This window comes from Lucilia sericata, unplaced genomic scaffold (genome assembly GCF_015586225.1).
Source record: "Lucilia sericata isolate MDLA Ls3-8-SP2 unplaced genomic scaffold, ASM1558622v1 Contig000997F_arrow, whole genome shotgun sequence".
NCBI lineage: Eukaryota > Metazoa > Arthropoda > Insecta > Diptera > Calliphoridae > Lucilia > Lucilia sericata.
Genome location: NW_023994979.1, coordinates 1 through 144,179, shown reverse-complemented (window position 1 = coordinate 144,179; position 144,179 = coordinate 1). Strand labels below are relative to the sequence as shown.

Below are 144,179 nucleotides of genomic sequence, written 5' to 3'. Positions count from 1 at the left end.
ATTATTAACAAGTATTTTCCGACAAAAACAGGACTCAAACAAACATACACAAATATCAACAGAATCGGAGAGTTAAGAGCAAGAGTGTAAAGAAAATATTAAGAGCATAAAAGGCAAAAAAAAATATTGTCATAAGGATTAAAATAACATAACAAAAACTGAGGTATTATTGAAATAAAATAAAAATAAATTTAAGGTAATTTGCTTTTTAACAGCCGTAATGTATGCTACAGTTTTTTCCTTTCTTACTAAAACACTTTAAATAAGAGAGAAGTATGAAGGATTTGATATATAATTATTTAGGAATATTAAAGATTGCACAATTTTAGAATAACATATGTTGATAATAATAACTAGATAGTGCTCTTCTCAATTAGTGAAAAAGTTTTATTTAAACCAGAAAAATATTTTTTTTAACATAGGACTCTATTGACTGAAATATTCAAAATAATAATTGACCAAACCAAACTATTAGACCAATAAAATATTTAAATTTTAATTAAAAACAACAAAAAAAAAAAATACAAAAAATTAAAAATCACAAAAAACATCATCAAAACAACCAAGAAAGGACAAAAACATAAAAATTTATGTAATATACATAAATGTTATTAAATCCTAAACCTAAATCTTAATAATAAAATTTAATTAAAAACAATCTAGAGAAACGGAAACATAAATACAATAAAAACAAGGAAGACGCAGAACAAAAAATAAAAACATCAAGAATTAAATAAAAATAAACCTTGTTAAGGAGAATAAAAACTTAGTTGTATATACAGGGAAAATTTAAGGAAAATATATAAAAATATTTAAATATGAAGAACTTTGGAAAGAATTAAAAGGAAACTGGAGCAGAAATTGTAAAAAAATAAAATAATAATAATAAAATATAAAATAAATTATGAAAAATAAGGAGCGACTAAAAACACACATACATATGCATATGTACAAAGATACATATATATGTATGTATGTATGTATGTATTTTGTATATGAAATTAATTTAACACATGTTCTATTAAAAGCAACATATGAGTAGACGCAAAAGGTAAATTAACACTGAGAGAAATCTAATTCAGCTTCCGTTCAGTTCTACCTAAGATCTACGCTAGTTCAGTTCTAGTTCTGTTCTAGTTCTGTTCTAGTTCTGTTCTAGTTCTGTTCTAGTTCTGTTCTAGTTCTGTTCTAGTTCTGTTCTAGTTCTGTTCTAGTTCTGTTCTAGTTCTGTTCTAGTTCTGTTCTAGTTCTGTTCTAGTTCTGTTCTAGTTCTGTTCTAGTTCTGTTCTAGTTCTGTTCTAGTTCTGTTCTAGTTCTGTTCTAGTTCTGTTCTAGTTCTGTTCTAGTTCTGTTCTAGTTCTGTTCTAGTTCTGTTCTAGTTCTGTTCTAGTTCTGTTCTAGTTCTGTTCTAGTTCTGTTCTAGTTCAGTTCTAGTTCTGTTCTAGTTCTGTCTAGTTCATGTTCTAGTTCTGTTCTAGTTCTGTTCTAGTTCTGTTCTAGTTCTGTTCTAGTTCTGTTCTAGTTCTGTCTAGTTCTGTTCTAGTTCTGTTCTAGTTCTGTTCTAGTTCTGTTCTAGTCTGTTCTAGTTCTGTTCTAGTTCTGTTCTAGTTCTGTTCTAGTTCTGTTCTAGTTCTGTTCTAGTTCTGTTCTAGTTCTGTTCTAGTTCTGTTCTAGTTCTGTTCTAGTTCTGTTCTAGTTCTGTTCTAGTTCTGTTCTAGTTCTGTTCTAGTTCTGTTCTAGTTCAGTTCTAGTTCTGTTCTAGTTCTGTTCTAGTTCAGTTCTCTGTTTAGTTCTGTTCTAGTTCATGTTCTAGTTCTGTTCTAGTTCTGTTCTAGTCGTTCTAGTTTGTTCTAGTTCTATTTCTGTTCTAGTTCTGTTCTGTCCTAGTTCTTTTTTGTCCTAATTCTTATTTTGTTCTGTTCTATTTCTGTTCTAGTTAAGTTTGAATTAGGTTTATTTAAGTTCGGTTTAATATCGAAGAATTTATTAATTATTTGGGATCTCTTGGCACCAAACCTTGCTCTTTATTGGTCTACAAACTCTTTGTTTCTCTATTAGAATCTTAAGTTTTAGGTAATGGTTTTTTGGCAGTAAAATATTGTTGGCACATAATTTAGAGTGTAGCTCTGCTGTTGATTTACCTCCAAATGCGCCACGCTAAAATACTGCAGCATAAATTTATGTATGTATATGCCAACACACTCATAGATATACATACATATATATATCTTCTTTAGTCTAATTAGAAAATGAAAAAAAAAATAGTAAAACTCTATTCTGCATACTTTCTCATGGCTTAATAGAAAAATGAAAAATAATGTTGCTTTCAAAATTATGTTGTAAATTATGTTGATGATGATGAGTTATGAAGACTACGTACGTTGTTGCTCATGTTAGTGTTGTTTAGTATATAGCGTCATAATGTTTTTGTTGTTGTCTTTTTTGCTTTTTGTCTGAAATATCTTGCTTTATTTTACGAAAAAATATTCCTTGTTTGAAATGAAACAAAAAAAAACAAAAACTTGACCCATATTTACACCCTCATTAGAAAAGAAATATGTACTTGTGTTTAACAGAGAATACAGAGAGAAATGAAAAGAACAAGCACATGAATACTTGCTTGTACACCATCACACGCATATATACACATTTTAAGGGAAAAATAACAACTACATAGCAGAGTTATACATATCTTTTATAATCACCAAACCAGCAGCCTTAAAAGCAGCAACAGTTTTTTCACCCATCATACCCATTAAGACTTCGCTTTAGAAAATAGAGTGAATGAAAAAAAAAAAAAAAATTAAAAACAGTGACAAATTAAGTGAAAATTAACACCAAAGCTATAATCAGCACAACAGCAGCAGCAGCAGTGAGTGACAACATAGACACTCACATACACACATGCAAAAATACTAAGTAATAACAAACAAGTCATATGAAAACTCTTTTGAAAAAAAGCAAAAAAATAAACAGAAAACAGCATAAAAGTAACAGACATATAAACAAACTGAGAGCTCAGTAAATCTCACACTTATTAAAAATCTACATGCTATATATATACATATGTATGTATGTGTGCACTTGTAAAAACATCAACATCAGTCATGTGTTACAACTGTATAATGTGTATGCATATGTATTTTTACATAAATATTTACCGTGCTTTTGATAAAATATTTAGTCTGCGTAGGAGAGTTGTATTTTAAATGGGAATATAATTTTCATAATTAATATAGCCTATTTAAAGGCTGCTTAAAGTAATGCGAAGGAATTTTTATTGGAATAAAGTGTTTGGATCCAAGATTAGTACTCTTTCTGTAAGTCCTGCATAACATCAATATATAGATATTCACACCACCGTTAAAAAGTCTTGTTCTTAGAAAGTAAAGAGTAATTATCGTTCGATGACTTAGTAACTCAGTATCTTGGACGTAAAGCTTTAAAATATTTCCACCAGTGCTCTCTAATAATTTTAAATTATGTATAACATCGATCTAATTGTGACAAAGACATGGATTTACTCCGACCACCACAAGAAAGACTTGCATTACAAAGTAAAGAGGAATTATCATTGCATGATCAATGTTCCTTGGTGATGTTATATCCGGTAGAACATCGCTGACGATACTATAGGATATTTAACAGAAAAATCAGATAGTCAAGCTTGAATTGTACATGAATGCAAGACGTCTCTCAATGAGATGACGAGACATTCAAACATCACCTTTTATATGGGTCAAAGGACACGGAACAACATAGTGGCATTAATATTGCCGACATTTTGGTAAGAGTTGGAGCCACGCTAAGTGAACTGGAAATAGATCAGTTCTGTGGAGTTCAATAAAAAGACAGATCAAAGACATTCCAATTGATCTTCCATATAATGACTTCTGCAGAAATTATCAGAATGAAGATGAAGATGAGATGGTAGCAAATCTTCTTTATAACTGTTCAGCCCTGGAAACGGTTCGAAACTGGACTGTAGGGTCGACTTATATCAACGATCTATCTGATCTATATAATGTTCAATTAGAACAGATGTGAACTTTAAATTTCGCTAGGCTGGACGTAATCTTTATACTATGTCTCTATTCAAGGATATGTTCGTCATTTCATCTCTCTCCTTTCTGTCTTTGATCAACTTTATACCAAAGTAATTGCCGACTTGTTAGCGCGTAATCTACCTATCTGTTATTATATTGTCCGATGATTAAGAAACTCAATCTCTTGGATGTACGAGCCTTAAAATTTTCCAATCAGTGTTTATTAGCGATAATATGCCTGACAAACGCTTTTTCACTAACTTCACCGCATGCTCTGCACTCTTAACATTCTCTTCTCGCAATTTTGAAAACTTGTGCTCGAAGTCTTGCCCGCCTACCCAGGATACGTACCCATAAACTTAACCTAGAACTTGCTTGATGAGTTGGGGGAACAAAAGTTTGGCTTAATTAATTGGGAATCTATTGTCCATATCTTTTTCAGCTTAATTTCCTAAATTTTCATTGTCTTAATGAAAAAAAAATTATATCGTTCTACTACCACTTTTAAGCTAATGTTATCGCCTGAAAAACGATTATATATATATCTGTTTCTGGGTCTTTAAAGAAGATTCTTATTCCCTTTATATCTTCCAGCGTAGCGTTGTCGGTGTAAAAGCAAATTCTCATGGACATTCGCTCTATTATACCATTTAAGCATGATTCTCTTTCTGGTATCAATGTCTTACAATTTCCCAAAATTGATGTCTGATGTCTGTGTATGACAGCTTAATATATCCAGTATACGCTGATGATGTGACCTGCAGCAAACTTTTGTCAATTTGCCGAGAGATAAGTGTCGCTAGTCTATGAACGCCGTCTCACATCTAACATGTATCTTCATTGAAGGGAATATCCAGAGATGTTTCTAGAGTTTCGATTGATGTAGTTGTTATGGCCCCTCTCATTCCCAAACATTATAGTTTTTGTCCATAGAAATCCACCAGCTAATTGAAGCTTAACTTAGAATTGGTCTTATTAAGTTTATCATGTGATGGACTCAGATTCAATTTACAATATTTCTCCTAAGTAAATTTTCTTTAAAATTAAAATTAAAAATATTATATAGTATACTTTTAGTATAACAATTCCTTAATTTCTACTGCATACTTTTAGACAGCAAAAAATCCAAACTAAATGTCGAACATCTTTAACTTTAACAAAAAGTTAATCCCTTTATTAATGATAAACATAAATTAAATCCTATTTCCTTTCACAGCACAAAATTAAAAGAATAAATCCTGAAAAAAAAAGAAACGAAAATGTGTTGAGCATGTTAAAAAGCATTAAAATTGTGTTTTATAAGACAAAAATATTATTAAGGGTTAAATACATAACATATAGAGCTACAACTTAACTAGCTAAATGCAGAAAATGGAAGGAGATAGAAAACCCCCTAAGAAGCAAAATCAAAATCACAAAAGAATCTTAAATTTCCTAAGACACACACACACATAGACCCATATAATTACAATAAACCCAGCAACACATTAAGAACAACAACAAAAAAGGTAACAAAATTTCGTTTCAACTCAATTTACTGCAAACGATAGCAAAGCCAAGAATAGCAAAAACTAAACGCAAAAAAAGAAATCTAGACACGTAAACTTTTTTCCAAAGAAAATATCGAAAAAAAACGAAAACTCAGCTAAAGATAAACAACATTTTCTTTTTGAACATTTAAAGGATAAAATTACAAGGTAGTATGGTGGGGTAATCAACGCCAAGGAAAAGAAATCTACAAACTGAGTGAAAAGCGGAAAACTATTGCTTTAACATCCCCTGCAATACACAACTGACCAATGTCTGGTTGGCAGCTGAATGAAAGGGAGACATGATTACAAATAAAAAGGAAAACAAGGGAAACTGATATAAAGAAAATCAGTTTACAAAAGGAAATGTCCTTTAAAAGACATGCCAATTTTTTTACACACTTTTTTGTGTATATTTTTCTTTTTTACTCATAAGACAGCAGCAGTACTAGTCCTAGTAGCAATAACAACAACAATAACCATATACAACAACTATTATTGTTAAAAAGGACTATAGTAACAATTTATATTATATTGTCAACACAAACAAACTAACTACATGCTGTTGATGTTGTTGTTATTATTATTTGGTTATGAAAAGGCCTTAAAAATCAGTTTATCACATAATGGTTAAAAATACGATATGCCAACTGGGAAATGTTAAAGGATGGTAGAAAAAAACCAACCCAAATTGAAATCTGTTAAAGGGGCAACACCTACTCTTTTTATTCCTTTCTTTGACTGTAAATAAAAAGTGACTTTTGGGTAACGTTAAAGTGTATTGTATTGTAAAGAAAAGTATTGTCAAACTACTTTGTATTGGTTGTCATTTTTGGTTTAAGGTGAAAGTTGAAACATCAATTCAATTTCATTAAAAAAAAAATTCAGTTAGAATGTTTTACGAACAATTATCCATAAGTTCTAGTTCAATTTTAGTTCAGTTCTAGTTCAGTTCTAGTTCAGTTCTAGTTCAGTTCTAGTTCAGTTCTAGTTCAGTTCTAGTTCAGTTCTAGTTCAGTTCTAGTTCAGTTCTAGTTCAGTTCTAGTTCAGTTCTAGTTCAGTTCTAGTTCAGTTCTAGTTCAGTTCTAGTTCAGTTCAAGTGAGTTCTTCAGTTCAGTTCTAGTCAGTTCTAGTTCAGTTCTAGTTCAGTTCTAGTTCAGTTCTAGTTCAGTTCTAGTTCAGTTCTAGTTCAGTTCTAGTTCAGTTCTAGTTCAGTTCTAGTTCAGTTCTAGTTCAGTTCTAGTTCAGTTCTAGTTCAGTTCTAGTTCAGTTCTAGTTCAGTTCTAGTTCAGTTCTAGTTCAGTTCTAGTTCAGTTCTAGTTCAGTTCTAGTTCAGTTCTAGTTCAGTTCTAGTTCTAGTTCAGTTCTAGTTCAGTTCTAGTTCAGTTCTAGTTCAGTTCTAGTTCAGTTCTAGTTCAGTTCTAGTTCAGTTCTAGTTCGTTCTAGTTCAGTTCTAGTTCAGTTCTAGTTCAGTTCTAGTTCAGTTCTAGATCAGTTCTAGTTCAGTTCTAGTTCAGTTCTAGTTCAGTTCTAGTTCAGTTCTAGTTCAGTTCTAGTTCAGTTCTAGTTCAGTTCTAGTTCAGTTCTAGTTCAGTTCTAGTTCAGTTCTAGTTCAGTTCTAGTTCAGTTCTAGTCAGTTCTAGTTCAGTTCTAGTTCAGTTTAGTTCAGTTCTAGTTCAGTTCTAGTTCAGTTCTAGTTCAGTTCTAGTTCAGTTCTAGTTCAGTTCTAGTTCAGTTCTAGTTCAGTTCTAGTTCAGTTCTAGTTCAGTTCTAGTTCAGTTCTAGTTCAGTTCTAGTTCAGTTCTAGTTCAGTTCTAGTTCAGTTCTAGTTCAGTTCTAGTTCAGTTCTAGTTCAGTTCTAGTTCAGTTCTAGTTCAGTTCTAGTTCAGTTCTAGTTCAGTTCTAGTTCAGTTCTAGTTCAGTTTTCTAGTTCAGTTCTAGTTCAGTTCTAGTTCAGTTCTAGTTCAGTTCTAGTTCAGTTCTAGTTCAGTTCTAGTCAGTTCTAGATCAGTTCTAGTTCAGTTCTAGTTCAGTTCTAGTTCAGTTCTAGTTCAGTTCTAGTTCAGTTCTAGTTCAGTTCTAGTTCAGTTCTAGTTCAGTTCAGTTCTAGTTCAGTCTAGTTCAGTTCAGTTCTAGTTCAGTTCTAGTTCAGTTCTAGTTCAGTTCTAGTTCAGTTCTAGTTCAGTTCTAGTCTAGTTCAGTTCTAGTTCAGTTCTAGTTCAGTTCTAGTTCAGTTCTAGTTCAGTTCTAGTTCAGTTCTAGTTCAGTTCTAGTTCAGTTCTAGTTCAGTTCTAGTTCAGTTCTAGTTCGTTCTAGTTCAGTTCTAGTTCAGTTCTAGTTCAGTTCTAGTTCAGTTCTAGTTCAGTTCTAGTTCAGTTCTAGTTCAGTTCTAGTTCAGTTCTAGTTCAGTTCTAGTTCAGTTCTAGTTCAGTTCTAGTTCAGTTCTAGTTCAGTTCTAGTTCAGTTCTAGTTCAGTTCTAGTTCAGTTCTAGTTCAGTTCTAGTTCAGTTCTAGTTCAGTTCTAGTTCAGTTCTAGTTCAGTTCTAGTTCAGTTCTAGTTCAGTTCTAGTTCAGTTCAGTTCTAGTTCAGTTCTAGTTCAGTCTAAGTTCAGTTCTGCTCAAATTCACTTCTACTTCAAAATTTGTTCTTATCGTTAAAACTTTCACAATTTGTGTTTTCGGAAACTATTTTTTTACTAATAACATTTTCTAAAAAGTATTTTTTGAAATTTTTATTAACTCATATAGTTTATTAACTCCAAAAATATATTTTCTACAGTATAAAACTGCCAACATCCTTCTACAACTGAAAACCATATCCTCTTGATTTATTTAATTATTTTCTAACAAAATAAATATTTTACAAAAAATATGTGAGGTATTCAAACCAAAGTGTTGAAAACAAAAAATATTAAATAAACGCCATTTTCATGTTGAAAACAATAACAAAAGAATATATAATCAATGACAAAAAAGCCAACACAAAAATATAAAAGGTATATCCGTAAAAAATAAAATAAAAAAATTAACTGGGCGAGAAAATAAAAAAAAGCCAGCGTAAACGAAAAGTGTATATAGTACAATGAAAAATGCTTTTGTGGTCAATCGTTTGCGTTAAAACCAAAAATAAACTCAATATGGCCAAAAATAAATTACAAAATAACAAGGCTTAAAAATATAGATACAAAAAAAGAAACACATACACTCATGTTCAAACACAAACAAAAACACTTATAGTAAGATAAATATACTTAAATATAGTGAAACTGGGTATAAGCAAATATAGTTAATGTATTAGGGGTGTTTGACGAAACAAAAGAAACAGAACTTGAACTGAAGGGAACTGATCTGAAATAGAAATGGAACTGAACTAGAACTGAACTAGAACTGAACTAGAACTGAACTAGAACTGAACTAGAACTGAACTAGAACTGAACTAGAACTGAACTAAACTGAACTAGAACTGAACTAGAACTGAACTAGAACTGAACTAGAACTGAACTAGAACTGAACTAGAACTGAACTAGACTGAACTAGAACTGAACTAGAACTAACTAGAACTGAACTAGAACTGAACTAAACTGAACTAGAACTGAACTAGAACTGAACTAGAACTGAACTAGAACTGAACTAAACTGAACTAGAACTGAACTAGAACTGAACTAGAACTGAACTAGAACTGAACTAGAACTGAACTAGAACTGAACTAGAACTGAACTAGAACTGAACTAGAACTGAACTAGAACTGAACTAGAACTGAACTAGAACTGAACTAGAACTGAACTAGAACTGAACTAGAACTGAACTAGAACTGAACTAGAACTGAACTAGAACTGACTAGACTGAACTAGAACTGAACTAGAACTGAACTAGAACTGAACTAGAACTGAACTAGAACTGAACTAGAACTGAACTAGAACTGTACTAGAACTGAACTAGAACTGAACTAGAACTGAACTAGAACTGAACTAGAACTGAACTAGAACTGAACTAGATCTGAACTAGAACTGAACTAGAACCTGAACTAAAACTGAACTAGAACTGAACTAGAACTGAACTAGAACTGAACTAGAACTGAACTAGAACTGAACTAGAACTGAACTAGAACTGAACTAGAACTGAACTAGAACTGAACTAGAACTGAACTAGAACTGAACTAGAACTGAACTAGAACTGAACTAGAACTGAACTAGAACTGAACTAGAACTGAACTAGAACTGAACTAGAACTGAACTAGAACTGAACTAGAACTGAACTAGAACTGAACTAGAACTGAACTAGAACTGAACTAGAACTGAACTAGAACTGAACTAGAACTGAACTAGAACTGAACTAGAACTGAACTAGAACTGAACTAGAACTGAACTAGAACTGAACTAGAACTGAACTGAACTAGAACTGAACTAGAACTGACTAAACTGAACTAGAACTGAACTAGAACTGACTATGAAATGAACTAGAACTGAAACTAGAACTGACTAGAACTGAACTAGAACTGAACTAGAACTGAACTACTGAACTGCAACTAGAACTGAACTAGAACTGACTAGAACTGAACTAGAACTGAACTAGACTGAACTAGAACTGAACTAGAACTGAACTAGAACTGAACTAGAACTGAACTAGAACTGAACTAGACACTGAACTAGAACTGAACTAGAACTGAACTAGAACTGAACTAGAACTACTAGAACTGAACTAGAACTGAACTAGAACTGAACTAGAACTGAACTAGAACTGAACTAGAACTGAACTAGACTGAACTAGAACTGAAGAACTACTGAACTAGAACTGAACTAGAACGAACTAGAACTGAACTAGAACTGAACTAGAACTGAACTAGACACTGAACTAGAACTGAACTAGAACTGAACTAGAACTATGAACTAGAACTGAACTACTGAAACTAGAACTGAACTAGAACTGAACTAGACTGATGAACTAGAACTGAACTAGATACTGAACTAGAACTGAACTAGAACTGACTAGAACTGAACTAGAACTGAACTAGAAATGAACTAGAAATGAACTAGAACTGAACTAGAAGAAATAATTTTATTGTTTTATGAGCCACCCTAATTATTAGTTTTCCATTTATTACAGGCAACATAAGATTTCCATTGAATACACCCAAAGCATACGATGTCGATTTTGTTTGCTAATATGGCCGAGATTAACGGTGAATGTGTAGGTCAACTTGGACGTTGTAGACATACATACATATGTATGTACGTGTGCCTTTATATTAGTAAAGCCATCTGTATGCATGAGCGTAGTTCTTTGCATTTTTGCAATGGACACATGTATTTATGCCATTGTTCTTTGATAAACTGTTTAATGCAAGAAATGTATGTGTTTTAAAATGCAAAAAACGATAGTTAAGTTTACACAACTGTTTAAATGTTCAATAAAAAGTACTTCCTAGAAGTGAAAAAGTAATGTGTATTCCAGAATTGCTTTCCTACTACAGTTTGCTTGCTACCTTATAATAATAAAATTTTTAAAATTTAAAAAGAAATATACATTTTCCCTGATACCCTCATATACATTCTTAAATACATTCACATACAAATATTTATCAGCATTGTCAGTTTTCTAAAGAAATTTGCTTTCCTTGGTTAAACTTTAAGGGCTGTAATGTGTTAAATAAATATTTAAGTGACCAACATTATTGGTTATTTTATTTTATATAACTAAAGATGTCTCATTATTGTCAGTTAATGTGTATGCAGAGTATATACAAACATTTATGTACACACATATGTATGTATGTGTATTTCTGTAATAAGGGTGGGAGCATGAATGAAAAGAATATGTGTGAATGATCTGTAAGTGTATGTAAAATAATTCTCCTTTAAGTTTATTTTATATTTGTTTGATTTTCTAGGTACTGAAGTGTTAAGCTAATATACAATATAGAAAAGAAATTGTTGAACAATATTTCCTAAAGGAAGAAAAAATTTAACTTTGAACAACTTTAAATGTTAAGGTTTAAGAGATGCACAGTGGTATAGGAAAAAAAAAAGAGGGAAATAATTCGGTAACTTCTAAACGGTTAATCCGATTTTAATGAAATTTGGTATGCACAAAGAGGAGGTGTTGTCGAGTTTAGGTTTTGAATTTGGACCTTATAGGCCAACCAGGGGCCCGGCGGGGGGTCCTCAAATTAGGACACCTCGGCTATGTTAAATTTTTAAAACGATCCTATTTCTTCATTTGAGTTCCGATTTAAAAAAAATTTCGTATATAGAATCTCCTCATCGAGCACTATAAAAAATGTCGTCGTAGCAGTAAATTATCTCTTATAGTTTAGGAGATATTCGCATTTGAATATTAAAATTTTAAAATTTTTACCGTCCTTACTTTAGTTTTTTTTGATAATAGCAGGTCCAAATATTTCCGATTTTCGCCATTTTTTTTTATTTGCTTAACAACAAGTTTATATACCAAGCAGTGAAAGAATTATGTAAAAATCATGACTGAGTCCAAAGTTATAGGCATTTAAATTTAAAAAATTAAAAAAAGGCGATTTTTTGTCATTTTTTTGGGAAAAAAGTATCTTTTTCTTTTTAAGTTATCTAAAAGTTTCTAAGAAGATGTATATAGAATTTATACTTTTTGGAAAGCTGACTTTACATAAAATACGATAAATGAAACAAAACCTAAAAATTTTTGATACCGAGGGGACCAGGTCCATCCAAAAAAACCCTATTTTTTATGGAAAAGTAAATTTTGAGCAAAAATTCTCAAATCGCATAGTCGATATCAAATTATAGTGACCTGTTTTATATGACCCAATATGTTCTTAATAATTTTGTAACGGGTTTCGATAACCCCGCCCCTGGTATGGATATAATAGGCAAAAAACTAAAAAATCCCATTTTTGGGATTTTTTAAAACTTTTTTGGGAATTCCGGGATTTCTAATAAGAAAATTCGAAATTTTGATTTAATTTTGGATTTTAAGTAAAAAAATCTACCTAACTGTAAAATTTCATCAAAAAATATTCATAAATAAAATTTTTATTGCAATTAGAAAAATTTGTATCTTCGCAAAAACTGAATAAAAAACATTTTTTAATTTTTTTTAAAAAAAGTATTCCGCGAATTTTTTAATTTTCAAAAATTATATACAGTTTTGAAAAATAGACAAAATTACCTTTCCATTGATATATAACATGCCTACCTAATGTTTTTTAAGTGACAAATTAATTAGGGAAAACTCAACATCTTTTAGAAAATTTACCTAGCACTATTATTTTCATCCATATATGTAACAAATTTAAGAGTTAACCTTATGGATGAAAATAATAGTGCTAGGCAAATTTTCTAAAAGATGTTGAGTTTTCCCTAATTAATTTGTCACTTAAAAAACATTAGGTAGGCATGTTATATATCAATGGAAAGGTTAATTTTGTCTATTTTTCAAAACTGTATATAATTTTTGAAAATTAAGAAATTCGCGGAATACTTTTTTTAAAAAAAATTAAAAAATGTTTTTTATTCAGTTTTTGCGAAGATACAAATTTTTCTAATTGCAATAAAAATTTTATTTATGAATATTTTTTGATGAAATTTTACAGTTAGGTAGATTTTTTTACTTAAAATCCAAAATTAAATCAAAATTTCGAATTTTCTTATTAGAAATCCCGGAATTCCCAAAAAGTTTTAAAAAATCCCAAAAATGGGATTTTTTAGTTTTTGCCTATTATATCCATACCAGGGGCGGGGTTATCGAAACCCGTTACAAAATGATTAAGAACATATTGGGTCATATAAAACAGGTCACTATAATTTGATATCGACTATGCGATTTGAGAATTTTTGCTCAAAATTTAATTTTCTATAAAAAATAGGGTTTTTTTGGATGGACCTGGTCCCCTCGGTATCAAAAATTTTTAGGTTTTGTTTCATTTATCGTACTTTATGTAAAGTCAGCTTTCCAAAAAGTATAAATTCTATATACATCTTCTTAGAAACTTTTTAGATAACTTAAAAAGAAAAAGATACTTTTTTCCCAAAAAAATTACAAAAAATCGCCTTTTTTTAATTTTTTAAATTAAAATGCCTATAACTTTGGACTCAGTCATGATTTTTACATAATTCTTTCACTGCTTGATATATAAACTTGTTGTTAAGCGAATAAAACAAAATGGCGAAAATCGGGAATATTTGGACCTGCTATTATCAAAAAAAACTAAAGTAAGGACGGTAAAAATTTTAAAATTTTAATTTTCAAATGCGAATATCTCCTAAACTATAAGAGATAATTTACTGCTATGACAACATTTTTTATAGTGCTCGATGAGGAGATTCTATATACGAAATTTTTTTAAATCGGAACTCAAATGAAGAAATAGGATCGTTTTAAAAATTTAACATAGCCGAGGTGTCCTAATTTGATGACCCCCCGCCGGGCCCCTGGTTGGCCTATAAGGTCCAAATTCAAAACCTAAACTCGACAACACCTCCTCTTTGTGCACACCAAATTTCATTAAAATCGGATTAACCGTTTAGAAGTTACCGAATTATTTCCCTCTTTTTTTTTTCCTATACCACTGTGAGATGTTTTGACTAAATTACAAAGAAATGCACTTTAATAAAATCAATAAATTGTTTTCAAGGTATGATATTTAAAAAGTTTTTTAACATTATCACATGTTTAAACATTTTATATAATAAGTTTTGACAACCATTTAAACATCCAATAATTTGTCCTTTTAAATTCATGGACCTGTCTTCTAGCAAATCATAATTAGTCTTAAAACTTGTTCTTCAACATACAAAACTTCCAAAACAAACTCAATCATCCCCTTCAATGTCTTCTTGACACACACACACACACTCTCTACAAGTACTTAATGAAAAAATTCCATTATCATAAGTTTGCTATTCCAAATAATAAGATTTGCACAAAATTCCATTAAATATTTAAATAGATAAATGTCATTTTAAATTAAAAAGAAAAACTGAAACACCCAAAAGACATACAAAAAGAAAATATAACTACCCACTTCATGTACACTTAACACTTTTAACTCATACCACTTTTTCCTCAGTAAATGTCAAACTTACAAGTCATCATAAAAATTCAGATTTCTTTTGAAAAAAGTGCGTTGTCTACTTTCAACTATGTTGCAAAAAATACATACGTTCATCCATCACGAGGAATAAAAAAAAGAAAAAGAAACATTTGTCAGCTTTACATAAAAAATTGTTTCTGCCGAAAAATGAAACAATTAGAATAATGAAACTTTTAATTTTTGTTGCACAAACATTTCAGATCAAAATATAATTATGTTTGCAAGAATTTAAGTCATATTCACACACACACACACACACACACACAGTAAAATATGGAAAAAAGTTTATTTGTCCTTTTTTAGTTCAGCTACTCCAGTTCTGCTATAGTTCTGTTCTAGTGTTCTAGTTCTAGTCTGTTCTAGTTCTGTTCTAGTTCTGTTCTAGTTTGTTCTAGTTCTGTTCTAGTTCTGTTCTAGTTCTGTTCTAGTTCTGTTCTAGTTCTGTTCTAGTTCTTCTAGTTCTGTTCTAGTTCTGTTCTAGTTCTGTTCTAGTTCTGTTCTAGTTCTGTTCTAGTTCTGTTCTAGTTCTGTTCTAGTTCTGTTCTAGTTCTGTTCTAGTTCTGTTCTAGTTCTGTTCTAGTTCTGTTCTAGTTCTGTTCTAGTTCTGTTCTAGTTCTGTTTAGTTCTGTTCTAGTTCTGTTTCTAGTTCTGTTCTAGTTCTGTTCTAGTTCTGTTCTGTTCTAGTTCTGTTCTGTTCTGTTCTGTTCTAGTTCTGTTCTAGTTCTGTTCTAGTTCTGTTCTAGTTCTGTTCTAGTTCTGTTCTAGTTCTGTTCTAGTTCTGTTCTAGTTCTGTTCTAGTTCTGTTCTAGTTCTGTTCTAGTTCTGTTCTAGTTCTGTTCTAGTTCTGTTCTAGTTCTGTTCTAGTTCTGTTCTAGTTCTGTTCTAGTTCTGTTCTAGTTCTGTTCTAGTTCGGTTCTAGTTCTGTTCTAGTTCTGTTCTAGTTTCTGTTCTAGTTCTGTTCTAGTTCTGTTCTAGTTCTGTTCTAGTTCTGTTCTAGTTTCTAGTTCTGTTCTAGTTCTGTTCTAGTTTCTGTTCTAGTTCTGTTCTAGTTCTGTTCTAGTTCGTTCTAGTTCTGTTCTAGTTCTGTTCTAGTTCTGTTCTAGTTCTGTTCTAGTTCTGTTCTAGTTCTAGTTACTGTTCTAGTTCTGTTCTAGTTCTGTTCTAGTTCTGTTCTAGTTCTGTTCTAGTTCTGTTCTAGTTCTGTTCTAGTTCTGTTCTAGTTCTGTTCTAGTTCTGTTCTAGTTCTGTTCTAGTTCTGTTCTAGTTCTGTTCTAGTTCTGTTCTAGTTCTGTTCTAGTTCTGTTCTAGTTCTGTTCTAGTTCTGTTCTAGTTCTGTTCTAGTTGTCTAGTTCTGTTCTAGTTCTGTTCTAGTTCTGTTCTAGTTCTGTTCTAGTTCTGTCTAGTTCTTTCTAGTTCTGTCTAGTTCTGTTCTAGTTCTGTTCTAGTTCTGTTCTAGTTCTGTTCTAGTTCTGTTCTAGTTCTGTTCTAGTTCTGTTCTAGTTCTGTTCTAGTTCTGTTCTAGTTCTGTTCTAGTTCTGTTCTAGTTCTGTTCTAGTTCTGTTCTAGTTCTGTTCTAGTTCTGTTCTAGTTCTATTCTAGTTCTAGTTCTGTTCTAGTTCTGTTCTAGTTCTGTTCTAGTTCTGTTCTAGTTCTGTTCTAGTTCTGTTCTAGTTCTGTTCTAGTTCTGTTCTAGTTCTGTTCTAGTTCTGTTCTAGTTCTGTTCTAGTTCTGTTCTAGTTCTGTTCTAGTTCTTCTAGTTCTGTTCTAGTTCTAGTTCTGTTCTAGTCTGTTCTAGTTCTTTTCTAATTTATTTGCTCTGAGTTGTAGTTTATTGTTCACTGGGTTCTCCCTTCAAACATTTATGAAAATCATTTTTGAAAGCTTTCTAAGCCCAACTTGTTTGTTCACATGTTGTCAACAAAAATTGTGCATATTTTAATGCTGAAAATTGTTGACTTTATTTAATATTCCCTTTTTGTTTTAGTTTTTTCATAGTTTTAGTATTTCTTGTTATTTTTTTGTTTTTTTTTTTGGCCAACAATTTCAAAAAGTGTTAGTGTTTTTCTTATTGTGAGTGCAGAGAGAGTGTGGTAGAAAAACTATAAAGAAATTTTATAACATTTAACGTTGTTGACATTGACTTAAATGTTGAAGTTGCCAGTTTTGTTTTTGTGTAACAGGGCGGACTAGCATGTAGTGGTACATACTTGCTAATGGCAGGAGGTATTTTTCACATATCATAAGGGTTAAGAATGTGAACAGTGGTTGAGAAAATTATTAAAAGAGATATTTTGTAAGAATGGATTATTTTCAAATAGATTTTTAGTGCTCCTCTAAATCAGGCGTATACTTGATATTTCTAATATCAATAAATCATAAACACGTATACGTACAGTTGTCGTTAATAAAAGTAGTACAAAATCGAAATGAAGAAATGAAGATGAAGTTTTTTTTGGATTTTATATGTTCACAACTTTTTGTTCTTTATGTTAAGAGCTACAACTTTACCTCAGAGAGTAGATCTAAATTCTGAGAGGATCGCGAGATATAAGCCTGAAAAAATGATCACTTGTTTGTCAAAATTTGCAAAAATGTCACCGAGACCCCAAATTTTGGTTTAGTGTGATAACATTTTTACTTTTGACTGTATGTTGTTTTGTTAATTTTATCTATCTGAGAGTATACTGTTGGCATTTCCTTTATTCTGTTTGTTTTGTTGCAATAACTTTGTATTTTTCGTTTTAGATGTCATAACAACTTTTTGTTTTTATGAGAGGTGGCAAAAATGGAAAGCATCATAGAGAGAGAAAAAAAGAAAACAACATAAATGTCAAATGTTATTTTATGGTTGACTGCAACTCTAATGACTTCATTTATGTGTTTTTGTATGAGCGAACAGTAGTGTGTCTATATATTTACAGAATTTTTGTTGGTATTTTAATGCAACAATAGTTGTTGCAGTTGCAAATGTAAATTATGGCTGTAGTTGCTGCAACACCAGGCTTTGTTGTGTTTGTTTGTGCAAAATGACAGAAAACACTAATCTCTGACAGGTAACATGACATGAGAAACATTTTAATGGAAAAAAATTTTGTTTGAAATATGCCACAAAATGATTTATTGTTTGTTGTTGCACATTCAATGGCAATTTAAAGAGTTTTTGTAAAGAAATAATAATTAAATTAAATTATTTTTTTTTTAATAGCATACTTTAGGAAAAATTTAAAACACTTATCAGAGCAGACTTATAAGATTATAAAATTGCTTTATGATAGTTTTAAAATAATGTCAAATTACATTTAAACTTTAATTAAATTTTAAATTAATTTTCAAATCCCTTAACATTCATAAGGAAAACGTTAATTACTTAAAACCCAGACTCACTTGAACAAAACATTTCCATGCACGGCATCTTTGTTGTAAAACACATTTGGATCAACAAACTCCCCCTAAACCACTAATAACAAAACCGTGTTACACTGCAAAATACAAACACACATACATCTATACACTTTGTTACTACTTTACATGTACATATGTAAGTACTTATAACGCTTCAGAAAAAATTTCCGTTTTAGCGACTTTGTACTCTTAGAAGTGTACACAAATAAGTTTCATTTCAATTTTCAGTTTTAGTTGCATTAACATCTTTGCCACTTGGAAACCCCCTCTGGTTTACAATCCTTTTCTCATTGCAACATTCATTCTCATCATGTCTGCCGTAATGTGTTTGGGGAATAACATTGCATGTTTATGCTTGTCTGTTAATTAACATCAACAAATATTGAAATGTTTTTCATATTCTTAATTTTAATAATAATTCTTATTTAAAATAATTGATAAATGTTTTTCTTGAGGTTTTTTTGTGTGTATGTTTTTTTTTAATTTAAGTTGATTGCAACTGCCAAAAAAATTTATATTTAATTTCTCATAACTATTATTAATATTTGGTAAATAAATATTGAAATTTTAAAAAATAATTTAACAAATTGCCTAAGATTTGTGGTTTTTATACAAATCAATAATTTTAAGAAAATAGTTTTGTTATTAAATATTTTTTTTCTAAATAAATTAAAATTCTTTATTTGAAGAGAATGTAATGGTTAAATAAATATTAAATATTATGTAAAAATTGCAAACATGTAATAATTTTTGCACAAAATTTAAAGAGTAAAACTGAAAATAAATACAAATTTATAAAGCAGATTAATTTTTTTTACAATAAATAGAATTGATAAAAAAACTTGTAGAAAATTGTGGATTTATACTTACCTAATAGTTTTAGTCGAGTTCCATTTCAGTTCTAGTTCAGTTCTAGTTTAGTTATAGTTCAGTCCTAGTTCAGTTCTAGTTCAGTTCTAGTTTAGTTCTAGTTCAGTTCTAGTTCAGTTCTAGTTCAGTTCTAGTTCAGTTCTAGTTCAATTCTAGTTCAGTTCTAGTTCAGTTCTAGTTCAGTTCGTTCAGTTCTAGTTCAGTTCTAGTTCGTTCAGTTCAGTTCTAGTTCAGTTCTAGTTCAGTTCTAGTTCAGTTCTAGTTCAGTTCTAGTTCAGATCTAGTTCAGTTCGTTCAGTTCTAGTTCAGTTCTAGTTCAGTTCTAGTTCAGTTCTAGTTCAGTTCTAGTTCAGTTCTAGTTCTGTTTTAGTTCAGTTCTAGTTCAGTTCTAGTTCAGTTCTAGTTCAGTTCTAGTTCAGTTCTAGTTCAGTTCTAGTTCAGTTCTAGTTCAGTTCTAGTTCAGTTCTAGTTCAGTTCTAGTTCAGTTTTAGTTCAGTTCTAGTTCAGTTCTAGTTCAGTTCTAGTTCAGTTCTAGTTCAGTTCTAGTTCAGTTCTAGTTCAGTTCTAGTTCAGTTCTAGTTCAGTTCTAGTTCAGTTCTAGTTCAGTTCTAGTTCAGTTCTAGTTCAGTTCTAGTTCAGTTCTAGTTCAGTTCTAGTTCAGTTCTAGTTCAGTTCTAGTTCAGTTCTAGTTCAGTTCTAGTTCAGTTCTAGTTCAGTTCTAGTTCAGTTTAGTTCAGTTCTAGTTCAGTTCTAGTTCAGTTCTAGTTCAGTTCTAGTTCAGTTCTAGTTCAGTTCTAGTTCAGTTCTAGTTCAGTTCTAGTTCAGTTCTAGTTCAGTTCTAGTTCAGTTCTAGTTCAGTTCTAGTTCAGTTCTAGTTCAGTTCTAGTTCAGTTCTAGTTCAGTTCTAGTTCAGTTCTAGTTCAGTTCTAGTTCAGTTCTAGTTCAGTTCTAGTTCAGTTCTAGTTCAGTTCTAGTTCAGTTCTAGTTCAGTTCTAGTTCAGTTCTAGTTCAGTTCTAGTTCAGTTCTAGTTCAGTTCTAGTTCAGTTCTAGTTCAGTTCTAGTTCAGTTCTAGTTCAGTTCTAGTTCAGTTCTAGTTCAGTTCTAGTTCAGTTCTAGTTCAGTTCTAGTTCAGTTCTAGTTCAGTTCTAGTTCAGTTCTAGTTCAGTTCTAGTTCAGTTCTAGTTCAGTTCTAGTTCAGTTCTAGTTCAGTTCTAGTTCAGTTCTAGTTCAGTTCTAGTTCAGTTCCAGTTCAGTTCTAGTTCAGTTCTAGTTCAGTTCTAGTTCAGTTCTAGTTCAGTTCTAGTTCAGTTCTAGTTCAGTTCTAGTTCAGTTCTAGTTCAGTTCTAGTTCAGTTCTAGTTCAGTTCTAGTTCAGTTCTAGTTCAGTTCTAGTTCAGTTCTAGTTCAGTTCTAGTTCAGTTCTAGTTCATTCTAGTTCATGTTCTAGTTCAGTTCTAGTTCAGTTCTAGTTCAGTTCTAGTTCAGTTCTAGTTCAGTTCTAGTTCAGTTCTAGTTCAGTTTCTAGTTCAGTTCTAGTTCAGTTCTAGTTCAGTTCTAGTTTCAGTTCTAGTTCAGTTCTAGTTCAGTCTAGTTCAGTTCTAGTTCAGTTCTAGTTCAGTTCTAGTTCAGTTCTAGTTCAGTTCTAGTTCAGTTCTAGTTCAGTTCTAGTTCAGTTCTAGTTCAGTTCTAGTTCAGTTCTAGTCAGTTCTAGTTCAGTTCTAGTTCAGTTCTAGTTCAGTTCTAGTTCAGTTCTAGTTCAGTTCTAGTTCAGTTCTAGTTCAGTTTCTAGTTCAGTTCTAGTTCAGTTCTAGTTCATTTCTAATTCAGTCCTAGTTCAAATTTTTAACTAGTTTTAGTGATAAATTAATTAAAATCAAAATTTAAAGTTTTTTTGTCAAAGTTGTAAATTCTAGTAAAAAAATTAATAAACTCTTATTACATTTAATTAGCTCAATAAAGTTATATTTATTTTTAAATATTTAATGCATTTTTAATTGAAATATGCTGTGCGTTTGAATTTGTTTCTATTCCAGTAAAATATTTTAATATATGTATATGTAATGACAAAAAAATGCTATATACACATACACTCAAGGGACTTAAATTTTGTAAGCATAAAATTTGTTACTGAAAGCTACAATAGAGTTACTATACTTCGTAACATATTTATTTGGAAAATTATTTCCCTAATATTTTTATGTACTAGTTTTAGAAAACTTGAAAGAACTAATTGGTGCTACCCTAATATACAGACTTTAATACAGATAGCACTATCATCATCATTGTAAGAATTTGTACCACAATCTGATATAAAAATCTGCATGATCAATGAACATAACTATAACAACAATTTCAACAAAGAAATCATACAAAGATGAGACAAATAAATAAACACATGAACATGAAAACGACATGACATACATGTGAATGCAACTACTACAACAACAGTCATGTTGCAAGAACAATAATTATTTTTCTATATAAATATACATTTGACAGTTGTTCTATACATTTTTATTTCACATACACACGTCCACACAATTTGATATTGCACAGAGTTACAGCCATACATAAGAATAAAATTATTTATTGAAAAAGGGTAATTCTAAAAAAGGTTTAAGCTGGGAATTGAAATTTCTGAATGAAATATTTCTCAAAGCGAATCGATACATTAGGGATCCACACATCCAAAATCTTTATTCATCTTTCTGAAAATCTTAAATTAATTTTATTGTAACATCTCTTTATATCCCACCCTTTCTATTTGTTTATAATAATTTTTCTTATTTGAGTTTATTTTAAAATAAAAAACTACACACCATACTCGTATTCGTATGTTTTCATAAAATAAATAACAAATTGTACCAACTACTACGTGTACAAATGTATACTTGTACTTTCAACTATTATGGTACTATAGTTCTTTTATAGAATAAACTCTATTTACTGTTTCTCTGATGATTACAAATATTGATTTTTAATGTATTTTATTTTCACAAGTCTGTATATTGTAGTAAAATAAATATGTTCTCTATTGTAAAACGTATTTGTTTGTATGTGTTTTAGATTTGATTTGAATATTAAATTGAAAAATATTCTTAGAGTTTTATTAATTTATAAGAAGACAATAATAACAATTTCCCCAAAATTCATTTAGATAATAGTTGGAAGTAAATAATTGAATATTTATAGTATACAATAGGGATTTTATGAGGAAGACTGAACATTAATATAAAAATGTGACTAGAACTAAACTAGAACTAGAACTGAACTAGAACTGAACTAGAACTGAACTAGAACTGAACTAGAACTGACTAGAACTGAACTAGAACTGAACTAGAACTGAACTAGAACTGAACTAGAACTGACTAGAACTGAACTAGAACTGAACTAGAACTGAACTAGAACTGAACTAGAACTGAACTAGAACTGAACTAGAACTGAACTAGAACTGAACTAGAACTGAACTAGAACTGAACTAGAACTGAACTAGAACTGAACTAGAACTGAACTAGAACTGAACTAGAACTGAACTAGAACTGAACTAGAACTGAACTAGAACTGAACTAGAACTGAACTAGAACTGAACTAGAACTGAACTAGAACTGAACTAGAACTGAACTAGAACTGAACTAAACTGAACTAGAACTGAACTAGAACTGAACTAGAAACTGAACTAGAACTGAACTAGAACTGAACTAGAACTGAACTAGAACTGAACTAGAACTGAACTAGAACTGAACTAGAACTGAACTAGAACTGAACTAGAAACTGAACTAGAACTGAACTAGAACTGAACTAGAACTGAACTAAACTGAACTAGAACTGACTAGAACTGAACTAGAACTGAACTAGAACTGAACTAGAACTGAACTAGAACTGAACTAGAACTGAACTAGAACTGAACTAGAACTGAACTAGAACTGAACTAGAACTGAACTAGAACTGAACTAGAACTGAACTAGAACTGAACTAGAACTGAACTAGAACTGAACTAGAACTGAACTAGAACTGAACTAGAACTGAACTAGAACTGAACTAGAACTGAACTAGAACTGAACTAGAACTGAACTAGAACTGAACTAGAACTGAACTAGAACTGAACTAGAACTGAACTAGAACTGAACTAGAACTGAACTAGAACTGAACTAGAACTGAACTAGAACTAACTAGAACTGAACTAGAACTGAACTAGAACTGAACTAGAACTGAACTAGAACTGAACTAGAACTGAACTAGAACTGAACTAGAACTGAACTAGAACTGAACTAGAACTGAACTAGAACTGAACTAGAACTGAACTAGAACTGAACTAGAACTGAACTAGAACTGAACTAGAACTGAACTAGAACTGAACTAGAACTGAACTAGAACTGAACTAGAACTGAACTAGAACTGAACTAGAACTGAACTAGAACTGAACTAGAACTGAACTAGAACTGAACTAGAACTGAACTAGAACTGAACTAGAACTGAACTAGAACTGAACTAGAACTGAACTAGAACTGAACTAGAACTGAACTAGAACTGAACTAGAACTGAACTAGAACTGAACTAGAACTGAACTAGAACTGAACTAGAACTGAACTAGAACTGAACTAGAACTGAACTAGAACTGAACTAGAACTGAACTAGAACTGAACTAGAACTGAACTAGAACTGAACTAGAACTGAACTAGAACTGAACTAGAACTGAACTAGAACTGAACTAGAACTGAACTAGAACTGAACTAGAACTGAACTAGAACTGAACTAGAACTGAACTAGAACTGAACTAGAACTGAACTAGAACTGAACTAAACTGAACTAGAACTGAACTAGAACTGAACTAGAACTGAACTAGAACTGAACTAGAACTGAACTAGAACTGAACTAGAACTGAACTAGAACTGAACTAGAACTGAACTAGAACTGAACTAGAACTGAACTAGAACTGAACTAGAACTGAACTAGAACTGAACTAGAACTGAACTAGAACTGAACTAGAACTGAACTAGAACTGAACTAGAACTGAACTAGAACTGAACTAGAACTGAACTAGAACTGAACTAGAACTGAACTAGACTGAACTAGAACTGAACTAGAACTGAACTAGAACTGAACTAGAACTGAACTAGAACTGAACTAGAACTGAACTAGAACTGAACTAGAACTGAACTAGAACTGAACTAGAACTGAACTAGAACTGAACTAGAACTGAACTAGAACTGAACTAGAACTGAACTAGAACTGAACTAGAACTGAACTAGAACTAGAACTGAACTAGAACTGAACTAGAACTGAACTAGAACTGAACTAGAACTGAACTAGAACTGAACTAGAACTGAACTAGAACTGAACTAGAACTGAACTAGAACTGAACTAGAACTGAACTAGAACTGAACTAGAACTGAACTAGAACTGAACTAGAACTGAACTAGAACTGAACTGAACTAGAACTGAACTAGAACTGAACTAGAACTGAACTAGAACTAACTAGAACTGAACTAGAACTGAACTAGAACTAAACTAGAACTGAACTAGAACTGAACTAGAACTGAACTAGAACTGAACTAGAACTGAACTAGAACTGAACTAGAACTGAACTAGAACTGAACTAGAACTGAACTAGAACTGAACTAGAACTGAACTAGAACTGAACTAGAACTGAACTAGAACTGAACTAGAACTGAACTAGAACTGAACTAGAACTGAACTAGAACTGAACTAGAACTGAACTAGAACTGAACTAGAACTGAACTAGAACTGAACTAGAACTGAACTAGAACTGAACTAGAACTGAACTAGAACTGAACTAGAACTGAACTAGAACTGAACTAGAACTGAACTAGAACTGAACTAGAACTGAACTAGAACTGAACTAGAACTGAACTAGAACTGAACTAGAACTGAACTAGAACTGAACTAGAACTGAACTAGAATGAACTAGAACTGAACTAGAACTGAACTAGAAACTGAACTAGAACTGAACTAGAACTGAACTAGAACTGAACTAGAACTGAACTAGAACTGAGCTAGAACTGAACTAGAACTGAACTAGAACTAAAATAGTATTCAATTTGATATTTGTTTAAAAATTTCTTAAAAATATTGCTGTTTTTCATACAGAAATATTTTTCTACAAAATATACGTACCATGATAATTAAGGGTTAACGTAAATATTATAAAATATATCTTCTGCTGCCTACATCTAGGCAATTCTCTAGTTTCTTATTACGAACAAACTTTTTAAAAACTATAGCATAATTTAAGGCTTACAATATTCCATACTTTACAATTTATCTTGGAAAACAATATTTTATTACAAACTCTAGTTAAATTTTAGTCTAAGTATTACATTTGTTTTCACAAATTTTCTAACTACAACTTAAAACTCGTAAACACTGTCAAATAGCCAACAAGAAAATAAGAACACAATAACTCACTACATATACTACTACAATTGCGAGTAATATTTCCTTAAGGATAAACATAATTGAACAAAAGTTTTCTTAGTTACTGAAAAAGAAATATAATACAGAGAATGTAGTTAAGAAGAAAACTTATTCTTATAATTTGGTGGAAAACAGCAAAAACGACTACAAAGAAAACTTGCACAAATATTGCTCCGCAGGGTCGGTATGTGAACAATAATATCATTTTAGTTAATGTTTTACTGTACCGCTATTTTACTAGTTGTAACATTGCTCGAGCCATAAAACTTCTAAGGGACTCCAAAAAAAAAAAAAAAAAAAAAATAATAATTTGAAAGTAAAGAATGTTTCCTTTTGTATTACTCTTGGTCTTTCTGAAAAATAGCACCCAAAATATGCAGAGAAAAACCTTAAACAACTTGATGTTGGCTGACCATTTTTTTTAATGTTGGAGCTTGCTGCATGGTTTTACAAATTAATTTCTATACGCTTTTTGCTACTACTGTGTTACTAGAACTCGCTAAAATAAAAGAAAATCATACAGCAAAATATGTTTATGGAATAAACAAAAGTTTTGCTACACAATAATAACAATTCGCGTCTGCATTGCGGCGAAACGTGGTTATATATCAATTTTATGTACAATTTTTGTTATTAAAAAAATTATATAGCGTATACTTTTAGTGCTAGAAATGAATCTCAAGTGTAAAAAATGATTTTCGTTTTTTTTTTGTGGGCTTTTTTACCATTCGCATGCAAATATATCTATAGAACAGTGTGCATTTGAGTGTGGCAAATATATAAAAATATAAATAAAAATGTTTAAAAGAGTAAAACTTCAAATTGCTTTTTTCTACTGGCCATTGACTTTTAAAACAAATTTTTCTATATAATTTTTTGTCTTTATCCTTTCGCAGCTTTACTTTGTAAATTCTTAAAAGTGTTTTGCTGTTATTTTTTTTTTTTTTGACTTTCAATATTTCACACTTCACCAGCACGAATAACTATGACCGCACAAAAGTGAAAATCAATTAAAGTCTATGGTCTGTTTTAAAGACTTAAAGAGAAAATATTAAACATTATTAAAAGATAGAAAACTAAATAGGCAATTAATTGAGTTGAAATAAAATTGGAACAGAATTAAAACAGAACAGAACTAGAACAGAACTAGAACTGAACTAGAACAACTAGAACAGAACTAGAACAGAACTAGAACAGAACTAGAACGAACTAGAACAGAACTAGAACAGAACTAGAACAGAACTAGAACAGAACTAGAACAGAACTAGAACAGAACTAGAACAGAACTAGAACAGAACTAGAACAGAACTAGAACAGAACTAGAACAGAACTAGAACAGAACTAGAACAGAACTAGAACAGAACTAGAACAGAACTAGAACAGAACTAGAACAGAACTAGAACAGAACTAGAACAGAACTAGAACAGAACTAGAACAGAACTAGAAAGAACTAGAACAGAACTAGAACAGAACTAGAACAGAACTAGAACAGAACTAGAACAGAACTAGAACAGAACTAGAAACAGAACTAGAACAGAACTAGAACAGAACTAGAACAGAACTAGAACAGAACTAGAACAGAACTAGAACAGAACTAGAACAGAACTAGAACAGAACTAGAACAGAACTAGAACAGAACTAGAACAGAACTAGAACAGAACTAGAACAGAACTAGAACAGAACTAGAACAGAACTAGAACAGAACTAGAACAGAACTAGAACAGAACTAGAACAGAACTAGAACAGAACTAGAACGAACTAGAACAGAACTAGAACGAACTAGAACAGAACTAGAACAGAACTAGAACAGAACTAGAACAGAACTAGAACGAACTAGAACAGAACTAGAACAGAACTAGAACAGAACTAGAACAGAACTAGAACAGAACTAGAACAGAACTAGAACAGAACTAGAACAGAACTAGAACAGAACTAGAACAGAACTAGAACAGAACTAGAACAGAACTAGAACAGAACTAGAACAGAACTAGAACAGAACTAGAACAGAACTAGAACAGAACTAGAACAGAACTAGAACAGAACTAGAACAGAACTAGAACAGAACTAGAACAGAACTAGAACAGAACTAGAACAGAACTAGAACAGAACTAGAACAGAACTAGAACAGAACTAGAACAGAACTAGAACAGAACTAGAACAGAACTAGAACAGAACTAGAACAGAACTAGAACAGAACTAGAACAGAACTAGAACAGAACTAGAACAGAACTAGAACAGAACTAGAACAGAACTAGAACAGAACTAGAACAGAACTAGAACAGAACTAGAACAGAACTAGAACAGAACTAGAACAGAACTAGAACAGAACTAGAACAGAACTAGAACAGAACTAGAACAGAACTAGAACAGAACTAGAACAGAACTAGAACAGAACTAGAACAGAACTAGAACAGAACTAGAACAGAACTAGAACAGAACTAGAACAGAACTAGAACAGAACTAGAACAGAACTAGAACAGAACTAGAACAGAACTAGAACAGAACTAGAACAGAACTAGAACAGAACTAGAACAGAACTAGAACAGAACTAGAACAGAACTAGAACAGAACTAGAACAGAACTAGAACAGAACTAGAACAGAACTAGAACAGAACTAGAACAGAACTAACAGAACTAGAACAGAACTAGAACAGAACTAGAACAGAACAGAACAGAACTAGAACAGAACTAGAACAGAACTAGAACAGAACTAGAACAGAACTAGAACAGAAACTAGAACAGAACTAGAACAGAACTAGAACAGAACTAGAAACAGAACTAGAACAGAACTAGAACAGAACTAGAACAGAACTAGAACAGAACTAGAACAGAACTAGAACAGAACTAGAACAGAACTAGAACAGAACTAGAACAGAACTAGAACAGAACTAGAACAGAACTAGAACAGAACTAGAACAGAACTAGAACAGAACTAGAACAGAACTAGAACAGAAACTAGAACAGAACTAGAACAGAACTAGAACAGAACTAGAACAGAACTGGAACAAAACTAGAACAGAGCTAGAACAGAACTAGAACAGAACTAGAACAGAACTAGAACAGAACTAGAACAGAACTAGAACAGAACTAGAACAGAACTAGAACAGAACTAGAACAGAACTAGAACAGAACTAGAACAAAACTAGAACAGAACTAGAACAGAACTAGAACAGAACTAGAACAGAACTAGAACAGAACTAGAACAGAACTAGAACAGAACTAGAACAGAACTAGAACAGAACTAGAACAGAACTAGAACAGAACTAGAACAGAACTAGAACAGAACTAGAACAGAACTAGAACAGAACTAGAACAGAACTAGAACAGAACTAGAACAGAACTAGAACAGAACTAGAACAGAACTAGAACAGAACTAGAACAGAACTAGAACAGAACTAGAACAGAACTAGAACAGAACTAGAACAGAACTAGAACAGAACTAGAACAGAACTAGAATAGAACAGAACTAGAACAGAACTAGAACAGAACTGGAACAGAACTAGAACAGAACTAGAACAGAACTAGAACAGAACTAGAACAGAACTAGAACAGAACTAGAACAGAACTAGAACAGAACTAGAACAGAACTAGAACAGAACTAGAACAGAACTAGAACAGAACTAGAACAGAACTAGAACAGAACTACAACAGAACTAGAACAGAACTAGAACAGAACAGAACTAGAACAGAACTAGAACAGAACTAGAACAGAACTAGAACAGAACTAGAACAGAACTAGAACAGAACTAGAACAGAACTGGAACAAAACTAGAACAGAACTAGAACAGAACTAGAACAGAACTAGAACAGAACTAGAACAGAACTAGAACAGAACTAGAACAGAACTAGAACAGAACTAGAACAGAACTAGAACAGAACTAGAACAGAACTAGAACAGAACTAGAACAGAACTAGAACAGAACTAGAACAGAACTAGAACAGAACTAGAACAGAACTAGAACAGAACTAGAACAGAACTAGAACAGAACTAGAACAGAACTAGAACAGAACTAGAAACAGAACTAGAACAGAACTAGAACAGAACTAGAACAGAACTAGAACAGAACTAGAACAGAACTAGAAAAGAACTAGAACAGAACTAGAACAGAACTAGAACAGAACTAGAACAGAACTAGAACAGAACTAGAACAGAACTAGAACAGAACTAGAACAAAACTAGAACAGAACTAGAACAGAACTAGAACAGACCTAGAACAGAACTAGAACAGAACACTTTCACTAAAATAGATATATCCTTGTGTCGTTCTATTTTTTATAAACTTTTACTTGTCTTTAAAATTTGCATCATATTTTTTTTTCTACTTAATGCAACACTATTGTAATTTATTCCAATATCCTAAAATGTCTTTGAACATATATTTTGCATTAAATTGACATTGATAATATTGTCAGTTTGTCTTGTTGTCTTATTCAAATTACTTGTATAGTCACACTTTAAAATTAAAAATGTAAATGCTATTAAATTTAATATTTCAACAGGTATAACTAACTTACACATACTTAAAAACTGACATTTAAACGTGGCAACATGTAATAGCTGATATTTTCCACTGCATCAGCAGTAGTATGTATATGCATTTGCGGTTGTTGTCTTAAAGCTAACGTGCAGTTTAGTATCATATGGTCTCTCTAAGTATAAACAAAATTATTCATGGGAAATTTTCCACTAGAGATGTTTAAACTATAAAAGTGTCATATGTAAATAAATAATATAATGCCACAAGTTGCATTTTACTGTTGGAGTGCATAGGCATTACTAAAAGTATGCAAAAGTATTATATAAGATGAAGGTTAAAAAGAAGAATGAACGAAAAACTATTCTTAAAACACACGTTTAACGGAATGTCAGTAAATATTCGGAGAAATGTGTTGTGCCACATTAACGACCAAAAATATAAACAAGGAACATACGTACGTTTTAAAACTGAAACTAGGTCATACTTTTATTTTTAATCATTTTACTAATAATTTATTATATAAAATGAAGAAAATACATTTACAATTTCTTAAATTTATGCATATTAGCAGTTATTTCCTTCTTGTGATAACATATAATGGAACAATTAAACTAAGTTCCGGATTTATTTAAAATATTTTACTGTTCTTTTAAATTAATATTAAATAATCTGCCTGACAGATTGTCTCTAAACTTGAACCGAACTAACACTTAGAAGTGAACTAGAACTGAACTAGAACTGAACTAGAACTGAACTAGAACTGAACTAGAACTGAACTAGAACTGAACTAGAACTGAACTAGAACTGAACTAGAACTGAACTAGAACTGAACTAGAACTGAACTAGAACTGAACTAGAACTGAACTAGAACTGAACTAGAACTGAACTAGAACTGAACTAGAACTGAACTAGAACTGAACTAGAACTGAACTAGAACTGAACTAGAACTGAACTAGAACTGAACTAGAACTGAACTAGAACTGAACTAGAACTGAACTAGAACTGAACTAGAACTGAACTAGAACTGAACTAGAACTGAACTAGAACTGAACTAGAACTGAACTAGAACTGAACTAGAACTGAACTAGAACTGAACTAGAACTGAACTAGAACTGAACTAGAACTGAACTAGAACTGAACTAGAACTGAACTAGAACTGAACTAGAACTGAACTAGAACTGAACTAGAACTGAACTAGAACTGAACTAGAACTGAACTAGAACTGAACTAGAACTGAACTAGAACTGAACTAGAACTGAACTAGAACTGAACTAGAACTGAACTAGAACTGAACTAGAACTGAACTAGAACTGAACTAGAACTGAACTAGAACTGAACTAGAACTGAACTAGAACTGAACTAGAACTGAACTAGAACTGAACTAGAACTGAACTAGAACTGAACTAGAACTGAACTAGAACTGAACTAGAACTGAACTAGAACTGAACTAGAACTGAACTAGAACTGAACTAGAACTGAACTAGAACTGAACTAGAACTGAACTAGAACTGAACTAGAACTGAACTAGAACTGAACTAGAACTGAACTAGAACTGAACTAGAACTGAACTAGAACTGAACTAGAACTGAACTAGAACTGAACTAGAACTGAACTAGAACTGAACTAGAACTGAACTAGAACTGAACTAGAACTGAACTAGAACTGAACTAGAACTGAACTAGAACTGAACTAGAAGTGAACTAGAACTGAACTAGAACTGAACTAGAACTGAACTAGAACTGAACTAGAACTGAACTAGAACTGAACTAGAACTGAACTAGAACTGAACTAGAACTGAACTAGAACTGAACTAGAACTGAACTAGAACTGAAATAGAACTGAACTAGAACTGAACTAGAACTGAACTAGAACTGAACTAGAACTGAACTAGAACTGAACTAGAACTGAACTAGAACTGAACTAGAACTGAACTAGAACTGAACTAGAACTGAACTAGAACTAGAACTGTACTAGAACTGAACTAGAACTGAACTAGAACTGAACTAGAACTGAACTAGAACTGAACTAGAACTGAACTAGAACTGAACTAGAACTGAACTAGAACTGAACTAGAACTGAACTAGAACTGAACTAGAACTGAACTAGAACTGAACTAGAACTGAACTAGAACTGAACTAGAACTGAACTAGAACTGAACTAGAACTGAACTAGAACTGAGCGAGAATATTTATGGAATTAAATAGTTCTAATTTAATTTGCTAATATTTTGTTGTCTTCATTTTCCCCTTAATACAGCTTTTACCATGACTAAACATTATACAGCATAAAGCTATTTGTCATGGTTTCCTTAAAGTATGCTTTGATTTCTTTGAATATCTCCCCGTTCGAAATAAAGTTAATTTGTGTTTTTATTTTGTTATTTGCTTGCTTTTTTATTATAATAGAAAGTAATATTTTCATTTCTTCATTTAACTGTTTAACTGAACATTACATTTTCCGTTATTTTATTTTTAATGTATTCCCTATGCTTAGAATCCTCCTTTGCCACGTCTAGGAGCACTGTTACTGTCATTCCCGTTTTCCCCGTCTATCTAATTTTTCATTTTCTATTATTACCATAGAGTAATTTCGGATATTATCTACAATTGTTTCACATAAAAATTTACTTTTATTATAAAAAACAATGTTGCCAACTGCACAGCAAAACAAACTCTTGAAATTTTATGGCATTATTTTCTTTCGTTATAGTACAAAGTATTCTTAAGAATCTTGATTTTAAACACGAAAGTTGTCGACATTTATTTAGTCAACCGAGTAGTCAGTCACTTAGAGTAACATTAGCACTGGCTGACGGACGGACTAACAGACAAAGTTACAAACTGCTGCTATCATTTACATGGTGCCACACTGTTGCTGTTCTTCCATAGAAAGTTCAATATTGTTTGTAGCAACAATGATGATGCATTTTTAATGAAAACTGCTAGATTAAGGTCATTACAAATATGACTACGAACACAAATGTTAGTGTGATTGTGTTTGTTTAACTGTTATATGTATATATGTATACATAAGTATGAATTAGTGTGCTCTTGAGTGTGAGTTTGAGATTTAATGTTCCAGTTAAAGTGTTTGCGTGTATATGACTAAGTGTCTCTCTCATTCTACCTAAAAGTATGCTACGTGCAAAAAATCATTTTCTTTTCATCTTAATCGTTTTTCTGCTCATTTCTTTGTTGTTGGCATCGTTGTTGTTGCTGTAGTCTTTGCTGCTTTTTGTTTTAGTTGTAGCTGCTATTGTAAATTTAATGAGTTTATATAGACACAAGAGATTTTCTTTTCAAGATTGGCAATGAAGTGTAAAATGCATGTTATAGAAGAGATTAAATATTAAAATTATTTAAACTTTGTGGATTTTTCAACCAAAATGTGTTACAAGTTAAACATTTTCTAAAGTTCATAGAGTACTAATGTCTTTAGGGGCTGTTTTCAACAATAAAGATATAATTAGAATAGTGTTTAGAAATAACTTGAAATTTTTTAGTTTTAATTTTTTTCTTTAAGAATTGTTAACTTTTGCATTATAAAAATTAGATTTTATATTTCAAAAACATTTTTCAAGGTAATTTGGTCAAAGTGTAGCTTACTTTTTTGTGTAATAAAAACTCATATTTAAAGTATACTTGATATTTACGTAAAATATAAAGTATACGCCCCATAAAGTATTTGCGCTAGAACCTTAAGATTTATAATTTACTTCAAAAATGATGTTCTATTTTTGCTCCATTTCTATCCTAGTTCTGTTCTAGTTCTGTTCTAGTTCTGTTCTAGTTCTGTTCTAGTTCTGTTCTAGTTCTGTTCTAGTTCTGTTCTAGTTCTGTTCTAGTTCTGTTCTAGTTCTGTTCTAGTTCTGTTCTAGTTTGTTCTAGTTCTGTTCTAGTCTGTTAGTTCTGTTCTAGTTCTGTTCTAGTTCTGTTCTAGTTCTGTTCTAGTTCTGTTCTAGTTCTGTTCTAGTTCTGTTCTAGTTGTTCTATTCTGTTCTAGTTCTGTTCTAGTTCTGTTCTAGTTCTGTTCTAGTTCTGTTCTAGTTCTGTTCTAGTTCTGTTCTAGTTCTGTTCTAGTTGTTCTAGTTCTGTTCTAGTTCTGTTCTAGTTCTGTTCTAGTTCTGTTCTAGTTCTGTTCTAGTTCTGTTCTAGTTCTGTTCTAGTTCTGTTCTAGTTGTTCTAGTTCTGTTCTAGTTCTGTTCTAGTTCTGTTCTAGTTTGTTCTAGTTCTGTTCTAGTTCTGTTCGTTATGTTCTAGTTCTGTTCTAGTTCTGTTCTAGTTCTGTTCTAGTTCTGTTCTAGTTCTGTTCTAGTTCTGTTCAGTTCTGTTCTAGTTTGTTCTAGTTCTGTTCTAGTTCTGTTCTAGTTCTGTTCTAGTTCTGTTCTAGTTCTGTTCTAGTTCTGTTCTAGTTCTGTTCTAGTTCGTTCTAGTTCTGTTCTAGTTCTGTTCTAGTTCTGTTCTAGTTCTGTTCTAGTTCTGTTCTAGTTCTGTTCTAGTTCTGTTCTAGTTCTGTTCTAGTTCTGTTCTAGTTCTGTTCTAGTTCTGTTCTAGTTCTGTTCTAGTTCTGTTCTAGTTCTGCTAGTTCTGTTCTAGTTCTGTTCTAGTTCTGTTCTAGTTCTGTCTAGTTCTGTTCTAGTTCTGTTCTAGTTCTGTTCTATTCTGTTCTAGTTCTGTTCTAGTTCTGTTCTAGTTCTGTTCTAGTTCTGTTCTAGTTTGTCTGTTCTGTTCTGTTCAGTTCTGTTCTAGTTCTGTCTAGTTCTGTTCTAGTTCTGTTCTAGTTCTGTTCTAGTTCTGTCTAGTTCTGTTCTAGTTCTGTTCTAGTTCTGTTCTAGTTCTGTTCTAGTTCTGTTCTAGTTCTGTTCTAGTTCTGTTCTAGTTCTGTTCTAGTTCTGTTCTAGTTCTGTTCTAGTTGTTCTAGTTCTGTTCTAGTTATGTTCTAGTTCGTTCTGTTTCTAGTTCTGTTCTAGTTCTGTTCTAGTTCTGTTAGTTCTGTTCTAGTTCTGTTCTAGTTCTGTTCTAGTTCTGTTCTAGTTCTGTTCTAGTTCTGTTCTAGTTCTGTTCTAGTTCTGTTCTAGTTCTGTTCTAGTTCTGTTCTAGTTCTGTTCTAGTTATGTTCTAGTTCTGTTCTAGTTCTGTTCTAGTTTGTTCTAGTTCTGTTCTAGTGTTCTAGTTCTGTTCTAGTTCTGTTCTAGTTCTGTTCTAGTTCTGTTCTAGTTCTGTTCTAGTTCTGTTCTAGTTCTGTTCTAGTTCTGTTCTAGTTCTGTTCTAGTTCTGTTCTAGTTCTGTTCTAGTTCTGTTCTAGTTCTGTTCTAGTTCTGTTCTAGTTCTGTTCTAGTTCTGTTCTAGTTCTGTTCTAGTTCTGTTCTAGTTCTGTTCTAGTTCTGTTCTAGTTCTGATCTAGTTCTATTCTAGTTCTGTTCTAATTTTGTTCTAGTGCTGCTCTAGTTCTATTCTATAATAATTCTAATTCTTTAAGTTCTTTAAGATTTATTTAGATTTCTCCTAAATTTATTTGTAACGTGTTAGCATACTTAAGTCATAATATTTTCAGTAAAATATTAATATTTTCAAAGTACATAGAACTTCCTTTGTTATAAAACAAAATCTATGTAAAGCCAAGTAAGAGCAATGAGGAACATGGTTGAAGTATGCTTCAAATTCATAAACAAAAAGAAACAATCAAGCAGAAATTCATTAGAGTTGCATACTTTAGGGCTTTACACATAATCCGTTTGCTGCTGCAGTGTTGTTTGACATGCCTCTTCAAACAAATTGCAATAAAATCATAAAACCGGAAAATCCTAATGTATTACAAAAGTGTTTGAGAAATTATTTTCTATATGATTTTTTTCTCTGGAAAATATTTCTGTTGTGGTAATTTCTTTATTACTTATCATGATAAGTGATTTGAACTGTCGCTTTTGTGGGAAAATATTTTAAAAAATGATTACGGAAAAATGAAATACTTTAAGAAAGAAAAGAAAAGAGCATACAAAATAAACAGAGGCGGAAATGTTAGCATTACGGTCAACATCTTTAAACCGGCTGGCTGGTCATGAAACAAACATATAAGCACTTACCTAGTAAAGACAACAATGTTGAGTTGAGTGTGGCAATATGCTTTTGCGCACAGTTTCCTTGTTGCAACATACACAATATAGAATTTCAACAATAATAAACATTTTGCACCTTTTGCTTTGACAAGTTGAGCGCAAAACAAAACGATGAGTTCTCTTAACACTCATATATACATACATCCACTAAATGTTAAATGCTGTTGACTTAATGTAAGTGTGTATGTCTAGCGTAATTGTGTGTGTGAGTGTTTGTGTTGTATTATTGTTAATGTCTGCTTACCGCTATTACCACAAGCAATTGTGTTGCATTCTACTTACGTTACGCTTGACTGCCGCCACCATTTCCACTAGCTGTAGTCATTCGTTGTTTTTCCTTCCTTTTTAGTAATTTTTGGCCAACTGCCAATCATACACAGACATAGTAACACATAGATACACTCACCAAGTCACCAAGTGTAGACAATGGAAAAAATATAATATGGTGGGGAAAATTTAAGCTGCACAATAAATGCAGTTTATTTTGTTGTCAATTGTTTTTTGCCAGCGGTAAAGTGTGGGTATTATAATAGTTTTCTTTTTTATTCATTCAACATTTTGAGAAAATATTTATTGTGTTGTTTTTTCCATTTTCTTTATTGTAAAAAATTGTAAAGGAAATTGTTTAATGAAAAATAGAGCTTTAAAGGTGTTGCATACATTTATTTATAGTTATATTAAGTTGTTTAAATGAATTATAAAAATGAAAAATTTTATACCAAGATTTTAAATTACTTAAAATAGCTAAAGTTTAATGCCAACTCATTTAAACTCTATAAAAAAACTAGTAAATCATAATACTAAATTAATCATACGCCTCAATGGCCAAACAGAAAGTAATTCAAAATGATACCTTCAGCTATAACAAAATGTTTGAGGAAATCTATTTCATAATATCTTTCATAAATTTACAACAAAATTAAAAATTTCTTAAGAACTGTTAACACAAAGGCTACAGACAATTTTGTATGATAGTTGTAATTAATACTAGTTAAGCATACACCATACGCTTGGTTGAGTTCTAGTTCAGTTCTAGTTCAGTTCTAGTTCAGTTCTAGTTCAGTTCTAGTTCAGTTCTAGTTCAGTTCTAGTTCAGTTCTAGTTCAGTTCTAGTTCAGTTCTAGTTCAGTTCTAGTTCAGTTCTAGTTCAGTTCTAGTTCAGTTCTAGTTCAGTTCTAGTTCAGTTCTAGTTCAGTTCTAGTTCAGTTCTAGTTCAGTTCTAGTTCAGTTCTAGTTCAGTTCTAGTTCAGTTCTAGTTCTTCTTTCTAGTTCAGTTCTAGTTCAGTTCTAGTTCAGTTCTAGTTCAGTTCTAGTTCAGTTCTAGTTCAGTTCTAGTTCAGTTCTAGTTCAGTTCTAGTTCAGTTCTAGTTCAGTTTCTAGTTCAGTTCTAGTTCAGTTTCTAGTTCAGTTCTAGTTCAGTTCTAGTTCAGTTCTAGTTCAGTTCTACTTCAGTTCTAGTTCAGTTCTAGTTCAGTTCTAGTTCAGTTCTAGTCAGTTCTAGTTCTAGTTCAGTTCTAGTTCAGTTCTAGTTCAGTTCTAGTTCAGTTCTAGTTCAGTTCTAGTTCAGTTTAGTTCAGTTCTAGTTCAGTTCTAGTTCAGTTCTAGTTCTTCTAGTTCAGTTCTAGTTCAGTCTAGTTCAGTTCTATTCAGTTCTAGTTCAGTTCTAGTTCAGTTCTAGTTCAGTTTCTAGTTCAGTTCTAGTTCAGTTCTAGTTCAGTTCTAGTTCAGTTCTAGTTCAGTTCTAGTTCAGTTCTAGTTCAGTTCTAGTTCATAGATTACGAAAAGGTATTTTTATATTATATGTATTTTAATGAACTTTTTATTTCTGCAGCTTTAAATTTATCTCAATTTCATATTAACTCAAGTTGACTGACGCTAGTTTTACTACTTATTTTCGCCACAATTTTTGCAAAATTGTTTTGCGAACAAATTAATCATTTAATGAAAATTTATTTTTGGCATAAATGGTATTAAATATGCATATTGTCTTCTGTGCAAAAAAAAAAAAATCTCAATATTTTTAAATATTTATAAAGAGATTTTTTATGTAGAAAACAAATCGCCCATATACATATGGGAAAAAACAGCTTTTAGACAAATTAATTAAAAGAGAATATTTGTTAGCCTACTTTTAGTTGTGTTAGGTAAAATTTATTCTCTGAAAACACTTTGGTGCTGTTGTCCTTTTTGATGGTATAAAACACAAATTAGCCAGCAATACCTGTTTTTGTTATGGCTTCTGCTGCTATTGTAGTTGATGCTATTTTCGCACCTTTATGAATAATACATTTTCATAACTAGCCAGAAACAGATTTTTTTGATAAAAGCAAAATAGAAAAAAATTACATAACAAACAACAAAAGAGAATTTATTATTTGCCCTTTTTTCTTTTGCTGTTGTTTGGAAATAATGAAATTATGGAAGGTTGTGCGTACAATTTAAAGGGGAAAATGAATTCAAATTAAATGTATGTATATAAATTTTCTTTATATACCCAGCAAAAACTAGTTAATGACTTCTAAGTGTATTTAACTTACCTAACAAAATACTTTTCAATTATAACTATATATCGCATGGATTACATAGAAGTAGTTTAATAAGGTATTTCTAATAATGTATTAAAAAATTACTTTCATCTTGCCTGAGAATTAGTAGAAGCTGCGTCAAATTTTTATAGTTTTTTCATAAACAAATTTTCATAACCGATTCAATAGAGAGTTTAAATTTCTCACTCAACCCTTGTCTATTTAAAAATATGTACATATACCAAAATGAAATGATTATTTCAACGAAAACCACGTTTAACTTCATTTTATGTTATAAAACACATACACAGACACTTGCAATCAAACACACATATACACTTGCCGCATAACAACAAATACCAACAAATAGAGGCTTAAAAATATACGTATCTGCGTCTAAATACATAGTATGTATCACATATATATGGGCCAGTGTATGTATACACTATATACATAATGCACGTGTTTATGTGTTTGAATGCGGATATGAAAATGAAATTTTACACCATGATATGATAAATCATTATGTGTATTTAATAATCATGAGAGGGCTATAATATACAAGTAACAATAACACAAAGATACATTTGCTTATTCCAACACAACATCCACAAAAGGACAAATATACTCAAACAAATGAACACACACATACTTATACTGTTTTAAATATCTGTACATATGTTACAGTGAATCATACACGTATGTGCTTATATTTAGATAGAATTACACCCATATCTATAGATATGTACGTACAAACATACAACATATGTAAGATTTTCCTTAATGCTGTACACATTTTTGAAAATACATACTGTATGTCAGAAAAAGGCTAAATACATAAAAGCAGTAACATTTTCATGATAATAAAGGTTTAATGCGACGGAGTAAAAAGTATTTAATTTTCTTTACTTCAGAATTGAACTAGAACTAAACTAGAACTGAACCAGAACTGAACTAGAACTAAACTAGAACTAAACTAGAACTGAACTAGAACTGAACTGAACTGACTAGAACTGAACTAGAACTGAACTAGACTGAACTAGAAACTGAACTAGAACTGAACTAGAACTGAACTAGAACTGAACTAGAACTGAACTAGAACTGAACTAGAACTGAACTAGAACTGAACTAGAACTGAACTAGAACTGAAACTAGAACTGACTAACTGAACTAGAACTGAACTAGAAGACTGAACTAGAACTGAACTAGAACTGAACTAGAACTGAATAAGAACGCTGAACTAGAACTGAACTAGAACTGAACTAGAACTGAACTAGAACTGACCTAGAACTGAACTAGAACGCTGACTAGAACTGACTAGAACTGAACTAGAACTGAACTGAGAACTGAACTAGAACTGAACTAGAACTGAACTAGAACGTGAACTAGAACTGAAGCTAGAACTGAACTAGAACTAGAACTGAACTGAACCTAGAACTGAACTAGAACTAGAGCTAGAGACTGAACTAGAAACTGAACTAGAACTGAACTAGAAATGACTAGAAGGAACTGAGAACTTAACTAAGAACTGAACTAGAACTGAACTAGAACTGAACTAGAACTGAACTAGAACTGAAACTAGACTGAACTAGAACTGAACTAGAAACTGAACTAGAACTGAACTAGAACTGAACTAGAACTGAACTAGAACTGAACTAGAACTGAACTAGACTGAACTAGACTGACTAGAACTGACTAGAAACTGAAACTAGAACTGAACTAGACTGAACTAGACTGAAGTAGAATTGAATTTAAAAAGGCAAATACATACCACCAACATTTTTATAAAATTTAGTAAAAAGAACTATTTAATTATGATTTTCCATTTAAAACCAACAAAAAACCCATTAAAAAATATCAATTCTATTCAACTATATAAATGACTAAACCCATAATTAGATTGTTTCATATCCTTGTAAGATTAGATACATACATATGATTCCTTTAAACTTTTTCTATAAAATACACCATAATGTATTACCTCGACTTTTGTTTCATTATATAGTACTCTTCCGTCCCATCAACATTTTAATGCAGACAATGATTACTAAACACCCTCAAAACTCCAACACTTTAGTGATAAAATATTATCAACACATTTTTGGCAACACCCCCCCTTAAAATATACCATCAATTTCCCTAGGAAAATCAACAAAAATTATGCAAATTATGAAAAGATCATCTATTTTCTCTAACACAAGCACATTCGAATATACATATATATATGTTTATGTATGTACGTGTGCATGTATTTGGAACTTTCTCGTTTGTAATGAGCATTTTTTTTAGTTTACTGTTTTTGTTGAAAGAGTCTCAAACAAAAAGCATATGCAAAATTCAATTCGGTTTTTTTGGTTTTGTGTAGATACTTTCTCTAGCTGACATGATAGAATATGATTTATCATTATCTAAAGAAAAATATTGTGTAGAAAAAAAAGAAAATATATTCATGTGTGTTGAGAGAGTGGGAGGAAAAGGAAATAATGTAAACGAATATTAAAAACGGGAAATAAATTCATATAGAGGCGAAATGCTGTTAGGAAGAATCAAAGGGTAGTGCAAAAAGTGGAAAATATTTATTTTTGTAGTAAATATAGTTCTCTTAAGAAATTGGTCAGCGCTTGCAGATTTTCAGATAAAAAATATTTCTCCATTATAATATTTGTTTTAAATTTCACTACTGTTATGACCATATGATGGTTTAATGATAATGCTGTTTATGCTTATAATGATGATAATACCAAAATATTAACTAACAAAATTTTTAACACAAATGAATACCAATACTATAAAACAATAGTTCTAGATCAGTTCAGTTTAGTTCTAGTTCAGTTCTAGTTCAGTTCTAGGTGCATTTCTAGTTCAGTTCTAGTTCAGTTCTAGTTCAGTTCTAGTTCAGTTCTAGTTCAGTTCTAGTTCAGTCTAGTTCAGTTCTATTTCAGTTCTAGTTCAGTTTCTAGTTCAGTTCTAGTTCAGTTCTAGTTCAGTTCCTAGTTCAGTTCTAGTTCAGTTCTAGTTCAGTTCTAGGTCACAGTGTTAGTTCAGTTCTAGTTCAGTTCTAGTTCAGTTCTAGTTCAGGTTCTAGTTCAGTTCTCTAGTTCAGTTCTAGTTCAGTTCTAGTTCAGTTCTAGTTCAGTTAGTTCAGTTCTAGTTCAGTTCTAGTTCAGTTTCTAGTTCAGTTCTAGTTCAGTTCTAGTTCAGTTCTAGTTCAGTTCTAGTTCAGTTCTAGTTCAGTTCTAGTTCAGTTCTAGTTCGGTTCTAGTTCAGTTCTAATTCAGTTCTAATTCAGTTCTAGTTCAGTTCTAGGTCTAGTTCAGTTCTACTTCAGTTCTAGTTCAGTTCTAGTTCAGTTCTAGTTCAGTTCTAGTTCAGTTCTAGTTCAGTTCTAGTTCAGTCTTAGTTCAGTTCTAGTTCAGTTCTAGTTCAGTTCTAGTTCAGTTCTAGTTCAGTTCTAGTTCAGTTCTAGTTCAGTTCTAGTTCAGTTCTAGTTCAGTTCTAGTTCAGTTCTAGTTCAGTTCTAGTTCAGTTCTAGTTCAGTTCTAGTTCAGTTCTATTTCAGTTCTAGTTTTTCAGTTTCTAGTTCAGTTCTAGTTCAGTTCTAGTTCAGTTTAGTTCAGTTCTAGTTCAGTTCTAGTTCAGTTCTAGTTCAGTTCTAGTTCAGTTCTAGTTCAGTTCTAGTTCAGTTCTAGTTCAGTTCTAGTTCAGTTCTAGTTCAGTTCTAGTTCAGTTCTAGTTCAGTTCTAGTTCAGTTTCTAGTTCAGTTCTAGTTCAGTTCTAGTTCAGTTCTAGTTCAGTTCTAGTTCAGTTTTCTAGTTCAGTTCTAGTTCAGTTCTAGTTCAGTTCTAGTTCAGTTCTAGTTCAGTTTTTCAGTTCTAGTTCAGTTCTAGTTCAGTTCTAGTTCAGTTCTAGTTCAGTTCTAGTTCAGTTCTAGTTCAGTTCTAGTTCAGTTCTAGTTCAGTTCTAGTTCAGTTCTAGTTCAGTTCTAGTTCAGTTCTAGTTCAGTTCTAGTTCAGTTCTAGTTCAGTTCTAGTTCAGTTCTAGTTCAGTTCTAGTTCAGTTCTAGTTCAGTTCTAGTTCAGTTCTAGTTCAGTTCTAGTTCAGTTCTAGTTCAGTTCTAGTTCAGTTTCTAGTTCAGTTCTAGTTCAGTTCTAGTTCAGTTCTAGTTCAGTTCTAGTTCAGTTCTAGTTCAGTTCTAGTTCAGTTCTAGTTCAGTTCTATTGTCAGTTCTAGTTCAGTTCTAGTTCAGTCTAGTTCAGTTCTGTTCAGTTCTAGTTCAGTTCTAGTTCAGTTCTAGTTCAGTTCTAGTTCAGTTCTAGTTCAGTTCTAGTTCAGTTTCTAGTTCAGTTCTAGTTCAGTTCTAGTTCAGTTCTAGTTCAGTTCTAGTTCAGTTCAGTTCAGTTTAGTTTTCTAGTTCAGTTCTAGTTCAGTTCTAGTTCAGTTCTAGTTCAGTTCTAGTTCAGTTCTAGTTCAGTTCTAGTTCAGTTCTAGTTCAGTTCTAGTTCAGTTCTAGTTCAGTTCTAGTTCAGTTCTAGTTCAGTTCTAGTTCAGTTCTAGTTCAGTTCTAGTTCAGTTCTAGTTCAGTTCTAGTTCAGTTCTAGTTCAGTTCTAGTTCGGTTCTAGTTCAGTTTTAGTTCAGTTCTAATTCAGTTCTAATTCAGTTCTAGTTCAGTTCTAGTTCAGTTCTAATTCAGTTCTAATTCAGTTCTAATTCAGTTCTAATTCAGTTCTAATTCAGTTCTTGTTCAGTTCTAGTTCAGTTTTTGTTCAGTTGTTGTTCAGTTCTTGTTCAGTTCTAGTTCAGTTTCTTGTTCAGTTCCAGTTCAGTTTAGTTCTAGTTCTGTTCTGGATGATTTTTTGTTTAGTTCTATTTCAGTTCTAGTTTAGTTCTTGATCAATTATATTTCAGTTCTAGGTTTTTTCCTATGCAATACTATTGTCATTAAAACAAGTTAAAACGTGTTTGTGTATCTTTACTAAATTTTAAACATCTGTTATATGAAAATACCGAGTATATGACTATTACCTGTAACATATTTTTAGGGATTTGCTTTCATAAATAACAAAAACATATTTTTAAGCAGACAAAATGGTTTATTTCTCTTAACTAAATATAAGAAGAAAACTATTTATAAAAACTTTTGTTTCATAAATAAAATTTAATAATTCTCTGTGTGTTTTGTTTTTGGAATCTTTACAGTTTATCTTCATAAAAAATTGATATCACAGTATACGTCACTGCCATAAACTTAAGAAGAATAAATAATAATAATAATAATAATAAAAAACTAACTACAAAAGGAAAATATTGCAGAAATTTATTATAAAGTAACAGAGGAAAAAAAGAGAAAATAGTTGTAAGCATTTCATTTAAGGCACCTCTTGGACTACTACCAGCAGCAGCATTTACAGTACATTGATAAACAATATAAATAAAAATATGGAAAAAAATATGAAACAAAGATACACCTGCAACATAATAAAATAATGAAAATAACAATAATAATGACATGAAAAAAATATTAAAACAAAAAAAGCACTTTTTAAATAAATAATAATTAAAATAAAAAAGCTCCTGGGTTGTTAAAGAACTGATAATAATACTTAAAATATTATAAAAACCAAATTGACAAAATATTGTAAACCAACAGAAGAACTTACAACAATAAAACAAATACTCGCCATATATAAAAGTAAAATTTAAATAAAAATAAAACGAATATAATTTAACATATTTTAGGAAAATTATAAATTTTCTTAAGAAAAAAAGCTTTAAAAAGCTTTCAGTTAAACTATTCCTCTTCTAGTTAAACAATTTGAATGGATAGATATTAATGTTTGAAAAATCTTTGGGAATTTAACATCTTAACTATAAAAAAGATCCACCTATAATGCTGCTACACAACGATTTTTTAAATAAAAAGCTTTACATCAACCATAAGACAAGGCGAAAAACTTTTAAATACTTAAAAGCTTTTAAGGCTTTTAAGTGTTATCTAACATACAAGCATAAATGTAAACTAAACTACACCAGCCTAAAGCAAGCATACAACTTACAGAGATCATTTAAAAGAAAAAGCTTTAAGCTTTCAACATGTAAACCTTTAAGCAATACATACAACAATCACTTTCAACAGCAGCAGCAGCAACAAGAAAAACATTTTCAAAATCTTTATAGAATTAAAGAAAAAAGGTTGTCTTTTTTAAAATCAGACTTTAGCAATAGTAGCAACAGCAGCAACCATGGGCTCGAAAGCTTTTCAACAAGTTACGAGCTAAATTGTCATAACATTAAAACCTTAAATAGTCAACAGCAAATCTCACAAACTTTCAAAAAATCTTTACAACATGACTTGAAACAAAGACTGGCTTTACGTAAACGTTACTTACGGCGTAAAAGAAAAAGAAAATTTTTTCAAAACGTAAACACTACCTTTACTATCAAAACTATTACCAACACTACCAGCAGCCGCAGCAGCAACAACAACAATTTTTTAAATACCATAATAGTAGGAACAACAACAGCATCTTAAGTTGCAGGCAACGCCAACAACAGCAACAACATAATTATGAGAAAATAGACATTAACAATAGAACCACTGCTCAACAATATAATTGTCATTATCAGCATTACGAACAGCATCAACAGCAAACTAATTTTGCAGCATTATCAACAGCAACATACAAACCATTCTCACATCACCAACAAAGACTTAGCAACAGTATTATTATGTTACAACTATTCATAAATTCAATACTACGTTTAAGTTTAATCTCAATAACAGCCGTGTATCGGAGAACGACAAGCACTTTGTCAACAACCACACAGCAGATTGTTACGGCTGTTAGTGCTGCCACAACACTGCCAATTATACAAAATCTACAACAACCACATAGGCAGCAACAACCAAATCAACTAAAGCAACAAAACCATGAATATAAGCAACAACAGCAGCAACAACTTAGTATATTTATGTTGCAGGATATGCAACAGACAGAAACGACAGCAACAACAATAGCAGCAACAAAAAACACAACAAAAAGTGATATTTTACAGCCTGCTACTAAGCAACAAAAGCACCAACAGCCTCCTGCAACACATACTAGTAGTCGTCGTTGTCTGCCTTATCGACAACATGAATATAAGGAACAACAACATTGTCGTCGCGAACAATTACTGTTGACAACAAAAGGACTTAATAAATACTCATGGATATTTTTATTAATTTATTTGAATTTATCTGCTAAAGGTAAGTGTTGCAAAAATAAATATTTTTACTTTCTATAGATTTAATACGAATAGTTTGTATGAAATTTAATTAAACTTTTAATTAAACCAATTAATATTCGGAATTTTTTTTAACAATTTCAACACATGAGTCTAAGTTAAAACAATAATCGACCTTAAGTTACCCTACACCAGTCATGAAAAAAGTGATTTTCGAAAGTTTTGTTCAATTCTAGTTCTGTTCTAGTTCTGTTCTAGTTCTGTTCTAGTTCTGTTCTAGTTCTGTTCTAGTTCTGTTCTAGTTCTGTTCTAGTTCTGTTCTAGTTCTGTTCTAGTTCTGTTCTAGTTCTGTTCTAGTTCTGTTCTAGTTCTGTTCTAGTTCAGTTCTGTTCTAGTTCTGTTCTAGTTCTGTTCTAGTTCTGTTCTAGTTCTGTTCTAGTTCTGCAGGTATTATTGAATGAGTTTGTCATAATATTTTTTGTATCTCTTCATTTTATGGTTTAGTAAATTATTACATGCATTCGTTCAGTTCAAACCACTTTTCATCCACAAGACGAGCATGGAAGAACATAAAATATATTTTTTATATAGTTTTTCCACTTTATATTGAAGCAGAAGTTTTTTTTTTCATTTTTTGTGAATTTTCGTTTGTAAAAAGATGAGTTTTTTTTTTTTATTTTCATATAAATTTTTTACAATATTTTATTATTTTTTATATTTTGTTACTAACTGGTCTTTCAATGTAAAAGCAACTGTAAATTTATTTTATGTTTTTCGGTTTTGTGTTGAAAGTTTGCTTTTTCTGCTCCTTTCAAGCTTCGAAATTGTTATTCGCTTTAGTGCTAGATATGTTTTTGTTGTGAGTCTTGATGGTTTAGCTGCTATGAAAATATACAATTTATAGCATTTCTTTCTGCATGAAAGCTATGAAATTATAGTTTCAGCTGCCAGTTACTGTAACAGTCAGGCAAATCATTAAAGGTACACAAAGTACACAAATATTTCTTAAAAGGCGGTTTTTACAATACATTATTGTCTTTTAATGAAAAAATATTTGCTTTGACTTTTGAAATTTTGCTTGAGTTGCAAGTAACCTTATAATTATTAGCTACACTATAAATATTACTGTTATTGTTGCATTTCCGTGGGAGTAGAGTAGTATATATCTACTATCATACATATTCTCTAAAATTCCTTTAACTATATCCTCCGAAAATCGCAGATAACTTTGTTAAGTGTACACATTTGTCAGTATGCTTCATTTAACAACATACAATAAAATCTAAAAAATATATGAAAAATTTAACAAATGCTTTTTCATAGCAACTGTTTTTGAAACTTAAAGTAATATAGAATAAAATTTATATAAAAAACATCTCACTGTAATATTAAAAGAAAAACATACTTGATATAAGACTTAATGGCTAAATGTAGATGATTTGGCGAAACTCTGTTAGTGAACAATTGATGTGTTGAAATATTGCAAAAATGTTCATTGTAAATGAGCTAACAAAGTCATAAGGATTCTTTTCTCTATTATATGGATTGAAAAATCTGTAAAACGCATTTGATAAATTAAACCTTTTGGCTAATAAAGGGAGGAGATTTACAAACTGCTACAAATCAATTGTGTGTAAAACGAGTTGTTTAAAATAAAGCATGACTTAATTATTACAATAACTAGGCATAAAAAAGCTGCTGATAAAGTCGAACTTTCACTAAAAATATGAATTTTCATAGAATACACGAATATACGATATACGGAATATACGATTTTTTATGAAGAACAATAATTTTCATAGAAAACAAGAATCGTCATTGAAAACAAAAATTTTCGTGTAAAACTCGAAATATCACAAAAACTTGAAATTTCATGAAAAATTTGAATTTTCATAGAAAAGTCGAATTTTCATAGAAAAGTCGAATTTTCATAGGAAAGTCGAATTTTCATAGAAAAGTCGAATTTTCATAGAAAAGTCGAATTTTCATAGAAAAGTCGAATTTTCATAGAAAAGTCGAATTTTCATAGAAAAGTCGAATTTTCATAGAAAAGTCGAATTTTCATAGAAAAGTCGAATTTTCATAGAAAAGTCGAATTTTCATAGAAAAGTCGAATTTTCATAAAAAAGTCGAATTTTCATAAAAAAGTCGTATTTTCACAGAAAAGTCGAATTTTCACGGAAAAGTCGAATTTTCACGGAAAAGTCGAATTTTCATAGAAAAGTCGAATTTTCATAGAAAAGTCGAATTTTCATAGAAAAGTCGAATTTTCATAGAAAAGTCGAACTTTCATAGAAAAGTCGAACTTTCATAGAAAAGTCGAATTTTCATAGAAAAGTCGAATTTTCATAGAAAAGTCGAATTTTCATAGAAAAGTCGAATTTTCATAGAAAAGTCGAATTTTCATAGAAAAGTCGAATTTTCATAGAAAAGTCGAATTTTCATAGAAAAGTCGAATTTTCATAGAAAAGTCGAATTTTCATAGAAAGTCGAATTTTCATAGAAAAGTCGAATTTTCATAGAAAACTAACTAACTAACTAACTACTAACTAACTAACTAACTAACTAACTAACTAACTAACTAACTAACTAACTAACTAACTAACTAACTACTAACTAACTAACTAACTAACTAACTAACTAACTACTAACTAACTAACTAACTACTAACTAACTAACTAACTAACTAACTAACTAACTAACTACTAACTAACTAACTAACTAACTAACTAACTAACTAACTACTAAACTAACTAACTAACTACTAACTAACTAACTAACTACTAACTAACTACTAACTAACTAACTAACTAACTAACTAACTAACTAACTAACTAACTAACTAACTACTAACTAACTACTAACTAACTAACTAACTACTAACTAACTAACTAACTAACTAACTAACTAACTACTAACTACTAACTAACTACTAACTAACTACTACTAACTAACTAACTAACTAACTAACTAACTAACTACTAACTAACTAACTAACTAACTAACTACCTAACTAACTAACTAACTACTAACTAACTAACTAACTAACTAACTAACTACTACTAACTAACTAACTAACTAACTACTAACTACTAACTAAACTAACTAACTAACTAACTACTAACTAACTAACTAACTAACTAACTAACTAACTAACTAACTAACTAACTAACTAACTAACTAACTAACTAACTAACTAACTAACTAACTAACTACTAACTACTAACTACTAACTAACTAACTAACTAACTAACTAACTAACTACTAACTAACTAACTAACTAACTACTAACGAACTAACTAACTAACTAACTAACTAACTAACTAACTAACTAACTAACTACTACTAACTAACTAACTAACTAACTAACTACTAACTAACTAACTAACTAACTAACTAACTAACTAACTACTAACTAACTAACTAACTAACTAACTAACTAACTAACTAACTAACTAACTAACTAACTAACTAACTAACTAACTATTAAGTGATTAGACTATGACTAGACTATGACTAGACTATGACTAGACTATGACTAGACTATGACTAGACTATGACTAGACTATGACTAGACTATGACTAGACTATGACTAGACTATGACTAGACTATGACTAGACTATGACTAGACTATGACTAGACTATGACTAGACTATGACTAGACTATGACTAGACTATGACTAGACTATGACTAGACTATGACTAGACTATGACTAGACTATGACTAGACTATGACTAGACTATGACTAGACTATGACTAGACTATGACTAGACTATGACTAGACTATGACTAGACTATGACTAGACTATGACTAGACTATGACTAGACTATGACTAGACTATGACTAGACTATGACTAGACTATGACTAGACTATGACTAGACTATGACTAGACTATGACTAGACTATGACTAGACTATGACTAGACTGTGACTGGACTATGATAGGTCACTTCTTGGGAATCCTGCAGTTTTAAATACTTCTCGACGCTTTTAAACAATTTTTGAAGTAATTTATTGTACTAACTGTCCTCCTCAAATTACTTCACTGAATATATTATTTATTGCCCATTCCAATTTTCAAATATACTCGTTTTATTTGTAATTTAAATTAAATTTATGTTTGCTTAATTTCACAAACAACTATTTTACGCTGTAATTAAAATAAAATTATTTGACTTTCGTGTTGGTTAAATAAAACTTACTTGCATGCACATGAGCCAACATGAGCCGGCAATGAACATTTGTAGAAGAAAATGGCAGCTGTTGCAAAACAAAAAACAGAAAAAAGAAGTGTTTAACGAACTTAATGTAACTAATTTGGTTGTCGGTGCTGTTGTTGCTGTCGTTGCTCTTGCTATTCTTTTAAGAATTTGACAGCCAAAGAGAAAGAAAAAACGTAACAACAGTTGTAACATGTTGTGTTGTTTTAGATGTTGTTTGTTTCTTCAATGTTTTTTGCTAAAATAACAATAACGAAATTTTAAATTTTAACTTAAGACATACACTTAAGGAAAATAAAGAAGATGCTATGAAGCGGGGTTCGTTAACATATACATCCTTACATATCCTTAGACTTGCATGTATACAAAACTTAAAACAATCTTTGTACAAAAGTTTACAATATGTTGCCACAATTTTTCTTTATTTTTGAAAAAACCCTTAGAAAAAAATGGCTGAAGAAAGCAGCTAAACATGTCTGCTCATGTCTTGTAAAACTGTATAGCATTATATGTACATATCAACAACACATACAAACATACAAAAACATATACAGTTTAGTTATGTTGCACATATAATATCGGTTGTATATTATTGCGTGCCACACTAACATGACTTTCTAGCATGTGTTGCACTTAAGTGCACACACTCTCTAACTCTATACAACTTCCTACTCGTCTATGTCGCAGTTTCTATTGCTGTTAAAAGTTGTGTTGCATTGAGTTTGTTGTGCACTTAGGAACTATAAAAATTCGTTAATCAAGTTTAAACTTGACTCATGTCATTTTTCATGCCACCGAAATCAACAAAAGAAAACTGTAGAAAAAAAACTTCAAAAGCAAAATTGCTTTAAAAAAATTGTAAGTGCGGAACAACAAATCAAGTATGTTTATTTTCTTTTTATAAAAAAAAAAAAAAAACAAAAAACAAAACTTGCAATTTATATTCAAACTAAGAAATAGGGTGGCAATATGCAATAAACAATATATTGAAGGGAAAATATTTTTAAAGTGACAGCTAAATTTGAAACTGGGAGGATTTATTGGTCTAGTCTCTAGTTTAGTCTTTAGTTTTGTCTTAGTCTTGCCTATAGCCTGTTCTACAGCCGTGCACTATAACTTTTCTATACTCTAGTCTATAGCATACTCTATAGTATAGTGTATAGTCTATTCCATAGTCTTGACTGCAGTAAAGCTTAGTCTAGTCTATACTCTAGTATATAGTTTAGTTTATAGTATAGTTTATAGTCTAGACTATTGTCTATTCTATAGTCTAGACTGTAGTAAAGCTTAGTCTAGTCTATACTCTAGTACATATTCTAGTCTATAGTCTAGCCTATAGGGTAGATTATAGACTAGACTATAGACCATAGACTAGACTATAGACCATAAACTAGACTATAGACTATAGTCTATTCTACAGTCTAGACTGTAGTAAAGCTTAGTCTAGTCTATACTCTAGTACATATTCTAGTCTATAGTCTAGTCTATACTCTAGTACATATTCTAGTCTATAGTCTAGTCTATAAGCTAGATTATAGACTAGACTATAGACCATAGACTAGACCATAGACTAGACTATAGACCATAGACTAGACTATAGACCATAGACTAGACTATAGACCATAGACTAGACTATAGACCATAGACCAGACTATAGACTAGACTATAGACTAGACTATAGATTCGACTATAGACTAGACTGTAGACTAGACTATAGACTAGACTATAGACTAGACTATAGACTAGACCATAGACTAGACTATAGACCATAGACTAGACTATAGACCATAGACTAGATTATAGACCATAGACTAGACTATAGACTAGACTATAGATTAGACTATAGACTAGACTGTAGACTAGACTATAGACTAGACTATAGACTAGACTATAGACTAGACTATAGACTAGGCTATAGATTAGACTATAGACTAGACTATAGACTAGACTATAGACTAGACTATAGACTAGACTATAGACTAGACTATAGACTAGACTATAGACTAGACTATAGACTAGACTATAGACTAGACTATAGACTAGACTATAGACTAGACTATAGACTAGACTATAGACTAGACTATAGACTAGACTATAGACTAGACTATAGACTAGACTATAGACTAGACTATAGACTAGACTATAGACTAGACTATAGACTAGACTATAGACTAGACTATAGACTAGACTATAGACTAGACTATAGACTAGACTATAGACTAGACTATAGACTAGACTATAGACTAGACTATAGACTAGACTATAGACTAGACTATAGACTAGACTATAGACTAGACTATAGACTAGACTATAGACTAGACTATAGACTAGACTAGACTAGACTATAGACTAGACTATAGACTAGACTATAGACTAGACTATAGACTAGACTATAGACTACACTATAGACTACACTATAGACTAGACTATAGACTAGACTATAGACTAGACTAGACTAGACTACTCTGTAGACTATACTATAGATTAGACTGTAGACTAGACTATAGACTAGACTATAGACTAGACTATAGACTAGACTATAGACTAGACTATAGACTAGACTATAGACTAGACTATAGACTAGACTATAGACTAGACTATAGACTAGACTATAGACTACACTATAGACTAGACTATAGACTAGACTATAGACTACACTATAGACTAGACTATAGACTAGACTATAGACTAGACTATAGACTAGACTACTCTGTAGACTATACTATAGATTAGACTGTAGACTAGACTATAGACTAGACTATAGACTAGACTATAGACTAGACTATAGACTAGACTATAGACTAGACTATAGACTAGACTATAGACTAGACTATAGACTAGACTATAGACTAGACTATAGACTAGACTATAGACTAGACTATAGACTAGACTATAGACTAGACTATAGACTAGACTATAGACTAGACTATAGACTAGACTATAGACTAGACTATAGACTAGACTATAGACTAGACTATAGACTAGACTATAGACTAGACTATAGACTAGACTATAGACTAGACTATAGACTAGACTATAGACTAGACTATAGACTAGACTATAGACTAGACTATAGACTAGACTATAGACTAGACTATAGACTAGACTATAGACTAGACTATAGACTAGACTATAGACTAGACTATAGACTAGACTATAGACTAGACTATAGACTAGACTATAGACTAGACTATAGACTAGACTATAGACTAGACTATAGACTAGACTATAGACTAGACTATAGACTAGACTATAGACTAGACTATAGACTAACTATAGACTAGACTATAGACTACACTATAGACTACACTATAGACTACACTATAGACTACACTATAGACTACACTATAGACTACACTATAGACTAGACTATAGACTAGACTATAGACTAAACTATAGACTAAACTATAGACTAGACTATAGACTAGACTATAGACTAGACTATATAGAATATAGTCTATAGTCTAGTCTATAGTATATTCTATAGTCTGGTGAATAGCCTAGTTGATAGTCTAGTCTACAGCGCAGCCTTTTGTCTAGTATATTGTCCAGTCTAACTAGACTATCGTCTAGTATATAGTCTAGTCTAGTCTATGCTCTAGTCTGTAGTTTAATCTGTAGTCTAATCTTCAGTTTAGTCTAGCCTCTAAGCTGTTTATTATCCATCCTCCGTACTGCAGTCCACATCCCTTCCCGCCGCTTTGCTTCAGTATTTCACTATTTGAGAGATTATTTAACTTTATTTTCTATAAGTTCTTAAATTAATACTATTTTCTCTATATAGACCATAAATTCCATATGCAGCATATTGACATTACTTACATGGATACAAAATTTGCATGAATATGTTTGTTTATGTTGTATATAGATTTTTTTGGTAGAAAATATATTTCCACTCAACCATGAAACTACTGCTGCAATAGATTTTTTTTTGAGATTTATTTACAAAATATTTTCAAATATACAGTTGGTATTGTTACAAAAAAAAAGTAAAACTCAACTCGAACTAAACTAAAGAATATTTCAAAAGTTTGAACAGCAAAAATAACGAGGACGAAATAAACAAAAACAAGAACAATAATATAAATAAAAAGAATAATACAACAACAACTAATGGAATGTTTAACCACGTAACCACAAAAATGTAACAGCTGACACTGCCATCAGCATCAAACAGTTTAAAACGAAATTTTGTATCATTTCGTGCCACAACATTTTATAGAGAAAATGCAAATGACTCTGGTAGTAATGGTGGTCAGTGGAGCAATAAAATCGAGAAATATAAAACTAAGATGAATGTTAAAGACAAAAAGAATGTGATAAATAAAATAGTTAGAAATTAAATTTTAAATATTACAAAATATTAAAGGCTACATCATGTTTATAATATTTAAAGACTTTAATGTTTAAAATAAAGAAAACAACAGAATATTAATGTTCACTACATTTTTCTAGCCAATTAGCCCTTTTTCCCCATTAATTTCCATTCTTTAGTTTGCATGTTTATTATATTCCGCCATTTGTTATTTTTCAAAAAAACTCCATTAAATCTCTATAAACATTAAAACCAATTACTCGCATTTATAACCCACCATTTAGATTATTATCTTTTGAAAACACTCGCCACATTTCTCTTGCCCCTCCCAAAACTATGCTTTATTATTGCTAATAATCTACAAAGTCAACGAACTTTGCTGGTGTGATAATTTAAATAAATGCAACAAAATGAGAAATTGTTTAATATTAAATATTACTTTTGTTGAACTGGAAACAAACTACTGTTGGGAGGATGTTAAAGGAATAACAACAAAGAGCCATTAAAATGTAGACATCATTAAACAATTAAGTTAATTTGAAAATTATGCTGTGAAGAACAATGATCAACACTATAATAATATAATATTTAAAATAAAGTCGAAAGAAAATTATGAGAAATTCTTAAAAAGAAACATTATTATAAGTAATATTAAAAATACAAAAAAAATCTTTAAGGAAACAATAAAATAATGAAGATTATGGCGAAACGGAAATGGTGAAAAAATCAGCTGTCAAAGGAAACTTATCAAAAATACCAAACTTCAGTAAAACAAAAATAAGAGCAGTATAACTACAGACTAGACTATAGACTAGACTAGACTATAGACTAGATTAGACTAGACTATAGACTAGACTATAGACTAGACTATAGACTAGACTATAGACTAGACTATAGACTAGACTATAGACTAGACTATAGACTAGACTATAGACTAGACTATAGACTAGACTATAGACTAGACTATAGACTAGACTATAGACTAGACTATAGACTAGACTATAGACTAGACTATAGACTAGACTATAGACTAGACTATAGACTAGACTATAGACTAGACTATAGACTAGACTATAGACTAGACTATAGACTAGACTATAGACTAGACTATAGACTAGACTATAGACTAGACTATAGACTAGACTATAGACTAGACTATAGACTAGACTATAGACTAGACTATAGACTAGACTATAGACTAGACTATAGACTAGACTATAGACTAGACTATAGACTAGACTATAGACTAGACTATAGACTAGACTATAGACTAGACTATAGACTAGACTATAGACTAGACTATAGACTAGACTATAGACTAGACTATAGACTAGACTATAGACTAGACTATAGACTAGACTATAGACTAGACTATAGACTAGACTATAGACTAGACTATAGACTAGACTATAGACTAGACTATAGACTAGACTATTGACTAGACTAGACTATAGACTAGACTATAGACTAGACTATAGACTAGACTATAGACTAGACTATAGACTAGACTATAGACTAGACTATAGACTAGACTATAGACTAGACTATAGACTAGACTATAGACTAGACTATAGACTAGACTATAGACTAGACTATAGACTAGACTATAGACTAGACTATAGACTAGACTATAGACTAGGCTATAGACTAGACTATAGACTAGACTATAGACTAGACTATAGACTAGACTAGACTATAGACTAGATTAGACTAGACTATAGACTAGACTATAGACTAGACTATAGACTAGACTATAGACTAGACTATAGACTAGACTATAGACTAGACTATAGACTAGACTATAGACTAGACTATAGGACTATAGACTAGACTATAGACTAGACTATAGACTAGACTATAGACTAGACTATATACTAGTCTATAGTCTACTCTATAGTCTAGACTATAGACTAGACTATAGTCTAGACCATAGACTAGACTATAGACTAGACTATAGACTAGACTATAGACTAGACTATAGACTAGACTATAGACTAGACTATAGACTAGACTATACTAGACTATAGACTAGACTATAAACTAGACTATAGACTAGACTATAGACCAGACTATAGACTAGACTATAGACTAGACTATAGACTAGACTATAGATTAGACTATAGACTAGACTATAGACTAGACTATAGACTAGACTATAGACTAGACTATAGACTAGACTATAGACTAGACTATAGACTAGACTATAGACTAGACTATAGACTAGACTATAGACTAGACTATAGACTAGACTATAGACTAGACTATAGACTAGACTATAGACTAGACTATAGACTAGACTATAGACTAGACTATAGACTAGACTATAGACTAGACTATAGACTAGACTATAGACTAGACTATAGACTAGACTATAGACTAGACTATAGACTAGACTATAGACTAGACTATAGACTAGACTATAGACTAGACTATAGACTAGACTATAGACTAGACTATAGACTAGACTATAGACTAGACTATAGACTAGACTATAGACTAGACTATAGACTAGACTATAGACTAGACTATAGACTAGACTATAGACTAGACTATAGACTAGACTATAGACTAGACTATAGACTAGACTATAGACTAGACTATAGACTAGACTATAGACTAGACTATAGACTAGACTATAGACTAGACTATAGACTAGACTATAGACTAGACTATAGACTAGACTATAGACTAGACTATAGACTAGACTATAGACTAGACTATAGACTAGACTATAGACTAGACTATAGACTAGACTATAGACTAGACTATAGACTAGACTATAGACTAGACTATAGACTAGACTATAGACTAGACTATAGACTAGACTATAGACTAGACTATAGACTAGACTATAGACTAGACTATAGACTAGACTATAGACTAGACTATAGACTAGACTATAGACTAGACTATAGACTAGACTATAGACTAGACTATAGACTAGACTATAGACTAGACTATAGACTAGACTATGACTAGACTATAGACTAGACTATAGACTAGACTATAGACTAGGCTATAGACTAGACTATAGACTAGACTATAGACTAGACTATAGACTAGACTAGACTATAGACTAGATTAGACTAGACTATAGACTAGACTATAGACTAGACTATAGACTAGACTATAGACTAGACTATAGACTAGACTATAGACTAGACTATAGACTAGACTAGACTAGACTATAGACTAGACTATAGACTAGACTATAGACTAGACTATAGACTAGACTATAGACTAGACTATAGACTAGAATATAGACTAGAATATAGACTAGACTATAGACTAGACTATAGACTAGACTATAGACTAGACTATAGACTAGTCTATAGTCTACTCTATAGTCTAGACTATAGACTAGACTATAGTCTAGACTATAGACTAGACTATAGACTAGACTATAGACTAGACTATAGACTAGACTATAGACTAGACTATAGACTAGACTATAGACTAGACTATAGACTAGACTATAGACTAGACTATAGACTAGACTATAGACTAGACTATAGACTAGACTATAGACTAGACTATAGACCAGACTATAGACTAGACTATAGACTAGACTATAGACTAGACTATAGACTAGACTATAGACTAGACTATAGACTAGACTATAGACTAGACTATAGACTAGACTATAGACTAGACTATAGACTAGACTATAGACTAGACTATAGACTAGACTATAGACTAGACTATAGACTAGACTATAGACTAGACTATAGACTAGACTATAGACTAGACTATAGACTAGACTATAGACTAGACTATAGACTAGACTATAGACTAGACTATAGACTAGACTATAGACTAGACTATAGACTAGACTATAGACTAGACTATAGACTAGACTATAGACTAGACTATAGACTAGACTATAGACTAGACTATAGACTAGACTATAGACTAGACTATAGACTAGACTATAGACTAGACTATAGACTAGACTATAGACTAGACTATACTAGACTATAGACTAGACTATAGACTAGACTATAGACTAGACTATAGACTAGACTATAGACTAGACTATAGACTAGACTATAGACTAGACTATAGACTAGACTATAGACTAGACTATAGACTAGACTATAGACTAGACTATAGACTAGACTATAGACTAGACTATAGACTAGACGACAGACTAGACTATAGACTAGACGACAGACTAGACTATAGACTAGACGACAGACTAGACTATAGACTATAATATGGACTACACTATAGACTAGACTATATACTAGACTATAGACTATAGACTATATCATAGACTAGACTATTGACTAGACCAGAGACTAGACGTAATATACGATGAATTTATACAGCATCTAAAATTTCCCTTTTCTACTTAAGAAATTTAATTTTGTTTTAATTTAAATCTGCTGATTTTATTCAATTTAGTAATATTATACGATTCTTCAAAAGCTCCTTCAAAGCTAACTAGACTCACAAAGCATCCGCTTGCGATCTTTTCTACTTAAGAAATTTAATTTTGTTTTAATTTAAATCTGCTGGTTTTATTCAATTTAGTAATATTATACGATTCTTCAAAAGCTAACTAGAATCACATAGCATTCGCTTGCGACTCATTTCCTTACTGTAGGGTGTAGGAAAACGTAAGTCTAATAAACAAGCATACACGGAAAACTACTCAGGGAATTTGCATATTTAATGTTATTTTTATATGCTCATGATTACATTAAAAAACGCAACAAAACTTAATGCAATTATAATAGGTTTTTTCTTATTGTTTTGTATATTCTGGGTGAATGTGTCAGTAATACAGCACGAGATGCAATGCTGAACAAAGCTTAAGGGAATATTGCAAGGATTTCTTTTTGTTTCCTTTCGAAATAAAAATATATTATGACTTAGTAAATATCATGGTTATAAATCTCAGGAGTTTAGTAAGCACTAAAATAAAAAAGAATGCCAAGCATAAAAATAGGAACACTAAAAACTTTTTAACAAAACCAAAGCAACTTTACAAAAAATGCCTTAGCGTAACTTTTTTGCAACAAAAATAGAAAAGAATTTAAAATTAATAAAAAACAATGACCATTTAGACAAAAAAGTGTCAACAAGTTTAAGACACACAGCTTCATACATATAAGTTGAAAAATAACAAAGTTATAACAATAAAAATGTATATAGAGACCCAACTGCCTTTATGGGCCTTAAAGTATGTTGTAATTTAAACAAAACTTAACAATTCCTTAACTTTATACAGAATTTTTTTCTTTAGGTTTTATTTTTTTAATTATCTACAGGCAATTCTATATATTTTGTACATAGTTTATGGTCTAAAGAAACAAACTAATACAACAACAATCATAGCATACTTTAAGGATTATAAGAATAGTTGCTTTTATAAAATAACTAAAAACAAAATATATTTCCCTTTGTTTAAAGTCATTGTTGCTACAACACATTACATTTATAAGTATTTCCCTAGTCTTGAGCATATATTGTAATTCCTGCAGTTGTTTATGTCTCTAAAGTCAATGTTTTGACTTAAGGCTAAAGCAGTCTTTTAGGCTTGGGAAAAATCCTTTAAAATTGTAGTATGTCTTAGCTTTCTTTTTTTCTTTTACAACTATAGCACAATTTTAATTGTTAACATCAACAGCAGCATATGGAGACATCATAATGTACGAATCTACATACATATTATGCAAAATAACTATAGGCAGGGAAAAATCTAGTTTAATTTTAATTTGTCTTTGAATAAAGTGTTAAAGCTCTTGTTGTCTCTAAGAATCCACAAAGAAATGTTTTAAAGGAAATTCTGTGTAGAATTTTATATTTTTTTAATTTAAATGTAAATAACTAAAATTATTTGACTAGAAGAAAACTGATTCTGAACTAACACCGAAGAAGAACTGAACTAAAACAGAACTAGAACAGAACTAGAGCAGAACTAGAACAGAACTAGAACAGAACTAGAACAGAACTAGAACAGAACTAGAACAGAACAGAACGAAGAACAGAACAGACTAGAACAGAACTAGAACAGAACTAGAACAGAACTAGAACAGAACTAGAACAGAACTAGAACAGAACTAGAACAGAACTAGAACAGAACTAGAACAGAACTAGAACAGAACTAGAACAGAACTAGAACAGAACTAGAACAGAACTAGAACAGAACTAGAACAGAACTAGAACAGAACTAGAACAGAACTAGAACAAACTACAGAACTAGAACAGAACTAGAACAGAACTAGAACAGAACTAGAACAGAACTAGAACAGAACTAGAACAGAACTAGAACAGAACTAGAACAGAACTAGAACAGAACTAGAACAGAACTAGAACAAACTAGAACAGAACTAGAACAGAACTAGAACAGAACTAGAACAGAACTAGAACAGAACTAGAAACAGAACTAGAACAGAACTAGAACAGAACTAGAACAGAACTAGAACAGAACTAGAACAGAACTAGAACAAACTAGAAAAACAGAACTAGAAGACTAGAACAGAACTAGAACAGAACTAGAACAGAACTAGAACAGAACTAGAACAGAACTAGAACAGAACTAGAACAGAACTAGAACAGAACTAGAACAGAACTAGAACAGAACTAGAACAGAACTAGAACAGAACTAGAACAGAACTAGAAAGAACTAGAACAGAACTAGAACAGAACTAGAACAGAACTAGAACAGAACTAGAACAGAACTAGAACAGAACTAGAACAGAACTAGAACAGAACTAGAACAGAACTAGAACAGACTAGAAAGAACTAGAACAGAACTAGAACAGAACTAGAACAGAACTAGAACAGAACTAGAACAGAACTAGAACAGAACTAGAACTAGAACAGAACTAGAACAGACTAGAACAGAACTAGAACAGAACTAGAACAGAACTAAACAGAACTAGAACAGAACTAGAAGAACTAGAACAGAACTAGAACAGAACTAGAACAGAACTAGAACAGAACTAGAACAGAACTAGAACAGAACTAGAACAGAACTAGAACAGAACTAGAACAGAACTAGAACAGAACTAGAACAGAACTAGAACAGAACTAGAACAGAACTAGAACAGAACTAAACAGAACTAGAACAGAACTAGAACAGAACTAGAACAGAACTAGAACAGAACTAGAACAGAACTAGAACAGAACTAGAACAGAACTAGAACAGAACTAGAACAGAACTAGAACAAACTAGAACAGAACAAACTAGAACAGAACTAGAACAGAACTAGAACAGAACTAGTTCTGAACTAGAACAGAATTAGAACCGAACTAGAACCTAACTAGCAGAACTAAAACAGAACTAGAACAGAACTAGAACAGAACTAGAACAGAACTAGAACAGAACTAGAACAGAACTAACAGAACTAGAACAGAACTAGAACAGAACTAGAACAGAACTAAAACACAACTAGAACACAACTAGAACAGAACTAGAACACACTAGAACACAAGTAGAACAGAACTAGAACACAACTAGAACAGAAATGGTTAATCAGCTCAGATCTCCTTTTCATATATAATGACTTTTTGCTCTTCTGCTTTATTTATATTTAAGTAGTACTTGAACGAGAACGAGCAATATAAAGCGTTAAAAAAGTAATATTTTTTTTATTAATTTCATTGACTAACACTTGTGGCACGTGATTGTATTTTCTTGTTTCATTTAATTTATTTTATGGATTTCTGTTTGACTTTTGGTTTATTTTTCTGATGCGCTAGAAAACTTTATCAGGGGAGGAATTCCCTAAAAAAAGGTTAGAGTTTCTATAGAACTGTAGCTTTAATGTGACGGATGGATTCTTAACTCACGTTTAGTGATCTGTAATTAAGCATGTGTATAATAAGAAAAGAAAGTTGAAAATACAACAAAGGAAACATTTGGATACAATATAATTTATAATCTTATACAATCTTAACGTTTGGAAAAATTTCCTGAAGTATGCTTTGTTATTTTATTGCCATATTTATGCTGCTGTTAGTCATGCAAAGCCAATGACATTGTTGTTGCAAAAATATAACATTTTTAGAAAATAACCTCTTTAATTCACAATCCTTTCGTAAATGAAAATCTACTGACTAATTTAAATACAAAAACATATTTCCGCTATTATCACACTTGCTACCAAACCATATCCGTACATGCGCTTTATTTATTTATGTATGTGCACAAAAAACTATCTAAAAGTTTTAAACAAATATTACATTATTTTATTACAAAGAGGAAAAACACAAAAGTTCATTATTTTTGCACTTCTTTTTATTTGTATGTCTGCATAATCACATTTAACTCCCTTAAGTATGCTACAAATGTTTATGTACAAACTATTCCTAGTGTATGCAAACAAAGTTTTGCTTTTTGCGAATGTTTGCACCACCACTAAATAATAAACAACAGCAGCCAACAAATTTGTAAAACAACATCTCTAAGTACTTTGTATAACATTTTATGTACTTTTTTATATGTATTTTTTTTCTCTATGTTTTGCAAATAAATAACAAAATTACCGCAGGTTTTTGTTGTAAGTATTTATTAAAATAATCTTCTGCAAAGACATACATAAAGTAGGTAAAAATCCCCTTTGTTAAAGAAAACGTAAAAAATGCCTAACAACCTTAGACACTTTCAAGTGTATACCACACGTGGCATCTACACATACTTAAAAAACAATCTCCCTTCTAAATTGCACTATGCGTTTTAAAACACTACAAATTTTGTTAATATTTCTCAAATAAGAATAAATGTGGAATTTTACTATCGTCACAACAATTATATAACAGTGGGTCTTGAGACTCACCTATAATTATATTAGAACTGAACTAGAACTGAACTAGAACTGAACTAGAACTGAACTAGAACTGAACTAGAACTGAACTAGAACTGAACTAGAACTGAACTAGAACTGAACTAGAACTGAACTAGAACTGAACTAGAACTGAACTAGAACTGAACTAGAACTGAACTAGAACTGAACTAGAACTGAACTAGAACTGAACTAGAACTGAACTAGAACTGAACTAGAACTGAACTAGAACTGAACTAGAACTGAACTAGAACTGAACTAGAACTGAACTAGAACTGAACTAGAACTGAACTAGAACTGAACTAGAACTGAACTAGAACTGAACTAGAACTGAACTAGAACTGAACTAGAACTGAACTAGAACTGAACTAGAACTGAACTAGAACTGAACTAGAACTGAACTAGAACTGAACTAGAACTGAACTAGAACTGAACTAGAACTGAATTAGAACTGAACTAGAACTGAACTAGAACTGAACTAGAACTGAACTAGAACTGAACTAGAACTGAACTAGAACTGAACTAGAACTGAACTAGAACTGAACTAGAACTGAACTAGAACTGAACTAGAACTGAACTGAACTAGAACTGAACTAGAACTGAACTAGAACTGAACTAGAACTGAACTAGAACTGAACTAGAACTGAACTAGAACTGAACTAGAACTGAACTAGAACTGAACTAGAACTGAACTAGAACTGAACTAGAACTGAACTAGAACTGAACTAGAACTGAACTAGAACTGAACTAGAACTGAACTAGAACTGAACTAGAACTGAACTAGAACTGAACTAGAACTGAACTAGAACTGAACTAGAACTGAACTAGAACTGAACTAGAACTGAACTAGAACTGAACTAGAACTGAACTAGAACTGAACTAGAACTGAACTAGAACTGAACTAGAACTGAACTAGAACTGAACTAGAACTGAACTAGAACTGAACTAGAACTGAACTAGAACTGAACTAGAACTGAACTAGAACTGAACTAGAACTGAACTAGAACTGAACTAGAACTGAACTAGAACTGAACTAGAACTGAACTAGAACTGAACTAGAACTGAACTAGAACTGAACTAGAACTGAACTAGAACTGAACTAGAACTGAACTAGAACTGAACTAGAACTGAACTAGAACTGAACTAGAACTGAACTAGAACTGAACTAGAACTGAACTAGAACTGAACTAGAACTGAACTAGAACTGAACTAGAACTGAACTAGAACTGAACTAGAACTGAACTAGAACTGAACTAGAACTGAACTAGAACTGAACTAGAACTGAACTAGAACTGAACTAGAACAACTAACTAAACTGAACTAGAACTGAACTAGAACTGAACTAGAACTGAACTAGAACTGAACTAGAACTGAACTAGAACTGAACTAGAACTGAACTAGAACTGAACTAGAACTGAACTAGAACAGAACTAGAACTGAACTAGAACTGAACTAGAACTGAACTAGAACTGAACTAGAACTGAACTAGAACTGAACTAGAACTGAACTAGAACTGAACTAGAACTGAACTAGAACTGAACTAGAACTGAACTAGAACTGAACTAGAACTGAACTAGAACTGAACTAGAACTGAACTAGAACTGAACTAGAACTGAACTAGAACTGAACTAGAACTGAACTAGAAGTAACTAGAACTGAACTAGAACTGAACTAGAACTGAACTAGAACTGAACTAGAACTGAACTAGAACTGAACTAGAACTGAACTAGAACTGAACTAGAACTGAACTAGAACTGAACTAGAACTGAACTAGAACTGAACTAGAACTGAACTAGAACTGAACTAGAACTGAACTAGAACTGAACTAGAACTGAACTAGAACTGAACTAGAACTGAACTAGAACTGAACTAGAACTGAACTAGAACTGAACTAGAACTGAACTAGAACTGAACTAGAACTGAACTAGAACTGAACTAGAACTGAACTAGAACTGAACTAGAACTGAACTAGAACTGAACTAGAACTGAACTAGAACTGAACTAGAACTGAACTAGAACTGAACTAGAACTGAACTAGAACTGAACTAGAACTGAAGTAGAACTGAACTAGAACTGAACTAGAACTGAACTAGAACTGAACTAGAACTGAACTAGAACTGAACTAAACTAGAACAGAACTAGAACAGAACTAGAACAGAACTAGAACTGAACTAGAACAGAATTAGAACAGAACTAGAACAGAACTAGAACTGAAACAGAACAACCTAAAGATTAAAATTGTTCTCATCCTTCTCCACTGTAGTACGTCAAAAAGACAGTATTTAATGCTATGTGTTTTTTTATCTTTTTCATTGCCTCTGTGTGCATTTTTTCTCGAAACTACAAACGTCTATGTATTTTTAAGTCTTCTTCATTTGTTGCAGTTTATTTATTTTTTAGTTTTTTCTTTCTCTGTACTTCTTAAAGCTTGAGTAGTGGCATCCTAGATGATGACGAGTATGTTAGTGGTAAAAATGACAATAAGTGGTTAAAGTGTTTTTTCTTCCATCTTTATTATTTTATTTTCTTTTCCTTTTAAGCTTACTCTGCTTCGTACTACTCCCCTTGGCAAAGTGCATAAATGTTTCTATTGTTTTTGCACTTTTTCTTTGTTTATTATTTTCGTTTTTTGTTTATTTAAATAAGTGCATGTGTTTTGCTGTGAAGATAAATTTCAAGTGTAAAATATGCTAATTGAGGTTAAGAACGTGTTGTAGGTTTTGCAAATTAGCGAGAGTAGTATTGAAAGGGGTAAACAAACTTGAAGTTCTAAAGCATACGTTAGGGTGTGTTGTTAAAGAAAAAGTTTAATTAAGAGCTGTTAAACTAAGTAATTAATTTAAAATTCAATTATAAGCAACAAGTTTAAAATCTCTTGAATTAAAAGCCGTAGAACCTTAAAAGCAGAAATAGTGGTAGCTTTTATTTTAAATAAAATTTAAAGATGTATTTAATTTCTTTAATCAGCATTTTCTTGACTGAGAACTGCTGCTTTTAACACAAATATTTGTTTACGCTTGAGTCAGTTATTACAACTTTGTGTTATTTAAAGGAAGTTGAGGAAGTTTAGTATTTTATTGCTATTTTTAGCAATGTTTTTTCATTGTAATTCAGTTTTAATAATTACGTTAAAGCATTACTCGTTCAGAATTTTGCTTGGCTTTTCTACAATTTTATTGTTTTAACTTTGTGTGTTACGCTTTGTTGCACAATAAAAGTTTATTTTGTTGGCTTTTTTTCAATTTCTTGGCTAAAAGTTGTTTGCTTATTGTTTTCCAAGGGGTTAAGCAATTTAAACCGTAATGGTAAAAACTCTTTTAAAATATTAAGATTAAAATTTTGCAATTTGTAAATGAAATATATTGACTAAATATACTTAGATCAATGCTTTGATAAAATTTTGTTCAGTTCTAGTTCAGTTCTAGTTCAGTTCTAGTTCAGTTCTAGTTCAGTTCTAGTTCAGTTCTAGTTCAGTTATAGTTCAGTTCTAGTTCAGTTCTAGTTCAGTTCAGTTCAGTTCTAGTTCAGTTCTAGTTCAGTTCTAGTTCAGTTCTAGTTCAGTTCTAGTTCAGTTCTAGTTCAGTTCTAGTTCAGTTCTAGTTCAGTTCTAGTTCAGTTCTAGTTCAGTTCTAGTTCAGTTCTAGTTCAGTTCTAGTTCAGTTCTAGTTCAGTTCTAGTTCAGTTCTAGTTCAGTTCTAGTTCAGTTCTAGTTCAGTTCTAGTTCAGTTCTAGTTCAGTTCTAGTTCAGTTCTAGTTCAGTTCTAGTTCAGTTCTTCTAGTTCAGTTCTAGTTCAGTTCTAGTTCAGTTCTAGTTCAGTCTAGTTCTTCTAGTTCAGTTCTAGTTCAGTTCTTGTTCAGTTCTAGTTCAGTTCTAGTTCAGTTCTAGTTCAGTTCTAGTTCAGTTCTAGTTCAGTTCTAGTTCAGTTCTAGTTCAGTTCTAGTTCAGTTCTAGTTCAGTTCTAGTTCAGTTCTAGTTCAGTTCTAGTTCAGTTCTAGTTCAGTTCTAGTTCAGTTCTAGTTCAGTTCTAGTTCAGTTCTAGTTCAGTTCTAGTTCAGTTCTAGTTCAGTTCTAGTTCAGTTCTAGTTCAATTCTAGTTCAGTTCTAGTTCAGTTCTAGTTCAGTTCTAGTTCAGTTCTAGTTCAGTTCTAGTTCAGTTCTAGTTCAGTTCTAGTTCAGTTCTAGTTCAGTTCTAGTTCAGTTCTAGTTCAGTTCTAGTTCAGTTCTAGTTCAGTTCTAGTTCAGTTCTAGTTCAGTTCTAGTTCAGTTCTAGTTCAGTTCTTGTTCAGTTCTAGTTCAGTTCTAGTTCAGTTCTAGTTCAGTTCTAGTTCAGTTCTAGTTCAGTTCTAGTTCAGTTCTAGTTCAGTTCTAGTTCAGTCTAGTTCAGTTCTAGTTCAGTTCTAGTTCAGTTCTAGTTCAGTTCTAGTTCAGTTCTAGTTCAGTTCTAGTTCAGTTCTAGTTCAGTTCTAGTTCAGTTCTAGTTCAGTTCTAGTTCAGTTCTAGTTCAGTTCTAGTTCAGTTCTAGTTCAGTTCTAGTTCAGTTCTAGTTCAGTTCTAGTTCAGTTCTAGTTTAGTTCTAGTTCAGTTCTAGTTCAGTTCTAGTTCAGTTCTAGTTCAGTTCTAGTTCAGTTCTAGTTCAGTTCTAGTTCAGTTCTAGTTCAGTTCTAGTTCAGTTCTAGTTCAGTTCTAGTTCAGTTCTAGTTCAGTTCTAGTTCAGTTCTAGTTCAGTTCTAGTTCAGTTCTAGTTCAGTTCTAGTTCAGTTCTAGTTCAGTTCTAGTTCAGTTCTAGTTCAGTTCTAGTTCAGTTCTAGTTCAGTTCTAGTTCAGTTCTAGTTCAGTTCTAGTTCAGTTCTAGTTCTGTTCTAGTTCAGTTCTAGTTCAGTTCTAGTTCAGTTCTAGTTCAGTTCTAGTTCAGTTCTAGTTCAGTTCCAGTTCAGTTCTAGTTCAGTTCTGGTTCAGTTCTAGTTCAGTTCTAGTTCAGTTCTAGTTCAGTTCTAGTTCAGTTCTAGTTCAGTTCTAGTTCAGTTCTAGTTCAGTTCTAGTTCAGTTCTAGTTCAGTTCTAGTTCAGTTCTAGTTCAGTTCTAGTTCAGTTCTAGTTCAGTTCTAGTTCAGTTCTAGTTCAGTTCTAGTTCAGTTCTAGTTCAGTTCTAGTTTCTTGTTCAGTTCTAGTTCAGTTCTAGTTCAGTTCTAGTTCAGTTCTAGTTCAGTTCTAGTTCAGTTCTAGTTCAGTTCTAGTTCAGTTCTAGTTCAGTTCTAGTTCAGTTCTAGTTCAGTTCTAGTTCAGTTCTAGTTCAGTTCTAGTTCAGTTCTAGTTCAGTTCTAGTTCAGTTCTAGTTCAGTTCTAGTTCAGTTCTAGTTCAGTTCTAGTTCAGTTCTAGTTCAGTTCTAGTTCAGTTCTAGTTCAGTTCTAGTTCAGTTCTAGTTCAGTTCTAGTTCAGTTCTAGTTCAGTTCTAGTTCAGTTCTAGTTCAGTTCTAGTTCAGTTCTAGTTCAGTTCAGTTCTAGTTCAGTTCTAGTTCAGTTCTAGTTCAGTTCTAGTTCATTCTAGTTCAGTTCTAGTTCAGTTCTATAGTTCAGTTCTAGTTCAGTTCTAGTTCAGATCTAGTTCAGTTCTAGTTCAGTTCTAGTTCAGTTCTAGTTCAGTTCTTGTTCAGTTCTAGTTCAGTTTTAGTTTAGACCTAGTTTAGTTCTGCTTAAACCTCACACTTCTCTTGGCACCAATCACCCTTTTATCTAAATCTGTTATTAATGACTACTGTTTAGTTTAAATGTCTTCTATCACTGTTTACTTTCATTTTATGTACAGACATGTTTTTGCAAATTTATTTTGTTGTTCTTGATGTGTTGTAATTTGCTAGTTAGTGCCTCCATGGCAGCAATAAAATGGAGCAGTGCGTTGCAAATATTCTAGGAGCATATGTTCATTGTTACAATAGCAACGAGTTTATGCACAACTAAGCGCATATGTAGTATGTATGTAAGTTGCCTTTGCTGTTCAATGTGTTTAACATTTAATATTTATTGTTAAACATTATCATGTCCATTTTGCCACATACTATATTTATGTGTTTGTTTGTGTTTAATGATTACATGTTGTAAATTGTTGATTAAATTATATTGATTTATAAAACAGTAAAATGAGAAAATTAAAATTTCTCTTTATTATCTATGTTTCTGTTGTTCTCCGGACTTGTATGTAATATTTGAAATTTCAGAATGTTGGAAAAATAAAAATGCTGGCTATAAATATTAATAACAATAATAATATTTCAATTGTAATCATTGTGTAATGAATAATTTATAAACTTTAGCCCCCAAAAAGTATGCTATAAATTTAAATATATTTGTAGATTTAAGCCAAATTAAGTTTACAGTAAAAAATATTTAATGAGGAAATTGCAAAGGAAATTTATTTAAATTTTATCAGCTAAAGCTTTAAATAGTTTCAGCAGAAAGGGATATCTGTAATTAATTGCAAATTGGTGTTGCAGGCAAATGCCTATTTTAAAAATACATATGTATATGTAAATAATTTTTAACCCCAAGTAATGTAAACCACATATTTGTAAAAGGTTTTAATTGTTTTAACTATTGATTTATTAAAGAGAATATGTGTAAGCTTTTACATAATAAGTTTGATAACCCCATTCTGTTTGCATATAAGCGGATTATTGAGGCTAGACTTCCCCTAGACTTCAATCAAAATGCTCCTTTAAACGTTGGAGAAAAAAACAATAAAATCAAATACATTTCACTACTTTTCTACCAATTGGGATCACGTCAAAATTGTCAACTTTCATCATGTATTTATGACTATCAAATAGAAAATGAAACATGAAATCAATGAATACAGGAAGTAGATAAATCACAGGCGTCTTTGAAACGATTGCCGGCTTCAGATGTTAACATGAAACAATTAAAGCAATAATTTTTCACAGAAAACTTTAACAGTTTTGGACTCTTACTAGATTGTGACTACGTTGGATTTTGGCCAAAGTCAAGCACTTTTCTATGTGTCCCCAAAGATCAAAAAATAAAAAAAACTAAATTTTACCACGTAATCTTAGTCTTAAAATTGAGATGAAGAGAATACTAACTAACTAACTAACTACTAACTACTAACTAACTAACTAACTACTAACTAACTAACTAACTAACTAACTAACTAACTAACTAACTAACTAACTACTAACTACTACTAACTAACTAACTAACTAACTAACTACTAACTAACTAACTAACTAACTAACTAACTAACTACTAACTAACTAACTAACTAACTAACTAACTAACTAACTAACTAACTAACTAACTAACTAACTAACTACTAACTAACTAACTAACTAACTAACTAACTAACTAACTAACTAACTAACTAACTAACTAACTAACTAACTAACTAACTACTCTAACTAACTAACTAACTAACTAACTAACTAACTAACTACTAACTAACTAACTAACTAACTAACTAACTAACTAACTAACTAACTAACTAACTACTAACTAACTACTAACTAACTAACTAACTAACTACTACTAACTAACTAACTAACTAACTAACTACTAACTAACTAACACTAACTACTACTAACTACTAACTAACTAACTACTAACTAACTAACTAACACTAACTAACTAACTACTACTAACTAACTAACTAACTAACTAACTAACTAACTACTAACTACTAACTAACTAACTAACTAACTAACTAACTAACTAACTAACTAAAATCACTAACTAACTAACTAACTACTAACTAACTAACTAACTACTAACTAACTAACTAACTAACTAACTAACTACTAACTAACTAACTAACTAACTAACTAACTAACTAACTAACTACTAACTAACTAACTAACTAACTAACTAACGATAACTAACTAACTAACTAACTAACTAACTAACTAACTAACTAACTAACTAACTAACTAACTAACTAACTAACTACTAACTACTAACTAACTAACTAACTAACTACTACTACTAACTAACTAACTAACTAACACTAACTAACTAACTAACTAACTAACTAACTGACTACTAACTACTAACTAACTAACTAACTAACTAACTAACTAACTACTAACTAACTAACTAACTAACTACTACTAACTAACTAACTAACTAACTAACTAACTAACTAACTAACTAACTAACTAACTAACTAACTAACTAACTAACTAACTAACTAACTAACTAACTAACTAACTAACTAACTACTACTAACTACTAACTAACTAACGACTAACTACTAACTAACTAACTAACTAACTAACTAACTACTACTAACTAACTAACTAACTAACTAACTAACTAAACTAACTAACTACAACTAACTAACTAACTACTAACTAACTAACTAACTAACTAACTAACTACTAACTACTAACTAACTAACTAACTAACTAACTAACTAACTAACTACTAACTAACTAACTAACTAACTACACTAACTAACTAACTAACTAACTAACTAACTAACTAACTAACTAACTAACTAACTAACTAACTAACTAACTACGAACTACTAACTAACTAACTAACTAACTAACTAACTAACTAACTACTAACTAACTAACTAACTAACTAACTAACTAACTAACTAACTAACCTAACTAACTAACTAACTAACTAACTACTACTACTAACTACTAACTAACTAACTAACACTAACTAACTAACTAACTAACTAACTAACTAACTAACTAACTAACTATGACTAACTATGACTAGACTATGACTAGACTATGACTAGACTATGACTAGACTATGACTAGACTATGACTAGACTATGACTAGACTATGACTAGACTATGACTAGACTATGACTAGACTATGACTAGACTATGACTAGACTATGACTAGACTATGACTAGACTATGACTAGACTATGACTAGACTATGACTACTATGACTAGACTATGACTAGACTATGACTAGACTATGACTAGACTATGACTAACTATGACTAGACTATGACTAGACTATGACTAGACTATGACTAGACTATGACTAGACTATGACTAGACTATGACTAGACTATGACTAGACTATGACTAGACTATGACTAGACTATGACTAGACTATGACTAGACTATGACTAGACTATGACTAGACTATGACTAGACTATGACTATGACTAGACTATGACTAGACTATGACTAGACTATGACTAGACTATGACTAGACTATGACTAGACTATGACTAGACTATGACTAGACTATGACTAGACTATGACTAGACTATGACTAGACTATGACTAGACTATGACTAGACTATGACTAGACTATGACTAGACTATGACTAGACTATGACTAGACTATGACTAACTATGACTAGACTATGACTAGACTATGACTAGACTATGACTAGACTATGACTAGACTATGACTAGACTATGACTAGACTATGACTAGACTATGACTAGACTATGACTAGACTATGACTAGACTATGACTAGACTATGACTAGACTATGACTAGACTATGACTAGACTATGACTAGACTATGACTAGACTATGACTAGACTATGACTAGACTATGACTAGACTATGACTAGACTATGACTAGACTATGACTAGACTATTGGGTGATCATTTTCTCTTGCAAACTATTCAGAATTTGGATTTACTCTCTGAGTCAAAGTTGTGGCTCTTGTCATACGGGACACCAGTTGTGAACATATAAATTCAATAAAATCTTCATGTTCAAGACCAAAAACGTATCAAAAAAACTTAAAAAAATATTTCCTTTACTTTCAAGTGGTTCTCTATATTAGGCGTATACTTCATATTTTTAATGTCAGTAAATTATTAACACGTATACGTACAGGTGTCGTTAATAAAAGCAGTACAATTGCACCATATAAAAATTTGCACTTAAAATTAAAAAAATATGATGGATTTTTTTTTAATTTTATGTGATCACAATTTTTATTCTGTATGACAAGAGCAACAACATACAATGACATCTAGGAAATATTTAAAAAAATATAAAATATTAATATTCTGAAAGTAATGAATGAATCATATGTGTGTTTTATATATAAATATTTAAAGTTCTATTTTAAATTTTTCTAATGTTATTGATTAAAAATTCTTAACTCAAGCAGTTCCTAATATTTATGTTCCCTTTTTTCTTCTTTTCTCTTTACAGTTTGCCTAGCAGGTTTTAATGAAAAGAGACTGTTACATGATCTATTAGATACATACAATACACTAGAACGTCCGGTTTTAAATGAATCGGATCCATTACAATTAGTTTTGGTTTAACTTTAATGCAAATAATTGATGTGGTAAGTACAACAAAAAAAAAGATAGCTCTTAACGCATATTAGCAACATAAACGCCAATGAAACTGAAATATTTAAATCAAAATAGCATTGGCAAAAATTGAAATATATCCTACCAATAATCCCTTGAAAAATATACGTTTATGTATGAATTTCGTTAACTGATACAAATTAAATGTGATTTGCAATACAAATGTTGTATTATTATTAATAAAGAGAAACATTAAAAAACAAGTAGATAATCCCATTTAAATACATAAAGCATTTTACTTCATTCCATACCTTTTCCTTTAATTTCATTACAAGGAGAATATTAAATAAATTTTAATACATACACTCACTCACTACACAGGCTGTGCATACATATTTTTGAGAGCATTTATATTTACTGTATTTTGTTAACAATAAACAGCTTAAAAGTATGCTATATATATGAAAATGTAATAAATTTCATTATACAAGCAAAAAGCTTTAAAATATACTACAACGAAATGAATTAAACATATGCCTATAAGTATGCTTTAAATATTATCAAATATGTTAAGTAGATAGATAGTTGAAGGGCTGATGTATGGACGATAAATGAACATGATTTAAGTACTGGAGATTAATGTATAGACGTGTCAAAGGAAATCGCTATTTGAGAATATAAGTTGCCGGTTTAGATGGAATAATCTGAAGATATTTGCTACCAAGGCATTAACTATTATTTTACTTAATATTTAATAAAATTTTAATAAACGTTTCTCTTTCAAATTAGCGAACTGCACTACTTTTTGCCTTAAATTTTTAATCGTTTCATAAAATTCTAAATAAAAAGTAAAAGTGAATTCATACTTTTTTTTGCTGGCATAAATAAAATTATATTTAAACACGTTTCAGCCTCATAATGAAAAGCTTTCACTTTCTAGTCCCACATATTTTTTTTTTTTTCATATATAACACGATGAATACCGAAAGCACCAGAGGAACATTTCTAAGGAATAGTAACAGAAACTCAAACCTTTCAAGTCAGTCTCTTTATGTTGAAGGCAAAAGAAAAGATATGAAAAAAAAAAATAAATAACTGCAAAATAAAACATTTTATGCATGAAAAACAGTATTATAGTGTCAACATGCTCCATATCCATACATCAACATATAAATACATTTTTTTTTTTGTCCAACTTACAGAAAGAGTGACATAAATATGTGAAAAACTTGTTAACATCCAGGTCCTGTATTCTTTATTATTTTCTGCTTTATATACGTATTTTTTTTAATGTTTTTCAACTTCGTCTCTATATAGTATATGAAAGGATGAGAAATGATAGTCCTTTTTATTTATACAGCATACAAGTTTAACATGTTTTATATGATTTTATATCAATTCTATTTTTTAAGTTTTTTTAATATTTTGAATTTAAGCGAGCGACTATGTGTGTACGTGTATGTATATGTGAATTCCATAACAACCTCAATTCATAATAAATTGCATAACCTAAAAAATGAAAAGAGGACCAGGACCAAAAGGAACGTAAAGCAAACATTTAAAAATGTTTTGGGAGTTTTAACAATATGAGCTGTCGAAGCACATATTTCTAGTTCTGTTCCAGTTCTGTTCTAGTTCTGATCTAGTTCTGTTCTAGTTCTAGTTCTGTTCTAGTTCTGTTCTAGTTCTGTTCTAGTTCTGTTCTAGTTCTGTTCTAGTTCTGTTCTAGTTCTGTTCTAGTTCTGTTCTAGTTCTGTTCTAGTTCTGTTCTAGTTCTGTTCTAGTTCTGTTCTAGTTCTGTTCTAGTTCTGTTCTAGTTGTGTTCTAGTTCTGTTCTAGTTCTGTTCTAGTTCTGTTCTAGTTCTGTTCTAGTTCTGTTCTAGTTCTGTTCTAGTTCTGTTCTAGTTCTGTCCTAGTTCTGTTCTAGTTCTGTTCTGGTTCTGTTCTAGTTCTGTTCTAGTTCTGTTCTAGTTCTGTTCTAGTTCTGTTCTAGTTCTGTTCTAGTTCTGTTCTAGTTCTGTTCTAGTTCTGTTCTAGTTCTGTTCTAGTTCTGTTCTAGTTCTGTTCTAGTTCTGTTCTAGTTCTGTTCTAGTTCTGTTCTAGTTCTGTTCTAGTTCTGTTCTAGTTCTGTTCTAGTTCTGTTCTAGTTCTGTTCTAGTTCTGTTCTAGTTCTGTTCTAGTTCTGTTCTAGTTCTGTTCTAGTTCTGTTCTAGTTTCTTTTCTAGTTCTGTTCTAGTTCTGTTCTAGTTCTGTTCTAGTTCTGTTCTAGTTCTGTTCTAGTTCTGTTCTAGTTCTGTTCTAGTTCTGTTCTAGTTCTGTTCTAGTTCTGTTCTAGTTCTGTTCTAGTTCTGTTCTAGTTCTGTTCTAGTTCTGTTCTAGTTCTGTTCTAGTTCTGTTCTAGTTCTGTTCTAGTTCTGTTCTAGTTCTGTTCTAGTTCTGTTCTAGTTCTGTTCTAGTTCTGTTCTAGTTCTGTTCTAGTTCTGTTCTAGTTCTGTTCTAGTTCTGTTCTAGTTCTGTTCTAGTTCTGTTCTAGTTCTGTTCTAGTTCTGTTCTAGTTCTGTTCTAGTTCTGTTCTAGTTCTGTTCTAGTTCTGTTCTAGTTCTGTTCTAGTTCTGTTCTAGTTCTGTTCTAGTTCTGTTCTAGTTCTGTTCTAGTTCTGTTCTAGTTCTGTTCTAGTTCTGTTCTAGTTCTGTTCTAGTTCTGTTCTAGTTCTGTTCTAGTTCTGTTCTAGTTCTGTTCTAGTTCTGTTCTAGTTCTGTTCTAGTTCTGTTCTAGTTCTGTTCTAGTTCTGTTCTAGTTCTGTTCTAGTTCTGTTCTAGTTCTGTTCTAGTTCTGTTCTAGTTCTGTTCTAGTTCTGTTCTAGTTCTGTTCTAGTTCCGTTCTAGTTCTGTTTTAGTTCTGTTCTAGTTCCGTTCTAGTTCAGTTCTAGTTCAGTTCTAGTTCAGTTCTAGTTCAGTTCTAGTTCAGTTCTAGTTCAGTTCTAGTTCTGTTCTAGTTCTGTTCTAGTTCTGTTCTAGTTCTGTTCTAGTTTTGTTCTAGTTCTGTTCTAGTTCTGTTCTAGTTCTGTTCTAGTTTTGTTCTAGTTCTGTTCTAGTTCTGTTCTAGTTCTGTTCTAGTTCTGTTCTAGTTCTGTTCTAATTCTGTTCTAATTCTGTTCTACTGTTCTAGTTCTGTTCTGTTCTATTCTACTGTTCTAGTTCTGTTCTAGTTCTGTTCTAGTTCTGTTCTAGTTCTGTTCTAGTTCTGTTCTAGTTCTGTTCTAGTTCTGTTCTAGTTCTGTTCTAGTTCTGTTCTAGTTCTGTTCTAGTTCTGTTCTAGTTCTGTTCTAGTTCTGTTCTAGTTCTGTTCTAGTTCTGTTCTAGTTCTGTTCTAGTTCTGTTCTAGTTCTGTTCTAGTTCTGTTCTAGTTCTGTTCTAGTTCTGTTCTAGTTCTGTTCTAGTTCTGTTCTAGTTCTGTTCTAGTTCTGTTCTAGTTCTGTTCTAGTTCTGTTCTAGTTCTGTTCTAGTTTTGTTCTAGTTCTGTTCTAGTTCTGTTCTAGTTCTGTTCTAGTTCTGTTCTAGTTCTAGTTCTGTTCTAGTTCTGTTCTAGTTCTGTTCTAGTTCTGTTCTAGTTCTGTTCTAGTTCTGTTCTAGTTCTGTTCTAGTTCTGTTCTAGTTCTGTTCTAGTTCTGTTCTAGTTCTGTTCTAGTTCTGTTCTAGTTCAGTTCTAGTTCGTTCTAGTTCTGTTCTAGTTTGTTCTAGTTCTGTTCTAGTTCTGTTCAGTTCTGTTCTAGTTCTACTGTTCTAGTTCTGTTCTAGTTCTGTTCTAGTTCTGTTCTAGTTCTGTTCTAGTTCTGTTCTAGTTCTGTTCTAGTTCTGTTCTAGTTCTGTTCTAGTTCTGTTCTAGTTCTGTTCTAGTCTGTTCTGTTCTAGTTCTGTTCTAGTTCTGTTCTAGTTCTGTTCTAGTTCTGTTCTAGTTCTGTTCTAGTTCTGTTCTAGTTCTGTTCTAGTTCTGTTCTAGTTCTGTTCTAGTTCTGTTCTAGTTCTGTTCTAGTTCCGTTCTAGTTCTGTTCTAGTTCTGTTCTAGTTCTGTTCTAGTTCTGTTCTAGTTCTGTTCTAGTTCTGTTCTAGTTCTGTTCTAGTTCTGTTCTAGTTCTGTTTAGTTCTGTTCTAGTTCTGTTCTAGTTCTGTTCTAGTTCTGTTCTAGTTCAGTTCTAGTTCAGTTCTAGTTCTGTTCTAGTTTTGTTCTAGTTCTGTTCTAGTTCTGTTCTAGTTCTGTTCTAGTTCTGTTCTAGTTCTGTTCTAGTTCTGTTCTAGTTCTGTTCTAGTTCTGTTCTAGTTCTGTTTCTAGTTCTGTTCTAGTTCTGTTCTAGTTCTGTTCTAGTTTGTTCTAGTTCTGTTCTAGTTCTGTTCTAGTTCTGTTCTAGTTCTGTTCTAGTTCTGTTCTAGTTCTGTTCTAGTTCTGTTCTAGTTCTGTTCTAGTTCTGTTCTAGTTCTGTTCTAGTTCTGTTCTAGTTCTGTCTAGTTCTGTTCTAGTTCTGTTCTAGTTCTTTCTAGTTCTGTTCTAGTTCTGTTCTAGTTCTGTTCTAGTTCTGTTCTAGTTCTGTTCTAGTTCTGTTCTAGTTCTGTTCTAGTTCTGTTCTAGTTCTGTTCTAGTTCTGTTCTAGTTCTGTTCTAGTTCTGTTCTAGTTCTGTTCTAGTTCTGTTCTAGTTCTGTTCTAGTTCTGTTCTAGTTCTGTTCTAGTTCTGTTCTAGTTCTGTTCTAGTTCTGTTCTAGTTCTGTTCTAGTTCGTTCTAGTTCTGTTTAGTTCTGTTCTAGTTCTGTTTTAGTTCTGTTCTAGTTCCGTTCTAGTTCAGTTCTAGTTCAGTTCTAGTTCAGTTCTAGTTCAGTTCTAGTTCAGTTCTAGTTCAGTTCTAGTTCAGTTCTAGTTCTGTTCTAGTTCTGTTCTAGTTCTGTTCTAGTTCTGTTCTAGTTTTGTTCTAGTTCTGTTCTAGTTCTGTTCTAGTTCTGTTCTAGTTTGTTCTAGTTCTGTTCTAGTTCTGTTCTAGTTCTGTTCTAGTTCTGTTCTAATTCTGTTCTAATTCTGTTCTACTGTTCTAGTTCTGTTCAAGTTCTGTTCTACTGTTCTAGTTCTGTTCTAGTTCTGTTCTAGTTCTGTTCTAGTTCTGTTCTAGTTCTGTTCTAGTTCTGTTCTAGTTCTGTTCTAGTTCTGTTCTAGTTCTGTTCTAGTTCCGTTCTAGTTGTTCTAGTTCTGTTCTAGTTCTGTTCTAGTTCTGTTCTAGTTCTGTTCTAGTTCTGTTCTAGTTCTGTTAGTTCTGTTCTAGTTCTGTTCTAGTTCTGTTCTAGTTCTGTTCTAGTTCTGTTCTAGTTCTGTTCTAGTTCTGTTCTAGTTCTGTTCTAGTTCTGTTCTAGTTCTGTTCTAGTTCTGTTCTAGTTCTGTTCTAGTTCTGTTCTAGTTCTGTTCTAGTTCTGTTCTAGTTCTGTTCTAGTTCTGTTCTAGTTCTGTTCTAGTTCTGTTCTAGTCTGTTCTAGTTCTGTTCTAGTTCTGTTCTAGTTCTGTTCTAGTTCTGTTCTAGTTCTGTTCTAGTTCTGTTCTAGTTCTGTTCTAGTTCTGTTCTAGTTCTGTTCTAGTTCTGTTCTAGTTCTGTTCTTGTTCTGTTCTAGTTCTGTTCTAGTTCTGTTCTAGTTCTGTTCTAGTTCTGTTCTAGTTCTGTTCTAGTTCTGTTCTAGTTCTGTTCTAGTTCTGTTCTAGTTCTGTTCTAGTTCTGTTCTAGTTCTGTTCTAGTTCTGTTCTAGTTCTGTTCTAGTTCTGTTCTAGTTCTGTTCTAGTTCTGTTCTAGTTCGTTCTAGTTCTGTTCTAGTTCTGTTCTAGTTCTGTTCTAGTTCTGTTCTAGTTCTGTTCTAGTTCTGTTCTAGTTTTCTAGTTCTGTTCTAGTTCTGTTCTAGTTCTGTTCTAGTTCTTTCTAGTTCTGTTCTAGTTCTGTTCTAGTTCTGTTCTTGTTGCTAGTTCTGTTCTAGTTCTGTTCTAGTTCTGTTCTAGTTCTGTTCTAGTTTGTTCTAGTTCTGTTCTAGTTCTGTTCTAGTTCTGTTCTAGTTTCTGTTCTAGTTCTGTTCTAGTTCTGTTCTAGTTCTGTTCTAGTTCTGTTCTAGTTCTGTTCTAGTTCTGTTCTAGTGCTGTTCTAGTTTCTGTTCTAGTTCTGGTTCTAGTTTCTAGTTCTGTACTAGTTTCCTGTTCTAGTTCTGTTCTAGTTTCTAGTTTCTAGTTCTGTTCTAGTTCTGTTCTAGTTCTGTTCTAGTTCTGTTTCTAGTTCTGTTCTAGTTCTTGTCTAGTTCCTTTCTAGTTCTGTTCTAGTTCTGTTCTAGTTCTGTTCTAGTTCTTTTCTAGTTCTTGTTCTAGTTCTGTTCTAGTTCTGTTCTAGTTCTGTTCTAGTTCTGTTCTAGTTCTGTTCTAGTTCTGTTCTAGTTCTGTTCTAGGTTCTGTTCTAGTTCTGTTCTAGTTCTGTTCTAGTTCTGTTCTAGTTCTGTTCTAGTTCTGTTCTAGTTCTGTTCTAGTTCTGTTCTAGTTCTGTTCTAGTTCTGTTCTAGTTCTGTTCTAGTTCTGTTCTAGTTCTGTTCTAGTTCTAGTTCTAGTTCTGTTCTAGTTCTGTTCTAGTTCTCTTCTTGTTCTTTTCGAGTTTTGTTCCATTTCTTGTCTGTTCCAGATGCACTAATCTCTGTCCTTTTCTGCAAAGATATTTAAAAACGAACTCTTGTACATTCCCATTTTTATTATTTCATTCTGAAACACTTTCATTTCACCTTTTTTTGCTTTCTTCCTTTTGTATAGCTGAATGATTGTGAGCTAGTATGTCCAGTCTTTATACAGCTCTCCTATTTCCTTTTTTCCTCACAATATGGGTTAAATCAACAAACAATTCTATGGGATGCAATAAATGTTTAAATTACAAATATGTGTGCCGCTGTGTGTTTGGGTATGTATGTGTGTGTGAATGTTTAAATTGTATACATATGATGGTTGCATTTAGATCAAAACCTGCATACCAACGCATACACAAAGAGACAAACAAATCTACGAAACTTACTTAAACAAACATTGACACACACATATGTATGCTCATATGTGTGAATTTATTGTGTGAAATGGTGTTTTTAAAAGCCTAAAAGTATACTATATGTATGTTTCTTGTCTTGTATTTTTTTTTCTGTGTATTTTTATATGTTATGCGTCGTTGCTGGTGTGTTTGTATTTTAAGTCATATGTATGTGACTGTTTTTGTACAATTGCTACATTTAACTGAATGTTTAACATTTGTGTGTTTATTTTCGTTTTGTATGGCGCTGTTGAGCTTTAATGAAAAAAATGTCATTTGATACGAAATGAAAATTTGTATGGGGATTTAAATTGAATTCACCCCAAAAACAACATGAGAAGTAGTCTTTTTTTGAGAAAGTTTTAATCAAGGATTAAATTTCAGTTATATAAAATACTACTAGGAAGGAAATAAATTATGCCAAACAAAAGCGTCTGGCTTAATCAGATAAATTTCTATAATAACAGACAAACAAGGCTTATACCAAAGAGCTGGGTAATTTATATGTTAGTTCATTAATGATCAGCAACTGTTAAAGTTGGTGAATGCTAATCATACTTCTTATGGTCAACAGTTTATACATTTTCAAAATATTCAAAAGCAACAGGGGTTTGCAAAACTTAAACATTTACAAATCATTTAAAAATGCGTAACAAAATCTATCAATCTACTTAAATATTGTCACATTTTATCAAAAAAAAAAATCCAAACAAAAACTTCTCTATAATATTTAACTTTGAAAAACGATTGATTAACCCAAATTCATTTTTAAGTAGAAACGCACATATACACACAAACCAACATTTTATTCTCGTATAGCATCAGCATCGTATGTCTCGCCATTTTTACACATCATTGATTAAAGTTAAAATCAAAATGTAAAATTGAAATTAATTGACTTGAATGACACTTCCTTAAACTGAAAACATTTATGTGTTTAAGAAGCAATACACAAGCTTTAGGGGTAGGATGAATGGCAAATAGACAGCAAGTGAGGATATAAACGAACGATAAGAAGTTTTAAGTGCAAAGACACATTTCAAAATGATAATAATGATGATGGCAAAGCAATCAGGCATTAAAAAAAAACTAGAAGAAGATGATGGTGTTGATGATATCGATGCTTTTATGAAGCATATGACGACAGAGTTTATGGCATAAGATGTTTGATGCAAAAAAAAATTTTAAATTATTTTTTCCAAATATGTTTTTGAGCCAAGCATGATTGCTGGTATTTCTAAACGTTTAAAAAACTTGTGAAGTTTTGTTTAACTTAATGGATTTTTTGCAAAAACTTTGTTAAAAACTGACCGTAAATTAAATTAACGACTATGTTGTTCACTTAACTATACATTTACTGACTAGACTAGACCAGACCAGACCAGACCAGACCAGACCAGACCAGACCAGACCAGACCAGACCAGACCAGACCAGACCAGACCAGACCAGACCAGACTATGACTAGACTTTGGCTAGACTATGACTAGACTATGACTAGACTATGACTAGACTATGACTAGACTATGACTAGACTATGACTAGACTATGACTAGACTATGACTAGAATATGACTAGACTATGACTAGACTATGACTAGACTATGACTAGACTATGACTAGACTATGACTAGACTATGACTAGACTATGACTAGACTATGACTAGACTATGACTAGACTATGACTAGACTATGACTAGACTATGACTAGACTATGACTAGACTATGACTAGACTATGACTAGACTATGACTACTAGACTATGACTAGACATGACTAGACTATGACTAGACTATGACTAGACTATGACTAGACTATGACTAGACTATGACTAGACTATGACTAGACTATGACTAATGACTAGACTATGACTAGACTATGACTAGACTATGACTAGACTATGACTAGACTATGACTAGACTATGACTAGACTATGACTAGACTATGACTAGACTATGACTAGACTATGACTAGACTATGACTAGACTATGACTAGACTATGACTAGACTATGACTAGACTATGACTAGACTATGACTAGACTATGACTAGACTATGACTAGACTATGACTAGACTATGACTAGACTATGACTAGACTATGACTAGACTATGACTAGACTATGACTAGACTATGACTAGACTATGACTAGACTATGACTAGACTATGACTAGACTATGACGACTATGACTAGACTATGACTAGACTATGACTAGACTATGACTAGACTATGACTAGACTATGACTAGACTATGACTAGACTATGACTAGACTATGACTAGACTATGACTAGACTATGACTAGACTATGACTAGACTATGACTAGACTAGACTAGACTATGACTAGACTATAGACTAGACTATAGACTAGACTATAGACTAGACTATAGACTAGAATAGACTAGACTATAGACTAGACTATAGACTAGACTATAGACTAGACTATAGACTAGACTATAGACTAGACTATAGACTAGACTATAGACTAGACTAGACTATAGACTAGACTATAGACTAGACTATGACTAGACTATAGACTAGACTATAGTCTAGACTATGACTAGCTATGACTAGACTATGACTAGACTATGACTAGACTATGACTAGACTATGACTAGACTATGACTAGACTATGACTAGACTATGACTAGACTATGACTAGACTATGACTAGACTATGACTAGACTATGACTAGACTATGACTAGACTATAGACTATAGACTATAGACTAGACTATAGACTAGACTATAGACTAGACTATAGACTAGACTATAGACTAGACTATAGACTAGACTATAGACTAGACTATAGACTAACTATAGACTAGACTATAGACTAGACTATAGACTAGACTATAGACTAGACTATAGACTAGACTATAGACTAGACTATAGACTAGACTATAGACTAGACTATAGACTAGACTATAGACTAGACTATAGACTAGACTATAGACTAGACTATAGACTAGACTATAGACTAGACTAATAGACTAGACGATAGACTAGACTATAGACTAGACTATAGACTAGACTATAGACTAGACTATAGACTAGACTATAGACTAGACTATAGACTAGACTATAGACTAACTAGACTATAGACTACTAGACTTTAGACTATAGACTAGACTTTAGACTACACTATAGACAAGACTATAGACTAGACTATAGACTACACTATAGACTAGACTATAGACTAGACTATAGACTAGACTATAGATTAGACTATAGACTACACAATAGACTAGACTATGGACTGGACTAGACAAAGGACTAGACTTTAGACTACACAATATACTAGACTATAGACTTTTGCTTAATATTTTACGCATTAGGTTACAAACCTAAAAATTTCATTGCCCAATTTTAATTTTAACAAATACACAGCATTCAAACTTATACATGTAAATGTTAAGCCTTTTACACTCTATTCACCATACTGCGGATGAAAAACCAATTAGTTTAGGCAATTGTTACTAACATCATCAACAAATAAAATCTAAAAGCAAATGGTTTTTTTTTTGGAATGGCTTTTATTAACGCACCGTTTTTTCTGTGATTTAAAAACGAATAAGAGCCAGAGAGCTATATGGGTATAAAATACCAATTTAATGTTTTTTTCTTTTTGTTTTCTCCAACAAAAGGAATTCATTAAAAGCAATTTGTTGTTGTCGAGTTGTTTTTAATACAGGTGATTTTCAAACTAAATTGCATTTAGTTTAATGCACTAGAATTTTAACAATGTAAATATTTATTCAGGCATGGAAAGGTTCTATGAATTTAATTAAGTAAAAAGAGGATTATTTAGAAAGCAAAAGGTTATAAAGTAATTTATTGTGAAAAAAAAACTAAAGCATATCTTTGAGGCTGTTAGTTGTAAGGGTGATTAGTAGTAGCAGTAAAATATATTTTCTGTATTTTTGAGCAAATTTCCAATAACATTTAAACTTTATTTTAGAGAATCTCTTAAACTTTCCACAATACAAAGTATTCAATAGGTGCTGCATGGCAATTCCAATCATGTTTATTGTAACAACAATAAAAAATCATACTCCCTGTGCCTTAAGGTATATTTGCACTCAATGCAATTGTATAATAAAAAATATATTTATATATCACACATAAAATATAAAAGAAAGGAAATAAAAAAAAACAACGTAACTCAAATATTGACACTTAATGCAGTATTAAATAAAATTCAGTATTAAAAAATATTCACTCAATTCTTGCTATTGTTCGAAATTTAGAAACATTTTTTTGTTCTTTTTCATTTTTATTTTTTGTGACAAGATTCTTTCTAGTTTGTTTAATAAACTCTACAGTGACAACTGTCAAGTTCATTTTGACACATTGACTTTTGTCGCACAAACAAAAATATTCAACTGTTAAAAAATTGTCAGTTATCTTGAAAAACAACAAGAATTTTATATGAAAAAACTATAGAAAAAGAATGTAATAAATAGTAAAGTGTAAGTTAACAAAAACAAAAAAACGACAACGAACCCAACCAACCATCAGAGTAAACTGCCTTAGGTTAGTTAATAAATTTTTTCAAATTTATTTTGTCATGTTTGTTAGCGTATGAACAGCTTATAAATAATATAGAATTTATCTAGTAAAACTGTCAGAAACTATTAAAAATGATGAGAAAATTTTGAGGTTTAACTTCAGGCGCTGGATTAAACAGTTTTAATAATATGAAAAGCTCAAAATCTTAACAAACTATATTTTCAAAAAAAAATTAAATATATATTACTCTTCAGTAGCCGCAGTTATATCTAGACAAATATAATTGTACATTTAATTACAATTTTAAAACACATCATTTAAGGCTGCTAATAAAAAATTGTCAAGATAATCATAAATTTTCTCTCTTCAAATAAATTACAAAAATTTTATTTAAATGATCTGTAGTTTTGCAATACGAATTGTCAAAATACCGACAAAAATTAAAAATCAATCAATTGTAGTTCATAGTCGAGCATAGAGTCTGGTTTATAGTGTAGTCATTAGTCCAGTTGATAATATAATTTATAATCGAGTCTATTATATAGCCGATAGTCTAGTCGTGAGACTAGTGAATAGCCCAGAAATTTATCAACTCAATATTCTAATCTATAGTCTAGCAAAAGTCAAGTGTCTAGTCTAGTCAATAATCTATTCAATAGTGTAGTCAATAGTCTAGTCAATAGTCCAGTCTAGTCAATAGTATAGTCAGTTGTCTAGACAAAAGTATTGTCAATAATCTAGCGAATAGTCTCGTCAATAGTGAGGTCAATAGTGTAGTCAATGCTCTAGTCAATAGTTTAGTCAATAGTCTGGTCAAGAGTCTAGTCAATAGTCTAGCCAATAGGCCTAGTCAATATTATATGCTCTAGTCAATAGTCTAGTCAATAGTCTAATCAATAGTCTAGTCAATAGTCTAGTCAATAGTCTATTCAATAGTATAGTCAATAGTCTAGTCAATAGTCTAGTCAATAGCCTAGTCAGTAGTCTAGTCAATGGTCTAGTCAGTAATCTAGTCTAGTCAATATTCTAGTTAATAGCCTAGTCTGTCAATGGTCTAGTCAGTAATCTAGTCAATAGTCTAGTCAATACTCTTGTCAATACTCTAGTCAGTACTCTAGTCATGGTCTAGTCAGTAATCTAGTCAATAGTCTAGTCAATATTCTGACCAATAGTCTAGCCAATAGTCTAATCAATAGTCTAGTCAATAGTCTAGTCAATAGTCTAGTCAATAGTCTAGTCAATAGTCTAGTCAATAGTCTAGTCAATAGTCTAGTCAATAGTCTAGTCAATACTGACCAATAGTCTAATCAATAGTCTAATCAATAGTCTAGTCAATAGTCTAGTCAATAGTCTAGTCAATAGTCTAGTCAATAGTCTAGTCAAAAGTCTAGTCAATAGTCTAGTCAATGGTTAAGTCAATAGTCTTGTCAAAAGTCTAGTCAATAGTCGAGTAGATAGTCCAGTCAGAAGTCTAGTCAATACCTAGTCAATTGTTTAGTCAGTAGTCTAGCCAACAGTCTAGTCAGCAGTGTAGTCAATAGTCTAGTCAATGTCTGGTCAATAGTCCAGTCAATGGTCTTGTCATAGTCTAGACTAATCATAGTCTGGTCATAGTCCGTCAATGGTCTAGTCATAGTCTAGTCTAGTCTAGTCATAGTCTAGTCATAGTCTAGTCATAGTCTAGTCATAGTCATAGTCTAGTCATAGTCTAGTCATAGTCTAGTCATAGTCTAGTCATAGTCTAGTCATAGTCTAGTCATAGTCTAGTCATAGTCTAGTCATAGTCTAGTCATAGTCGTCATGTCATAGTCTAGTCATAGTCTAGTCATAGTCTAGTCATAGTCTAGTCATAGTCTAGTCATAGTCTAGTCATAGTCTAGTCATAGTCTAGTCATAGTCTAGTCATAGTCTAGTCATAGTCTAGTCATAGTCTAGTCATAGTCTAGTCATAGTCTAGTCATAGTCTAGTCATAGTCTAGTCATAGTCTAGTCATAGTCTAGTCATAGTCTAGTCATAGTCTAGTCATAGTCTAGTCATAGTCTAGTCATAGTCTAGTCATAGTCTAGTCATAGTCTAGTCATAGTCTAGTCATAGTCTAGTCATAGTCTAGTCATAGTCTAGTCATAGTCTAGTCATAGTCTAGTCATAGTCTAGTCATGTCTAGTCATAGTCTAGTCTAGTCTAGTCGTAGTCTATCAGTCTAGTCTAGTATATTTTGTCTATATACATTAGGGAAATTTATGTATGTCTTTCGCTTTTGGCTTCCTTCAAAATATTACTGTTATATTTTCTCAAATTTCCAAAAAAAGGTGTTGACATGTTACATACTTTATTAATACTCCCACTTTTATGTAACCCACCACTTAACGGCCCACATATGTCTACAGTAATGTACATATAAACAAGATATTTTGTTTTAAAATATTTCAACAAACCATTAACATTATAACTTTGCTTAAAAATATTTTTTTGTTATTCTTTAAATAACATTTTACATTTATAAGAAAAATATTTTTAGAAATATAAAACCTGCAAACCAATCCCCGAGTTTTCATTAATGAATTTAATAAAAATTTTGCAGCACGCCACATAATTTTTGCATGAACAACCAGAAACTGTGCAGCAGGTTATAGTAGCGTTACAAAATTCAGAAAAAAAGGAAAATTTTGTTTTAAAAATTGGTTTTGTTTTATTCACCACCTCTATGCATGTGACATTTTTTCTCTAGATTTTAATCTATGTGATGGTTAGATTTTAGTTTTTTAAACATATTTGCCTACACTTAGGCTGCGACAGTTTAAATTTGTTCACAAACATAATGTTTGTGTGATGTAGTGGTTGCTTGGTTAGTGTTTGGTTTAACTGTAACATGCAAACGAATATTACTACATATTCACATACATACATCGTTCATACAGTAACTATGGACAATTATGTTTATGCTTGTTTTAACATTTATTGTACATGTTCAAAGTGTAAACATATTCATGACCCCACCTGTCCACTGTAATGGTGGTTTTATGAGTAGTTTTGTGCTGTTCGTGTGTATGTGTGATAAAGCGCCAAAGGAAGGAGCAACGAATAGCCACGGACCTCAAACAGAAGGTAAACAGGAAATGTTGCAACTGTTACAAGCAATGCAATGCTATAATTTATTACTGTGGCATGTATGAATTAATTACATTTTGGATGCAGTTTTTTCTTTTGTTTGCGTATTTAATTCTGAAGTATTTCTTATGGGAGGTGAAATTGGCGGTATATGTTTGGACACATTTAATGAAACAAAAGAAATGAAATGCAAAAGGAATTTGGATATAAGTATAAGTTCAGTTCTAGTTCAGTTCGTCAGTTCTAGTTCAGTTTCTAGTTCAGTTCTAGTTAGTTCTAGTTCAGTTCTAGTTCAGTTCTAGTTCAGTTCTAGTTCAGTTCTAGTTCAGTCTAGTTCAGTTCTAGTTCAGTTCTAGTTCAGTTCTAGTTCAGTTCTAGTTCAGTTCTAGTTCAGTTCTAGTTCAGTTCTAGTTCAGTTAGTCAGTTCTAGTTCAGTTCTAGTTCAGTTCTAGTTCAGTTCTAGTTCAGTTCTAGTTCAGTTCTAGTTCAGTTCTAGTTCAGTTCTAGTTCAGTTCTAGTTCAGTTCTAGTTCAGTTCTAGTTCAGTTCTAGTTCAGTTCTAGTTCAGTTCTAGTTCAGTTCTAGTTCAGTTCTAGTTCAGTTCTAGTTCAGTTCTAGTTCAGTTCTAGTTCAGTTCTAGTTCAGTTCTAGTTCAGTTCTAGTTCAGTTCTAGTTCAGTTCTAGTTCAGTTCTAGTTCAGTTCTAGTTCAGTTCTAGTTCAGTTCTAGTTCAGTTCTAGTTCAGTTCTAGTTCAGTTCTAGTTCAGTTCTAGTTCAGTTCTAGTTCAGTTCTAGTTCAGTTCTAGTTCAGTTCTAGTTCAGTTCTAGTTCAGTTCTAGTTCAGTTCTAGTTCAGTTCTAGTTCAGTTCTAGTTCAGTTCTAGTTCAGTTCTAGTTCAGTTCTAGTTCAGTTCTAGTTCAGTTCTAGTTCAGTTCTAGTTCAGTTCTAGTTCAGTTCTAGTTCAGTTCTAGTTCAGTTCTAGTTCAGTTCTAGTTCAGTTCTAGTTTAGTTCTAGTTCAGTTCTTGTTCAGTTCTAGTTCAGTTCTAGTTCAGTTCTAGTTCAGTTCTAGTTCAGTTCTAGTTCAGTTCTAGTTCAGTTCTAGTTCAGTTCTAGTTCAGTTCTAGTTCAGTTCTAGTTCTAGTTCAGTTCTAGTTCAGTTCTAGTTCAGTTCTAGTTCAGTTCTAGTTCAGTTCTAGTTCAGTTCTAGTTCAGTTTCTAGTTCAGTTCTAGTTCAGTTCTAGTTCAGTTCTAGTTCAGTTCTAGTTCAGTTCTAGTTCAGTTCTAGTTCAGTTCTAGTTCAGTTCTAGTTCAGTTCTAGTTCAGTTCTAGTTCAGTTCTAGTTCAGTTCTAGTTCAGTTCTAGTTCAGTTCTAGTTCAGTTTCTAGTTCAGTTTAGTTCAGTTCTAGTTCAGTTCTAGTTCAGTTCTAGTTCAGTTCTAGTTCAGTTCTAGTTCAGTTCTAGTTCAGTTCTAGTTCAGTTCTAGTTCAGTTCTAGTTCAGTTCTAGTTCAGTTCTAGTTCAGTTCTAGTTCAGTTCTAGTTCAGTTCTATCTAGCTCAGTTCTAGTCAGTTTCTAGTTCAGTTCTAGTTCAGTTCTAGTTCAGTTCTAGTTCAGTTCTAGTTCAGTTCTAGTTCAGTTCTAGTTCAGTTCTAGTTCAGTTCTAGTTCAGTTCTAGTTCAGTTCTAGTTCAGTTCTAGTTCAGTTCTAGTTCAGTTCTAGTTCAGTTCTAGTTCAGTTCTAGTTCAGTTCTAGTTCAGTTCTAGTTCAGTTCTAGTTCAGCTAGTTCTTCTAGTTCAGTTCTAGTTCAGTTCTAGTTCAGTTCTAGTTCAGTTCTAGTTCAGTTCTAGTTCAGTTCTAGTTCAGTTCTAGTTCAGTTCTAGTTCAGTTCTAGTTCAGTTCTAGTTCAGTTCTAGTTCAGTTCTAGTTCAGTTCTAGTTCAGTTCTAGTTCAGTTCTAGTTCAGTTCTAGTTCAGTTCTAGTTCAGTTCTAGTTCAGTTCTAGTTCAGTTCTAGTTCAGTTCTAGTTCAGTTCTAGTTCAGTTCTAGTTCAGTTCTAGTTCAGTTCTAGTTCAGTTCTAGTTTCAGTTCTAGTTCAGTTCTAGTTCAGTTCTAGTTCAGTTCTAGTTCAGTTCTAGTTCAGTTCTAGTTCAGTTCTAGTTCAGTTCTAGTTCAGTTCTAGTTCAGTTCTAGTTCATTCTAGTTCAGTTCTAGTTCAGTTCTAGTTCAGTTCTAGTTCAGTTTCTAGTTCAGTTCTAGTTCAGTTCTAGTCAGTTCTAGTTCAGTTCTATTCAGTTCTAGTTCAGTTCTAGTTCAGTTCTAGTTCAGTTCTAGTTCAGTTCTAGTTCAGTTCTAGTTCAGTTCTAGTTTCAGTTTCTAGTTCAGTTCTAGTTCAGTTCTAGTTCAGTTTCTATTCAGTTCTAGTTCAGTTTCTAGTTCAGTTCTAGTTCAGTTCTAGTTTAGTTCCTTTTCATTTCTAGTTCTGTTGTAGTTTATTTTTATTTTATCTTTCAATATTATCAAATTCCAAAGAATTATGTAATTTTAACTATTTTATCTTCTTTTGATTAATATCTTCTACTTATTTTCTTTTGAATGTCTTTTTTTTACTTTCCATTATTCCTTATTATCCCTTTCTATATATTCTTGCATTAAAATCAATTGCAGTAGCTTTCATTTGCAACGTTTTCTTTTCTTGTCTCAGCTATTATTAACTATGCTGTATGTTTTAACAATACGGTCCTCTTTTAACTTTATTACTCATTATCTTTTGGGTCATTGTTAATAAATTCTGTTTAAGCTGCCTATAATTGGTAATTAAATTGGTTGGCTTATTAAAATTGATTGGAGAGGGGGAAGATAAACTTAAAGAGCTGATTATAAGAATGAAGATATTGTGAAGTGGTAGAGAAAAAAAGTTAACAAAGATGAAATTGATATTAGTTGGTTAAAAGAAAATTGATATATATTAAGTACAATTGCAACGAGAGAGACAACTCATGACATGTCATTGGTATTAGTTTTAAGGTTATTTAAACCCTAAAAAATATGCTATATTATTTTTTGTTAGATTGAAACATATGTCACTCTGACCAGATTTCTCAAATCAATTTAACTCTTATTTACAGCAAGCTCCCCAAAAGTTGGGGGTGAATAACCACAAATAGTTGATCGTCTTTTTCCACAAATTACTACTCTACCAATAGACAATGATTCCATAGAGCAAACATTTATCTATCTCAAGATGATGACATGTTTCTTCAACCAAATGTTGATGCTGATGATGATGACGATGATTTTCTTTACGGTTTGAACTCTGTGGCTGACAGACAACTCTTTCACAAAATAAGTTTTGCCTTAAACAATATATTAGCTCTTGTTTTTGTTTCATTGTGGCAGTAAAGTCTAAAAGAAAAAAAAAAAACGATAAAAAGTTTACAAAATAAAAACCACATTTCAAAAACACTCAATTCAATTTCTTTCATTGTTTGTTTGTTTTTGTCCTCCCTCTTGCTTCAAAACTTAAGTTGTAAAATTGTGGAAAAAAGAAGAAAACAATCAAATGCTGTGGTTTTTATTTATACACAACGGAAATCACTTATATTTGGTACTTTTTTCAATTTTCCTCAATTCATTTATTTGTTTTTGTACAAAAGAAAATACTTACTATACCTCATGCAATATATATATACAGCAAAAAGAATTGCATCATTTCCTTTATTGTATATAAAACATTGTTTCTCTTTTTACAAACTACTTGCAACAAAACCCATGTCACTGTAACTAAAACACCGAGTAATGACTTGTTTAAAAAAACAGAAACGAAATGAACAAACAAAAACAAAGCCACTAAATGTATTACCTTTTTTTTCACAAACCCAAATAAATATTTGTCCCCTCCATTTTTGTGGTTGATTTAAGCAAAAAACCCAAAACATGTAGCATATATTTTGGGTTGTATGTTGGTTGTTTAAGCTTGCATACACACCAGGTTGGCGAGAGTATAACAATGAAATAACACTATTATTACTTACAATTTTCATGTTGCAATAACAGAAACAATTGATGGCAAAAAAAAAACACGACAAAAGCAAATCAGTAATATTTTATTGATGTAGTAATCAGCGGAAAACAATAATAACAATACACACACGTCTGTGTTGTTTACATACAGGATATGGGTTTTTAAAGGGATTTTAGGGATATATTAAATATTTAAAAAAATAAAGAGGAAATGTTGTAGAATTTAAATATTAATCTTTATATATAATGATTATGAAGACAAAATGAAGGTAAGAAGGTGTAAATGAGTTTTAAATTAGTTATATTTCACACTTAATTGAACTAGAACTGAACTAGAACTGAACTAGAACTGAACTAGAACTGAACTAGAACTGAACTAGAACTGAACTAGAACTGAACTAGAACTGAACTAGAACTGAACTAAAACTGAACTAGAACTGAACTTGAACTGAACTAAAACTGAACTAGAACTGAACTAGAACTGAACTAGAACTGAACCTAGAACTGAACTAGAACTGAACTAGAACTGAACTAGAACTGAACTAGAACTGAACTAGAACTGAACTAGAACTGACTAGAACTGAACTAGAACTGAACTAGAACTGAACTAGAACTGAACTAGAAACTGAACTAGAACTGAACTAGAACTCAACTAGAACTGAACTAGAACTGAACTAGAAACTGAACTAGAACTGAACTAGAACTGAACTAGAACTGACTAACTGAACTAGAACTGAACTAGAACTGAACTAGAACTGAACTAGAACTGAACTAGAACTGAACTAGAACTGAACTAGAACTGAACTAGAACTGAACTAGAACTGAACTAGAACTGAACTAGAACTGAACTAGAACTGAACTAGAACTGAACTAGAACTGAACTAGAACTGAACTAGAACTGAACTAGAACTGAACTAGAACTGAACTAGAACTGAACTAGAACTGAACTAGAACTGACTAGAACTGAACTAGAACTGAACTAGAACTGACTAGAACTGAACTAGAACTGAACTAGAACTGAACTAGAACTGAAACTAGAACTGAACTAGAAACTGAACTAGAACTGAACTAGAACTGAACTAGAACTGAAACTAGAACTGAACTAGAACTGAACTAGAACTGAACTAGAACTGAACTAGAACTGAACTAGAACTGAACTAGAACTGAACTAGAACTGAACTAGAACTGAACTAGAACTGAACTAGAACTGAACTAGAACTGAACTAGAACTGAACTAGAACTGAACTAGACTGAACTAGACTGAACTAGAACTGAACTAGAACTGAAACTAGAACTGAACTAGAACTGACTAGAACTGAAACTAGAACGGAACTAGAACTGAACTAGAACTGAACTAGAACTGAACTAGAACTGAACTAGAACTGAACTAGAACTGAACTAGAACTGAACTAGAACTGAACTAGAACTGAACTAGAACTGACTACTGACTGAACTGAACTGGAACTGAACTGGAACTGAACTAGAACTGAACTAGAACTGAACTAGAACTAAACTAGAACTGAACTAGAACTGAACTAGAACTGAACTAGAACTGAACTAGAACTAAACTAGAACTGAACTAGAACTGAACTAGAACTGAACTAGAACTGAACTAGAACTGAACTAGAACTGAACTAGAACTGAGCTAGAACAATTACGTCATAAACTTGAATATAAAAAATTTAATTTATTTTCTTAATGTTGATCTTTAGCAACAAAACCATTTACCGTTAATGTAATATTAAGCATTATAAAAGTTAACATATAAAAGTTATACACAATCTCTCAACAAGTTTTTAATAAAATATTTGCTTTTAATAACAAATATCTAATAGAATCATAAACATTTAATAAACACAAATAAAAACAAAAGCAATTGTTTCTGGAGCACATTAAAGACGAATTACTTAAACATTGCATATCTCAATGGTTAAGCAAAGCAGCATAAATAAAGCATACTTTAACGCAGTATTACAAATGTTAATGTTTCTTTTTTGTTAAGCAAAGATTAACTTATTTTAGAAGAATATACTTTTTGTATACATTTTGTGACAAATATTTGGAAACTTTTTTTTTTACATTTTAGATAGTTTAATAACTTTGTGCCACATTTTTTTTCCATAAAGAAATACTAAAAATTCTCATTTACTAAAGAAATTTGTTAAAGAATTTTAATTGCAAATTGTGCAGCTCAAAAATTACTCCTAAAAGTATGCACTAAAATTGTCTTTAACTAAATAACTAAAAGTATGCTTTAGGTAGGATGGCCAAAGCAAGTACATATTATTTTAGTTGTAGCATATTATTTAAATACTCTTAAACTTCACATTCCGTAAGTGTTTAACACAAGTTTTTTTTTCTGTTTTAGCAATTGAAATATTTAGAGGTCTTCTTCCTTTTATAGGTTTTTTGTCATGGTTGTTATTATTATTTCATGGCACTACTTTTCAAATTCTTTTAGACAAACATAAATCTGTTATAATCTTTAGACATTATAAATATGTTTTTTAGTATTTTTTAATATAAATCCGATTCCTTAATAGTTGCATTGAGCTTTATTTTCAGGTGTCTGCTACGAGTTGAGTACTTATGACGAGGATGATTTAATGTTAAAACTAAATATATATTGCATATGCAAATATGCAAAAAGTTCAAAGAGATTATAGGGGTATTATTGTAGAAACAGTAGTTGAGCAGGAACAACAGCCAAAACGTTGTTTCTGTTGAAGCTGCAACAGGGTGAATACAGTGCACAACCAAATCTCTAAATTGTTAATACCTATAGGACTTTTTCCTAAGCAATTTCTTAAACTTATCATGTTTTTACAAACTACTTCTGTTAGTTTGCAACGTTCATACCTAAATACAACCACGATTTCTCTTTGCATCCATATATAAATATTTTAATGTATAGTTATTTAAGGAAATGATTTGCATATGAATTTCATAAATATTTCAATTTGTAGTACATTGGTCTTTGAATCATCTTCTGCAGCTTCCATCTCCCTTTTAAATTGTACGAGTACTAAAACTATAACAACTTCATTCACATAAACATAGTATACTGCCAAGCAGATCTATACATAAGGTTAGTTGTAGTATTTATACAACTATTTATACTCCAACCCACACACACACACACTTGAGTATGTTTTAACTATAAACTGCAATTGATATGTAAATCTCTTCCTACATATGTATGTGTATTTCTAAAACCCACATATTTCACTCCCTTTTACATACCAACACCAGTACAAACACACTTATTCATTTACTATTTCGCTTTTGTGCTGAGGATGATAATGATGAATATTTAGACTATAAATGGAATTGATAAGTAGAAAAGTTTTACTTTAGTAAGAATTTTTTTTTTTTCATCCCTTTTGCATTACCAATACCAATAAGTTGTATTTAAAAGATTATATTATACTTCTAAGTGTTTCTGGTGGTTAAGAATATTATATTTTAAAGTTGAAGGTCTAAAACAAAAGTACAATTAAAGAATAGAAGTTGTAAAGTATGGAGTCGAAAGCTTTATTATTTATACTTGAATCTAAAACTAAAACAGTATGGAACAGCACTAGAAGAGAACTAGAAGATAACTAAAAGAGAACTAGAAGAGAACTAGAAGAGAACTAGAACAGAACTAGAAGAGAACTAGAACAGAACTATAACAGCACTATAACAGAACTAGAACAGAACTAGTACATAACAAGAACAGAACTAGAACTAGAACAGAACTAGAACATAACTAGAATAGAACTAGAACAGAACTAGAACAGAACTGCAACAGAACTAGAACAGAACTAGAACTAGAACAGAACTAAAACAGAACTAGAACAGAACTAGAATAGAACTAGAACAGAACTAGAACAGAACTAGAACAGAAGTAGAACAAGAAGAAGAACAGAACTAGAAGTAGAACAGAACTAGAACAGTACAGAACAGAACTAGAACAGAACTAGAACAGAACTAGAACTAAGAACTAGAACATAACTAGAACAGAACTAGAGCAGAACTAGAACAGAACTAGAAACTAGAACAGAACTAGAACAGAACTAGAACAGAACTAGAACAGAACTAGAACAGAACTAGAACAGAACTAGAACAGAACTAGAACAGAACTAGAACAGAACTAGAGCAGAAACAGAACTAGAACAGAACTAGAAGCAGAACTAGAACAGAACTAGAACAGAACTAGAACAGAACTAGAACAGAACTAGAACAGAACTAGAACAGAACTAGAACAGAACTAGAACAGAACTAGAACAGAACTAGAACAGAACTAGAACAGAACTAGAACAGAACTAGAACAGAACTAGAACAGAACTAGAACAGAACTAGAACAGAACTAGAACAGAACTAGAACAGAACTAGAACAGAACTAGAACAGAACTAGAACAGAACTAGAACAGAACTAGAACAGAACTAGAACAGAACTAGAACAGAACTAGAACAGAACTAGAACAGAACTAGAACAGAACTAGAACAGAACTAGAACAGAACTAGAACAGAACTAGAACAGAACTAGAACAGAACTAGAACAGAACTAGAACAGAACTAGAACAGAACTAGAACAGAACTAGAACAGAACTAGAACAGAACTAGAACAGAACTAGAACAGAACTAGAACAGAACTAGAACAGAACTAGAACAGAACTAGAACAGAACTAGAACAGAACTAGAACAGAACTAGAACAGAACTAGAACAGAACTAGAACAGAACTAGAACAGAACTAGAACAGAACTAGAACAGAACTAGAACAGAACTAGAACAGAACTAGAACAGAACTAGAACAGAACTAGAACAGAACTAGAACAGAACTAGAACAGAACTAGAACAGAACTAGAACAGAACTAGAACAGAACTAGAACAGAACTAGAACAGAACTAGAACAGAACTAGAACAGAACTAGAACGAACTAGACAGAACTAGAACAGAACTAGAACAGAACTAGAACAGAACTAGAACAGAACTAGAACAGAACTAGAACAGAACTAGAACAGAACTAGAACAGAACTAGAACAGAACTAGAACAAAACTAGAACAGGACCATTTTTTAAAATGAAATTCCCTTATTAACTTTAATACACAGTATGTTGTTGGTCAATATACATATGTATGTACATCAGAAAGTACATCTTAAGATTTTGATAACTATGCAATCGAAGAAGTTCTTTATACGAAAAAGAACAAGAACATTTTAGGAATGTAAAGATAGTAACCTAAAAATCCAAATATACATGTATACATATTTATGTAAGTAGTTATGCACATAAGAGAAGGTATATATATATGTATGTATATTTATTGATATTTGTATTCGGACTACATTTGTGTGTGAACTCTATAAACATTTGCTATATACAAACAAAATTACATGAAATGTACCACAACACTAACAGCCTGCAGAATTTAATATTTTCCACTCTATGACACACACAAACAGGATCTTTAAGTAGAACTGTAAAGAGAAAAACATTAGCAAAAGTTGTAGAAAATATTAAAAAAAAAACAATATATAGAAACTAAAGTCCTGCTATTTATTCTGACCCTACTGTAAATGCATATATGTGTGAATGACCATAAGAACACCTGTTTTTTCCAGCAAAAGTTATTTATCTTTTTATCCAAGTATTTACACAAAAATGGACATAATGTATACATGTGTTTTCATATGTGACTGTATGTAGATACCGACTTAAAATCTGGGCAACTTGAAATGAAAATTAGGTCAAAATATTTCCAAATGAATGCAACGGCTTGAGTAGGTAAACATCTCAAAAATAAGAAATAAAATTTAAAGTATTCTTTCTGTACAAAATTTCAATCAAATTGTACAACAATTTAAATGTAATTAATTATCACACTTTAAGTGAAAATAAATATGTAAAAATCTCTTTAGTCAAAGATATTAATTAATTAATTAATTGTTCTTTTCTGTACGTTTTCTCTTTTCAGGATGAAAAGAATCAATTGCTGGTAACAAATGTTTGGCTGAAATTGGTAAGTTGTTTAATATTAAATTAAGGAAAATTGAATTGATAAGAACAATTCAGTTCTAGTTCAGTTCTAGTTCAGTTCTAGTTCAGTTCTAGTTCAGTTCTAGTTCAGTTCTAGTTCAGTTCTAGTTCAGTTCTAGTTCAGTTCTAGTTCAGTTCTAGTTCAGTTCTAGTTCAGTTCTAGTTCAGTTCTAGTTCAGTTCTAGTTCAGTTCTAGTTCAGTTCTAGTTCAGTTCTAGTTCAGTTCTAGTTCAGTTCTAGTTCAGTTCTAGTTCAGTTCTAGTTCAGTTCTAGTTCAGTTCTAGTTCAGTTCTAGTTCAGTTCTAGTTCAGTTCTAGTTCAGTTCTAGTTCAGTTCTAGTTCAGTTCTAGTTCAGTTCTAGTTCAGTTCTAGTTCAGTTCTAGTTCAGTTCTAGTTCAGTTCTAGTTCAGTTCTAGTTCAGTTCTAGTTCAGTTCTAGTTCAGTTCTAGTTCAGTTCTAGTTCAGTTCTAGTTCAGTTCTAGTTCAGTTCTAGTTCAGTTCTAGTTCAGTTCTAGTTCAGTTCTAGTTCAGTTCTAGTTCGTTCTAGTTCAGTTCTAGTTCAGTTCTAGTTCAGTTCTAGTTCAGTTCTAGTTCAGTTCTAGTTCAGTTCTAGTTCAGTTCTAGCTCAGTTCTAGTTCAGTTCTAGTTCAGTTCTAGTTCAGTTCTAGTTCATTTCTAGTTCAGTTCTAGTTCAGTTCTAGTTCAGTTCTAGTACAGTTCTAGTTCAGTTCTAGTTCAGTTCTAGTTCAGTTCTAGTTCAGTTCTAGTTCAGTTCTAGTTCAGTTCTAGTTCAGTTCTAGTTCAGTTCTAGTTCAGTTCTAGTTCAGTTCTAGTTCAGTTCTAGTTCAGTTCTAGTTCAGTTCTAGTTCAGTTCTAGTTCAGTTCTAGTTCAGTTCTAGTTCAGTTCTAGTTCAGTTCTAGTCAGTTCTAGTTCAGTTCTAGTTCAGTTCTAGTTCAGTTCTAGTTCAGTTCTAGTTCAGTTCTAGCTCAGTTCTAGTTCAGTTCTAGTTCAGTTCTAGTTCAGTTCTAGTTCATTTCTAGTTCAGTTCTAGTTTTCAGTTCTAGTTCAGTTCTAGTACAGTTCTAGTTCAGTTCTAGTTCAGTTCTAGTTCAGTTCTAGTTCAGTTCTAGTTCAGTTCTAGTTCAGTTCTAGTTCAGTTCTAGTTCAGTTCTAGTTCAGTTCTAGTTCAGTTCTAGTTCAGTTCTAGTTCAGTTCTAGTTCAGTTCTAGTTCAGTTCTAGTTCAGTTCTAGTTCAGTTCTAGTTCAGTTCTAGTTCAGTTCTAGTTCAGTTCTAGTTCAGTTCTAGTTCAGTTCTAGTTCAGTTCTAGTTCAGTTCTAGTTCAGTTCTAGTTCAGTTCTAGTTCAGTTCTAGTTCAGTTCTAGTTCAGTTCTAGTTCAGTTCTAGTTCAGTTCTAGTTCAGTTCTAGTTCAGTTCTAGTTCAGTTCTAGTTCAGTTCTAGTTCAGTTCTAGTCAGTTCTAGCTCAGTTCTAGTTCAGTTCTAGTTCAGTTCTAGTTCAGTTCTAGTTCATTCAGTCAGTTCTAGTTCAGTTCTAGTTCAGTTTCTAGTACAGTTCTAGTTCAGTTCTAGTTCAGTTCTAGTTCAGTTCTAGTTCAGTTCTAGTTCTGATCAAAAAATTGATCAGAATTCTTTTTATTCATATTACATCATAATTGTACTATTTAACTTGGCGGTTCATATACACACAAAGATTTACACAATCATTCCCCTGATTATGATATTTTCCATATGGAACATCTGATACAAGAGGCTGATAGAATTCAGTGGACAAACATTTATGTATATTCACAAATTTCAGTGGTTTATATCCCACCTTGCCGGTGGAATTATGCCAGCATGATTTTATGTGAATATAAATATCATTAAGAGCGTGTGCTGGTGCGTTTGAATATGACAATTATATTTAAATTTTCCCGATAGTTCGGGGGGACAACTGCACAACAATACTGCCTATCATTAGTAGAACTAACAGAAAATAATTATTTTCAGCACGTTGTTCTCTGTCTTAAAAGGATACATCGATTTATTCTAAAACTGCTGGAAGTTTATAAGATTTTAATGTTATCACAAGCACATACTAACAAAATAACGTTGTACGCGTAGTCGTAAATAAAATAAAAATGTTGAAAGTAGAAGAAAAATGCAAACAAGATAAAGTTTTGTTGCATACGTTAAGGCGCATTCATAAAAGCTTATAGCCTTAAACAAACGCATTTAAATATTTGTGTATTGGCGAATATGTGTGTCTGTACATGTTGGATGTTTACACATTCACATAAATATTTGCATGTTTCACACAAATTACCGCAAAATTGATGGAAATAAAAAACTCAAACAAACAGGAAATAATTTAATACGATGTTGTGTGAGTGTGTCTGCGTGCTTCAGGTTGTCATGACAAAATGATATTTGATCGATAAATTTACAGAAAGAAAAACAAAATAAAAACTGTTTAATTTAAAAAGTTTAAAATTTATTACAGTATTTATTTATCTTTTAAAAATTAAAATGCTTTAAATGGTAGATACAGAACGATAAATATAATTTTCATAGTTGATTTAACTTAAGCCAAACTGAACAAGAACTGAACTAGAACTGAACTGAACTAGAACTGAACTGAACTAGAACTGAACTAGAACAGAACTAGAACAGAACTAGAACAGAACTAGAACTGAACTAGAACTGAACTAGAAGTGAACTAGACTGAACTAGAACTGAACTAGAACTGAACTAGAACTGAACTAGAACTGAACTAGAACTGAACTAGAACTGAACTAGAACTGAACTAGAACTGAACTAGAACTGAACTAGAACTGAACTAGAACTGAACTAGAACTGAATAGAAATAGAACTGAACTAGAACTGAACTAGAAACTGAACTAGAACTGAACTAGAACTGAACTAGAACTGAACTAGAACTGAACTAGAACTGAACTAGAACTGAACTGAACTAGAACTGAACTAGACCTGAACTAGAACTGAACTAGAACTGAACTAGAACTGAACTAGAACTGAATAGAACTGAACTAGAACTGAACTAGAACTGAACTAGAACTGAACTAGAACTGAACTAGAACTGAACTAGAACTGAACTAGAACTGAACTAGAACTGAACTAGAACTGAACTAGAACTGAACTAGAACTGAACTAGAAACTGAACTAGAACTGAACTAGAACTGAACTAGAACTGAACTAGAACTGAACTAGAACTGAACTAGAACTGAACTAGAACTGAACTAGAACTGAACTAGAAACTGAACTAGAACTGAACTAGAACTGAACTAGAACTGAACTAGAACTGAACTAGAACTGAACTGGAACTGAACTAGAACTGAACTAGAACTGAACTAGAACTGAACTAGAACTGAACTAGAACTGAACTAGAACTGAACTAAAACTGAACTAGAAGTGAACTAGAACTAGGAAAACAGGAATTTCATTTAATGCACAAGTAGTGCCTTTGCAGTAGAAAATGTATTTGATTTACATCAATAGAAGCCTCTCAAATTTCAAAGCAATTTCTGCTGCTTAATAAGATTCTTTTGTCATAAGCTCTAGATTAAAGTTCCACTTACTTTGTATTATTAAATTTTCGCTTTTTAATATATTTACAATTCTCATACCTTACCTCATATTTCTTCTCCTGCCCACAGGAATGGAACGATATGAATTTACGTTGGAATACTTCAGACTATGGGGGTATAAAAGATTTACGTATACCACCGCATCGGATATGGAAACCGGATGTACTGATGTACAACAGTGCTGACGAGGGTTTCGATGGTACATATCAAACAAATGTTGTGGTGCGGAATAATGGCTCTTGCCTCTATGTACCACCGGGCATATTTAAGTCAACATGTAAAATTGACATAACATGGTTTCCGTTTGATGATCAACGTTGTGAAATGAAATTTGGCAGTTGGACATATGATGGATTTCAGGTTTGGCAAAATATGACAAAAAAGCAGAACAAAACGCTACAATGTAGTGTAAGAGCTGCAAAAAAAAAAAAAAAAGAATAAAAATGAAAAAATAAGGAGTGATTTTGTAATATTGTTGCTTTCTTTCAACCATTGAACAAGTGGCAAAAAGGGAGTACACAGTAGTAATAATTATGATTTGAAGTTTTGGTTTTTTTTAAATTGGAATTTTTAGTTTAAAAAAATTAAATTTTTTTTAAATTGTTTATTTATTTATGATTGAAAAAAACAATATAAAACTCAACTCATCATCATGTTTCGACAGCTGGATTTGCAATTACAAGATGAAACTGGCGGTGATATCAGCAGTTACGTGCTCAACGGCGAGTGGGAACTACTGGGTGAGTAGTTGAAATTCAAAAACAACCAAAAACAAAAACAAAAGATTCATAAATAAAACCTACCAAATTCATATACATTCACGTTAAAACAACGTTTAAATTCAAAATAAAAAGAACCATCTAACTAAAATTAAAACGTCTAACTTAAATGAAACAAAACAAAACACTGTAAAACAAATGTATAAATCATGGCATTTTATGATTTTTATTCTTCTTTTTTTCTATTCGGGAAAGATATTTTCCACACTTTTTCCACAATAAACAAAAAAAACAAGTAGTTAAAATTTTTTTTCCTGAAATACCGTATACCATAAATGTTTTTAATGGTTGTTATTATTATTGTTGTATACTAAATATTGTAAATGTTGATGTTACTGTTGTTATAAATGTTGATGTTGCTTTTAATATTAATGTTTTCCAAAAAAAGAACAAATAAAACCATAAACTAACAAAACAAAAAAAGTACATAAAAAAAGTTAAATGAACAATTTAGAAAAAAACTAAGAACTATAATCAAAATACAAATTTTAACCTACAGAAATTATAAAGAAACTACAAATAGCCACTACAAATTTTAAATGCCCTACACTGGTGATTAATAACAAAAAGACATATAGACTAAAGCTAAAGCCAATGAAATTTCTATTAAAAGTAATATAGTTGTCTGGTAGTCAATTTTACTGATAATATAATCAACTTTTCTATAGTTTATTTGTGCTATAGTCATATTTTCATTAGAATATGGTTGCTATAGTCCACCTTTCTTTAGAATATTGGTGCTATAGTCCACTTCTCTATAGAATACAAATGCTATAGTCGACTTTTCTTTAGAACACTAGTACTATAGAAAATTTTCATTATAATATTTGTAATATAGTCAACTTTTCTATATAATATTGGTGCTATAGTCGACTTTTCTATAGAATATTCGTACTATAGTCAAATTTCCATAGAATATTGGTGCTATAGCCGACTTTGTATATAATACTGGTGCTATAGTCGATTCTTTTATAGAATGTTGGTGCTATAGTCAACTTTTCTTTAGACTATTAATGCTATAGTCAACTTTTCTTTAAAATATTTGTGCTATAGAAAATTTTCGTTATAATATAGGTACTATAGTCAACATTTCTATATAATGTTGGTGCTATAGTCGACCTTTCTATAGAATATTGGTACTATAATCAAATTTCTATAGAATATTGGTGCTATAGCCGACATTCTATAGAATATTGGTGCTATATTCGACACTTTTATAGAATGTTGGTGCTATAGTCAACTCTTTAATAGAATGTTGGTGCTATTGTCAACTTTTCTAAAGAATATTAACGCTATAGTCGACTTTCCTATAGAATATTAGTGCTATAGTCAAGTTTTCTTTAGAATATTGGTGCTATATCCGACTTTCTATAGAATACTGGTGCTATAGTCGATTCATTTATAGAATGTTGGTGCTATAGTAAACTTTTCTTTTGACTATTAGTGCTATGAAAATTTTCTTTGTAATATAGGTATTATGGTCAACTCTTGTATACAATATTGATGCTATAGTCGACTTTTCTATAGAATATTGCTACTATAGTCAAATTTCCATAGAATATTGGTGCTATAGTCAACTTTTATTTCGAAAATTAGTGCTATAGTCAACTTTTCTAAAGAATATTAATGCAATAGTCGACTTTTCTATAGAATATTAGTGCTATAGTCAAGTTTTCTTTTGAATATTGGTGCTATAGTCTACTTTTCTATATAAAACTAGTGCTAAGGAATTTTCCTCATAATATTGGTACTGTGGTAAACTTTTTTATACAATATTGCTACTATAATCAACTTGGTGCTATAGTCAAATTTCTATAGAATATTCTGCTATATTCGACTATTATATAGAATACTGGTGCTATAGTCCACTTTTATATAGAATACTACTGCTATAGTCAACGTTTTCATACAATACTGTTGCTATAGTTATCTTTTCTATAGAAAATTAGTGGTATAGTCGACGTTTCAGTAAAATATTGGTACTATAGTCAAATTTTTATAGAGTGTTGGTGCTATAGCCGACTTTCTATCAAATACTGATACTACAGTCGACTCTTCTACAGAATTTTCTAATGAATGTTGATTCTATAGTCCACTTTTTTAAAGAATACTAATGCTATAGTCAACTCTTCTTTTAAATATTGTTGCTATAGTCATCTTTTCTATAGAAAATTAGTGCTATAGTCGAATTTCTATAGATTATTAGTGCTTTAGCCGAATACTGGTGCTACAGTTGATACGTCTACAGAATATTTCTTTAGACTTAAGTGATATAGTCATATTTTCTATTGAATGTTGCAGCTATAGTAGTTTATTCTATAGAACATTGAAGCTATAGCCGACTTTCTATAGAATACTGGTGCTATAGTCAGCTTTTCTAATGAATATTTCTGCTTTCTTTCTTTCTTTAGAATATTAGTGCTATAGTCAAGTTTTCTTTAAAATATTGGTGCTATTCTCCACTTTTCTATAGAATAATAATGCTATAGTCAACTTTTTTATACAATGCTGGAGCTAGTCGACGTTTCAATAGATTATTGGTACTATAGTAAACAGTCGACTTTTCTACAGAATATTTCTTTAGAATATTGGTGCTATAGTCAACTTTTCTATAAATAACTAGTGCTATAGTCATTTTTTCTATTGAATATTGGAGCTATAGCCAATTTTTATATAGAATAATGGTATAATAGTCAACTATTCTGTAGAACATCTATGCAACAGCCGACTTTTTATAGAATACTGCAGCTATAGTCAGCTCTTCTAATAAATATTTCTGCTTTTTCTTTAGAATATTAGTGCTATATTAAACTTTTCCTTAGAATATTGGTGCTATAGTCGTCTTTTCTATAGGATACCGTTGCTATAGTCAACTTTTCTTTAGAATATTAGTGCTATAGTCATCTTTTCTATATAATATTGGTGATATAGTCAACTTTATATAGAAAATTGGTGCTATAGTAAGTTATTTTATAGAACATTGGTGCTATAGTTTGTTTTTCAATATAATATTGGTGCTACAGTCGACGTTCTATTGAATAATGGTGCTATAGTCAACTTTTTTATACAATATTGATGCTATAGCTGACTTTACTATAGAATAATGTTTCTACAGTCGAATTTTTTATACTCTTGCTATAGTCGACTCTTTTATAGAATATTGGTGCTATAGTCGACTTTTCTATACAATAAAGGAGCTATAGTCAATTTTTCTATAGAATAATGTTTCCACAGTCAACTCATCTCTAAAATATTAATGCAACATCTCCCCGTGTAGGGCATTTAATACCCCATATAGGGCAAAATATCTGCCCATATAAAAAAGCATAACTAACAAACAAACAAAGCTGCTTATAAAAAACTAAAGGTTATAAATACTAAATGTAAACTATGCATAGAACCGAAACAAATCTCTGTGATATTTATATTTAGAAAACTACAATTCCAGACAATCAAACTACAACTACAAAACTAAACAAAAAGAGAAAAATTTGAAACAATATGAAACAGATGTTACAGAAATTTGTTCATCTCACCCCCCCCCAAAAAAACAGAAGACTTTATAGTAATAGGTTTATAAACGCAAAAAAAAAAAAATTAAATTGAAATGCATAGCAAGGGAACGGATGTTTTTGAAATAAGATTTAATTAGTATTTGTTATACTTATGTATGTCTGTCTTCCTACTGGCAAGAGAAATAGAGGGAATAATTAAGGAAAAACATATTTCAAATTAATATGCAGGACTATAAGGCAGCCAAACAGATAAAAACAAGTCTGGTTGCAATGAATAGGGAATTAAAGTGGTAGTATGGAATGGCAACAAATTATTAAAAATAATAGAAAATTTACTAGAAAATATAACAAATATTCTGTTTAACTAAAATTTGTCTTTTACTTGGCAAAATCTTGACCTTAATTTTATGTTAAGTTTATCAAGTATAAAGAGTAAACTTAATAGTTTTATGCTTTTCCGGTGAAATGCTTTCTCCTAGCAGCAGTCTTCAAATTAAAACACAAAATTCACAATTAAAATCCAGATTTTTTATTTGTGCACTCAGGTAGAATATACACTAAATGTTCTTTACCAAAGCTATCTCAAATAACTGGTAAAAAAATAAAACTTTTTTTACACAAAAATATTTCAATAAGTTATTTAAACCCATTAGAAATTTTTACATACATATATTCTTAATGAAACTTTACACATGACTTGATAAAGGAACAGAAAATGTTAGTTAACAAATAGTTAAAGTAAAATATTTTTGAACTAAAATAAATTTATTTAGGAAAATTATACAAAAATAATCATGTTTTCTTCAATTTAAATTAAAAAAAAAAAATTATATTAAAATAAATTTAGAAAAGTGAGGTACAAAGTCAATACGAATGTATTAGCTATAGTACAATTTTCTATACAATGTTTGAGCTACAAACAACTCTATTATAAAACATCGGTGCTATAGTCAACTTTTCAATATAATGTTAGTACTATAGTCAACCTATCTGTATAATATTGGTGCTATGGGCAACTTTTCTACACTAATTCGATGCTATGGTATACTTTTCTATACAATAATTGCGCTATAGTCAATTTATTCGTACAATAATGGTGCTATTGTCAACTTTTCTATACAATGCCTTTGCTATAGTTAACTTTTCTATATAAAAATGATGCTATAGTCACCTTTTCTATAGAATATTGAAGCTATAGCCATTTTTTGTATAGAATAATGGTGTAATAGTCAACTATTCTGTAGAACATCTGTGCAACAGCCGACTTTTTATAGAATACTGGTGCTATAGTCAGCTTTTCTAATGAATATTTCTGCTGTAGTTAACTTTTATTTAGAATATTAGTGCTATAGTAAACTTTTCGTTAGAATATTGGTGCTATAGTCATCTTTTCTATATAATGCCTTTGCTATAGTCAACTTTTCTATATAAAATTGATGCTATAGTCACCTTTTCTATAGAATATTGCTATAGTTAACTTTTCTTTAGAATATTAGTTCTATAGTCAACATTTCGTTAGAATATTAGTGCTATAGTCGTCTTTTCTTTAGAATACTGTTGCTCTAGTCAATTTTTTTCAGAATATTGGTTCTATACTAATTTTTTTCTATATAATATTGGTGCTATAGTCAACTTTTTATAGAAAATTTGTGCTATACTCAGTTATTTTATAGAACATTGATGATATAGTCTACATTCTATAGAATAATGGTGCTATAGTCAACTGTTTCATACAATATAGAATAAAGTTGCTATAATCGAGTTATAGTCAATTTATTCGTACAATAATGGTGCTATTGTCAACTTTTCTATACAATGCCTTTGCTATAGTTAACTTTTCTATATAAAAATGATGCTATAGTCACCTTTTCTATAGAATATTGAAGCTATAGCCATTTTTTGTATAGAATAATGGTGTAATAGTCAACTATTCTGTAGAACATCTGTGCAACAGCCGACTTTTTATAGAATACTGGTGCTATAGTCAGCTTTTCTAATGAATATTTCTGCTGTAGTTAACTTTTATTTAGAATATTAGTGCTATAGTAAACTTTTCGTTAGAATATTGGTGCTATAGTCATCTTTTCTATATAATGCCTTTGCTATAGTCAACTTTTCTATATAAAATTGATGCTATAGTCACCTTTTCTATAGAATATTGCTATAGTTAACTTTTCTTTAGAATATTAGTTCTATAGTCAACATTTCGTTAGAATATTAGTGCTATAGTCGTCTTTTCTTTAGAATACTGTTGCTCTAGTCAATTTTTTTCAGAATATTGGTTCTATACTAATTTTTTTCTATATAATATTGGTGCTATAGTCAACTTTTTATAGAAAATTTGTGCTATACTCAGTTATTTTATAGAACATTGATGATATAGTCTACATTCTATAGAATAATGGTGCTATAGTCAACTGTTTCATACAATATAGAATAAAGTTGCTATAATCGAGTTTTCTATAGAATTCTCTTGCAATTGTCAACTCTTCTATAGAATTTTGGTGCTATAGTCAACTTTTCTATAGAATAATTGGGCTATAGTCAAATTTTCTATAGAATATTGTTTCCATAATCAACTCTTTCTATACAATGCCTTTGCTATAGTCAACTTTCCTATACAATATTGGTGCTATAGTCAACTAATCTATACAATGTCTTTGATATAGTCAACTTTTCTATATAATGTTGATGCTATAGTCAACTAATCTATACAATGTCTTTGATATAGTCAACTTTTCTATATAATATTGGTTAACTATATATATATTTTATAATATTGGTTAACTATATAGAGAATCGGTGCTATTGTCAACTTGTCCCCACTATACCTGTGTCATTGCCAACTGTTCTATACCATATCTGTAATATAGTAAACTAATCTATACAATACCTGTGCTATAGTCAACTTTTCTGTGTCATATCTTTGCTGTAGTCAACTTATCTGTACAATACTGGTACTATGGGCAACTTTTTCATGCTAAATCTATGCTATAGTAAACTTTTCTATACCATATCTGTGCTATAGTAAACTAATCTATACAATACGGGTGCTATAGTCAACTTTTTTGTGTCATATTTTTGCTGTAGTCTACTTTTCTATACACTATAAGTGCTATAGTAAACTAATCTATACAATATCTGTGCTGTAGTCAACTTTTCTGTGCCATATCTTTGCTGTAGTCAACATATCTACACACTGTAGGTACTATAGCCAACTTTTCTACACAATAGTGGTGCTATGGGCAACTTTTCTACACTAAATCAGTGCTATAGAAAACTTTTCTATACAATATTTGTGCTATAGTAAATTTATTCGCACAATATCGGTGCTATTGTCAACTTTTCTATACAATGTTTTTGCTGTAGTCAACTTTCCTATACATTAGTGGTGCTATAGTCTACTAATCTCTATAATGTCTTTGTTATAATCAATTTTTCTATACAATATTGATGCTATAGTCAACTGATCTATATAACATTGGAGCTAGAGTAACTCACCTATACAATATTTATACTATTGTCTACGTATCTATAAAATATTGATGGTATAGTCAACTTATCTCTACAATATCGGTGCTATAGTCAACTTTTCTATACAATATTGGGGCTATAGTTAACTTTTCTCAGCTTTTATGTACAATACTGGTGTTATAGTAAACTTTTCTATGCAATATCTGTGCTGTAGTCAAATTTTAAATACAATATTAATACTATAGGCATCTTTTCTATGCAATATCGGTGCTATAGTCAAATTTTTAATACAATATTGATGCTATTGTCAACTTTTCTATACAATATCGGTGCTATAGTCAAATTTTTAATACAATATAGGTGCTATAGTCAACTTTTCAAAACAATATCAGAGCTATAGTCAAATTTTTATTACAATATTGGTGCTATAGTCATATTTTCTATAAAATATTGGTGCTATAGTAAAATTTGTAATACAATATGGGTGCTATAGTTAGTTTTTTTCCTTATAATATTTGTAGTATGATCATGTTTCCTATAGAATATTGCTGCTATAGTCCACTTTTTTCTATAATATAGTAGCTTTAGTAACTTTTATAGTTATAATTCACTCCCTTAACTTCTGTCTTCTTTTCTTACTTAGATTTCCAACATCTTTATAATCATATTTATGGCCTCATCATTCATTTCTCTTTTCTTTATTTAACGCAGAATGAAAAACTTTTTTCTGGCCACATTTATCTTTATCTAGTTATTTTAACATTTTACATATCATTCTTATTTTCTGCTTAGTAAAAAGAAAAGAAACCCCAGCTAACAACTGTAAGAATATTTAACTTTCATTTAATATTTGTATAGTTTTTTGTTTGCCATTTGTATTTAAAGTTGTTTGCTTTAGTTTGTGGTATATTTAACTACCGGAAAAGTAGGGGGTTAACCGCAATGATTTATAGTGGCCAATATTCAATTGAGTTGAGAATTTAGTTTTTCTTTTTCAATGTTGTGCCAAACAAAAGGTGAGCGAAAAGTTAAATTTTGCTTAAGTGTTGAAAGGTGGCAGAGAGAAAGCCACAAAGCTTTTAATTTTGGACAAGATTGTGGAAGTAGGATAGTTATGTATTTTAAGGTATAACGAGATAGTTTGAAATTAATATAATGTGTCAAAAACATATATAATAAAATAACCTTTTTCTTGGTTTATAGTTTAGAATCGTTCATATTGTTTCAGAATTTTTCTTTCACATCAACATTTCATTTCTTCATTAACATTTGTCTTCGTCAAATCTTTTTCACTATTTCAAAAACTTTAACATCTATTCTATGACTGTGAGACTAAACATATCCAGTTCCATGGAAAATGTATCTATCATTTAAACTTCTACGCCACCACTTAATCACGCTATCAACAAACTTTTTCCACTCTTACTCTCTAAAACATTTCACATGACGTTTCAATGAAAAATTCAACTCTCTATAACTTTTTAAAAGTCCAAGTAACAAAATTAAAAATAATTATCATCATAAACCTAAAAAAGTCTAAAACAATTTAAATAAAACTTAAATAAAAATCAAATTTAATTACTCCCAACAAATAAACTTCTATAAAAAAAACCGAAAAAGAAAACATAAACGTAAAACAACCAAATGTAATTAATTTAAACTACACTTTGCTTATCCAGTGTTCTCACCCTCCTACACCAAAGTATATTTAAATATATAAAATAATTAAAATATATATATATGTAAACAAATCTAAAACACTCTAACAAATGTTAAATAATGCAAAACTCACTGCATAACATTGGGCGCTTTAACTTTACAAGACCGAAATATCCGCCTTAAATGTTTCACTATGTAAACAAAAACACAACAACAAAGTTTTTTTATAAACAAAAAATATCAAAACCAGAGAAAAATTCAATTTTTTCTTTTTTCATTAAGAAAAAATTTAATTTTACTCTTAAAAGCAAAAATTATTGAATTTAATTTCAAAAAAAAGAAAAATTTTTCTAAAAATAAAGGTAAGAATTTTTTTGGAATGAAAAATCCTTTAAAAAACAAGCAACAACAAATTGGAAAACATTTTTAAAAGCTTAAACTAAACCATTGAACAAAAACAAAACACAGTACATTTCTAAAGACAATTTACAAGAAAATAAGTCAAAATGTTAAAACACAAGTAATCGTAGTAATAAGAAAAACGGGTCAGTTTTAAATAATGACTGAAAAAAATCTCAAATTTTTAATAAAATTAAAGCTTTAGTAAACTTTTCTATAAAAAACACGTTTAAAACTAACTTTTCCATGCTATTCTAGTTCTGTTGTAGTTCTGTTCTAGTTCTGTTCTAGTTCTGTTCTAGTTCTGTTCTAGTTCTGTTCTAGTTCTGTTCTAGTTCTGTTCTAGTTCTGTTCTAGTTCTGTTCTAGTTCTGTTCTAGTTCTGTTCTAGTTCTGTTCTAGTTCTAGTTCTGTTCTAGTTCTGTTCTAGTTCGGTTCTAGTTCTTTTCTAGTTCTGTTCTAGTTCTGTTCTAGTTCTGTTCTAGTTCTGTTCTAGTTCTGTTCTAGTTCTGTTCTAGTTCCGTTCTAGTTCTGTTCTAGTTCTGTTCTAGTTCTGTTCTAGTTCTGTTCTAGTTCTGTTCTAGTTCTGTTCAAGTTCTGTTCTAGTTTCTGTTCTAGTTCTGTTCTAGTTCTGTTCAAGTTCTGTTCTAGTTCTGTTCTAGTTCTGTTCAAGTTCTGTCTAGTTCTGTTTCTAGTTCTGTTCTGTTCTAGTTCTGTTCTAGTTCTGTTCTAGTTCTGTTCTAGTTCTGTTCTAGTTCTGTTCTAGTTCTGTTCTAGTTCTGTTCTAGTTCTGTTCTAGTTCTGTTCTAGTTCTGTTCTAGTTTCTGTTCTAGTTCTGTTCTAGTTCTGTTCTAGTTCTGTTCTAGTTCTGTTCTAGTTCTGTTCTAGTTCTGTTCTAGTTCTGTTCTAGTCTGTTCTAGTTCTGTTCTAGTTCTGTTCTAGTTCTGTTCTAGTTCTGTTCTAGTTCTGTTCTAGTTCTGTTCTAGTTCTGTTCTAGTTCTGTTCTAGTTCTGTTCTAGTTCTGTTCTAGTTCTGTTCTAGTTCTGTTCTAGTTCTGTTCTAGTTCTGTTCTAGTTCTGTTCTAGTTCTGTTCTAGTTCTGTTCTAGTTCTGTTCTAGTTCTGTTCTAGTTCTGTTCTAGTTCTGTTCTAGTTCTGTTCTAGTTCTGTTCTAGTTCTGTTCTAGTTCTGTTCTAGTTCTGTTCTAGTTCTGTTCTAGTTCTGTTCTAGTTCTGTTCTAGTTCTGTTCTAGTTCTGTTCTAGTTCTGTTCTAGTTCTGTTCTAGTTCTGTTCTAGTTCTGTTCTAGTTCTGTTCTAGTTCTGTTCTAGTTCTGTTCTAGTTCTGTTCTAGTTCTGTTCTAGTTCTGTTCTAGTTCTGTTCTAGTTCTGTTCTAGTTCTGTTCTAGTTCTGTTCTAGTTCTGTTCTAGTTCTGTTCTAGTTTGTTCTAGTCTGTTCTAGTTCTGTTCTAGTTCTGTTCTAGTTCTGTTCTAGTTTGTTCTAGTTCTGTTCTAGTTCTATTCTAGTTCTGTTCTAGTTCTGTTCTAGTTCTGTTCTAGTTCTGTTCTAGTTCTGTTCTAGTTCTGTTCTAGTTCTGTTCTAGTTCTGTTCTAGTTCTGTTCTAGTTCTGTTCTAGTTCTGTTCTAGTTCTGTTCTAGTTCTGTTCTAGTTCTGTTCTAGTTCTGTTCTAGTTCTGTTCTAGTTCTGTTCTAGTTCTGTTCTGTTCTGTTCTAGTTCTGTTCTAGTTCTTTTCTAGTTCTGTTCTAGTTCTGTTCTAGTTCTGTTCTAGTTCTGTTCTAGTTCGTTCTAGTTCTAGTTCTGTTCTAGTTCTGTTCTAGTTCTGTTCCAGTTCTGTTCTAGTTCTGTTCTAGTTCTGTTTCTAGTTCTGTTCTAGTTCTGTTCTAGTTCTGTTCTAGTTCTGTTCTAGTTCTGTTCTAGTTCTGTTCTAGTTCTGTTCTAGTTCTGTTCTAGTTCTGTTCTAGTTCGTTCTAGTTCTGTTCTAGTTCTGTTCTAGTTCTGTTCTAGTTCTGTTCTAGTTCTGTTCTAGTTCTGTTCTAGTTCTGTTCTAGTTCTGTTCTAGTTCTGTTCTAGTTCTGTTCTAGTTCTGTTCAGTTGTGTTCTAGTTGTGTTCTAGTTCTTTTCTAGTTGTGTTCTAGTTCTGTTCTAGTTCTGTGCTAGTTCTAGTTCTGTTCTTAATTAGAATTGTTTATAAGAACTGATTCCATAAAAATAAAAATTAGTGCCTTTACTAAACTTTTTATAAAAAACTTTTACCAAGCAACCTTTTTTTTATTGTGGAAATGTTTTATTTCAAATTTGAGATTTTATTTAGGATTCTTTGGAAACTATTAATAGTTTCTTAAGGGTCTTAAGTTCTTTAAACATTTTTGGCTTCAATTTAAAACTGATCTTATAAAATAATGTATATAAAGTGCATGATTTTAGTAGTTTTAACTATCAAATAATTTTCTCGATAATTTGTTTTTGCATGTGTAGTTATTAATATTATGTTTGCAAAAGTTTTAGCAAACTTATAATTTTCTAGCATGAGTTTAGCAGAAGACTTAATTATAAATTAGAAAAATGTAGAATTTTTAAAAGAAATTTTATTCAAGTAAACTTTAAGCAGTAAAACTTTCTGATAAACAGAAACAGAGAACGAATACTAAGGAACAAGAATATTATTTCGATTTCAACTTACTCTTAATTTTGCGAGTTGCCTTAATTGTGCATTTGAGTTGAAGCAACATTATTGTTGCACAAACCCAATTTATGTTATATAATTTCCTTATAAGGCGTCTGCCAAGCAAAAAAAACTGCAGTTTTATTTTGAGAACGTAACGTAATTGGAATAAATATAAATTTTGTTAATTTAAAAATTGCATAAAAACTCAAACTAAATTATGTGCACTAAAAAACCCCAAAGACCTGCTGCTCCCTCTTTACGCTTTTATGGCCAGAAAAACGACAAGGAGCAAAAACAACTCTAAGAGAAAAACTTTTATTTGCAAACATGTTTCGTAGTCAATTAACAAATTAAAGAAGAAAAAATTATTTTGAACCAACTACAAGTGGGGGAAAAATAAATAAACAAATTTTTGTTAACAAAAAATTCGGTACAAATGTTGCATACATAAACCCCCCTTCTAGAAAATTTAAAAAAAAGAAATGCTTTAAAGTGCTGCTGCATAAAGACAAATTTGCAAATAGAATTGAATTTCAACAAAAATTTGAAAAAATAAACCAAATGTATACAAAATCAGGCAAAAAGGGCTAATGAAACAACTATGCAATACAGTTATTTTATGTATATAGCCCTTAAGTATGCTTTGCTTTATTTTGTTTAAAAAAATACCAGAGAGAGAAACAAAATAAAAAAACTCTCACGCTTTATTAAGAGTCAAAGCAAATACCAACTCTGCAAATAACTGCAACACGAAAACAAATAAATAAAACTTTTTACTGTTTTTTTTCTTAATTTTTGTTTCACAAATAAATTTATAGTTTTTTCTCTTTATTAAAGCAAAGCACAACATTTTCTTTTATTGGCCTCTTATCGCTTCGTTTTTTTTTATCTCTCTCTAATTGTTCAAAAGTTTATGTCTATTTTATTGACTTTTTGCTCTATTTTTGTTTTTAATTAATTAACATTTAAATTCAATTTAAAATTTAAATATTCTAACCAATTGACTGTTAAGATTTGTAAATTGATATGTTATTAAAAAACATTGGAAATCCACAAAGTCAACAACTGTTAAATTCAGATCATTTATTTATTTAAAAGTATGACTTGAATGAAGAACTATTTGATATAGCAGAACTGAATTAGAACTAAATTAGAACTGAGCTAGAACTGAAATAGAACTGAACTAGAACTGAACTAGAACTGAACTAGAACTGAACTAGAACTGAACTAGAACTGAACTAGAACTGAACTAGAACTGAACTAGGATTGGACTAGGACTGAACTAGGACTGAACTAGAACTGAACTAGAACTGAACTAGAACTGAACTAGAACTGAACTAGAACTGAACTTGAACTGAATTAGAACTGAACTAAAACTGAGCTAGAACTGAACTAGAACTGAACCAGAACTGAACTAGGACTGGACTAGGACTGAACTAGAACTGAACTAGAACTGAACTAGAACTGAACTAGAACTGAACTAGAACTGAACTAGAACTAAACTAGAACAACTAAACTAGAACTGAACTAGAAATGAACTAGAACTGAACTAGAATTGAACTAGAACTGAACTAGAACTGATCTAGAACTGAACTAGAACTTAACTAAAATTGAACTAGAACTGAACTAGAGCTGAACTAGAACTGAACTAGAACTGAACTAGAACTGAACTAGAAACTGAACTAGAACTGAACTAGAACTGAACTAGAACTGAACTAGAACTGAACTAGAACTGAACTAGAACTGAACTAGAACTGAACTAGTGAACTAGAACTGAACTAGAACTGAACTAGAACTGAACTAGAACTGAACTAGAACTGAACTAGAACTGAACTAGAACTGAACTAGAACTGAACTAGAACTGAACTAGAACTGAACTAGAACTGAACTAGAACTGAACTAGAACTGAACTAGAACTGAACTAGAACTGAACTAGAACTGAACTAGAACTGAACTAGAACTGAACTAGAACTGAACTAGAACTGAACTAGAACTGAACTAGAACTGAACTAGAACTGAACTAGAACTGAACTAGAACTGAACTAGAACTGAACTAGAACTGAACTAGAACTGAACTAGAACTGAACTAGAACTGAACTAGAACTGAACTAGAACTGAACTAGAACTGAACTAGAACTGAACTAGAACTGAACTAGAACTGAACTAGAACTGAACTAGAACTGAACTAGAACTGAACTAGAACTGAACTAGAACTGAACTAGAACTGAACTAGAACTGAACTAGAACTGAACTAGAACTGAACTAGAACTGAACTAGAACTGAACTAGTCTTGACTACAACTGAACTAGAACTGAACTAGAACTGAACTAGAACTGAACTAGAACTGAACTAGAACTGAACTAGAACTGAACTAGAACTGAACTAGAACTGAACTAGAACTGAACTAGAACTGAACTAGAACTGAACTAGAACTAGAACTGAACTAGAACTGAACTAGAACTGAACTAGATCTGAACTAGATCTGAACTAGAACTGAACTAGAACTGAACTAGAACTGAACTAGAACTGAACTAGAACAGAACTAGAACAGAACTAGAACTGACCTAGGAATAAAATCGATTTGTTCTAGAACTGAAATTGGAACTAAAACTATAGCATTTTTTGCTAAATAAATTATAAATAAAATTTCTAGAGGAATTGTTAAAAACACATTTTATTTTCATATAGTCTTTTTATTAGCTTTGAAGTTATATCAAATGTGCATCGAATTTGAAAATCAAACAATTTAGGTAAAAAAAACATATATTTATTTGACATATGAAAATTAAACCAATTTACACAAATGCAACCAACCAAACATGTCAAAATACATTTGGCAATTTGTTTAATTGAAATCGAACTTTGTCAATAAAATAAATAAATAAAAAAAATAAAACAAATTGAACAGTTGTTGAAAAAGCCAATACAGAAAAATAAAATAAAGGTCAAAAATATTAACTTAGCCTACTTTCAGGATTTCCACTTAAACAGAAATAATTTTAATTAAAAAACCTCCTATTGAATTTTAGTTTAACCTCCATTTAATACTTTTCTTGCATGTTTATCAAGCTATTGTAAACTCTAAACTCTAATTTTATTATAATATTCATTACTTAATAAATATAAATATACATAAATTTAATTAAGTGAATAAATAAAAACCTTACTCGTTTACATACGAACATACATATATAGAAATTTCTAAAATTCATTTGAATTTTAAATTAAATTTTTAACTTTTTTCCTGTTTTCCCCAAAACATTTAGGTGTGCCTGGTAAACGTAACGAGATTTATTATAATTGCTGTCCAGAACCATATATTGATATAACATTTGCGATTATAATACGAAGAAGAACATTATATTATTTTTTTAATTTAATTATACCCTGTGTACTGATTGCATCAATGGCTTTATTAGGGTTACACTGCCACCAGATTCCGGTTTGAAAAATTATCGTTGGGTAAGTAAAAACAAATTAAATAAATGAAATACACAAACAAATAAAACAAATAAAATGGAAATGAACTCCAAACTGAACCAGAATTAACATGAGAGAATTGATGTGGAAACTCCACTAGAATTAGAACTCCAACAGAACAGAACTAGAACAGAACTAGAACAGAACTAGAACAGAACTAGAAACAGAACAGAACTAGAACAGAACTAGAACAGAACAGAACAGAACTAGAACAGAACTAGAAAGAACTAGAACAGAACTAGAACAGAACTAGAACTAGAACAGAACTAGAACAGAACTAGAACAGAACTAGAACAGAACTAGAACAGAACTAGAACAGAACTAGAACAGAACTAGAACAGAACTAGAACAGAACTAGAACAGAACTAGAACAGAACTAGAACAGAACTAGAACAGAACTAGAACAGAACTAGAACAGAACTAGAACAGAACTAGAACAGAACTAGAACAGAACTAGAACAGAACTAGAACAGAACTAGAACAGAACTAGAACAGAACTAGAACAGAACTAGAACAGAACTAGAACAGAACTAGAACAGAACTAGAACAGAACTAGAACAGAACTAGAACAGAACTAGAACAGAACTAGAACAGAACTAGAACAGAACTAGAACAGAACTAGAACAGAACTAGAACAGAACTAGAACAGAACTAGAACAGAACTAGAACAGAACTAGAACAGAACTAGAACAGAACTAGAACAGAACTAGAACAGAACTAGAACAGAACTAGAACAGAACTAGAACAGAACTAGAACAGAACTAGAATAGAATTAGAATATATTTAGAACAGAACTAGAACAGAAATAAACTTGGTTTCAACTTCACATAGAACTTAGTTAGTTGCAGTTTGAAGCACATCCCATTAATGCATTTAACATTTTGCTAAGTTTTAATTGCCACTTTTTCTTTACTTTATGATAAGAAGTGCAACTTTCATCCACTTGTCATTTCTTGTCTCGAGAGAAGTTTTTTGTATAACTACATATCTCATTACAAATCCCCCTGCCAATTTTGGCTCAATATGTCAAGGCTTCTTTTGTTAAAGCAAAAGTGAACAGAAAAAGTTTTTTTCCACAAATTTTTTTTTCCAACAAATTCTATTTCCTTTTTAAATTAGCTTAACATTGATAAATATTTGATATAAGAAATGAATCTTTGAATAGTTTTTATACTTTGACATATAAAACCGCAAGTGGAAGAAGAAAAAAACTTCTTTCTATAAAAAAAAAAATGTAAACACTCCCTGGAAGTGACCTGCATAAAATTTGCACAAACCAAATGTAAAATAAACTTTAGAGAAAGTAAGAAAAATTACAAATCGTAAAAAAAAAAGAAAATAGTTTTGTAAAACTTTTGGACATTTTTAAGCAAATATACATGCGGATGAGGGAAAGCAATATAAAGACCTTGTTGCATTGCAAAATTTTTCCAAGTAGAAGATATACAATTTGTCCAGAGTAAATAGTGAAACTGCAATGCAATCATGATGGTTGAGAAATATGCAACGATTTTTTGTTTGTCCTGTCATGCTAAGTTTTCTCTTTTTCTCTTTAGTGTTAAATAAAATTGTTTAAAGTAATTCAATACCTTAGAGCATTTAGGGAGATTGCAAATTAAATTTGTTAATTTTCTACATGCAATTCATTGATTTGCAAATCAATTGTTTAACCAAGCCTCTAATTAAACACAAAATTTAATTGAATATCGCTTTGGTAGTTGTGTTATAAATATGCTGCATATGTTTCAGCTCAACCACATGCACTGCCTTACAGTTATACATTAGTTTTCAAATTTAACCCCCTTCCACCACATACATACATATATACATATGTATGTGTATATATATATATTGTGTCTTAGTTGCGGTCAATTGGTTACAGTCTATTTGGTGGCTTATGGAGTCTACTTAATACTATAGGAATTTTCAATGTAATTTGCAGTATTCAAAAGTTACTCTTACGGTTGCAATACATGTTTGTGAAGTTGTGTTTGAAACCCAGTTAAGTTGAGTCACTGAATTTGGTTAAATGAAAGCCACAGGGGAATTTCAAAAGCTTAAGTTTGTGTGGAGTTTGCTAAGTATAACGGAAAGTCTTACGCAGATGAACATAATTTGCAGTTGTCATCATATCATTGGATTAATAAAGTCAGTGGCAAGTAATTTTAAACACCTGAAGCTTATAACTTGAAATTTAAATTCAAACGCTATTATCCCAATTTAAGGATTTTTCTACAATCTGTTTTAAAATTTAAAAAATAAAGACTTTACCATAAAACTTTAACATAATCCAGCTGTAACAATAGCCTAAGTAATGCATTTTTAAATATGTCTGCATAATAACTACAGACACTATTCGCCAGCTGCATAGCTCATGTCCTTATTCTTTTTCATTTTTTGAAAGTGTCAGGCCCCCGGGAATTTTGCATTATCTTTATCCTTGTAGTGGGCAAACAAAAATTTACAACTACTTTAATTTAAATCCACTTAAAACTGCAATGTAAACACTGCAGTCTTTTTCTCACACACATACACACCCAGATTTGGGTTTGTAAGCTTTTAAGTAACCTGCCACATACACAAATAAACTAATGGCCAAAGTGTGTAGTAACGAAAAAGGGAATTGAAGATGATATACTTAAGAGACATGAGATAATCACAAGAATATTCTAAATTTTCTAGACAAACAGGAATCGGAAAACAAAAATGACTTAAAAAATTTAATTCGTTCTACTTCTGTTGTAGCTCTGTTGGAGTTCTGTTGTAGCTCTGTTGTAGTTCTATTCTAGTTCTGTTCTAGTTCTGTTCTAGTTCTGTTCTAGTTCTGTTCTAGTTCTGTTCTAGTTCTGTTCTAGTTCTGTTCTAGTTCTGTTCTAGTTGTTCTAGTTCTGTTCTAGTTCTGTTCTAGTTCTGTTCTAGTTCTGTTCTAGTTCTGTTCTAGTTCTGTTCTAGTTCTGTTCTAGTTCTGTTCTAGTTCTGTTCTAGTTCTGTTCTAGTTCTGTTTCTAGTTCTGTTCTAGTTCTGTTCTAGTTCTGTTCTAGTTCTGTTCTAGTTCTGTTCTAGTTCTGTTCTAGTTCTATTCTAGTTCTGTTCTAGTTCTGTTCTAGTTCTAGTTCTAGTTCTGTTCTAGTTCTGTTCTAGTTCTGTTCTAGTTCTGTTCTAGTTCTGTTCTAGTTCTGTTCTAGTTCTGTTCTAGTTCTGTTCTAGTTCTGTTCTAGTTCTGTTCTAGTTCTGTTCTAGTTCTGTTCTAGTTCTGTTCTAGTTCTGTTCTAGTTCTGTTCTAGTTCTGTTCTAGTTCTGTTCTAGTTCTGTTCTAGTTCTGTTCTAGTTCTGTTCTAGTTCTGTTCTAGTTCTGTTCTAGTTCTGTTCTAGTTCTGTTCTAGTTCTGTTCTAGTTCTGTTCTAGTTCTGTTCTAGTTCTGTTCTAGTTCTGTTCTAGTTCTGTTCTAGTTCTGTTCTAGTTCTGTTCTAGTTCTATTCTAGTTCTGTTGTAGTTCTGTTCTAGTTCTGTTCTAGTTCTGTTCTAGTTCTGTTCTAGTTCTGTTCTAGTTCTGTTGTAGTTCTGTTCTAGTTCTGTTGTAGTTCTGTTCTAGTTCTGTTCTAGTTCTGTTCTAGTTCTGTTCTAGTTCTGTTCTAGTTCTGTTCTAGTTCTGTTCTAGTTCTGTTCGTGTTCTGTTTTAGTTCTGTTAATTTAATTAACTTTTAATATAATTTTCCATCTTTCCATTCCAGGCGTTACTATTTTATTGTCTTTAACGGTCTTCCTTAATATGGTCGCCGAAACGATGCCAGCGACATCGGATGCCGTGCCCCTGTTAGGTAAGTTCGTCCGATTTACAGTTTCCTTTCATTTGTGTGTGTTTCGATGTGTGTGCGTGTGTATTATTAATGTATTTTAGCTAGATAACTGTAATTGTGTGTGCGTTAATGTTATTTTATTGTTTTTGTTTTGAACAACCTTTATTTATTATATTTTTATAATTTCCTTAAACTTTAAGTTTAATTAAAACAATTTTTAGTTGAACTGAAATAAAAAAAAATTAACCTAAAAATCATCACATTAGAGCGATTTTAATACAAATATAAATTAAAATCAAGATAAATCATTATAAAATTTCTCATTAAACTAATAATTAAAATATGTCACTAACTCATTTTCATGTAATAAATAATAATAAAAAAATGCTACTAAAAAAACTTCATAATTAATAATAAATTTCTAAATAAAAAAACTGCATTTCATTTTAAACAAAAGGCCAATAAAAATGAAAAAAAAAAGTTGATGATTTTATGATATTAAAACTTTGACACTTAATAAACGAAATGAATAAAAAAAATAAACTTCCCCCTTAAAACAAGAAGTGGCCAGTTATTAAAATATTTGAAAAATTTATTGACAAAGACTATTACAAATTTTTATTGGCTTGACTTTTTTTGCTGCAAAGAAAGTTTTAGCCGGAAATTTGTTTTAGCAAAAGAAAAAATAACTGGCAGCAATTAGAAATAAATAAAAAATGCAAAAAATCCCTTTAAAATCAAATTAACTTCATTAGGCTTCAAATTGCAATATGCACCCAATAATAGAAACCCAGTAAAATTTTCTGAAAAACATAATATTTCTATTAGATAATTGCAAATTCCAAAATGTTTGCTGGGTTATAATAAAAAAACTTAATCAGTTAGTTTAAATCCCTAAAACACTTAACATTTTAGATAAAAACCTTAAATTTAAATAAAGTTTTTTTATATATAATTTCCTTAAACAAATATTTACACCAAAAACATTTATATTTTACTTTAATTAGTAAAAAAAATTTAAGTTTTTTTTTTTATTTATTTTTTTATTATAAATTCCGTTAGACTCTTCACTGCACCAGTTGTATTTGATTTTCTTTGACAATAATTACTTAAAGTAAATAATAATTACTTTTCCTTAAACCCCCCCCCCCCCCCCAAATTAAACAATTTTTTAATGAAAACTCACTTTTAAAACTTAAATATGTTTTTCTTTACTTTTTGTGCACGTATTTTAATCCCTTTTAAATATAACGTTTTTTCCTATAAGAAATTTTTAATATTTTTTATAAATATAATATTAAATATTGACTATATTTGTTATATAAAAAATTAAGTCATAAATTTGAATTTAAATAAATAATTTACAAAATTAAATTTTATGGAAATTATTGGCAAAAGAAAAAAATAATTTAAATGCAAAAACTGGTAAAAATAAGTTGAAAAATAGGTTTTAGAATCATAAAAAGAACCTTAATTTAAAAATGATTTTGTTGATTTGTTGATTTTCTAGAAAAAGTACTTTTTATTAAAAAGTACCAAAACAAATTACAAAAGTACATTATATAATAAAGTATCGAAGTAATTTTTATACAAAGTACAAGTTTTTACAATAAAGTTTTTAGAATCATAAAAAGAACCTTAATTTAAAAACGATTTTGTTGATTTGTTGATTTTCTAGAAAAAGTACTTTTTATTAAAAAGTACCAAAACAAATTACAAAAGTACATTATATAATAAAGTATCGAAGTAATTTTTATACAAAGTACAAGTTTTTACAATAAAGTACCAATGTATGTACTCTTTACTAAGAAACTAAAGTACAAAGTACTTTTCATCCTTTTTATAACAAACTACAAAAGTACTTTTCACTAGGGAATATTAGAGAACCCTATAACGTAAAGCCTTTTTCGATTTGAGAAAAAAAAGTACTTGTTTGTGAAGAATTACTTTATTGGTAATAAAAAGTACTTTATTTGGAAAAAGCACTTTATTTTGAAAAAGTACTTATATTTGTGAAAAAGTACCACCCGTTTTATAACAAACTATTAAAGTTCTTTTCACTTAGGAACATTAAAGAACCCAATAACTTAGAGACTTTGCTATTTGAGGAAAAAGGTCCAAAGTACTTTTCATCCTTTTTATAACAAACTACAAAGTACCTTTTACTAAGTAACATTAAAGAACCCAATAACTTAAAGCCTTTTTCGATTTGAGGAAAAAAGTATTTATTTGTAAATAATTACTTTATTGGCAAAAAAGTACTTTATTTGGAAAAAGTACTTTATTTGAAAAAAGTACTTTTATTTGTGAAAAAGTACCACAAGCAAATAAGCACTAAATCGCGAAGTTTAGTTCTCAAGGATTGCTCTCAAAGTAGCGATTAAACTTGCAGAGCGTTTGGTACCATTCGAAGTTATCTTCCAAATTTTGGGTCTATTTGGAAAAAATGGTGGTTTTTCTCCAGCTATAGGTTAGGTTTGAAGGATAATGTATATAATTAGATCTGAAAATCGCGGGCCCAGGTCGCTATCGGGCCAGTACTTGTGAAGAAGCAAGATTAGCTCTTCGTGGGTAGAAAGGAGGATGTATATTACATCAGCTCTGAAAAACCGACACCCTGGCCACAGTTGAACCTGTTGTGAACTTCCTTATGTGGAAATTGTTGGTGAAAAACCCTTATATGCTGGTCTTTAATCAGTTTACTGATTGTAGTCCCTTAGAATTTTCCAATCAGCCTTTCAGAGAGTTATAATATCAGGAACATGGTACTTGGATCTAATTTCGATGAAAGAATGACTGTGACATGTCGTTCTCACAAACTTTGCATTACCGCTTGTCCAGATTTGTAATTGTAAACTCGTAAACTAAACTCGAACTTCTTATCTAACTCTCGTTCTCTTGGGTTCACTCCATTCGTTTCATTATTCTTTGGTCCATGTTTAGCTCACGTTGCTTCGAATGGTTTATGGCATTTATCAGATTAACTTTCTCAATTGCCGATTATCATTGAGTGTAACAGTTTACGGTTATGACTCTTTTACAGTGCAATACGGTCTTAGATCTGTAATTATGAGCTCATATTGAGAAAATTGTCTTCTGTCTTTCTGAAAATACATATATCCTATCCTACAGCTTCTTTGTTTTCAATGTAGATCCCCAGACCCGTTTGGCCTCCCAGTTTAGATCCTTCTGTTATCTCATTTGCTTCACTTTAAAACGATCTCCCATCTGAGATCAAAGTTTGAAAGTTCCCAACAATTTCCGTTTCCGGAATGCAATTGAGTACGTCTAACATTTGTGTTTCGACACTTCTATCACCAATACTTAATCCCCTTTACATTAGTCGCATTAGCACGGTTGAGTCTCCCAGTTTAGATGCGTCCGCTTAACCTCAAACTTCTTTAGCGCATTTCTCATATGTTCCATCTGAGATCAATGTGTCACAGTTCTCGACAATTTCTGTCGCCGGTATACACTCGAGCATGTGTGCTACTAAAATTGTACGATTTGTCTAAAAATTAGATGGGGGATCAATTCGTAAGATAGATCATATGATTTTGGACACTTTTACTACCAATTTATAAGAATGTCGAAGTGCTTAAAGTGAACGCCTGCCTTGATGGCCTTATTTCACGGTGGTCTTTTTCATTAACTGGGTAGACTTGGGACGGTCTACCACGCGCCCCTGAAGTCTTCTATGAAGAACTCAGTTTTCAGAAATTTTATACATGACTGAGTGCCAGTCCATGTACAAGCACTTTGCTTAAGTATTCCAGCTATCTAATCTCCCTACATAGTAGCCCCGTTTCGGAATTACAGGCAGCATGGGATCAATCCCAATGCAAACCTCGACAAGGAAAAAGCAATAACACAAGTCTAAATTTAATAGAAAGGAAGACAACCCCAATATCAGGTGAAATCAATCTTCCGGTACATCGGAAGCTGACCACCCTTTAGGTGTCATGAAAGATTGCATTATTTAACATGCAATTCCCATCAACTAATGACCCATTCCAGTGCATTCCATAACCTTTTAAAGTCCGCGCAACCACACTACTGAGATGGCTCTGCTGATTCGGCAACAGCACCTAGATACGTATTTGGTTGACCGAAATACCCAGCCAATAAATCAGGATCCCTCTGTATGACAGATTGCAAAGGATGTAGGAATTTCCAAAGTCAATTCGAACCCAAATAATTGACCCGACAATTTGAGTGGCAGGTCTCATCCATAAGTCGTGTAGCATGAAACAATATGCATCCTGTTAAGATGGCTACCCCAACGAGAACTTCCCTCAAGTAAAAGGTCTACTAAATCAGTACTAGTCTCCTGTCGGGCAGAGGAGTCTTTCCCGATAGTTCACCAACTATATCAGTTCCATTCTCAGACCATAAAGAACGATCTACGGAATGACAGGCAACTACCAAGCGTCAACCTGAGTATTCCCCAACCAGTAGAGTATAGGTGCCCTACTACGCGAAGAGTAAGAGATGCTCAATGGGTTCAGTTGCTCTGTCTGAGATGGCAACAGCAGCGGTGAGAGAATCCAGACATATATGGATTATGATATATCAGCCCTTAAACCAACCTTCTCTCCCCGTGGATTTAAACCACAGCCACTATGTGGATCCCGAAGGAACCACAACAAACTGACCAACCAGACAAGTTCTGCAGGCAACTGGCCACCCGTAGTGCTAGATAATATGGTGCTCTGGTTCGAACTTGTCCCATTGTGATACCTTTGCAATAATTCCACTCTAATTTTGGTGGCCTCCGGCTCAGCTTTTGTCATACCCTTCCGGGACGATCCACTATTGTCTATTCGTTGCCAATTTCATATCCCCGAATGACCTCATGTCATGGCAACCATATCAATTAGACTGTGTGTAGTCTATGTTGGGATAGAGTGTGAATGTATAGAGAATACATTAACTTCTTATAACGTTTGACAGTTGGCCTGTTCGGATATGTGCCACGGCGCTGCATCTGATGGGCAGTACGTTCGGAAATGCATCATAGAAGTTATGATGCGCAAAAAGATTGGTCTATGTTGAGACAGAGTGTGAATGTAATTGTGAATACAATAACTTCTTATAACGGTTGAGATTGAGCTTGTTCGGAAATGCATCATTGCGCTCCATCTGATGGGCAGTATGTTCGGAAATGCATCATAGAAGTTATGATGCGCAAAAAGATTGGTCTATGTTGGAACAGATTCTGAATGTAATTGAAAATACAATAGCTTCTTATAATGTTTGAGATTGAGCCTGTTCGGAAATGCATCACTGCGCTGCATCTGCTGGGCAGTACGTTCGGAAATGCATCATAGAAGTTATGATGCGCAAAAAGATTGGTCTATGTTGAGACAGAGTGTAAATGTAATTGAGAATACAATAGCTTTTTATAACGTTTGAGATTGGACCTGTTAGGAAATGCATCACTGCACTGCATCTGATGCGCAGTACGTTCGGAAATGCATCATAGAAGTTATGATGCGCAAACTAAATGAAAAACTAATCATCAGATGCTATGCAGTGATGCATTTTATACCAGTCGACATCTCTAGATTTTGTTCGCAAATACTTCATGCGGTTGCGCAAATAGCTTATATTTCAACCAGAAAACTAGTGTAGGCATTAGACAAACTGATGAATGCACTAAGACCAAGCTCATCTGAGAAAATTTCTACTCGTAAACATGTTTGAGCCGACAGTCTAGACCTCCAGGACCGTTTTTTCTGGCGCAGCATTATAGTTTGCGAAAAGCTGACTGCAGATTCTTTGCAGAATGATAATTTGCAATCTATAAAATCTTAAGAGGGATCTTAATATCGAAACAGACTTCATACTTCGTCAACTTCTCTGCTGAAATTTTTAAGCAAGAACAGTCACTTGCAATAGAACAGTCAATAATATAACTTTAAAACAACTAAATAATTTCAGAACATCAACTATTAAAAACCAGTTTTTGTATATAAATTGTTTCGAACAAAATCTATTAAATTTATCTAAAATTAAACTAAATCGTTAATAATTGTTAAAATAAATATATTATTTTCATAAAAGTTAAACAATATAATATTCAAAAAAAAAAAAAAAAAAAAATACGTTTCGTTTGTGGTATTTAAATAAATATTTTTTTTTGAAAATGTTTTTTATAATATCTATCCTCTCTAATTATAACTATTAAACCACTTTTTTACATATATTAAATATTTACCAAAAAAAAAAAGTATAAACTTTTTGAAAAAACCAATAAAAAAGTTTAATTAATAAAAAAAATGTGTATATAATTTTTTCCCTATTTTTTATAAATTTCTTTTCTTTTTTCTCTATACTTTTTTCCGTCACTTAAAAAACACAAAAATAAACTAACCACCAATGCAACTTTAACAAAATGAAACTTTTTCTACTCTAAATACTTTTTCTCCAAAACACTTACAATTTTCCAAAAAAAAAAAAATCTTTTCACCACGCTTTCTTAACACTAACCCCATGAAAAAAACTAAAATTTGATTTTCTTAATTCGTTTCATTTTATAAAAAATTCAATATTTTATTAAAAAAAAAAATCCAAAAAATTATAAAAATTATATTTAATCTCAAAAAAAAAAAAACTGTTTCAAAATTTTGAAATTTTCTTGCCTCAAACTCAAAAAAATTCAAAATTATCCATTTATATATATTTAAAACAACCAAAAAAAAATATATATCTTAAAACAAAAACTGATCATAAAATACTAAAAAATAAAATATATATATATTATGACACGCCCAACCAACCAACAGGTACATATTTCAATTGCATAATGTTTATGGTAGCTTCATCCGTTGTGTCAACGATTTTAATATTAAATTATCATCATCGAAATGCTGATACACACGAAATGTCCGAATGGGTAAGTTTTGATTCAACTTTGTGTTACGTTACGACATCTCTCTGTTTAAAAACAAAAAAAAAAAAAAAAACAAACTCTCCTCTCAATCATATTAATATTCACTAAAATATCATCACAAAAATATCTCAAAAAAAAAAAAAAAAAAAATCATCCGTTAGTAAAAAATATACGTAATGACAAAATCTCCTAAAGGATTTTAGGTTTAAGAGCACTAATATTAAAAGGAAATTTTTAAAATTTTCTTAGGTCAAATCAAAAATTTTAGAAATTTTAATAAAAATATAAAATGAAATATGACAGCAAACCATTTGTAGTAGGGAGCGTATTATGCATAACTAATTATGCATTAAGTATACGCATAGTACACAAAAACACGATATTTAAAAAAATTATAAAGGTCTTTAAAAACAATTTCAAAACACATATACTATCAAACTGTTGCAATACTGAGCGTATGAGGGATAAATAATTATACATCAAGTATACGCACAGAATAACAAAAACTCTATATCCACGAAAAACAAAAGGTTTTCGTAAAAAAGTAAAATTTTAGAGAAATTAGTTAGTTAGTTAGGTAGTTAGTTAGTTAGTTAGTTAGTTAGTAGTTAGTTAGTTAGTTAGTTAGTTAGTTAGTTAGTTAGTTAGTTAGTTAGTAGTTAGTTAGTTAGTTAGTTAGTTAGTTAGTTAGTTAGTTAGTTAGTTAGTTAGTAGTTAGTTAGTAGTAGTTAGTAGTTAGTTAGTAGTTAGTTTAGTTAGTTAGTTAGTTAGTTAGTTAGTTAGTTAGTTAGTTAGTTAGTTAGTTAGTTAGTTAGTTAGTAGTTAGTTAGTTAGTTAGTTAGTTAGTTAGTTAGTTAGTTAGTTAGTTAGTTAGTTAGTTAGTTAGTTAGTTAGTAGTTAGTTAGTTAGTTAGTTAGTTAGTTAGTTAGTTAGTTAGTTAGTAGTTAGTTAGTTAGTTAGTTAGTTAGTTAGTTAGTTAGTTAGTTAGTTAGTTAGTTAGTTAGTTAGTTAGTTAGTTAGTTAGTTAGTAGTTAGTTAGTTAGTTAGTTAGTTAGTTAGTTAGTTAGTTAGTTAGTTAGTTAGTTAGTTAGTTAGTTAGTTAGTTAGTTAGTTAGTTAGTAGTTAGTTAGTTAGTTAGTTAGTTAGTTAGTTAGTTAGTTAGTTAGTTAGTTAGTTAGTTAGTTAGTTAGTTAGTTAGTTAGTTAGTTAGTTAGTTAGTTAGTTAGTTAGTTAGTTAGTTAGTTAGTAGTTAGTTAGTTAGTTAGTTAGTTAGTTAGTTAGTTAGTAGTTAGTTAGTTAGTTAGTTAGTTAGTTAGTTAGTTAGTTAGTTAGTTAGTTAGTTAGTTAGTTAGTTAGTTAGTTAGTTAGTTAGTTAGTTAGTTAGTAGTTAGTTAGTAGTTAGTTAGTAGTTAGTTAGTAGTTAGTTAGTTAGTTAGTTAGTTAGTTAGTTAGTTAGTTAGTTAGTTAGTTAGTTAGTTAGTTAGTTAGTTAGTTAGTTAGTTAGTTAGTTAGTTAGTTAGTTAGTAGTTAGTTAGTTAGTTAGTTAGTTAGTTAGTAGTTAGTTAGTTAGTTAGTTAGTAGTTAGTTAGTAGTTAGTTAGTTAGTTAGTTAGTTAGTTAGTTAGTTAGTTAGTTAGTTAGTTAGTTAGTTAGTTAGTTAGTTAGTTAGTTAGTTAGTTAGTTAGTTAGTTAGTTAGTAGTTAGTTAGTTAGTTAGTTAGTTAGTTAGTTAGTTAGTAGTTAGTTAGTTAGTTAGTTAGTTAGTTAGTTAGTTAGTTAGTTAGTAGTTAGTTAGTTAGTTAGTTAGTTAGTTAGTTAGTAGTTAGTTAGTTAGTTAGTTAGTAGTTAGTTAGTTATTAGTTAGTTAGTTAGTTAGTTAGTTAGTTAGTTAGTTAGTTAGTTAGTTAGTTAGTAGTTAGTTAGTTAGTTAGTTAGTTAGTTAGTTAGTAGTTAGTTAGTTAGTTAGTTAGTTAGTTAGTTAGTTAGTTAGTTAGTAGTTAGTTAGTTAGTAGTTAGTTAGTTAGTAGTTAGTTAGTTAGTTAGTTAGTTAGTTAGTTAGTTAGTTAGTTAGTTAGTTAGTTAGTTAGTTAGTAGTTAGTTAGTTAGTTAGTTAGTTAGTTAGTTAGTTAGTTAGTTAGTTAGTTAGTTAGTTATACATACTCTGTTCTGTAGACCAGACCGAGGACTATACTATATACCGGACTATTCCATATATACCAGACTATATAATGTTCTATAGGCCACACTGTAGATTCTTATATAATCCTGACATCAGATTATTTCACTCTCCAGGCGATAGACTGTTCTATAGTCCAAGCTTAACCCCTTCTTATAGTCTAGACTATCGACTGTTGTCCAGACTATGAGCAATTCCATAGTCCGGATTTTACACTGTTCTATGGGCCACACTTCAGACTATTCTATTTTTCAGACTATAGACTGTTCTATAGTCCAGATTATACACTGATCTATATTGCAGGCTATAAACTGTTCTATAGTCCAGGCTATAGACTGTTCTATAAGTTAGTTAATCTTGATTTCTATAGTCCATACGATGGACTGTTCGTTAGTCCGGAATATAGTCTAGACTTTAGACTATTATATAATCCAGACTTTTAAATAGTCCAGACTATAGACTGTCCAATAGTAGACTGTTCTATAGTACAGAAAACAGACTGTTTTATAGTCCAAACTACAGATTGTTCTATTATCCAGATTATCGACTATAGATTGTTCTATAATCCAGACTATAGATTGTTCTATAGTCCACTCTACAGACTGTTCTATAGTCCAGAGTATACACTCTGCTATAGTACAAACCATAAACTATTCTATAGTCCAGACTATACACTGTTCAATAGTTCAGACTATAACTATTCTATAGTCCAGACTACAGATTGTTCTATAGTGCATGCAGCAAACTCTTCAACAGTCCAGAATACAGACTGTTCTTTAGTCCAGACTATAGATTGTTCTATGATCCAGACTATAGACGGTTCAATAGTCCATATTATAGGCTGTTCCATAGTACAGAATATAGATTGGTCTATATTCCAGAATATAGAATGTTCTGTAGTCTAGACTATAGACTATGCTATTGGTTCAGACTATATACTACTCTATGGTCAAGACCATGTAGTCTACTCTAGTCCATATTATAGACTGTTCTATAGTCCAGACTATAGACATTTCTACAGTACAGACTATAGACTGTTCTATAGTCCAGATTATAGACTGTTCTATAGTCCAGACTATTCTATACTCCAGACAACAAACTGTTCTCAGTACAGACTATTGATTGTTCTGTAGTCCAGACTTTAGATTGTTCTATAGTCCACACTACAGACTGTTCTATGGTCCAGACTATAGTCTTGTTTTATATTCCAAACTATAGACTGTTCTATAGTCTAGAATATAAACTGTCTGTATATGGTCCAGACTATATACTACCCTATGGTAGACTATATACTTTAGACAGTTGTACAGTTCAGACTATAGACTGTACAATAATCCAGACTAAGTTATAGGCTGTTTTATGATCCATACTATAGACTGTTTTACATTCTGGTGTATAGACCAGACTATTGGTTTTGCTCTAGTGCAAACAATAGACAGCTTTGTTGTGGGGACTGGAGAATAACGTCTAAAAGTCTCTATAAGATACAGTATAGACTACTCCGAAGTAGAGTCTAATGAATATTCTATAGCTTTGATTTGAAAATATTCTATACATCAGTGACGGTGCTCTTAAACATAAAACCCTCACTATAATACCCTTTATTTTATTTCAAAATGTCAAAACAAACGAATGTATAACACAAACAAATTGTTGTTGTTTTGTTGCAAATGTGAATGTATGTGTGTCTAAATTTAACAAAAAAACAAAAAAAAAATCAAAAAAATAACAATATATTTGTATAGATGTAATAGTTGTATGTTTGTTGTTTTACCCCCTCAAAAAAAAAAAAAAAAAGAATGTTTGATTTTTTCAGTTATTTTTTTTTAAACTTTTCAGTTGTAGTATTTTATAAAAATAAGCAAAAAATAAACACAACTACTGCGAATATATTTATTTATCAATGATAAAGGATACATCATAATCATACATCATCATTGAGCAAAAAAAAAGAATAATATTAAAAGCAAACTGAAATATAGTTGTATTTATATATAGATCACTTTCATAAAGTTGTAACCAACCAAACAGACGGTATCAACGAAAAAAAAAGCAAATGAAATATTTAAAGTCTATTTTTAGGCAGCAACAAAAAAATGCTCGTTATAGTTTAACCAACTAACCAACAAAATAACAAACTATGCTTTGGCTTTTAACTATTTGTTATGATTTTTTTAATTTTTTATTTTAATTTTTTTTATTTTATTTTCTGTTAACTGAGCTTAAATGTTGTCAACGTCTACCATTTAAAATATGTAATGAAAAATATCGTAATGTTGATGTTGGGCCATATATACTATAGAGTGTTATATTAAATGTTTTTAAAAATAATATAAAAAAAATATATATTAAAAAATGTGTTTGTGTGCGTTTCAGAGAAACAAAAAAATACATTGCTAAATATTATAAAAATATTTCATAAAAAAGCGAAAAAACGGCAAAAATTAAATATATGTATTTATATTTAAATAATCCTGATTTTTTGTTTAACTATAATAACAATATAAAGGCGTTCGGATTTTTCACTGGTAACATAATATTTTATATTGCTTTTTTATTATAATTTAACTATTTAATATTCACTGATAACAATCATATCGAAAAAAAGAGATGTAAATTAAATAGCGCTAAAATTTTATGCTTTTAATAGTTTGTTATATTTACATTTAATATAAAATAAAAAATACAATCGCTCTGCAAACAAACCATTATAGGCTTTATAAATACAAAAATTGTAAAAATTTAAATTATAATATCTCATATCAATAGGATTTATAGATTATGAGAACAAAAAATCCATTAATATAATGTAAAATGTAATATACTAGCAAACTCTTGCACTACATCGCGTATGAGGCATAATTAATTATATGCATTAAGTATACGCATCAGATACCACAACACAATATATCATGAAAAATTTGATTTTTTGTTAAATTTAAAATCTTTACAATAATTTCAAAACAATTGTACTAGCAAACTGTTGAAATAGGGAGCGTATGTGGAATAACCAATTATGCATCAATTATACGCACAGAATTCTGTATTACAAACTTTAGACTGTTCTATAATCCAGATAATAGATTGTTCTATAGTCCAGGAAAAGATTGTTCTATAGTCCAGCCTATAGACTGTCCAGTCTATAGTCCAGTCTATAGACTGTTCTATAGTCCAGCCTATAGACTGTTCTATAGTCTAGACTATAGACTGTTCTATAGTCCAGACTATAGACTGTTCTATGTCCAGACAATAGACTGCTCTATAGTCAAGACTATAGACTGTTCTATAGTGCAGACTATAGACTGTTCTATAGTCTAGACTATAGACTGTTCTATAGTCCAGCCTATAGACTGTTCTATAGTCTAGACTATAGACTGTTCTATTGTCCAGACTATAGACTGTTCTATGTCCAGACTATAGACTGCTCTATAGTCAAGACTATAGACTGTTCTATAGTGCAGACTATAGACTGTTCTATAGTCCAGACTATAGACTGTTCTATAGTCCAGACTATAGACTGTTCTATAGTCCAGACTATAGACCGTTCTATAGTCCAGAATATAGACTGTTCTATAGTCCAGACTATAGACTGTTCTATAGTCCAGAATATAGACTGTTCTATAATCCAGACTATAGACTGTTCTTTAGTTCAGACTATAGACTGTTCTTTAGTTCAGACTATAGACTGTTCTTTAGTCCAGACAATAGACTGTTCTATAGTCTGGACTCTAGACTATAGACTGTTCTATAGTCCAGAATATAGACTGTTCTATAGTCCAGAATATAGACTATCTATAGTTCAGACTATAGACTGTTCTATAGTCCAGACTATAGACTCTTCTATAGTCCAGACTATAGATTGTTCTATAGTCCAGACTATAGACTTTTCTATAGTCCAGACTATAGATTCTTCTATAGTCCAGACTATAGGCTGTTCTTTAGTCCAAACTATAGACTGTTCTATAGTCCATACTATAAACTATTCTATAGTCCATACTATAGACTATTCTATAGTCCATACTATAGACTATTCCATAGTCCCGACTATAGACTATTCTATAGTCCAGTCTATAGACTAGTCTATAGTCCAGCCTATAGACTATATTATATAGTCCAGACTATAGACTATTCTATAGTCCAGACTATTGACTATTCTATAGTTCAAACTATAGACTATTCTATAGTTCAGTCTATAGACTATTCTTTACTCCAGATTATAGACTATTCTACAGTCCAGACTATTGACTATTCTATAGTTCAAACTATAGACTATTCTATTGACAATTCTATAGTTCAGTCTATAGACTATTCTTCACTCCAGACTATACACTATTCTACAGTCCAGACTGTAGATTATTCTATAGTCCAGGCTATAGTCTACTGGACTATTCAATAGTCAAAACTATTCTATAGTCCAGATTATAGACTATTATATAGTCCAGACTATAGACTGGACTATAGACTATAGTCCAGTTTATAAACTGTTCTATAGTCCTGTTTATAAATTATTCTATAGTCCAGACTATAAGCTATTCTACAGTCCAGGCCATAGTCTTTAGACTAGGTATTATATTATCGAGACTATAGAATATTCTATAGTCCAATTAAAGGCTATACTACAGAATAATCTAGGGTCTGAAGTATAGAATAGAATGCTTAATGGACTATGCAAGAGTTCCGATTCTAGACAGTTTTATAGAAACTGGACTTAAAAACTTATCCTGTATAAAAGTTGTCAATAACAGGGGAAGTTTTTCCTATAGAAAAAATTCTAATTCAATTTACAATAAAATTTTAATTTGAATTCTTCCTAACGATTTTAATCATTAAATTTACCATAAAGTAATAATGATAACAATACAATGTTATTTTTACCATTTTTACAAATAAAAAAAAAAAACAAAAGATTGAAAGATAGTTAAAGAAACTAAACAAAAACTATAAAAATAAACTCTATAAAAAGCTTAAGAATTTAAGTAGTTGCAAAAGTTGAAAATTGAAGTGGAAAATATTTTCCCCTTACTACCATTTGCACTCACAAAAGTATGCAACTGTAAATGTCTTTATCGTTTTTCAGAAATCTTTTTCTTTGCCAAAGATTTATTACTAATAAGATTTTCTGCTATTGTAAAGAAAAGCTTTTGCTATTCTTTTTTCATGTTTTGTAATGCAGTTGTGCGAGGAGGTCTCTTGCTACTTTATGTAAAAAAGTTTTTTTTTTTCTATACATTTCTCTACAGTTGCTTGTAATACCCGCTATAAAAATTTAAATCTATAAGAAGAGTTTGTTATAGAACTTTTACAATCTCTATGGTTACAATAATAATGATTTTACAATTTAAATGTTGCAATAATACAATTACAATATAACTCATATATAACAATTGTTATTTTATTGTCAGAGTATTTGAGTAGTCTGACTGACGGACGGACGCACAAGCACGCACGCATTTGCACTTTGCCAACTGACAAATTTATATTTAAATTATTTTGCATAAGTGGATAAGAACGGTAGAACTTTGAAAAGGACTATTGTATGTTGCAAATATGAGTAGCAGCTGCATGCTTGTGCATGAAAAGCTTTTGTTTATTTGTTCAAAGATTTCCAATAAATATAAATGCAACAGTTGAAGGATTGTAAAGAGAAAAGTTTAAAAATATTTTTTTCTTAAAAATACGACAATATATTAGATCGATAATAGTTTGATAAATGTTTAGTGTGACAATTAAAAAATAGAATAAAAAAGTTGTCCTAAACAAAGCAACTTTTTCTATAGAAAAATTGTACAAAACTAAGCAACTTTTTCTCTAGAAACTTTTTCCGAAACTGAGAAACTTTTTCTATAGTAATGTTTTCCGAAAATTAACAAATTTTTCTGTAGACTAGTTGTCCGAAACTGAGCAACTTTTTCGATGCAAAAGTTGTCCGAAACTGAGCAACTTTTTCGATGCAAAAGTTGTCCGAAACTGAGCAACTTTTTCTCTATAAAAGTTGTCCGTAACTAAGCAACTTTTTCTGTAGAAAAGTTATCGGAAACATACCAACAAACATATGTAGAAAAGTTGTATGAAACCGAGCAACCTTTTCAACAGAAAAGTTGTCCGAAAATGAGCTAATTTTTCTAGAGAAAAGTTGTCGAAAATGAGCAACTTTTGCAATAGAAAAGTTGTCCGAAAAAGAGCAACTTTTTCAATAGAAAAGTTGTCCGAAATTGAGCAACTTTTTCTATAGAAGATTTATCCGAATCTAAGCAACTATACCTGAAGAAAAGTTATCCGAAACTGAGAACTTTTTCTATAGTAAAGTTGTCCGAAACTGAGCAACTTTTCCTATAGAAAAGTTGTCCGAAACTGAGAAATTTTTTCTATAGAAATGTTTTTCGAAAATGAGAAACTTTTTCTATAGAAATGTTTTCGAAAATGAACAAATTTTTCTGTAGAATAGTTGTCCGTAACTGAGCTACATTTTCTATATAAAAGTTGACCGAAACTGAGAAACTTTTTCTGTAGAAAAGTTGACCGAAACTGAGCAACTATTTCTGTAGAAAAGTTGTCCGAAACTGAGCAACTTTTTCTATGGAAAAGTTGTCCAAAACTGTGTAACTTTTTCCATAGTAAAGTTGTCCGAAACCGAGCAACTTTTTCTATAGAAAAGATGTCCGAAACTAAGCAACTTTTTCTTTAGAAAAGTTGTCCGAAACTGAGCAGCTCTTTCTGCAGAATAGTTGTCCGTAACTGAGCAACATTTTCTATATAAAAGTTGTCCGAAACTGAGCAACTTTTTCTATGGAAAAGTTGTCCGAAACTAAGCAACTTTTTCTATAGAAAAGTTGTCCGAAACTAAGCAAGTTTTTCTATATGAGCAACGTTTTCTATGGAAAGGTTGTCCTTAACTGAGCAACTTTCTATATAGAAAACTTGTCTGAAAAATTTAAATATCTTTAAAAGTATTAAAATTTAGTGCATTTTCCACTTTTTGTCGTTGTTACTTTATATTTTAGTACATTTTTAGTTCAATCTAACTTGTGGTTTAAATCCCCTCAACTCGAGCAAAAAATAACAAAAAAATTCTAATTAAAAAGAATTATAAACGTAAACTACATGTTAAGAAACCAAAACTGAAGTAAAAAAGGAAATATAGAAAAATAATATTGTTCCAGTATTTATTTATAACAAGGCGAAGAAGAACATTACAAACTAAAAAAGGAAACAGGAAACATAAAATGTATAATTAATGTTGTAAAGAATATTAAAACTGGAACAAGTAACTAGTGAAGGAAAATAGGAAAAACTAAAGAAGAAAACAAGAAATTGTAGTGGGTCAAGAGTGACCATGAATTAAAATTTAAAAAAGAAATAAGGGAAATATACCGGAAGAGGGTCTGGTTTAAAAGTTTTCAATTAAATTTGAATTTTTCTTAAACTCTCGGTGATACTCTAATATAGATTATCATGTCATCTGAAACCACAAAGTGTCATTGCAAAATCTTGTTTTTGTTAACATTAATACTATTTTGTATGTATTTAATAAAACCAGCATTAATGATGCAGATACATACATATGTCTATACATATGTATGTATATGCTATATGTACATGACAATTATACATTAATTAAAAATAAATTTTCTCTGCACAAATAAAATACATTTTGATGTATTTTGATTGGCACTTTTCAACGGTCTTCACATACATATTTCATAAATACATTTGTGTAGATATGTAGATATACATAATTTGTCATGCATTATAAATGTGACATCATGAATGCCTGAAATCAGCATTAAGTGCATTAATTTTTCAGAAAAAAAACACACACATTTTCAATAGTAAGTATTTGCTGTATAAAAACAAAAGCTTAACGAATTGTTTATCCATTGAACTATTCTTTATTTATTAAAGTATATAGATTTATAAATGAATACATTTTTCGATATATTATTAACTTAAAAATAACAATTTTATGGGTGAATAGTTGTATTTACACACAACTATTCATCCAGTCAGCAACTGAGCAATTTTTCCCATAGAAATGTTTACATTAGCTGAGCAACTTTATCTATATAGAAAAGTTGACAGTAACTGAGCAACTTTTTCTATAAAAAAGTTGTCCGAAGCCGAGCAACTTTTTCTATAGAAAAGTTGTCAGTAACTGAGCAAATTTTTTATAAAAAAGTTGTCCGAAGCCGAGCAACTTTTTATATAGAAAAATTGTCAGTAATTGAGCAACTTTATCTATAGAAAAGTTGTCCGAAACTGAGAAACTTTTTCCATAGAAAAGTTGTCCGAAACTGAGCAACTATTTTATAGAAAGTTTTCCGAAACTGAACAACTTTTTCTGAATAAAAATTGTCCGAAACTGAACAACTTTTTCTAAAGAAAAGTTGTCCGAAACTGAGCAACTTTTTCTATAGAAAAGTTTTCCGAAACTAAGTAGCTTTTTCTATAGAAAACTTTTCCAAAACTGAACAACTTTTTCTATAGAAAAGTTGTCCGAAACTGAGCAACTTTTTCTATAGAAAAGTTGTCAGTAACTAAGTAACTTTTTATAGAGAAAGGTAGTCAGTAAGTGAGCAACTTTTTCTATAGAAAATCTGCCCGAACTGAGCAACTTTTTCTATAGAAAAGTTGTCAGTAACTGAGCAACTTTTTCTATAGAAAAGTTGTCAGTAACTGAGCAACTTTTTCTATAGAAAAGTTGTCAGTAACTGAGCAACTTTTTCTATAGAAAAGTTGTCAGTAACTGAGCAACTTTTTCTATAGAAAAGTTGTCAGTAACTGAGCAACTTTTTCTATAGAAAAGTTGTCAGTAACTGAGCAACTTTTTCTATAGAAAAGTTGTCCGAAACTGAGCAACTTTTTCTATAGAAAAGTTGTCCGAAACTGAGGAACTTTTTCTATAGAAAAGTTGTCCGAAACTGAGCAACTTTTTCTATAGAAAAGTTGTCCGAAACTGAGAAACTTTTTCTATAGAAAAGCTGTTAAAAACTGAACAACTTTTTCTATAGAAAAGTTGTCCGAAACTGAGGAACTTTTTCTATAGAAAAGTTTTCTGAAACTGAACAACTTTTTCTATAGAAAAATTATCCGAAACTGAGCAACTTTTTCTATAGAAAAGTTGTCCGAAACTGAGCAACTATTTCTATAGAAAAGTTGTCCGAAACTGAACAACTTTTTCTATAGAACAACTTTTTCAATAGAAAAGTTGCCAATAACTGAGCAACTTTTTCTGTAGAAAAGTTGTCAGTAACTGATCAATTTTTTCTATATAAAATTAGTCTGGAACTGACCAACTTTTGTATATAGAAAAGTTGTCCAAAACTGAGCAACTATTCCTATAGAAAAGCTTTTTATTGGGAAACTTTTTCTATGGCAAAACTGAGCAACATTTTTATAGCAAAGCTATAAACAACTGAGCAACTTTTCTATAAAAAGTTGTCAGTAACTAATCATTATTGCCTTTAGAGAAATTATCTATAACTGATCTCTCTTTACTAGAGAAAAGTTGTATATAACAAAACAACTTTTTCTTCAGAAAAGTTCTCAGATTATCTACTAAGTTTTCTCTTGAACCTATGAGCTTTGGGTCTTTAAGTTGTAGTTGAATGTGAGTCATTACACTCCTTTATATAACTGTCTTAAAGTATCCATATTTTTATTATTGGCTTAAACAAGTGTGGTTACTCGTTAAATATAAATAAAAATTATTTATATATTCTTCTCTTATATACTCCTTTTTGTTTCTTTCCATTTCCTTTTCTACTTTTTTATAATACTCTATAATAATACCATAATTTGCTGTCATATAATTCATAATTATATTTATTTAATATTTACTCATATATTGTACTTATTCTCTACTCTTAAAGCAAAAGTGAATGAAAACCTTCAACCCACCAGCAACCCACAATATTAACCAAAAAGCTTAAAATAGCCAAACGGAAATAACATACATATGTATATGTAAACTTCAGTTCTTTAGTTAAATACTCCAGCTATGAGTATATTATATTATAGTTTTTTTTTATGATCCTTGGCAGTTTTTAATTAAATTTAATAGTTTTCATTTTGTTACTTTATTTTGGCTGGAGTATTATTCTTTTTTGTGGACATTTCATAGTTACTCATAAATATTGTGTATTTTATGGACTTTAAGTATGTGCTATAAATATAGTTATAGTAAATAGAGTAATAATAACAATAGTTATTTAAAATTATGGTATTTTTATCAATTGTCAATGAAGTATTATCAAGAGTCACACAGATTTAATGTAATAGTTAAGTAAATAAGAGGAAATGAAATCGTTTACAGGAATGATAATCTTTGATATAGTTCCATAAAAAAGTTGCTGAAGTATGGACAACTTTTGTTTTCGAAATGGTTGTCACTTACTGATACTTCTCGAGAGTAAAAGTTGCTCAAATACTGACAACTTTTCTGTAGGAAAAGCCGCTCAGTTTCGGACATTTTTTTTATAGAAAAAACTGCTTAGTTTCTAACAAGTTTTCTATAAAAAAAGTTTTTTAGTTGCTGACAACTTTTCTATATAAAAAGTTGCTCAGAGTCTGGCAACTCTTCTATAGAAAAAGTTGCTCAGCTTCGGACAACTTTTTTATAGAAAAAGTGGCTCAGTTTCAGACAACTTTTCTATAGAAAAAGTTGCTCAGTTTCGGACAACTTTTCTATAAAAAAAAGTTCTATATAATTCTATAGAAAAAGTTGTTCAGTTTCGGACAACTTTTTATAGAAAAAGTTGCTAGTTACTGACAGCTTTTCTATAGAAAAATTTGCTCAGTTTCGGACAAGTTTTTTATAGAAAAAGTTGCTTACCCTCTTATAGAAAAAGTTGTTCAGTTTTGGACAACTTTTCTATAGAAAGAGTTGCTTAGATTCGGACAACTTTTCTATAGAAAGAGTTGCTTAGATTCGGACAACTTTTCTATAGAAAAAGTTGCTTAGTTTCGCACAACTTTTGTATAGAAAAAGTTGCTCAGTTTCGGACAAGTTTTTTATAGAAAAAGTTGCTTACCCTCTCATAGAAAAATTTGTTCAGTTTCGGACAACTTTTTATAGAAAAATTTGTTCAGTTTCGGACAACTTTTCTTTAGAAAGAATTGCTTAGATACGGACAACTTTTCTATAAAAAAATTTGCTCAGTTTCGGACAACTTTTCTATAGAAAAAGTTGCTCAGTTTCGGACAACTTTTCTATAGAAAAAGTTGCTCAGTTTCGGACAATTTTTCTATAGAAAAAGTTACTCAGTTTCGGACAACTTGTCTTCAGAGAAAGCTGCTTAGTTTCGGACAACTTTTCTATAGAAAAAGTTGTTCAGTTTCGGACTACTTTTCTATAGAAAAAGTTGCTCAGTTTCGGACAACTTTTCTATAGAAAAAGTAGTTTAGTTTCGGACAAGTTTTCTATAGAAAACGTTGCTTAGTTTCGGTCAGCTTTCCAATAGATAAAGTTGCTCAGTTTCGGTATATTATTCTATAGAAAAATTGTTCAGTTTCGGACTACTTTTATAGAGAAAATGTTGCTCAGTTACGGACAACTATTCTGCAGAAAAAGCTGCTCAGTTTCGGACAACTTTTCTATAGAAAACGTTGCTCAGTTTCGGACTACTTTTCTATAGAAAAAGTTACTCAGTTTCGGACAACTTATCTACAGAGAAAGCTGCTTATTTTCGGACAACTTTTCTATAGAAAAAGTTGCTCAGTTTCGGACTACTTTTCTATAGAAAAAGTTGCTCAGTTTCGGACAACTTTTCTATAGAAAAAGTAGTTTAGTTTCGGACAAGTTTTCTATAGAAAACGTTGCTTAGTTTCGGTCAGCTTTCCAATAGATAAAGTTGCTCAGTTTCGGTATATTATTCTATAGAAAAATTGTTCAGTTTCGGACTACTTTTATAGAGAAAATGTTGCTCAGTTACGGACAACTATTCTGCAGAAAAAGCTGCTCAGTTTCGGACAACTTTTCTATAGAAAACGTTGCTCAGTTTCGGACTACTTTTCTATAGAAAAAGTTACTCAGTTTCGGACAACTTATCTACAGAGAAAGCTGCTTATTTTCGGACAACTTTTCTATAGAAAAAGTGTTTCAGTTTCGGACTACTTTTCTATAGAAAAAGTTGCTCAGTTTCGGACAACTTTTCTATAGAAAAAGTAGTTTAGTTTCGGACAACTTTTCTATAGAAAACGTTGCTTAGTTTCGGTCAGCTTTCCAATAGATAAAGTTGCTCAGTTTTGGTATATTATTCTATTAGAAAAGTTGTTCAGTTTCGGACTACTTTTCTATACATGAAGTTGCTCAGTTTCGGACAACTTTTCTATAGAAAAAGTTGTTTAGTTTCGGACAAGTTTTCTATAGAAAACGTTGCTTAGTTTCGGACAGCTTTCCAATAGATAAAGTTGCTCAGTTTCGGTCTCTTATTCTATTGAAAAGTTGTTCAGTTTCAGACTACTTTTCTATAGATGAAGTTGCTCAGTTTCGGACAACTTTTCTATAGAAAAGTAGCTTAGTACCGGACAACTTTTCTATATTAAAAGTTACCCAGTTTCGGAAAACATTTCTATAGAAATAGTTGCTCAGTTTCGAAATACTTTTCTATTGAAAAAGCTGCTAAGTTTCGGACAACTTTGTAAAAAGTTGCTTATTCACCGAAAATTTTTTTTATTTTTAGGAAAAAATTTCGAAAAAAACATCTTAAATTTTTTAAATTTTATATAAAAGAAATCCGAACGCCTTTTGATTCTAAATGTTATAGGCCTTAACAATAATGTGTATATATTCTAAACAAAACCAACAAAATTAATTTGCATGTTTGTTTTTTTTTTTTTTTTTTCTAACAAATTACTAACCGAACTAATTAACAAAAAAATCTATCCTAAAAACTGACCTAAATTAAACTATGAGATACAAACAGGTTACAAATAAAACTGCTTTACAACTATCGCGTATGAGTATTTTAAAAATAAATCACCAATAAAATTCATTTATTTCTAAAAAATAGCAAAAAAAATCATCCAACAAATCGTTAAAAAAAAACATGTTAAATAAATTTCTTTACTAATATTTTATATATTTTCTTAAATTAATTTAAAATTTATTAAACCCAAAAAATGGCAAAAATACATCAAAATGCACACATAGATACGTGTGGTATTTCTATGCTGGTTGCCCTGGATCTTACGTATGCATCGACCAGGTAGACCTATAATATTGGATTTTTCATCAACACCCTGTTCGGATACTTCATCGGAGAGAAAACATCAAATTTTAAGCGATGTGGAACTAAAAGAGCGGTAAAGAGTTTTTATTAAAACTTTATAAAAAGTTAAATTCTATAAAGAAAATTTTGATTAATTTATGTTTATTTCTGTTACTTAATTTAGCTCCTCGAAATCATTACTGGCCAATGTTTTGGATATTGATGATGATTTTCGTAATGTACGGCCCATGACACCCGGTGGTACACTGCCTCATAATCCAGCATTTTATCGTACAGTTTATGGGTATTTAATTTGGGTTTATTTTTATAGTTGTTCTTTTATTTGATTCTGTATAACGGAAATTAATTCTTTGTTCTTTTTTTGGGTATATAGACAAGGTGATGATGGTAGCATAGGTCCCATAGGTAGCACCCGTATGCCGGATGCTGTAACGCATCATACATGTATAAAAACAC

At 31.1% G+C, this 144,179-nt stretch overlaps 1 pseudogene; it reads left to right on the top strand.

Annotated features, from left to right (window-relative positions):
- The first annotated feature begins 43,679 nt into the window (after positions 1 to 43,679).
- On the top strand, positions 43,680 to 144,175 carry LOC119609517 (annotated as a pseudogene).
- Positions 144,176 to 144,179: the final 4 nt, after the last annotated feature.